This window comes from Scyliorhinus torazame, chromosome 7 (assembly GCF_047496885.1).
Source record: "Scyliorhinus torazame isolate Kashiwa2021f chromosome 7, sScyTor2.1, whole genome shotgun sequence".
NCBI lineage: Eukaryota > Metazoa > Chordata > Chondrichthyes > Carcharhiniformes > Scyliorhinidae > Scyliorhinus > Scyliorhinus torazame.
In genome coordinates this window covers 219,447,761-219,591,939 of record NC_092713.1, presented here as the reverse complement: position 1 = coordinate 219,591,939, position 144,179 = coordinate 219,447,761, and the positions used below count along the sequence as shown (strand labels likewise).

General features: G+C 50.1%; 2 protein-coding genes across 2 annotated transcripts; both read left to right on the top strand.

The window, feature by feature from the left end:
* The first annotated feature begins 60,838 nt into the window (after positions 1 to 60,838).
* c1qtnf2 (C1q and TNF related 2) lies at positions 60,839 to 95,502 on the top strand. The gene is made up of 3 exons (XM_072512075.1): positions 60,839 to 61,162; positions 84,770 to 85,018; positions 92,649 to 95,502. The coding sequence occupies exons 2-3, from the start codon at positions 84,778 to 84,780 to the stop codon at positions 93,278 to 93,280; spliced, it is 873 nt and encodes a 290-aa protein (XP_072368176.1). The 5' UTR covers positions 60,839 to 61,162; positions 84,770 to 84,777; the 3' UTR covers positions 93,281 to 95,502.
* On the top strand, positions 94,316 to 143,443 carry LOC140426845 (zinc finger MYM-type protein 1-like). The gene is made up of 2 exons (XM_072512074.1): positions 94,316 to 94,395; positions 140,790 to 143,443. The coding sequence occupies exon 2, from the start codon at positions 142,119 to 142,121 to the stop codon at positions 143,379 to 143,381; it is 1,263 nt and encodes a 420-aa protein (XP_072368175.1). The 5' UTR covers positions 94,316 to 94,395; positions 140,790 to 142,118; the 3' UTR covers positions 143,382 to 143,443.
* Positions 143,444 to 144,179: the final 736 nt, after the last annotated feature.

Sequence of the window (144,179 nt, the reverse complement as noted above, 5' to 3'; positions counted from 1 at the left end):
TGCTCTTTCCAAGAGCCGGTGCAGACTCAAAGGGCCAGATGGCCTCCTTCTGCACTGTAAATTCAATGATAATCTATGATTAATCTAGGACAAAGGTTCGGCACAACATCGTGGGCCGAAGGGCCTGTTCTGTGCTGTATTTTCTATGTATGTTCTATGACTTATTACACCATTCCGGAGGACCAACAACAAAGCACAGGAACGATATAACTGTGCACATGGAGCAAAACATCAGGTGGTGGAGTGGACAATTGGTGTTTTGAAATCACATTTTCAATGTCTGGACAGGTCAAGGGGCACATTATAGTATGCACCGGAGATAGTCTCAAAGACTGTTGTAGTGTGTTGCGCATAGCACAACTTTGCCCTTCAGCATGGACTGAGCATTCACCCGGAAGAAGACTTGCCACCAGAAATGGCGGAGCTGGAGGAAAGCAATATCGAGCCTGGTGCGGGCATACTTCCTGCTGCGAGTATGCAAGCCCAGGTTCCAGGAGTCGCAAGGGCAGTTTGAGATTGCGTGGCTGCCTCTGCTTTGGGACACTGAGCTTGTAAAATTAACAATTGGTATGTCCAAACCCTTCCTCCCTCCTCATCCTCCCCTCCCTCCCTCCCCTCTGCTTTACAAAAAATCAGAACCATTGTGTTTAAGTAGAAATATAGAATTAATTGATTACTGTGTTTCATGAGAAAATATATTCTATTGCAAGATGTTTGGAAAAGTTGGGGTAGTTATTAAACAAAATATCATCCTGCAACTGCTAAAGTTAAATGTTAAATTAAATGTTAACATGGTTTCAAAGTTTGGTATTTATAAAATTATTTTTGTTAACAAATGTTTTCCATTAAACTTTACAAACTTCTACAAATGTTTTAGTCAAACATCAAAATACAATTCTCAGATAATTTGAACTTAGTAACATAATTGAGGGAAACGAGGCAGAAAAATAATAATGATAAACACAAATCAAAAAAAATCAGATGGTACAAAACACACACGTCAAGACCGTGGCCAACTGCACAGAACAATTAAAAAAGGAGCATGCATAAGTGGAGGGGTGGATGAGATAGAGTTAGCAGTGTTGGAGGGAGAGGGACCCTAATTCCTCACGCATCACCCTAGGGCGCTTCCCTGTCCACGTGACACCGCCTCCTGCCTCCCTGGCCCTGATGACACTGCATCTTGCCCAGCAGCAAATGATTCTATGTATGGAACCAGTAGAATAGACTCCCTACAGTGCAGTAGGAGGCCCTTGTACTTGACCCAGGCCCATTCCCCCATCCTATCCCTGTAACCCAACCTAACCTGCACATCTGAACAGACTCTGAATGGGTTGGCAACAGACCAGAGGGTGCAGCATCTGGTGTCACCTTTTTTGTTAATAATCTGTTGAAGATGCTCATTTTGCAGTCTCAGCAGCTCATTTTTCTGTCATGAAACATCCATTCGCTGTAACGAAATGTCATTTTGCTGTCTAAACAGTTCATTTTGCTGTGTCACCAGCTCACGCACTTGCTGAGAAGTCCGCATGTGCTCAGCATTGACTTCAGCTACTCTTTGGAGCTGCTGGGCGACTTTAGTTATGGATTAATCTTGGGTCCTTGCACTGGTCTCAAAACGTCCAGCCACTGCCGTTACTTTTTTAAAAATAAATTTAGAGTACCCAATAATGGCCAATCCACCTAACCTGCACATCTTTGGGTTGTAGGGGTGAGACCCACGCAAACATGGGGAGAATGTGCAAACTCCACGCAGACAATGACATAGGGCCGGGATTCGAACCCGGGTCCTCAGCGCCGAAGTCCCAGTGCTAACCACTGCGCCACATGCCGCCATAGCCATCGCCGTTACAATGTCACACATTTGCTGAATGAGCAAACCACCAGTGAAGTCTGTACGATTTGCAAATTGACATTCAAAAGTGCGTGGTCTTCCACTGACAATGTCGACGGCTCCTCACCTCCTGAATGCTCTGAGCACTCTTGCTCCAATACAGCAGTCAAGTCATTGGCGGCCTCCCCTCAACCACCACTCTATCTCCTTGAACATCACTGTCAAAGTCCGAAATATCAGCCTGCTGCAAGGTCTCGCCCTCCTCTGCTGGAGCTTCAGCACTGCGCTGCTGCGATTTCCTCACTTCCATCAAATCTCTTGCAGGTACCTCTGCTGCTGTGTGAGGGTCAGCTACATTCTGCTCTGCTGTCACCATGCCATCTGTGAAATTTAAAAGAAACATAATTATTTTTACATTAAATTAACTGTCACCCTTATGATATGAACAATTAACTTTTCTTCTTAACTTGACTCATCCCAAAATCTCCATCACCCCGTACTACGGGCTGTGGAGTGAGATCCTTCAGGTACGGTAACCCACCTCCTGGTTAGTGAATGCTCCCGGATGTTATGTGCCTGTTTTGCCTGCAGAAAGGAATGGAAATTTATTTTAAAGAAGCTACCATGTCCTGAAGCACAGTGACAGCTGAAAACTTAACACTTGTGACCAGGTTAGAACCACTTCCAAGGTAACAACATTTTGTGGCACTTGATAAGATTGTGAGGGATTCAGTCTTATTTACATTGCATGTCATGCAGAGTCATAGAGTTTGTGCAGCATAGAAAGAGGCCCTTTGGCCCATCGTGTCCATGCTGACCATCAATCACCTGCCTACTCTAATTGCAATTTCCAGAACTTGGCCCGCATCCTTGTATGCTACAGCATTTCAAAGTGCTCATCGAAATACTTCTTAAATGTTGTGAGGGTTTTCACCTCTACCACCCTTAAAGGCAGTGAGTTTCAGATTCTCACCACCCTCTGGGTGAAAAAGTTTTTCCTCACATCTCCTATAAACCCCCTGTCCCTGAACTTAAATCTATGCACCAGGTGCTGCTCAGGGCACACATGACCGGGACAAGGATGAGCCGGTTTTTTGAGGGTGAGGACAGGTGTGTTAGGTGCTCAGGGAGCCCAGCAAACCACACCCATATGTTCTGGGCATGCCCAGCGCTGGAGGAATTTTGGGAGGGCGTAGCGAGGATGGTGTCAAGGGTGGTAGGATCCAGGGTCAAACCGGGCTGGGGGCTCGCAATATTTGGGATTGCAGTGGAGCCGGGAGTGCAGGAGGCAAAAGAGGCCGGTATTCTGGCATTTGCGTCCCTGGTAGCCCGGCGAAGGATTCTTCTTCAGTGGAAGGATGCGAGGCCCCCAAGCGTGCAATCCTGGATCAACGATATGGCGGGGTTTATTAAATTGGAGAGGGTGAAATTTGCCTTAAGGAGATCGGTGCAAGGGTTTTCAGGCGATGGCAACCGTTCTTGGACTTCCTGGCAGACAATGGTCAGCAGCAGCAGCAACCCGGGGGTGGGGGGGGGGTTCTATTTTATTTTTGTTTGTCTATACTGGGGGATCTGAGGGGGTGTATATATTTGCTATGTTTGCTGTGTGTTAATTATGGGTGTTAATTTATTATTTATGTATGGGGGGAGGGGGGCACGGGGTTGTTTTGTTTTGTATTTAATTCTATTAGTTTCCTTTTACGTTTTGTTGTTGATATTTTGTGAAACTTTAATTAATTTTTTTTAAAAAAAACTTAAATCTATGTACCCTGGCTATTGACCCCGCCCGGCTAAGGGTAAAAGTTCCTTCCTATCCACCCTATCTATGCCCCTCAGAATTGTATACACCTCAATCAGGTCCTAATTAGTTTAAGCATTGGTGATACATTTTATGGCCTGTAACTTAACCCCTCTACAGGTACTGAAGGAGATATCTTCTCATTTTTATTTACATCATAGCCACCTTGTTACTGCTTTACTGACGTTTTGCATGCAGATTGATGTTTTAACAATAAACCTTTTATCATGATAGATACATGCTCCGGGCGGCACGGTGAATTCAGGTTCGATCCCGGCCCCGGTCACTGTCCGCGTGGAGTTTGCACATTCTCCCCGTGTTTGCATGGGTCTCACCCCCACAACCCAAAGATGTGCAAGGTAGGTGGATTGGGAATGATAAATTGCCCCTTAATTGGAAAAAAAATAATTGGATACTCTAAATTTATAAAAATAGATACATGCTCTGGCTGAACGCATTTAATCGTTAAGTTTCTTTTGCCACTGATCTGCTGTCCTGGGCACGTCACTGCTTGCTGACAGAATCTCTGCTACTTCCTTCCAAACCAATGATTGAACTTTCCTTGGTAGCTTAGATTTTCCATTGCCTAGAATTTGAGCTTTCTTCGGTTCCACCTCATGCAATAAGGTATCCAGGTCATCATCTGTGAAGTTCTGAGTCCTCTTCTTCACAACTAAATTTTCAGTTTCCATATTCTAACTTAAAACATATGGGGCGGGATTCTCCGTACAGTCACACCCGTTTTCTGGTGTGGCACGCCCCCGCCAGCAGCAGGATTCTCTGTCTCACCACCCGGCCAATGGGGCTTCCCATTGTGGGCAATCTCCGGGGGTGGGTGCGCTGCCAGCGCAACGGAGAATCCTGACAGCAGAGAATCCAGCCCATGAACACTTTTAAGCATGCCACATGTAAGGTTGTAGTGCAAAATGATGTACTAGTTTCACAAATTTAAAACAAATAACATAATGTGCACTTGTAAATATTATATAATAATCATCAAAAATCAGGCGAAGTAAAATTAAGAATAACACTTTAAAATAACCAGTAACAATAGGATTAGCTATCTCAAAGAAATAACAATAAAGCAATTTAAAAACTTCCATATACCTTTAATACAGCTGGAAGAACTGTTGCCTGCTCTGTGTTCAAGACAAGGCTGCAGTTAAAATCTCTGCCCTCAATGGGCAGTTCCCCTGCCATAAGGGGGCATGGCTGGACTGGAACTGCGTTGCGTTGAGGCCTGAACAGAGTGTCGTGACCCAGGCCTAAAGCTGCTGCTGGGGTCTGTGTATTTATACACTGTATCTCTACATTTTTTTCTTAAAGGTGTTTTTATTGGGACTTTTAATGTTTAATAATAAGAATTATACATAACTTTGAAATGAAAATCGCTTATTGTCACAAGTAGGCTTCAAATGAAGTTACTGTGAAAAGCCCCTAGTCGCCACATTCCGGCACCTGTTCGGGGAGGCTGGTACGGGAATTGAACCCGCGCTGCTGGTCTGCTTTAAAGCCAGCTATTTAGCCCGGTGCTAAACCAGCCCAACTTTACATACATATTTACAGTTACTGCCAGGATGCTTTTCGTTGTTTACAATTACTTTCGTTGTGGGTGGGGTGTTCGTAGTGAAGTTCTGTTGCCCCCTTGAGTTCTCGTTAGGATGGTCCACCTCCCCAGTTTGACAGGTGTTCCCTCCAGCGAGTGGCCTTCCTCCCCATTTCCTCTCTGCTTTACGCAAGCCACCTGTCATGATATGCAGACATGCAGATAATGATATACAGACAGGCACAGACAGGCAGCTGGTGAACACAGAGAACAGGACATGACCGAGGAGCAGAAAGGATACTCAGGGGCGGTGTCTCACTATAAAAGGCACGAGGCACTCACACTCCGCCTCTTTCCACTGATGACCATCAGGGAAGGTGGTAAAAAAGGGGGAGGGGTGGCATTATTAGTCAAGGACAGTATTACGGTGGCAGAAAGGACGATTGATGAGAACTCGTCTACTGAGGTAGTATGGGCTGAGGTTAGAAACAGGAAAGGAGAGGTCACCTTGTTAGGGATTTTCTATAGGCCTCCGAAAAGTTCCAGAGATGTAAAGGAAAGGATTGCAAAGATGCTTCTGGATAGGAGCGAAAGCAACAGGGTAGTTATTATGGGGGACTTTAACTTTCCAAATATTGACTGGAAACGCTATAGTTCGAGTACTTTAGATGGGTCCATTTTTGTCCAATATGTGCAGGAGGGTTTCCTAACACAGTATGTAGATAGGCCAACAAGAGGCGAGGCCATTTTGGATTTGGTACTGGGTAATGAACCAGGTCAGGTGTTAGATTTGGAGGTAGGTGAGCACTTTGGTGATAGTGACCACAATTCGATTACGTTTACTTTAGTGATGGGAAGGGATAGGTATATACCGCAGGGCAAGAGTTATATCTGGGGGAAAGGCAATTATGATGCGATGAGGCAAGACTTAGGATGCATCCGATGGAGAGAAAAACTGCAGGGGATGGACACAATGGAAATGTGGAGCTTGTTCAAGGAACAGCTACTGCGTGTCCTTGATAAGTATGTACCTGTCAGGCAGGGAGGAAGTGGTCGAGCAAGGGAACCGTGGTTTACTAAAGCAGTCGAAACACTTGTCAAGAGGAAGAAGGAGGCTTATGTAAAGATGAGACATGAAGGTTCAGTTAGGGCGCTCGAGAATTACAAGTTAGCTAGGAAGGACCTAAAGAGACAGCTAAGAAGAGCCAGGAGGGGACATGAGAAGTCTTTGGCAGGTAGGATCAAGGATAACCCAAAAGCTTTCTATAGATATGTCAGGAATAAAAGAATGACTAGGGTAAGAGTAGGGCCAGTCAAGGACAGTAGCGGGAAGTTGTGCGTGGAGTCCAAGGAGATAAGAGAGGTGCTAAATTAATATTTTTCGTCAGTATTCACACAGGAAAAAGATAATGTTGTCGAGGAGAATACTGAGATTCAGGCTACTATACTAGAACGGCTTGAGGTTCATAAGGAGGAGGTGTTAGCAATTCTGGAAAGTGTGAAAATAGATAAGTCCCCTGTGCCGGATAGGATTTATCCTAGGATTCTCTGGGAAGCGAGGGAGGAGATTGCTGAGCCTTTGGCTTTGATCTTTAAGTCATCTTTGTCTACAGGAATAGTGCTAGAAGACTGGAGGATAGCAAATGTTGTCCCCTTGTTCAAGAAGGGGAGTAGAGACAACTCCGGTAACTATAGACCAGTGAGCCTTACTTCTGTTGTGGGCAAAATCTTGGAAAGGTTTATAAGAGATAGGATGTATAATCATCTGGAAAGGAATAATTTGATTAGAGATAGTCAACACGGTTTTGTGAAGGGTAGGTCGTGCCTCACAAACCTTCTTGAGTTATTTGAGAAGGTGACCAAACAGGTGGATGAGGGTAAAGCAGTTGATGTGGTGTATATGGATTTCAGTAAAGCGTTTGATAAGGTTCCCCACGGTAGGCTACTGCAGAAAATACAGAGGCATGGGATTCAGGGTGATTTAGCAGTCGGGATCAAAATTGGCTAGCTGGAAGAAGACAAAGGATGGTGGTTGATGGGAAATGTTCAGACTGGAGTCCAGTTACTAGTGGCGTACCACAAGGATCTGTTTTGGGGCCACTGCTGTTTGTCATTTTTATAAATGACCAGGAGGACGGCGTAGAAGGATGGGTGATTAAATTTGCAGATGACACTAAAGTCGGTGGCATTGTGTACAGTGCGGAAGGATGTTACAAGTTACAGAGGGACATAGATAAGCTGCAGAGCTGGGCTGAGAGGTGGCAAATGGAGTTTAATGCAGAAAAGTGTGAGGTGATTCATTTTGGAAGGAATAACAGGAAATCAGAGTACTGGGCTAATGGTAAGATTCTTGGCAGTGTGGATGAGAAGAGAGATCTCGGTGTCCATGTACATAGATCCCTGAAAGTTGCCACCCAGGTTGAGAGGGTTGTTAAGAAGGCGTATAGTGTGTTAGCTTTTATTGGTAGAGGGATTGAGTTTCGGAGCCATGAGGCCATGTTGCAGCTATACAAAACTCTGGTGCGGCCGCATTTGGAGTATTGCGTGCAATTCTGGTCGCCGCATTATAGGAAGGATGTGGAAGCATTGGAAAGGGTGCAGAGGAGATTTACCAGAATGTTGCCTGGTATGGAGGGTAGATCTTATGAGGAAAGGCTGAGGGACTTGAGGCTGTTTTCGTTACAGAGAAGAAGGTTAAGAGGTGACTTAATAGAAGCATACAAGATGATCAGAGGATTAGATAGGGTGGACAGTGAGAGCCTTTTTCCTCAGATGGTGATGGCTAGCACGAGGGGACATAGCTTTAAATTGAGGGGAGATAGATAAAGTACTGATGTCAGAGGTAGGTTCTTTACTCAAAAGAGTAGTAAGAGCGTGGCGTGCCCTGCCTGCAACAGTAGTGGACTCGGCAACACTAAGGGCATTCAAATGGTCATTGGGTAGACATATAGATGATAAGGGAATAGTGTAGATGGGCTTTAGAGTGGTTTCACACGTCGGCGCAACATCGAGGGCCGAAGGGCCTGTACTGCGCTGTAATGTTCTATGTTCTATGTTCTATCTACAGAGTGAGTCAGGGTGTATGTACAGAATCACACCTCCAGCATGTGGCTAAGAGCTAGACTGGTTTAGTTGGATTGAGTTACTATAGTTAGATTAGCAGGAGAGTCGAACTAATTTAAGAACTGTGTTAATAGTTCAATAAACATATTGAACTCATTACAAAGTCTGGTCCTTCCTTTGTCAAAGCATACATCAAGGAAGCAGCTTATGCTACACGAAGAAGCATAACACAACATGGTACCAGTAGTGCCTGTTCAATCTATGTAGTTCAACTCAGCAAGATCTGTGACAACCAGCAACAGCACCCAGGCAAGATGATCAAGATTCCGGCTCCTCACCAGCTCAGGACCTCTGGCAATCTCAGTGCCAACTGGTGGACAGTCAAGCAAAAGTTTCTGCTGTACATCGAAGCCTCAGACCTCATGGGTGCGACTGATGCAAGGAAGGTCGCACTTCTTCTCTCAACAGCGGGTGATCAAGCCATCGAACTCTTCAACTCTTTTCACTTCACCGAAGGCCAGGACAAGCCAAAGTTTCAGACCATCCTGGACAAGTTTGACAGTCACTGTGAAGTGGACACCCATGAAATCTTCGAGCGCTACATATTCAAACAGCGTCTACAAGGTAAAGATGAATCTTTCAACTCCTTCTTAACTAACCTCCACCTGCTAGCGCTATCCTGCAACTTTGGTGATATTGCTGACACCATGATCAGAGACCAAATCGTTTTTGGAGTTCACTCTGATCCTCTGAGAGAGCAGCTACTGAAAATCAAGCATATGACTCTGCCAGTCGCGATTGAAACAGTGCACAAGCACGCAAAAAATCGCTATGCCCAGTACAAATCGGCTGAAAATGAGAAACTTGCCTCCCACGAGGCAGAGAGTGTTCAGGCCATCTCCCGGATGCAGCACCTCAGCATTGATGAAAGCGGCCATTTTGCGTGCTATTCCCAGGGCCCCACTCATGCGCGATGCGAACGGGATAACGAAGCGGCCGACACCCGCACTGCGCATGTGCAACAACGCGCGGAGCGTCAGGATGCCAACGTCATGACATGCTCGAACTGTGGCAACGCCCACTTAAAGAAACACTGCCTGCAAAAGGCAGGCGACGCTTAAACTGTGGGAAGCCTGGACACTATGCAGCCTTGTGCAGGTCTGCACCACCAGTCAGGGGCCAGCGCCCCCAATTCCGATGACGGCACGTTCAGAGTGTGCAACAACGATTACAGGGTTCTGATCCTGGCAGTACAACGGATCCAGAGGACGAGTGCCTGGAGTCCGCCTACAGAGTGGGAATCATTACCAAATGTGAATATGCCACATCCAACTCATCGCTGTGGATTTTGTAGACGAATGGCGTGCAGTGATGCAGGTCAACCACTGCTCCATCCAGTTTAATCTGGACACAGGTACTTCTGCCAACCTCCTCTCACAGGCAGATTTCAAATGCATCAAGAAGCCCCCCAAGGTCCTTCCAGCAGCCGGCAGGCTCCTGGACTACAACGGAAAGGCCATCACGGCACTGGGATCCTGCCACCTACTCGTCTCCAACCGGAGCACCCATGCACGGTTACATTTTGAAATTGTCAAGCCAGACAGGGCATCCCTACCTGGCACACACGCCTGCAAGCAGCTGAACCTCGTGCAGCGGGTTTACACAACAACATCCTCCAATGTGGATCTTCAGGCCGGCATTGACGACATCCTCGCTCAGTATCCGGATGTGATCGACGGGATGGGCACGCTGCCATATTGATACAAGATTCTGCTACGACCAGATGCCAAGCCAGTGGTCCACGCACCACGCCGGGTCCCGGCTCCGCTGAGGGAGCGCCTGAAGGCACAGCTCAAGGATCTTCAGCAACAGGGCATCATTTCCAAGGTAACCGAACCGACTGACTGGGTCAGCTCGATGGTATGTGTTAGAAAGCCTTCGGGAGACCTGCGCATCTGCATTGATTCCAAGGATCTCAATAAGAATATAATGCGTGAACACTAACCCATCCTGATGCGGGAGGAACTCACCAGTGAGATGGCACATGCGTGTTTTTTCACCAAGTTAGATGCGTCACATGGATTTTGGCAAATCCAGCTGGATGAGTCCAGCAGAAGGCTCCGCACCTTCAACACGCCGTTTGGCAGATACTGCTATAATCGCATGCCGTTTGGCATTGTCTCGGCATCGGAGATCTTCCATCACATCATGGAGCAGACGATGGAAGGCATTGAAGGGGTTCGTGTGGACGTGGACGACATCACATATAGTCCACGACCCCTGAAGAGCATGTTTCCCGTCTCCAGCACGTATTCCGACGTGTCCATGCCAATGGCCTGAAGCTGAACAGGTCCAAATGTTGCTTTGGCATGTCGACACTCAAGTTCCTAGGTGACCAGATCTCTCAGCAGGGCGTGCGCCCTGACACAGACAAGGTCAAGGCCATCAAAGCCATGAAGGTCCCTGAAGACAAGGAGGCGATGTTGCGCTTCCTGGGCTTGGTCAATTTTCTGGGCAAGTTCGTCCCAAACCTGGCCTCACACACCACGGCCCTACGAAACCTGGTGAAAAAGTCCACTGCCTTTGAGTGGAAGGCGGCCCATCAGGCAGAGTGGTTGGTGCTGAAAGCCTAGCTCACCACTGCACCCGTCTTGGCATTTTTCGACCCAGACAGGGAGACGAAGATCTCGACAGATGCGAGCCAGGGTGGCATCAGTGTGGTGCTGCTTCAACAGGTTAAGTTTGTAAGGTGCTGAACCCGCTAAGGAATCCTGTTATCTTTCCCATGCTGGCTGGAGGGTTCAACACGTAGAGGAACAGGTCATCCGCATAGAACGAGACTCTGTGCTCTCTGTCGCCTCTCCGAATGCCTATCCACCACTCTGCCCATCGAAGGACAATGGCCAGTGATTCGATTGCCAGTGCGAACAGGAGCGGGGAACTGGGCACATCTGCCTCATTCCCCTGTGCAGCCAGACGTATTCAGAGCTGGTGCTGTTTGTCCATACGCTCATCGTAGGAGCGCTGTACAGGAACTTCACCCACGCGGTGAACCCTGCTTCAAACCCAAACCGTTAACGTACGTCCGTGAGGTACCTCCATTTTACTCAATCAAAGGCTTTCTCAGCATCCAGGAAAACGATCACCTCTGATGTCCTCTCCCCAGATGGTGTCATTATTACATTCAGCAGGCGTCTGAAGTTTGCTATTAGTTGTCTGCCCTTGACAAATACGGTCTGATCTTCCACGATCACTTCTGGCAGGCAGTTCTCCAGGCGCCTCACCAGCGCTTTCGCTGGGAAATTTGCATCACAATTTAAGAGAGAGATGGGTCGGTATACTTCACACTCTGCTAGGTCATGTCCTTTTCGAGGATCAATGACATTGAGACCTGGGCCAGCGTGGGCAGCAGGTCTTTCTTTGACAGTGAATTGTTGAACATCTCCCGCAAGTGCAGGGCCAGCGCTGCAGCAAATTCTTTGTAAAAGTCTACCGGGAACCCATCCGGTCCTGGCACTTTCTCTGACTGCGTGAAATTAATGCATTCCACAATTTTGCCCATCTCTAGCCATGCTTCTAGTCCTTTTGTCCTGTCCTCCGCCACCACTGGTATGTCCAGTCTGTCGAGGAACTGTTTCATCACTGAGTCCCCCTCTGGGGGATCGGAGGTGTATAGCCCTTGGTAAAAGTTTGCAAAGGCCTCGCTAACCTCATTTGGACCTGCTACCATCCACCATTTCTGTCCCTAACCTGTGCCACCTCTTTTGCGGCTGCTTGCTTTCTTAGCTGGTGTGCCAGCATGCGGCTGGCCTTGTCTCCATGTGAGTAGAGGTCGCCCCATGCCTGGGGCTGCTTCTACTAATCCTTGTGGAGAGTAGATCAAATTCCAGCTGCAGCTTTTTCCTCTCTGCCAGCAGTTCCACGATTGGGGCCGTGCTTACCGCCGATCCACCTCCAGTATGGAGTTTATCAGCCGCTGCTTGGCTATCCTTTCTTTCCTGTCTCTAAGGGCCCTGTAAGCTATGATTTTTCCCCAATCACTGCCTTCAGTGTATCGCAGAACGTGGAGCGTGAGACCTCCCTGTTCTGGTCGCAGGTTACATAACCGTCGATGGCTTGGGACATCTTCATACAGAATTCCTTATCGGCGAGGAGAGCTGGATCCAGCCTTCATGGGGGCCGTTGGGCCCAGCCCTTCCCCAACCTCATGTCCATATAATGTGACGCGTGGTCGGACATTACAATTGCAGAGTAATCTGCTTTTGTTACCCCTGGAAGCAATCTTTTCCCTATGACAAAGAAATCCATAAGCGAACAGGCCTTGTGCACGTGGAAGAAGGAGAATTATTTTCCTCTCGGTTGATTGATCCTCCGTGGATCTAGCCACCCCCCTGAATCCCTGCTCCATAAAAGCGTTCAATTCTCATGCCATACCTGACACAGTCCCTGTTCGGGGTTCAATTTGTCCTGTATGCAGCTAAAGTCCCCAATGATAAGTCGATGGGTGTCTAGGTCCAGTATATCGGCCACCGGTAATTCAGCATCGTCCCGGTTCAGGGCGTATATATTTACCAAGACTTGCGAGGCCCCTTCCAGGGTCTTGTTGATCATAACCGTGGGCAGCAGCGTGGGCAGCAAGGTAGCACAGTGGTTAGCACAATTGCTTCACAGTCCAGGGTCCCAGGTTCGATTCCCGGCTTGGGTCACTGTCTGTGTGTAGTCTGCACGTTCTCCCTGTGCCTGCGTGTATTTCCTCCGGGTGCTCCAGTTTCCTCCCACAGTCCAAAGATGTGCAGGTTAGGTGGATTGGCCATGCTAAATTGCCCTTAGTGTCCAAAAAGGTTGGGTGGGGTTACTGGGTTACGGGGTAGAGTACAGGTGTGGGCATAGGTAGGGTGCTCTTTCCAAGGGTCAATGCAGGCTCGATGGGCCGAATGGCCTCCTTCTGCACTGTAACATTTATGATAACGCACCCCTCTCCCCGGTCCATCACTGTGCTCATCACCGTGAATGAAACTGTCCTGTCGAATAGTATGGCCACCCCCTTGTCTTGGTGTCAAAACATGTCCAACCCAGCCCTTCCTTACCCACAGTCGGTCCCTTTCTCTTAGGTGTCTCTCCTGTAGGAAGGCTCCGTCCCCCCTCGGACTCTTGAGATGGGCGAGGACTTTGGATCTCTTCGCAGGCCCATTCACGTTCCATGTTGCTATCCAGATAGGGGAGGGGGGCTGCCACCCCTCCCCGCCCCACTCCCTGTGGAGTCAACCATACTCACCTTGTCGGCCTGGCCCTGTTTTCCCATGCTTGCCCTTGCTCACGGGCCATTCAAGATGACCACCGACTACTTCTGCATTTTCGCCATGTCGACATGTCTGTTACAACCAGCGTTCTGCCCTCCCCTCTAAGCCCTCCCCCTATACCCCCCTCTGTTTCTCCCTCTGAGTTCACCTACCATTGTGCACCCTCCTAGTCCTCCCCACTTGGCTTCGTCCCCTTCTCTACCTCCCCCGACCCCCCCCCACACCTTTTTGCCCTGTTTCATTTCCCCTGAAGTTCTGTATTTCCCTTCCCCTCTGCCAGGCGCTCCTTCCCTCCCCGGGAGTTGCGCTGGGGCCTCTCCTTTCGCTGCATTCCCGTACACCAGCCTGCTTGCTAGTGTGGTGGCCCCCCTAACAGTCAGATTCTCCTACTGAACCCCCATCTACCTCTCTCCCCTCTTCCCCCCCCCCCTCTCCGCGCCTCTGCCTGTGATCGCCCTGCCCCTCTCGAATTCTTACAGCCCAGCTTCTGGCCATTTCCCTCTATCGGGAAATAGAGGGCATTTTTCTGGACAAATGTGTTGGCCTTTTCCGGGGTGTCAAAGTAATGTTCCTTGCCCTGGTACGTGACCCATAGCATGGCAAGGTAGAGCATGTCAAACCCCACCCCACTTTTGTACAGCGTGGATTTGGCACCGTTGAATTCTGCCCGACGCTTGGCCAGGTCAGCGCTAATGTCCTGGTACAGGCGGTGGAACATTCTTTCCACTTACACCCTCTTGCATTCTTCACCCACCTCAGGATCTGTCCTTTGTCCTGGTACCTCTGGAGATCCACAATAATTGCCCGCGGTGGTTCCCTAGCCATGGGCTGCTGCCGAAGTGACCTGCGGGGTTTCTCCCCTCCAGCGGCTCCACATTCTCAGTTTTCTGCCATTGCGATCGATTCTCCTGGTCGTCGATTTTATCCTTCAACCCCTTCTGGGTCTCAATCGAGTGCCGTGATTTGTTTCCCTTGTTCTGGTGGCATTTTCGAAGTCCCACGTCGTATTTTCCTGGGCCTCTCGCCTCCGCTCCATATAATAATGATCACTTATTGTCATAAGTAGGCTTCAATGACGTTACTGTGAAAGCCCTGAGTCGCCACATTCCGGCGCCTGTTCGGGGAGGCCGGTGCGGGAATTGAACCTGCGCTGCTGGCATTGTTCTGCATTACAAGACAGCTGTTTAGCCCACTGTGCTAAACCATCCCCTGGTTTATTGTCCATTGTCTCCCTCATGGGGGCCATCGCTGCCTCCACTGCCACTTTGACAGCTGCCAAGAGGTCTGTTCTGATCTCCTCCCTATGTCTCTGGAGCTCGGAGGTGATGAAGCAAGTCAATTTGTCCATCAGTACCTGGGTCTGTGCTGGGGGCTCCCCAGAGGAACCAGTTTCACCATTATTCAGAACTGAATACCAGTTGAAGAGCAAGAGGCCCTCAGAGGCCGTCTGTACTTCTTGCATGGTCTTCCTTGACTGCCTGATAGTCACCCATTCCCTATCGGCCTGCGTATCCGCTAGCGGTGGGGCAACCACATCTCGGAATGTGCTATTCACAAAATCATCAACAGTGCAGATGCACCGTAGTGATGCCAACTGCTACTCAAGCTCTGACACCAAAAGCTCAAACTGCTCTGACTGATAACACTTTCTGCACATGTGGTTGCCATGTCCTAGAGTTCCCACATGGATCAGGATGTGCACTGCACGGGACTGAGATGCCCCGTCATGCCTCTATTTATTCGACTATTAACTGACTTAACTGATAAAAACTTAAGACTTAGGCCTTAATAAAGACTCATCAGCTACTCACCAATCAACTGCTTCTCTGTTGCTGGGATCAGTAAATTCTATAGAGAGTTAACGGCAATGTTTCACTTAACTTTGAATATTTATATACCTCAGAAGTTAATTTAGTGAAATTCAAAACCCTTTTGTGGTACTATCTCTTGTCCTCCAATTTTAAATATGTCGCCAAGATTTGATTAATTAATTTTTTAAAAATAAATTTAGAGTACCCAATTTCTTTTTCCAATTAAGGGTCAATTTAGCGTGGCCAATTCACTTACCCTGCACATCTTTGGGTTGTGGCGGTGAGACCCACGCAGACATGGGGAGAATGTGCAAACACCACATGGACAGTGACTGGGGGCCGGGATCGAACCCGGATCCTCAGCGTCGTGAGATTTGATTAACGAATTGAACACTAATTTATGGTATACTTGTGTTTTAAAAAGAAATACAAGTAAAAGCTGACCAAAAGATGGCCGATAATGTAAAGTGATGGCTTTCTAGAAAATTCCGATGCAAATTATACCTGAGAAGGCATAGAATGTTGCACATGAAGAGGTGTCAAGGGCTAGTTCAAATACTTCAAACTTGAAAGGTTGCAAAGATTCCTGCGGTTGCAGAGATTAAAGATTGATTTCCATATTTTAGCAGTCATCCAAAAATCTTTCTACTGTTGATTTATTGCTCAGAATGTGCAAAATGGTCTGAGATTAAAGGAAAATGGACTCTGGGTGCAAGACATGCCTTTTTTTCCCTCCAAGAATACACAGGGAAAAATTAGCTAAAAAGCTAGTTGCAGACCAGTGCTGGGGGTGCTGTGTGTGTGACAAGAAGAAGAAACAGTCACCCCTGCAGAAGCAGGTGTATTTTCTCCCCATCTCTTGCTGAAGGCAAAGTTTAAGCAGGAACTGTAAGCAAAAGGAAATAGAACAACCTCTTCAGCCAACCTGAAGAACCAGAATCTCTCCTTCCAGGATAAACCAACATATGTCTCCAACAGATTGTGAACCTGTCAAAGTCAGTTCTACCAAAATCACCCAGTTGGTGGCTGCAACGTACCACCAGCTACACCTCATGGAGAAGCCGAGGATTGATTTGTATATATTCTTTTAATTTTTTTTAACTTCTCATTTCTGATCTGTGTGTGTATGTGTGTGTTCCGTTTTTATTATTTTTCCTTGGGTTTTAGTAACTAATAAATTTATGCTTTCTTTGGCTCAAGAAAGTCTGGTTAAGTTGGCTCTTTCTAAAAAGTGAATGCATTAGGACTGGGAAAAGGTATCCTTGGGGAAAGGAATTTATAACCCAATCTTGTTGCGGCCAACCAATGGGGGTTGAATAAAGAGGGGCACAAGTCATTTCTCCTCATCTGGGAATCATAACAAAATTGGGGTCACATCCTGGTCATAGCAAATTTGTCCAAGAATTTAACAAATTGGGGATCTCTTCTGGGAATTTAACAAATTGGGAATCTTATCCAGGACCGGTTGTTACAAACTGGGGGCTTGTCTGGGATCATTCTCATAGACGCAACAAAGGAATTAGAGTGGGAAAAGTAAAGTGTTCCTTTGAAACCAATTTTTAAAACAGCAAAAAAACGTTTTTCTTGAATCTGTACTCCTGTTGTTAGAAGAAGGGAAGTTAATTTTGAGGATTTGTAAACTCTGTCCCATGAACAGTTGAAAGAACAAACGAGGCACTTAGAAGTAGAGCTGCCATCACAAGCTATATCAGGTATGATAGTACAGGTCCTGTCCAGAGAATTACATCACAGTGTTAGACAAGACTGCAAAAAATTGTAGAATTGCTGAGAATACAGCTAGTGCAGCTACAAAAATAAGTAGACAATGTAAGAAGGGGGAAAAGAGAAAGAGAGGAAAGGACAAGAAAGGAAGATTTCCAAACAGAACAGGAGAGACAGGAAAGGAGAGGCTTTCCAACGAAGATGATGTGAACTGGAAAGGAAGATAGAGTAATCCTGTAAAATACTACTCTCAAGCAGTCAGGCAAAATCATTTGAGTCAAAAGAAGCTGAAAGGGCGTGAGGAAGCCAACCAGGATCTGTAGGAATACACCGATCCCAGAATGGTTCAGGGCCCGTAAAGGTGGCACTAGAGCTGGTTGCAGTGGCTACTTGTAATCAAAGAGGCTGGGAATATGCAGCCAAAGTTTGCAGAGATGCAGAGGGCTGCAGGGTGTTCAAGAAGAGGTGACAGAACTAGTAACGGTGGAGATAGTTAAGAAACAGTTCATTAATTTATAAAGATTAAGTCTGTAAAGTTAACAAGGGCCCAGAAAGGGCGGCACAGTAGCACAGTGGTTGGCACTGCTGCCTCACAACGCTGAGGACCCGATACGATCCCAGCCCCGGGTCACTGTCCACGTGGAGTTTGCACATTCTCCCCGTGTCTGCGTGGGGCTCACCCCCACAACCCAAAGATGTGCCTGGTAGGTGGATTGGCCATGCTAAATTGCCCCTCAATTGGCAAAAATTTACTTTTTTTAAAAAACAAGGGTCTAGGAAAGAAACGCGGAATTTTAAATGAGCAAAGCGGATGACCTGGAAATTTAGCTGCTAGATGTATCTTTTACAGAATTGGATAGGGATGAGGGGAGTGTGATGTTGGATGTTTTTTTTAAATATATTTGTCAATATGGTGGTATTTTGTAAAGAAGGCTGTCTGTCTGTGTATGCACCCATGATTAATTAAACTGATGTAAGGTTAATAGAGACAGTTTATCTGTGAGAGCTGAGCGATACAAGGGTATGGTGTTCGATCCATGCATTTGTAACGAGAAGTTATGGTGAGGTTGAATTTTAAGCAGGGGAACATTATTAAATTCTTATTGACCCAAACATGGAGGAAAATAGGAAAGATTTTTAAATTTCAAAAAAAGTTGAGTTCAAATAAGTGCTTGTGGACAATCAAATCGGAGATGAAATAGGGAAAGGATACTTAAGGAAAGGCATTGAGTTGATGTGACTGTGTGGGGGAGATGTCCGGCGATCATCTCTGTGCTTGCAGAAGGTTTAAAAGTTGTAATAGCCATCTAGTTATGCCAGAAATATCTTTGTTTTCAGAAAGCGGTTTGTTTCTGAGCGTCCTTGAATTTTCCCAGCAAAGTGGACATATTCGAGGCATCATGGGGTATATCATTATTAAGTAGTAGCAGTTTTTGCCTTGGGTAATATTACTGGATATTTATAGTTGAAAATCTATAAGATAGTTGTTGCGAAGAAGGTAGTTTACTTGTGAGTTTTGACCAAGTGGGTTGTTTGGGGAATGTTTTATAAGACTATTTTAACTGGGGGCGGCACATGGCACAGTGGTTAGCACTGCTGCCTACGCCGCTGAGGACCCGGGTTCAAATCCCGGCCCTGGGTCACTGTCCGTGTGGAGTTTGCACATTCTCCCCATGTCTGTGTGGGTTTCAGGTTAGCTGGATTGGCCATGCTAAATTGCCCCTTAATTGGAAAAAAAATAATCGGGTACTCTAAATTTAAAAAAATACTATTTTAACTGTGTAACTTTAATCTTATATGCTTACGTTTTTTCATCTTGTTCATAAATCTTTTCATTTTTTAAATCCTAAAGGTGTTACTGAAGTTCTATGTTTCTGGGATCAGTAGCTTTTCCTCCTCATTTTCAAAATACAAAAAAGGTTTATGATCAGTAAGACAGGTTTCCCTTTGGGATCTGATATGCTCAGCAAATAACTTCAGCTGTAGTCATAACAAGTGTTCCAAGACAAGCAAGGAGACAATGAGAGAGATGCCATGCCCAGTTGCAGAGCCACAGGCAGTTAAAATGGCCAATAACAGGCCAACAGAAGTAGAGACAAGGTAGAAACTGAGGAAGTTCAGAGGATCAAAGCTAGATCAGCAGAAATAAAAGAGGTCCAAGAGGGGCCTGTAAAGGTTAAAAGGGACGATAGGAATAGACTAATGATGTATTTGGCAAACAGCTTCATGGCAGATTTAATTGGGGACAAGAAAAGCAGATAGTGAGTGAAGTACCTCACACGGTTGAACAGCAACAAGGGAGTGCAGCAGAAGGCAAATGTCCACTTGGAGGCAGTAATGTTTCAGGAGACATGGAACAGTTTAGGGGAACGCAGATTCCCAAGACAATAGAGGGTGCTAACCAACAAATGTTCTGCTTGTTCCGTGGCAAATTTAAATGAGGAGCAGGGAAATTCCCAACAGGCCATGGAAGAGCGAGAGAGTGAGGGTGTTGCCCCACTTAGCTGAAGAGCAGCAGGGGAGTACAGCAGGAGCTGAACATCCACCTGAGGGCCGTAGTATTGCAGAGTGCATGGGACAGGGTAGATCAAGGCCCCCTCCTAAAACAAAAGAGGAAGAGTAGAGAGTCTACCTAAAGTAGACAAAACCTGTGGAAACCACAAGGAGTACATCAGGGAAATCAATGTGGAGTTACCCCCTGGTGAATCAATCGAGAATGTTTCATGGCAGCATGGTAGCACAGTGGTTAGCACTGTTGCTTCACAGCGCCAGGGTCCCAGGTCCGATTCCCGGCTTGGATCACTGTCTGTGCGGAATCTGCATGTTGTCCCCGTGTCTGCATGGGTTCCCTCCAGGTGCTCCGGTTTCCTCCCACAAGTCACAAAAGACATGCTGTTAGGTGAACTGGACATTCTGAATTCTCTCTTTGTGTACCCGAACAGGGTCCGGAATGTGGCGACTAGGGGCTTTTCACAGGAACTTTATTGCAGTGTCAATGTAAGCCTACTTGTGATAATAAATATTATTATTATCATCTCTAAACTGCAACAAATTCTGCTGAGTCAAGGCAGAGTCCACTAAAGGGGAGGTACCAGACCTGAGTTCAGATGCTGTATCAGAGATTAAACTTGAGTTACCACCCATTCCTACCACAAACATCAGGTTTTCACAGGAGAAAGGGAAGGTAACCTATACCAAAGCAGGTAATACTTGTGGCGATTACAAGGAGAAATATCCCTGATAAAACCAGATGAAACAACACAACATTTTAGACCTCAACCAGAATTGTATTGATGAAAAACACACTAAAAGTGAAGTACCTGGACCAGAATCCCTACAGGAGGTGGAATTCAGAGCACTAACTAACTAACCTCCTGGCAATTTCATTTGTACCATTGCCTAGATTTGAGCCAGTAGACTCATGAGTTACACCATTACAGAGATATCATGGGTTACACCATTACAGAGATAGACAAAGAGTTAAACCTGACAAGACCAGCACAGCAAAGCAGCCAAATTTTGCATGGTAAGAAATCAGTGTGAGCAGTTTGGCCATTATCAGCAATTTGAAAGATAACTTGTAGCGCACAAAGACTCCATGAGACGAAAAGAGTGAAGTCGATGAGGCTTTATTAAGCGTGTCTGTTCCCCAGCAGCCCGATAGTAAACTGGCCTGCGGGGGAAGGCACCGGCTTCTTATACTTCGCCTTCAGGGCGGAGTATGAGGTCAACGGCCAACCAGGACCCGGGATCTGTCAGCCAATGACATTAGGGCTTCCAGTCCCACATGACCCCCAATACATACTACCACATTCACCCCTTGTCAAAAATGAACCCGGCGGGGTGATGCTTCGTATGGTGGTAAGAGTTTACAGGGCTGGTCCTGGGAGGATAGAACAGTTACATGGTAGTACAGTATTGGACAGTATCGTCCTCTTACAACTATTTACAGAGGGTATAGGAAAAACAAAATGTTCATTGAACAGTCCATCTTTGTTTTACATCGACGCCACGAGTCGGTCGGGCGGTCTGGTCGTCCGTGTCAATCGCCTCGGCCCGGCGGTGGTGGTGGTGCTTGTACCAGCGTTGTCGCCTCCGGGAGCCGCACGGTTTCAGCTGTCGGTGCAAAGGGGAGGGGGACTGATCCTCCTGGGAAGGGGGCGGTCGCGGGGTGCGGCGGCGGCAGGAAGGGGGGCGGTTGGGTTGATGGTGTCGGGGGGGTGTGCGTGGTGCCGGCGGGCGCCAGATCCCGCAGGGAGACCGTGTCCTGTCGGCCGTCGGGGTACTCCACGTAGGCGTACTGGGGGTTTGCGTGGAGGAGGTGAACCCTTTCGACCAACGGGTCCGCCTTATGTGCCCGCACATGCTTTCGGAGCAGGATGGGTCCTGGGGCCGCCAGCCAGGTTGGCAGCGACGTTCGAGAGGAGGACCTCCTAGGGAAGACAAGGAGACGCTCGTGCGGCGTTTGATTAGTGCTTGTACATAATAACGACCGGATGGAATGGAGAGCGTCCGGGAGGACCTCCTGCCACCATGAAACTGGGAGATCCCTGGACCGTAGGGCCAGTAGGACGGCCTTCCAGACCGTGCCATTCTCCCTTTCTACTTGCCCGTTCCCCCGGGGGTTGTAGCTGGTCGTCCTGCTTGAGGCTATGCCCTTGCTGAGCAGGAACTGGCGCAGCTCGTCACTCATGAAAGAGGACCCCCTGTCGCTGCGGACGTATGCGGGGTAACCGAACAGCGTGAAGATGCTGTTCAGGGCTTTAATGACTGTGGCCGCGGTCATGTCGGAGCAGGGAATGGCAAAAGGGAAGCGGGAGTATTCGTCCACTACATTAAGGAAATATGCGTTGCGGTCGGTGGAGGGGAGGGGCCCTTTGAAATCGAGACTGAGGCGTTCAAAGGGGCGGGAAGCCTTAATCAGGTGCGCTCCATCTGGCCTGAAAAAATGCGGCTTGCATTCTGCGCAGATGTGGCAGTCCCTTGTGACTGTACGGACCTCTTCTAAAGAGTATGGGAGATTGCGGGACTTGATGAAGTGGTAAAACCGAGTGACCCCCGGGTGGCAGAGGTCCTCCTGGAGGGTTTGGAGGCGGTTAATTTGTGCGTTGGCACATGTGCCACGGGATAGGGCATCGGACGGCTCGTTCAGCTTTCCGGGCCGGTACAAGATCTCATAGTTAAAGGTGGAGAGCTCGATCCTCCACCTTAAGATCTTGTCATTTTTAATCTTGCCCCGCTGTGCATTATCGAACATGAAGGCTACCGACCGTTGGTCAGTGAGGAGAGTGAATCTCCTGCCGGCCAGGTAATGCCTCCAATGTCGCACAGCTTCCACTATGGCTTGGGCTTCCTTTTCCACTGAGGAGTGGCGGATTTCTGAGGCGTGGAGGGTTCGGGAGAAAAAGGCCACGGGTCTGCCCGCTTGGTTAAGGGTAGCCGCTAGAGCTGCGTCGGAGGCGTCGCTCTCGACCTGGAAGGGGAGGGACTCGTCGATGGCGCGCATCGTGGCCTTTGCGATGTCCGCTTTGATGCGGCTGAAGGCCTGGCAAGCCTCTGTCGACAGAGGGAAGGTCGTGGTCTGTATTAGGGGGCGGGCCTTGTCTGCGTACTGGGGGACCCACTGGGCGTAGTACGAAAAGAACCCCAGGCAGCGTTTCAGGGCTTTTGGGCAGTGCGGGAGGGGAAATTCCATGAGTGCGCGCATACGTTCGGGGTCGGGGCCTATTATCCCATTGCGCACTATGTAGCCCAGAATGGCTAGCCGATTGGTGCTAAAAACGCACTTGTCCTCGTTGTACGTGAGGTTCAAGGCTTTGGCGGTCTGGAGGAATTTTTGGAGGTTGGCGTCGTGGTCCTGCTGATCGTGGCCGCAGATGGTTACATTGTCGAGGTACGGGAACGTGGCCCGTAACCCATGTTGATCAACCATTCGGTCCATCTCCCGTTGGAAGACCGAGACCCCGTTTGTGACGCCAAAAGGGACCCGTAGGAAATGGTATAATCGCCCGTCTGCCTCGAAGGCTGTGTACTTGCGGTCACTTGGGCGGATGGGGAGCTGATGGTAGGCGGACTTGAGGTCCACGGTGGAGAAGACTTTATACTGGGCAATCCGATTGACCATGTCGGATATGCGGGGGAGAGGGTACGCGTCTAGTTGTGTGTACCTGTTGATGGTCTGGCTATAGTCAATGACCATCCTTTGTTTCTCCCCTGTCTTCACTACTACCACCTGCGCTCTCCAGGGACTATTGCTGGCCTGGATTATGCCCTCCTTTAGTAGCCGCTGGACTTCGGACCGAATGAAGGTCCGGTCCTGGACGCTGTACCGTCTGCTCCTAGTGGCGACGGGTTTGCAATCCGGGGTGAGGTTCGCAAACAAGGACGGGGGTTGCACCTTGAGGGTAGCGAGGCCGCAGATAGTGAGTGGGGGTATGGGGCCGCCGAATTTAAACGTAAGGCTCTGTAGGTTACATTGGAAGTCTAAGCCCAGCAAGGTGGGGGCACAGAGTTGGGGAAGGACGTTAAGTTTGTAGTTTTTGAATTCCCTCCCCTGTACCGTTAGGGTGACTATGCAGAATCCCTGGATCTGTACGGAGTGGGATCCTGCAGCTAGGCAAATCTTTTGTGCGCTGGGGTAGGTAGTTAAGGAACAGCGTCTTACCGTGTCGGGGTGTATAAAACTTTCCGTGCTCCCGGAGTCGACTAGGCATGGCGTCTCGTGGCCGTTAATTAGGACCGTTGTCGTCGTCGTCTGGAGAGTCCGGGGCCGAGCCTGATCGAGCGTAACCGAAGCGAGCCGTGGTTGTAGTAGTGGGGTGTGGTCCGTTGTTGCCGTCCAAGATGGCGTCGGGGATGGACAAAATGGCTGCCCCATACATCGTACGTGGCTGAGGGGTCACAAGATGGCGTCGGGGGTGGACAAAATGGCCGCCCCCATGCGTCGTACAGGTCGGGGGCGGTCCAAGATGGCGGCGCCCCTCCTCCCCTCGTGGTGGTCGGGACCCAAAATGGTGGCGTCTGCGGGTGGCACATGGTGTGCTGGGGGGTCTGGGGAGCGCTAGGACCGCGCGGAGTTCCTTCACTGCGAGCGCCAGGGCCGTGGGCGCTAGGACCGCGCGGAGCTCCCTCTCTGCGAGCATCAGAGCCGCGGGCGCTAGGACCGCGCGGAGCTCCCTCTCTGCGAGCGCCAGGGCCGCGGGCGCTAGGACCGCGCGGAGCTCCCTCGCCGGGGACAGCGGTGGTCAGGGCCCAGGTAAGTTGCGCCGGCGGGTCAGTCGTGGGGCCGCGAGCGCAAGGAGCGCAAGGAGCGCGAGGAGCTCCCTCACCGGGGACAGCGGCGGTCGGGGCCCAGGTAAGTTGCGCCAGCGGGTCAGGCGTGGGGCGCGGGACGGGGGTGAGGGCCCAGGTCGGCGGTGCCGGCGGGACAGGCGTGGGGCGCGGGGTGAGGGCCCAGGTCGGCGGCGCCGGCGGGACAGGCGTGGGGCGCGGGACGGGGGTGAGGGCCCAGGTCGGCGGGTCAGGCGTGGGGCGCGGGACGGGGGTGAGGGCCCAGGTCGGCGGCGCCGGCAGGACAGGCGTGGGGCGGCGAGCGCTAGGACCGCGTGGAGCTCCCTCACCGGAGACAGCGGTGGTCGGGGCCCAAGTCGGCGGAGCCGGCGGGTCAGGCGTGGGGCGCGGGACGGGGGTGAGGGTGGCGTTCGGGACGCGAAAGACCCATTCCTCTCCGTGGAGAGTGTTGGCCGGCACCCAAATCGGGAGCGCCGGCGGCGGGTCGTACATGGACTGTGGGGAGGGGGGTTGGGGAGCGTAGGCGGCGTGCAGGGCTCCCAGTTCTCCCGGGACCGCGGTGGTCGGGACCCAAAATGCCGGCATCTGCGGGTCGCACGTGGCGTGCTGGGGGGGTTGGGAGGCATAGACTGCCTGTAGGGCTCCCTGTGGTCCCGGGACGGTGGCGACCTCGCGGGATCGGCACACCACCGCATAGTGGCCCTTTTTCCCGCAGCTTTTGCAGATGGCTGCGCGGGCCGGACAGCGTTGTCGGGGGTGGTTCGCCTGGCCGCAGAAATAACAGCGGGCGCCCCTGGTGCGACTCGGCGTTTGGGCCGCGCAAGCCTGTGGGGTGTCCGGGGGGGGGGGGTTTGCCGCAACGGGTACGTACGGGGCCCAATGGCCTGCCGCGCGGTCGGGGCCGTAGGCGCGGGTAGCGCGGCGTAGAACTCGTCCATCGATTCTTCGGGAGCTTGCCGTCTCGTCGCGAGCTGGTAGCGAGCGTAGATTTGGTTAACTGGGCGGACATAGAGACTTTTCAGTGCTGCGAACGCCGTCTGGAAATCGTCAGTGTCTTCAATGAGGGTGAAAATCTCCGTGCTCACCCTCGAGAGCAGGACCTGCAGTTTTTGTTCGTCTGAGACCCGGCCAGTGGTCGGTCTGAGGTAGGCCTCGAAGCAAGTCTGCCAGTGTTTGAAGGCTGCTGCCGCATTCACTGCGTGGGGGCTGATCCTCAGGCATTCTGGAATGATCCTGAGCTCCATAGTCCTTTTTAGGCACGCTTAATAAATTGTAGCGCACAAAGACTCCATGAGACGAAAAGAGTGAAGTCGATGAGGCTTTATTAAGCGTGTCTGTTCCCCAGCAGCCCGATAGTAAACTGGCCTGCGGGGGAAGGCACCGGCTTCTTATACTTCGCCTTCAGGGCGGAGTATGAGGTCAACGGCCAACCAGGACCCGGGATCTGTCAGCCAATGACATTAGGGCTTCCAGTCCCACATGACCCCCAATACATACTACCACAAACAGTCAGGTAAAACAATCAAACCCCATTGACAATACTTCATCCAAGGTGACAACAAGGAACTGACAGAGGGTTATTGGCCAGAGATGATTGTTGTTGTGTTATGTAATTTGGAATAACACAAGCTGCCACTTGATGCAGTTTTGAGTAAAAGATGCTCCAGACTTTGAAGTGAGTTCAATGTGTTTTATTCAACTATTAGCACAGTTCTCAATGAGTTCGACTCTCTGCTAATCCAAATGTAGTAACTCAGTCTAACTGAACCAGCCTTGCTCTAAGCTATGTGCTGGGTTGTGATGCTGAGGATACACCCTGTCTCACTCTGTAGATGTTGGTCTGTGGAAAGAGGCGGGGTGTGAGAGCCTCATCCCTTTTATAGTGAGATACCACCCCTGAGTGTCCTGACTGCTCATTGGTCGTGTCCTATTCTCTGTGTTCATTAGCTGCATGTTTGCATATCATGACAATTGCAACATAAAGCAACTTTGAAACCCTGATGCCAGACTAATTTGTAAATGAATGTAGCCAACTACCTGAAAGAAGGGGAAATGAATCTTTGTGAGTTGGTTGTCCAAAGCCTAAAACAGCTTCGTGTAATTTGGGTATTTACCAATACTCTGAGAATTAATTATTTTCTATTTTTACCCCTGTAATGTGTACAGTTCTAGTCACCACACTATAGAAAGGAATGTGGAGGCTTTAGAGAGGGTGCAGAAGAGATTTACCAGAATGTTGCCTGGTATGGAGGGCATAAGCTATGAGGAGCGATTGAATAAACTCGGTTTGTTCTCACTGGAACGAAGGAGGTTGAGGGGCGACCTGATAGAGGTATACAAAATTATGAGGGGCATAGACAGAGTGGATAGTCAGAGGCTTTTCCCCAGGGTAGAGGGGTCAATTACTAGGGGGCATAGGTTTAAGGTGAGAGGGGCAAAGTTTAGAGTAGATGTACGAGGCAAGTTTTTTACGCAGAGGGTAGTGGGTGCCTGGAACTCTCTACCGGAGGAGGTAGTGGAGGCAGGGACGATAGGGACATTTAAGGGGCATCTTGACAAATATATGAATAGGATGGGAATAGAAGGATACGGACCCAGGAAGTGTAGAAGATTGTAGTTTAGTCGGGCAGTATGGTCGGCACGGGCTTGGAGGGCCGAAGGGCCTGTTCCTGTGCTGTACATTTCTTTGTTCTTTGTTCTTTGAAGTGACTGCACTGTGACTGTAGAGGAGATTTACCAAGATGTTGCCTGGGTTGGGTCATTTTAGCCATCATGAGAGGCTGGATAGGCTGGGGTTGTTTTCCCTGGAGCAGAGAAGGCTCAGTGGGGACCTGACTGAGGTGTATAAAATTATGTGGGACAGGGATAGGGTGGATCAGAAGGTACTTTTCCCTTATTGGGGGGGTCAATAACTGGGGGTGGGGGGGCAAAGATTAAGGCAATGGGCAGGAGGTTGAGAGGCAATGTAAGGAAAAACCTTGTCACCCAGAGGGTGGTTGGAATCTGGAACTCACTGCCTGAAAGGGTGGTAGAGGTGGGAACCCTCACAACTTTTAAGAAGTGTTTGGATCAGCAGTTGAAATGCCAGAATATACTTCCGGTTTCGGCGGCTCCAGCTCAAACGGACCTTCGGGCTCTTTTAAGAGCCCCAACGGGGAATTTTTTCATGACAAAACCCGGTGTGGGGTGAGTTAATAGGGAGTCCCCCCCCAACGAAAGAGAAAAATATCGGCGGCGGCGGCTACATCGCGAAGAATCCTCGACGATAGGGACAGGAGGGAAAAAGAAGCAAGATGGCGGCGGAGAAAGCCCAGGCGACATGGGGGCCCAATCAAGACGAATTCTTAAGACGGTGTGTGGAGCTACTTGAGAAGGAGGTGCTGACCCCGATGCTACAGGCAATTGAGGGGCTTAAGGAGGCACAAAGGACCCAGGAGACAGAGCTCCGCGTGGTGGAGCAGAAGGTGACGGATAATGAGGACAAGATCCTGGGCCTGGCGGTCAAAACACAGATGCACGAGGCGCTCCACAAAAAGTGCATTGAAAGGATTGAGGCCCTAGAAAACAGAGCACGAAGGAAGAACCTTCGGATCCTGGGTCTCCCCGAGGGAGTGGAAGGAGCGGACTGCGGGGCTTACGTGAGCACGATGCTAAGCTCGCTGATGGGAGCTGAGGCCCCTTCGGGCCCCTTAGAAGTGGAGGGGGCTCATCGGGTCCCTGCGAGGAGACCAAAGGCGGGAGAACCACCTAGGGCGACAATCGTGCGATTTCACCGCTTTAATGATAGAGAAGTGGTTCTGAGATGGGCCAAAAAGGTACGGAGTAGTAGATGGGAGAATGCGGTGGTACGGGTGTACCAGGATTGGAGTGCGGAGGTGGCGAGAAGGAGGGCGAGTTTTAATCGAGCCAAGGAGGTGTTACACAAGAAGAAGGTGAAGTTCGGGATGCTGCAGCCGGCGCGACTATGGGTCACGTACCAGGAGAGACATCACTACTTCGAAACGGCGGAAGAAGCATGGACCTTTATTAAAGACGAGAAATTGGATCGGAACTGAGGGACTGATATTAGAGGGAAATGTCACTGTCGATGTATATAGAGATGTAAATTGGGAAGGGGGGGGCACTAAGAAATGTGGGCGGTGGGGGGGGAAAGAAGAGACATAGGCGGAGGATGAGGAATGGGAGTGGGGCGGGAGAGGGAGCTGCGCCACAAGGGGCGGGACAGCTACAGAGAATATGGAGCCTACTGTCCTTGTTCCCGCGCCAGAAAGATGATGGCGGGAAGATAGGCGCAAGGTAGATGGGAGTTCCCCACACGGGGGGGTCAAGGAGTGAGCAGGAGAAGCCGGGGTCAGTTGAAGTCAAATGACTTGCGGAAGTAATAGGGGGGGAGCAATCACGCTAGATGGGGATCTAGTGGGGGGTGGGGGGTGGGGGGGGGGAGGATAACTGGGTTGCTGCTGCAGAAATCAAAGAGGAACTGGCTAAAGAAAGGGTGGTCGGGGCTGGAATGCACCACCTGGGGAACGAGTGGGAGCGCGGAATTGGGACGTGGGACTGGCCTAGAGAGGGTGATGGCTAGTCGACACGGGAAGGGGGCAGGTAGCCCCCTAGTGCAGCTGATCACGTGGAACGTGAGAGGCCTAAATGGACCGATTAAAAGGGCCCGAGTGTTCGCGCACTTGAAAGGACTGGGGGCAGACGTGGCTATGCTCCAGGAGACGCACCTGAAGGTGGCGGACCAAGTTAGGTTAAGGAAAGGATGGGTGGGACAGGTGTTCCATTCAGGGCTGGATGCAAAGAATAGAGGGGTGGCCATACTGGTGGGGAAACGGGTATCATTCGAAGCAAGGAGCATTGTAGCAGATAGTGGAGGCAGATATGTGATGGTGAGTGGCAGACTGCAGGGAATGGAGGTCGTGTTGGTTAACGTATATGCCCCGAATTGGGATGATGCGGGATTCATGAAGCGGATGCTGGGACGTATACCGGACCTGGAGGTAGGAAACTTGATAATGGGGGGAGACTTCAACACCGTGCTGGACCCAGGGTTAGATAGATCCAGATCTAAGACCGGAAGAAGGCCGGCAGCGGCCAAGGTGCTTAAGGGGTTTATGGACCAAATGGGGGGAGTGGATCCATGGCGATTTCTTAGACCGAAGGCCAGGGAGTTCTCCTTCTTCTCCCATGTTCATAAGGTGTACTCCCGGATAGATTTTTTTGTTTTGGGAAGGTCGTTGATCTCGAGGGTGGAAGAAACTGAGTATTCAGCCATAGCTATCTCGGATCATGCCCCACACTGGGTGGACCTGGAACTAGGAGAGGAGAGGGAGCAGCGTGCACTCTGGCGATTAGATGTGGGATTGTTGGCGGATGAGGGAGTCTGTGGAAGAGTGCGGGGATGTAACGAGAGATACCTGGAGGCCAATGACAACGGGGAGGTCCGAGTGGGAGTGGTATGGGAAGCACTAAAGGCGGTGGTCAGAGGAGAGCTAATCTCAATCAGGGCCCACAAAGGGAAAACAGAGGAAAAGGAAAGGGAAAGATTACTGGGGGAGATCTTAAGGGTGGAAAAAGATTTTGCGGAGACCCCGGAGGAGGAACTGTACAGGGAGAGACGACGACTCCAGACGGAGTTCGACCTTCTGACCACCAGGAGGGCGGAGGTGCTGTGGAGGAAGGCACAGGGGATGAGGTATGAATATGGGGAAAAGGCTAGTCGCCTGTTGGCCCATCAGCTGCGAAAGAGGACAGCGGCGAGGGAGATAGGGGGAATTAGAGACGAAAAGGGAGCTACGGTGCTGAGAGCAGGGAAGATAAACGGGGTGTTTAAGACCTTTTACAAAAGACTTTATAGGTCCCAACCCCCGGAGGGAAAAGAGGAGATGCGGCAGTTTCTGGACCAATTAAGGTTCCCGAGGGTGGAGGAGCAGGAGGTGGAAGGCCTGGGGGCACCAATTGGGGTGGACGAGGTTACCAAGGGGCTGGGGAACATGCAGGCAGGGAAGGCCCCGGGACCAGATGGGTTCCCGGTGGAATTTTATAGAAAATATGTGGACCTGCTGGCCCCGCTGTTGGTGAGGACTTTTAACGATGCCAGAGAAGGGGGGTCTCTACCCCCGACAATGTCGGAGGCGACGATATCGCTAATTTTGAAGCGGGATAAAGATCCGCTGCAGTGCGGGTCCTATAGGCCTATCTCACTACTAAATGTGGACGCCAAATTGCTAGCAAAGGTGCTGGCATCGAGGATAGAGGACTGTGTCCCAGGGGTGGTGCACGAAGACCAGACAGGATTCGTAAAGGGGAGACAACTAAATGTCAACGTGCGACGGCTATTAGGGGTGATAATGATGCCCCCAGTAGAGGGGGAGGCAGAGATAGTGGCGGCAATGGATGCAGAGAAGGCATTTGACAGGGTGGAGTGGGACTATCTATGGGAGGTGCTGAGGAGGTTCGGGTTCGGGGACGGGTTTGTTAGCTGGGTCAAACTCCTCTATGGAGCCCCAACGGCAAGTGTGGTCATGGGTCGGCAAAGATCGGAGTATTTCCGACTATACAGGGGAACAAGACAGGGATGCCCGCTATCTCCATTACTGTTCGCGTTGGCAATTGAACCACTGGCCATGGCGCTGAGAGACTCCAGAAAATGGAGAGGGGTGATTAGAGGGGGAGAAGAACACCAAGTGTCACTCTACGCGGATGACCTACTGTTGTATGTGACGGACCCAGTGGGGGGGATGACAGAGGTCATGCAGATATCGAGGGAGTTCGGAGATTTCTCGGGATATAGGCTTAACATGGGGAAGAGTGAACTTTTCGTGATACACCCTGGGGACCAGAGTAGAGGGATAGATGGCCTGCCTTTAAGGAAAGTGGAAAGAAACTTTCGATACCTGGGGATTCAGATAGCCAGGAGCTGGGGAACCTTGCACAGACTTAATCTGACACGACTGGTGGAACAAATGGAAGAGGACTTCAAGAGGTGGGACATGCAGCCACTGTCACTGGCGGGCAGAGTGCAGGCAATTAAGATGATGGTCCTCCCGAGGTTCCTATTTGTATTCCAATGTCTCCCTATACTGATCACTAAGTCCTTCTTTAAAAAAATAGACAGGAGCATCACGAGCTTCGTGTGGGCAGGGAAAGTTCCGAGGGTAAGGAGGGGGTCCTTACAATGTAGCAGAGACAGAGGGGGACTGGCGCTGCCGAATTTGGGCGACTACTATTGGGCCGCCAATGTGGCGATGATCCGTAAATGGATGATAGAGGGAGAGGGAGCGGCGTGGAAAAGACTAGAGAGAAAGTCTTGTAAAGGGACGAGTCTAGAGGCGCTGGTGATGGCGCCACTACCGTTCTCACCAAAAAGGTTTACCACAAACCCAGTGGTGGCGGCAACATTAAATATCTGGGGGCAATGGAGGCGACAGAGAGGTGTGCTGGGAGCCCTGGTGGGGTCCCCAATTAGGAACAACCATAGGTTTGCTCCAGGGAGGATGGATGGAGGATTCCAGAGCTGGCACCAGTTGGGAATTAGGAGGGTGGGAGATTTATTTATAGACGGGATGTTTGCGAGCTTGGGAGCGTTGGAGGAAAAGTATAAGCTGCCCCGGGGAAATTTCTTTAGGTATATGCAGGTGAGGGCGTTCACAAGACAACAGGTGAGGGAATTTCCATTGCTCCCGACACAGGGGATCCAGGATAGAATGCTCTCAGGGGTGTGGGTCGGGGAGGGCAAGGTGTCAGAGATATACCGAGAGATGAGAGAAGAGGGGGAGGAGCTGGTGGGCGAACTGAAAGGAAAGTGGGAAGAAGAGCTCGGGGAGGAGATAGAGGAGGGTCATAGAATCATAGAAGTTTACAGCATGGAAACAGGCCCTTCGGCCCAACCAGTCCATGCCGCCCAGTTTTTACCATTAAGCTAGTCCCAGTTGCCCGCACTTGGCCCATAACCCTCTATACCCATCTTACCCATGTAACTATCTAAATGCTTTTTAAAAGACACAATTGTACCCGCCTCTACTACTACCTCTGGCAGCCCATTCCAGACACTCACTACCCTCTGAGTGAAGAAATTGCCCCTCTGGGCCCTTCTGAATCTCTCCCCTCTCACCTTAAACCTATGCCCTCTAGTTTTAGACTCCCCTACCTTTGGGAAAAGATGTTGACTATCTACCTTATCTATGCCCCTCATTATTTTATAGACCTCTATAAGATCACCCCTAAGCCTCCTACGCTCCAGGGAAAAAAGTCCCAGTCTATCCAGCCTCTCCTTATAACTCAAACCATCAAGTCCCGGCAACATCCTAGTAAATCTTTTCTGCACTCTTTCCAGTTTAATAATATCCTTTCTATAATAGGGTGACCAGAACTGCACACAGTATTCCAAGTGTGGCCGTACCAATGTCTTGTACAACTTCAACAAGACGTCCCAACTCCTGTATTCAATGTTCTGCCCAATGAAACCAAGCATGCCGAATGCCTTCTTCACCACCCTGTCCACCTGCGACTCCACCTTCAAGGAGCTATGAACCTGTACTCCTAGATCTCTTTGTTCTATAACTCTCTCCAACGCCATACCATTAACTGAGTAGGTCCTGGCCTGATTCGATCTGCCAAAATGCATCACCTCACATTTATCTAAATTAAACTCCATCTGCCATTCGTCGGTCTGTGGGCTGATGCCCTGAGCAGGGTAAATTCCTCTTCCTCGTGTGCCAGGCTTAGCCTGATTCAATTTAAGGTGCTACATAGAGCACATATAACGGGAGCAGGTTCTTCGGAGTGGAGGACAAGTGTAGGAGGTGCGGCGGAAGCCCGGCAAACCACACACATATGTTTTGGTTGTGCCCGGCACTGGAGGGGTATTGGAGGGGAGAGACGGGAGTGATCTCGAAGGTGGTGAAGGTCCGGGTCAAACCAGGCTGGGGGGGTAGCTTTATTTGGAGTTGCGGGTGAGCCAGGAGTGCAGGAGGCGAAAGAGGCCGATGTCGTGGCCTTTGCGTCCCTAGTAGCCCGGCGTAGGATTTTACTCATGTGGAAGGAAGCGAAAAACCCCCGGACTGGAGGCCTGGATAAACGATATGGCGGGGTTCATAAATCTGGAGCAGATTAAGTTTGCACTGAGAGGATCGGCTCAAGGGTTCACCAGAAGGTGGCAACCATTCCTCGACTACCTAGCGGAACGTTAGAGGGAAGATAGATGACCAGCAGCAGCAACCCAGGGGGGAGGGGGGGGAAGGGGGGGGGAGTTTTATTTTATGTTAAATGGTTAGTTTACCATGTTAGTTAGTTACTCTTTATTCGATTGTAGTTATCATGTTACATGTACTGTTAAATTTTCTTTATGTTTGATGTGTAAGGGGAAAAAATTGTGAACGAAAAATTTCAATAAAATATATTTTTAAAAAAAGAAATGCCAGAATATACAAGGCTACGGACCAAGTGCTGGGAAATGGGAATAGAATAGTTAGGTGCTTGATGGTCGCCTTGGATGCGATGGGCCAAAGGCCCTCTTTCCGTGCTGTAAAGCTCTATGACTTTAATGAAATGAGAATAAATCTAATTTCTTTCCTGGTCTGCAGATACGAAAAATGCAAAAGATTGAACTTTATTATCCTGTGGTTGAGGAGACAAAAGACTGATTTCCACACCTCAGCAGTCATCCAGACGTTCATCTCCTAATGATTTGTATGTCAGGATATGTAAAATGGTCTGAGATGAAAGAAAAACTCCCGGGAATATACAGGGGAAAATGGGTGAAAAAAGTCAGTTGCAGACCAGTGCTGTGGGTGCTTCTCTGTCTGTCTCTCTCTCTCTCTCTCTCTCCCTCTGCCACCCTCCTTTGCTGGAGGTAAAGTTTTAGCAGAAACCACAAGCAAAAAGGAAATAGGGCAACCTCTACAGTTACTGTGGAGAATCAGGATCTCTCCTTCTGGGACAAGCCAACCAGTGTCTCCAACAGATTGTGAATGTCAAAGTCAGCTCTACCAGAATCACCCTACTTCATTTGCCCCGTAACACATCTACGCCTTAAGGACAAGCCAAGGACTGATTTAAATGTTTTTTAAACTTTTATTTGGTTTCCCAGCTTCTCATTTCTGATCTGTGTATGTCACGATTTTATTATTTTTCCTCCGGTTTTAGTAACTAATAAACTGTTTAAATTTACTGTTTCTAAAAAGTAAATACATCAGGACTGGGATCCATGGGGAAAGGATTTTTAAACTAACCTTTTTGTGACTAACCGATCAGGATTGAATAAAGAGCAGGATTGAACTCATTGCTCCTCACCCAGAATCATAACAAAATTGGGACCCTGTTGCAATCATCACAAATTGGGGGTTTCATCCGGCACCAGTCGTAATACTGTGTAGTTCTCTTTACTTTTAGTACTCAGGAACATTGAACGTGTCATGCTGTATTTTATAAGTGTAGCATGCTACCTCAAATTTAAACACCTGTCATCTTTATGCACAGATTTTATATGTCCTTTGTTTAGATCTTATGTATGTTGTTAATTTGTCATTTCTGTATTAGTTGAGGCTGTGTGCCATTCGTACTTTTAAAATATTTTTAATTAACTTGTCCTAAGCACTGGCAGATACTACAAAAACATATAATAGCAAAGTAGTTCCCACAACAAAAAAACAAGGATAGACAAGAATTCTACAGGCTATCAACTAGATATTTGGAACGATGCGTCTAAATGTTAAATTAGCAGACTTGACATCACACATTCTATTGTCTCAAATAAACGGACAATGTAAATTTCTTAAGGCATCCCACTATCTCAGTAGACAGCCATAAATGTTATGGAAACAACAAGAAAGCGATAATGAGGGGGTAGTCCCACATCAAACTGGCACATTAGAAGGCCAATCAAGAAGCAATAGGAAATTACATCAGTAGATGATCATCACCCTCAAGAAACCAATCAGAAACTGATTGTACACCACCTAAACCAATCATTTAAAAAAAATGTTTAGAGTATCCAATTCATTTTTTCCAATTAAGGGGCAATTTAGCATGGGCAATCCACCTACCCTGCACATCTTTTGGGTTGTGGGGGTGAAACCCACGCACAAACGGGGAGAATGTGCAAACTCCACACGGACAGTGACCCAGAGCCGGGATCGAACCTGGGACCTCGGCGCCATGAGGCAACCGTGCTAATCACTTGCGCCACCGTGCTGCCCCACCTAAACCATTCATACTGATCACTGATCATGCGCTGCCGAAGCCAATTGGTGGCACAATGGTTAGCACTGCTGCCTCACAGCTCCAGGGACCCGAGTTCAATTCCGGCCTCAGGTGACTGTCTATGTGGCTTTTGCACTTCCTCCCTGTATCTGCTTGTGTTTCCTCCTGGTGCTCCTGTTTCCTTTCACAGTCCAAAGATTTGCAGGTTAGATGGACTGACCATGCTAAATTGTCCCTTCGTGTCCAAAAGGTTCGGTGGGGTTACTGGGTTACGGGGATAGGGTGGAGGCATGGGTTTAAGTTGGGTGCTCTTTCTAAGGGTCGGTGCAGACTCGATGGGCCGAATGGTCTCCTTCTACACTATAAATTCTATGATTCTAAGGAGTTCTAGGACACCTCTGATCTTGCCCATGGGTTCTGGCTTGGAAAGGGTCGAAAAACACCAACTTTAAGCTGCGGGTTTCCAATGGGTGCGTTCAACAGGATACCCCGTTGACAATTGCGGGACCAGAAGATCCTGCCGCTGGCGAGCTGCACTTAAGCGCTGCAGAACACACCATGAAGTGGGAGGAAAATACCGCCATATGTGGCCTCAAGCCCTAGGCTGTATTGGGAAGCAAGAACCATGTGGAGCCATATTGTTGCTGTCTAGCTTTGTTAACTACCACCTTTGTTGCTTAACAAACATTTCGAGAGTTACAGCACTAGATTGACTCCTATGCCTGAATGGCTAAAGACTCTAAAGAACAAATTGGATTTTGAGGTTAAGTACACTCAAAAAACTAACAGTGATCGCTCCAGTTCCAGCATCACCTTCTCTTACACACAATTCTTAATACCCAAATTTGCTTTCTATTCACTAAGCATTTTCAAAGTGTAAATGGCATTCACAAATTTAATCTTTATAAAATAACAATTATAATAATTGTAGATTTTACGATGATTTCAGACAATCCCTCTCCCACGTGCAATCATACAGCTACACATTATGAAGACATGCACATAGGAATATATAAAAAAGTCACAAGCTTGCTGAATATAACAAGCCAATATTGTTTTCATTCTTTGAATCTAAGGAAGATGAATCAAAAACTGAAGAGCTCGAGGCTGTTGCCCCAGTCGATTGATAGACACAATTTTAAATTTGAATCAATCACTTCTTTATTGAACACAATATAAAATCCCAATGTTTATTCCTATTATTATAGAGGGTTGTGTGGGCGAAACCCACAATGTGCAAACTCCACACAAACAGTGACCCCGAACCGGGATCGAACCTAGGACCTCGGAACCGTGAGGCAGCAGTACTAACCACTACACCACCGTGCTGCCCCGATAAGAGGGGTTCTATCAGACACTGGGCGCGATTCTCCCCAAAAATTTCTAAGTTAATTTGTGGTGGGTTTTTCAGGGAGTTTGGCGCCGGCCCAGGCGGCTAGTTCCCCACTGGTATTCAGTGACACTTAGGGCGGGATTCCCCAGCCACGTTCGCTCGGTGACCAGAGAATCCCGCCGGACGTCAATGGATTTTTCCATTCTACACAGCTTGCCTGTGGCATTCTTTTCTTCTTTTTTCAAAATTTAGAGTGCCCAATTCATTTTTTTTCCAATTAAGGGGCAATTTAGCATGGCCAATCCACCTACCCTGCACATCTTTGGGTTGTCGGGGCGAAACCCACGCAGGCACAGGGAGAATGTGCAAACTCCACACGGACAGTGACCCAGAGCCGGGATCGAACCCGGGATCGAACCGTGGGCAGCACGGTAGCATGGTGGTTAGCACAATTGCTTCACAGCTCCAGGGTCCCAGGTTCGATTCCCCACTGGGTCACTGTCTGTGCGGAGTCTGCACGTTCTCCCCGTGTTTGCGTGGGTTTCCTCCAGGTGCTCCGGTTTCCTCCCACAGTCCAAAGATGTGCAGGTTAGGTGGATTGGCCAAGCTAAATTGCCCTTAGTGTCCAAAATTGCCCTTAGTTCTGGGTGGGGTTACTGGGTTATGGGGATAGGGTGGAGGTGTGGACTTGGGTAGGGTGCTCTTTCCAAGAGCCAGTGCAGACTCGATGGGCCGAATGGCCTCCTTCTGCACTGTTAATTCTATGTTATGGGTCAGGGTTTAGAGAATCCCAAAGTGTATCATGGAGTTCACCTGATCCCCAACTTTTAATAGATTGTGGTATGGGGATCACATGGCTCACTCTACAGGTATGGTACAGCAGAAATGGACCAGTATTTTTTAAAACAAAACAATGTTTATTCTAAGAACTCAAGTTAACCTTTTTAAAACAAACAGTGAATATCTTAGAAACCAGTAAATCAAATACACCCCCCAAAGAATATAACACTAAGTAACCTGTATGCTGTCCTTTTACACCCAAAAGACTTAACAAACCTTTAAACAGAAGCACATCAGGGTTTACATTCAATACTGAAAACATTTACAATTCTGAATTCACCAAATGATTAAGAGATAGTCCTTCATGGCAGAGAGCTCAACAATACAGCTGCTTTGGCTGACTTCAGCTGCAACACACTGAAAAGCGAAACCAAAAAGACAGAGACACACCCAAGCTTTTCTCAAAGGGAAACTAAAAAGTAGAACCAGAGCTCAGCTCCACCCACACTCTGACCTCACTGCAGTAACATGAGCAGCCAAACATTTCTTAAAGCGACATTCTCATGACACCTCCCCCCAAGAAAAAAGAATAAACCATCAACTTCAAGATGGTTTCATTTTTCACCTTTTCACCATTCCTTTAAGAAATGCACACAGTAAATATACTTTACCGTTGCAAAAAAAAAACACATGCAAACAGGTATAATAATATAGTCCATTTTTTTTTCGTTCTTCTTCCTCCAACTGAAATCCTTCATGATTGACAGTCTCTTTGAACAAGAAGGTCTCTGCACGATCCGTCCATTGCTCTACGCCTCGGCATTTCTCTTTAAAGTCAGATACTTTAGTTCAATCTGATCACAGAGTCCCTTGCAATTCCCCAACACATGCGCATTGGTATCACAGATTTCAGGCTGTCAAATGCCTGTTGAAAGTCCGCTGGCCACTGGAATTAGTTATGCTTCTTGAGCAGGTCCGTCAGTGGAGCAATCACGTTCCAAAGCTTTTGCACAAATGTTCGATCAAATCCACCCATGCCAAGAAATCGCATTATTTCCCTTTGTCTTGAGGGTATCGGAAATTCCTTAATAACTGTTGGTTTCACATCCTGAGTGACCATTCGACCCTGTCCAATTGTATGGCCAAGGAAAGTGACTTGGGCCTTTCCAAATTTACTTTTGGCTAGGTTTATCACCATACCCGCCTCCTGAAGTCGATCGAATAACTCCATCAGATGTTTTAAATGGTCTTTCCAAGTCTGGCTGAAAATTACCAGATCGTCGATGTATACCGCACAATTGGGTAATCCTGAAACAACTTTGTTAGTTAACTGTTGAAATGTGGCTGGGGCGTTTTGCATGCCAAATGGCATAACTTTGAATTGGTATGTACCATCTGGAGTCACAAAAGCTGAAATCTCCTTCGCCTTTTTGGATAAAGGTACCTGCCAGTAACATTTAAGTAAATCCAATTTGTAAATAAAAGCGGACTGTCCCACTTTCTCAATGCAATCCTCCAAACGTGGGATAGGTTAATAGTCCGTTCTTGTAACTGCATTAACCTTTCTATAGTCCACACACAACCATTGGGTAACGTCTGGTTTAGGTACCATCACTGTGGGTGAGCTCCATTGGCTGCAACCCACTTCAATTATGCCATTTTTAAGCATACTCTCAATCTCTTTGTTAACCTGTGCCAATTTTAAAGGATTAAGTCTATATGGATGTTTTTTGATTCAGGTCAGTTCATTTTTCCTCTGGAAGATAACTCAACAATTTATCCCAATTTTTAAGAACATCCTCATTTTCCAATTTAATTTGAGGTATGTCAAATTCAAATTCCCACTTTTTGTTTTAGGAAGCGGTCCTACGCAATCATTTAGGACCCTTGTAAAAGGTTCCTCAAATGCTGGAATGGGTATTAAGGGCGCTGGTTTTATCACTGCTTGAGGTTTCCCTATCACTTGACATGTGTGACATGATTGACAAAATTTAACTACATCTTTATGTTTCTGGATTTTAGCTTGAGTTTTCCTTATCCTCAAATGACCTCCCACTGGTACCTCATGTGCAACTCGCAATACCTCCTTTCTATACCCTACCGTCAATACTACTTGATGAACTTCTGCCCACTTTTCATCCGCCTGCATATGTAAAGGTCTCCATTTTCTCATCAAGACATCACTTTTACGGTAATAACACTCTGGTATACACTCAGATTCCTCTTCCGTATATGCTTTCTGATACATCCGTTTTATTTCTACATCTTTCTGTTGTAACTCCGCCAATTTTCCTGAACTAAAAATATCCGCCTCATCCTCCACCTGATCTTGTTCTTTTTCAACCACCTGATCAAAAATCGTTCCTGATAATTGCACTTCAACTTCATCTTCACTCTTTGATTTCTCCTCTTGTCTTAACCTGTGACTTTATGACCTTGTTACTACACAATCCGGAAAAATTCCAGGATATTCGTCCTTCAACATTTCAGTTGTCTGATTTTCCACTGGCTTATCAACCACAATAGGCATCACTCCCACTTGCGATCCAGCTATATCATTACCCAAGATAAACTGTATTCCTGGACAAGATAGTTTCTGTATTAATCCTACTACCACTTCACAACTCTTCACTGGACTTTCCAACCTTACCTTATATAGTGGAACGCAACTCCTCTCACCCTGAATTCCACATATTACCACCTTTTCTGGCAACATTCTTCCCAACTTACATAACTCCTTATCTCTTACCATTAAAGATTGACTAGCTCTTAAAATTGTGACTTCTTTACCTGCTCCTCCTGATACACATGAGAAAATGTTACCCACACAAGTAAATTCTTTAAAGAGATCTGGCACCTTCTTATCAATCACCCTTGAACAGTCTGTACAATCTTTTGCACCTCTTTCGCTTCCCTTGGGCTTTCCTTTACCACTCTAATAAACCCCACTGTCTTATCCTGTTTTACCACATCAGCTTTTCCAGTGCTTTTCTTCAACCACCAACACTGTGACTTTACATGGCCTAGTTTATTACAGTGAAAACATTTGAAACTTTTCATTTCTTTTCCACCCTCATGGATTTCTTTTTTAATCTGAGGTACACTCTCCTTATTATCTCCCATCAGATCACCTTTACTTTTACCACTTGAGTATTTCTCATGTCCCCAGTTTCTAGCCCTCACAGGCTGAAACTGATGTTGGAAACCAAGCTTTGATTTATGAACTAATCCGTAATCATCTGCCATTTCTGCTGCTCATCTCGCAGTTTTAACCCTCTGCTCTTCCACATGAGTTCTCACCACATCAGGAATGGAATTTTTAAACTCCTCCAAAAGTATAATTTCTCTGAGAGCTTCATACATTTGGTCTATTTTCAAAGCCCTTATTCACCTATCAAAATTACTCTGTTTGAGCCTTTCAAACTCCATGTATGTTTGACCAAATTCTTTCCTTAAATTTCTAAACCCTTGTCTGTAAGCTTCAGGCACTAGTTCATATTCACCTAAGATGGATTTTTTCACCTCCTCATACGCCCCAGATACCTCCTCTGGTAGTGGTGCAAACACTTCACTCGCTCTACCTACCAGCTTTGTTTGAATCAGTAATACCCACATGTGCTGTGGCCATTTCATTTGTTTAGCTACCGTCTCAAATGAAATGAAAAAAGGCTTCTACCTCCTTCTCGTCAAACCTTGGTAATGCTTGGACATATTTAAATAGATCCCCACCACGCCTTCGACTATGACGCTCTTTCTCACTATCCTCATCACTATCATCCAACTGTACGTTTCCCTTTATGTCTGCCAATTTTAACTGACTGTCATGTTTCAGGGCCATTTTCTGAAGTTCAAACTCTCTCTCTTTATCTTTTTCCCTGATCTGTATCTCCCTTTTTTTTTCTTTTTGTTCTGCTAGGGCTATTCTTTCTTTCCTCCTTTCTTCTCTCCTTTCCTTTCTCCTCTCTATCTCCCCCTCTTTCTTTTTCTTTTTCCTCTCTTTCGTATTCAAGCTGCATTAATTCTTTCTCATGTTCCATTTGTTTAATTTGTAACTGAATTTTTGCCATTTCCAATGAGTCAAACTGTATCTCAGGCAACTTTAAATGCTTAACCACCACCATAATTACCTCATCTTTTCGCATTTTGTCAGGTAATGTTAACTGCAATGTTTTTGCCTAATCTAACAGTCTGCTTTTAGTCTCTGTCCGTAAGGTACTGCGCGTGACCATCCCCACCCCAAAAACGTCTGAGCCTCTGAAAGAGCCGTTGTCCACAACACACTCCCAACTTAAACTGAAATACCACACCTGAAAAGCAACCACAATATGCTCACCCCTCACTGTCTTTAAGTTCACTAAGCCAATCCAATAGATAGAATTTTATCCCGGACGAGTCCCCAATTGTTATGGGTCAGGGTTTAGAGAATCCCAAAGTGTATCATGGAGTTCACCTGACCCACAACTTTTAATAGATTGTGGTATGGGGAGCACACGGCTCACTCTCCAAGTATGATACAGCGGAAATGGACCAGTATTTTTAAAAACAAAACAATTTTATTCTATGAACTCAAGTTAACCTTTTAAAAACAAACAGTGAATATCTTAGCAACCAGTAAATCAAATACACCCCCCAAAGAATACAACACTAAGTAACCTGTATGCTGTCCTTTTACACCCAAAAGACTTAACAAACCTTTAAACAGAAGCACACCAGGGTTTACATTCAATACTGAAAACATTCATAATTCTGAATTCACCATATGATTAAGAGATAGTCCTTCATGGCAGAGAGAGGTCAACAATACAGCTGCTTTGGCTGACTTCAGCTGCAACACACTGAAAAGCGAAACCAAAAAGACAGAGACACACCCAAGCTTTTCTCAAAGGGAAACTAAAATGTAGAACCAGAGCTCAGCTCCACCCACACTCTGACCTCACTGCAGTAACATGAGCAGCCAAACATTTCTTAAAGCGACATTCTCATGACACTGGGACCTCGGCGCTGTGAGGCAGCAGTGCTACCCACTGCGCCACCGTGCTGCCTTGCCTGTGGCATTCTTGCGGCAGGCGGGGTGGGAGAAATCAGCCCATCGTCACTTTTTTGGGCCCTTGGAGAGTTTCTCACTGGTTTAGCCCACACATAGGGCATGATTTCCCAAAAGGGAACAAAGTCCCCTAGTGAGCGCGTTTAGTTGAGTGTTTCCCGGCACACGCAGAGCCGAGAAACATATGGCTAGTCAATGCTACTCATGTTGAATAAGGGGCTTGAATGGGAAATGCACGGTCGAGGCCGCACACAGCCCTGCTTTTAACAACGGGGAGCTCTGCTCGCCCGAACTGCCCGTTGTAGCGAGAGATCAAGTGCCATTTTTAAATGGCGTCCCAATCTCCGAGGCCCACAAATAAAATCCCCTACCTCTGCAGGCCCTACGCAACATGGGAGCCCGCCCCACCCCCACAACACCCAGGATGAGCAACATCAGCCCAATCGTGTGTGCATAAAATGCCAACTTGGCAGCTTGGCAGTGCCAACCTGGGAACCTGGGAAGTGGCAGGATGGCACCTAGGCTGGCACTACCAGAGTACCCAGGTGGAACCAGCAATGCCAGGCCACCATCCTGCCCAAAAAGCATGAGGCTGTGGGCCTGCGATCCCCTTGGAGACCCCCACGAGTGCTGTTCTGTCTGTTCCCCCACACCCCCCACTCATGGGCAGTGTCACCCCCCACACACATGGACAGTATCCCACACCCCCCAAGTGAGGAACCCTGCTATGGGTTCCCTTGGGGTCCCCCCTCTTCAGCCTCCCCAAACTCCCTTACAGCACCTCTTCCCTTCTAGGACCCTCACCCATTAGCCCCAACCGCCCAGAGCCCCCTACTTACCTGGCTTGCACTTCAAATGCCCCCTCGACCCTCATTTCATGGGCACGGCCTCCCCTGCCTCCTGACCCTTGGCACTGCACCCCTGGCATTTGGGCACCCTTGCACTGTCATCCTTGCACCCAGGCAATACTCCTACTGGCTTGGCATAACCAAGCCACCTGGGCATCTTGGCAGTGCCAGGCGGGCCTAGCAGCAGGGAGCCCGCCCCCCACAGGGCTGGGGTGGTGCCCAGGCACCCACTGCCATTACCGAGGCAATCTTGCTGACCACCCACCCCGGTCACTGGTTCTACACAGTGTCACTGGCCATATGGGTGCACCCCCACGAAGCCACCGAACACCCCACCCAACCGGCAGCCACCCACCGGGGGACCACCCAAGGCCCCACTGACGGCAGCCCCCAGTGATGGCAGTGCCAGCCAACAGTGCCCCTGGCAGCAGGGACGGGCGCCAGGAGCGGGGGCACCGACGGGGCCTGAGTTGAGGGGGGGGGAAACGATGACATGCAAGGGTGGGGCACAGGAGTATGTGCCATGCTAACATGTTGGCCTTTCACCCCTGCAGAGAATGGCATTTGGACATCAACCCGCGATGCTGCCTACCGTGGCGATGACTGCAGCTCTGCATGATGCCCTGTGGCGGGGTTCGCTGCCATCGCCGGAGCCCTGGGTCCAAGGGGTGACCGATGGGTTGCATGTCACCCTACGGCCACCGGCGGATAACAGGCCACTGTACACGAACAGGAAGGGCTACCTTCAGCTGGTGTGTGACCACCAAATGCACATCTGCACCCGATACCCGGGCAGTGTGCACGACGCATTCATACTGGCACACTCGGTGATCCCTGACATGTTTGAGGCCCCCCACCCCTCCCCACTGGCTGGGGGGCTGGCTGCTGGGCGACAGGGGTTATCCACTGTGGTCGTGGCTGATGACACCTATCCGGAGGCCACAGACCAACGCGGGGACCCATACAATGATGCCCTTACAGCAACCAGGGGTGTGGTTGATAGGCGATTTGGGGTCATGAAGATGCGCTTCAGGTGCCTGGACCGCACTGAAGGGGCCCTCCAGTACGAGGCTAGGAAAGTCACCCGCATCGTGGTGGTCTGCTGCATCCTCCACAATATAGCCCAGCAGAGGGGCCATGTGCTCGAGGAGGATGAGGAAGAAAGTCAGGCCTCGTCAGTTGAGGAGAATGAGTGGGACTTGGGCCTGGTCAGGCACGGGAGGCTGCACAATGCCACTGCCAGGGCCAGCGCACACCACATCGCGCCAGTCCTTGTCGCCTCACGTTTCACCAATTTGCGGGGGGGGGGGGGGGGGGGTGAGAGGGGTTGCTGGTAAGGGGCATGGGAACCACCATACCAGACCCACACCCCCTCACCTCCCACACCACCAACCCCATCACCTCCCACACCACCAAATACCCTCACCTCCCACACCACCGACCCCCTCACCTCCCACACCACCAACCCCCTCACCTCCCACACCACCAAATACCCTCACCTCTCACACCACCAACCCCCTCACCTCCCAAACCACCAAACCCCCTCACCTCCCACACCACCGACCCCCTCACCTCCCACACCACCAAACCCCCTCACCTCCCACACCACTAAATACCCTCACCTCCCACACCACCGACCCCCTCACCTCCCACACCACCAAATACCCTCACCTCCAACACCACCAAACCGCTCACCTCCCAAACCACCAAACCCCTTCACATCCCACACCACCGACCCCCTCACCTCCCACACCACCAACCCCCGTCACCTCCCACACCACCGACCCCCTCACCTCCCACACCACCGACCCCCTTCACCTCCCACACCACCGACCCCCTCACCTCCCACACCACCGACCACCCTCACCTCCCACACCACCAAACCCCCTCACCTCCCACACCACCGACCCCCTCACCTCCCACACCACCGACCCCCTCACCTCCCACACCACCAACCCCCTTCACCTCCCACACCACCGACCCCCTCACCTCCCACACCACCGACTACCCTCACCTCCCACACCACCGACCACCCTCACCTCCCACACCACCGACCCCCTCACCTCCCACACCACCAACCCCCTTCACCTCCCACACCACCGACCACCCTCACCTCCCACACCACCAACCCCCTCACCTCCCACACCACCGACCACCCTCACCTCCCACACCACCAACCCCCTCACCTCCCACACCACCGACACCCTCACCTCCCACACCACCAAATACCCTCACCTCCCACACCACCAAACCGCTCACCTCCCAAACCACCAAACCCCTTCACATCCCACACCACCGACCCCCTCACCTCCCACACCACCAACCCCCTTCACCTCCCACACCACCGAACACCCTCACCTCCCACACCACCAACCCCCTCACCTCCCACACCACCGACCACCCTCACCTCCCACACCACCAACCTCCTCACCTCCCACACCACCGACTACCCTCACCTCCCACACCACCGACCACCCTCACCTCCCACACCACCGACCCCCTCACCTCCCACACCACCAACCCCCTTCACCTCCCACACCAACGACCACCCTCACCTCCCACACCAACAACCCCCTCACCTCCCACACCACCGACCACCCTCACCTCCCACACCACCAACCCCCTCACCTCCCACACCACCAACCCCCTCACCTACCACACCACCAAACCCCCTCACCTCCCACACCACCAACCCCCTCACCTCCCACACCACCGACCCCCTCACCTCCCACACCACCAAACGCCCTCACCTCCCACACCACCGACCACTCTCACCTCCCACACCACCAACCCCCTCACCTCCCACACCACCGACCACTCTCACCTCCCACACCACCGACCACCCTCACCTCCCACACCACCAACCCCCTCACCTCCCAAACCACCAAATACCCTCACCTCCCACACCACCAACCCCCTCACCTCCCACACCACCGACCACTCTCACCTCCCACACCACCGACCACCCTCACCTCCCACACCACCAACCCCCTCACCTCCCAAACCACCAAATACCCTCACCTCCCAAAACACAACCCCCTCACCTCCAACACCACCAACCCCCTCACCTCCCACACCACCAAATACCCTCACCTCCCTCACCACCGACCCCCTGCACCTCCCACACCACCAACCCCCTCACCTCCCAAACCACCAACCACACTCACCTCCCTCACCACCGACCCCCTCGCCTCCCACACCACCGACCCCCTTCACCTCCCACACCATCGACCCCCTTCACCTCCCACACCACCAACCTCCATCACCTCCCAAACCACCAAACCCCCTCACCTCCCAAACCACCAAACATCCTCGCCTCCCACACCACCGACCCCCTTCACCTCCCACACCATCGACCCCCTTCACCTCTCACACCACCGACCCCCTCACCTCCCACACCACCGACCACCCTCACCTCCCACACCACCAAACCCCCTTCACCTCCCACACCACCAACCCCCTCACCTCCCACACCACCAACCCCCTTCACCTCCCACACCACCAACCCCCTCACCTCCCACACCACCAACCCCCTTCACCTCCCACACCACCAACCCCCCTCACCTCCCACACCACCGACCACCCTCACCTCCCACACCACCAAACCCCCTTCACCTCCCACACCACCAACCCCCTTCACCTCCCACCCCACCAACCCCCTTCACCTCCCACACCACCGACCCCCTCACCTCCCACACCACCAAACCCCCTTCACCTCCCACTCCACCAAATCCCCTTCACCTCCCACCGCACCAACCCCCTCACCTCCCACACCACCAAACCCCCTTCACCTCCCACTCCACCAAATCCCCTTCACCTCCCACCGCACCAACCCCCTCACCTCCCACACCACCAACCCCTTCACCTCCCACACCACCAAACCCCCTTCACCTCCCACACCACCAAATCCCCTTCACCTCCCACACCACCAACCCCCTCACCTCCCACACCACCAACCCCCTCACCTCCCACACCACCGACCACCCTCACCTCCCACACCACCGACCACCCTCACCTCCCACACCACCGACCACCCTCACCTCCCACACCACCAACCCCCTTCACCTCCCACCGCACCAAACCACTCACCTCCCACACCACCGACCCCCCTCACCTCCCACACCACCGACCACTCTCACCTCCCACACCACCAACCCCCTCACCTCCCACACCACCGACCACCCTCACCTCCCACACCACCGACCATCCTCACCTTCCACACCACCGACCACCCTCATCTCCCACACCACCGACCACCCTCACCTCCCAAACCACCGACCACCCTCACCTCCCACACCACCAACCCCCTCACCTCCCACACCACCAAGCCCCTTCACCTCCCACACCACCAACCCCCTCACCTCCCACACCACCGACCCCCTCACCTCCTACACCACCAAACCCCCTCACCTCCCACACCACCGACCCCCTCACCTCCCACACCACCGACCACCTCACCTCCCACACCACCAACCCCCTCACCCACACCATCGACCCCCTCACCTCCCACACCACCAACCCCCTCACCTCCCACACCACCAACCCCCTTCACCTCCCACACCACCGACCACCCTCGCCTCCCACACCACCAACACCCTCACCTCTCACACCACCGACCACCCTCGCCTCCCACACCACCAACCCCCTCACCTCCCACACCACCAACCCCCTTCACCTCCCACACCACCGACCCCCTCAACTCTCACACCACCAAACCCCCTCACCTCACACACCACCAAACCCCCTCACCTCACACACCACCAAACCCCCTCACCTCACACACCACCAAACCCCCTGACCTCCCACACCACCGACCCCCTCACCTCCCACACCACCAACCCCTTCACCCACACCATCGACCCCCTCACCTCCCACACCACCGACCACCCTCACCTCCCACACCACCAACACCCTCACCTCCCACACCACCAAACCCCCTCACCTTACACACCACCAAACCCCCTCACCTCACACACCACCAAACCCCCTCACCTCACACACCACTAACCCCCTCACCTCCCACACCACCAACCCCCTTCACCTCCCACACCACCGACCCCCTCACCTCCCACACCACCGACCAACCTCACCTCCCACATCACTGACCACCCTCACCTCCCACATCACTGACCACCCTCACCTCCCACATCACCGACCCCCTCACCTCCCACACCACCAACCCCCTCACCTCTCACACCACCGACCCCCTCACCTCCCACACCACCAACCCCCTCACCACCCACACCACCAAACCCCCTCACCTCACACACCACCAAACCCCCTCACCTCCCACACGACCGACCCCCTCACCTCCCACACCACCGTCCCCCTAATCTCCCACACCACCGACCCCCTCACCTCCCACACCACCAAACCCCCTCATCTCACACACCACCAAACCCCCTCACCTCCCACACGACCGACCCCCTCACCTCCCACACCACCGTCCCCCTAATCTCCCACACCACCAAATCCCCTTCACCTCCCACACCACCGACCACCCTCACCTCCCACACCACCGACCACCTTCACCTCCCACACCACCGACCCCCTCACCTCCCACACCACCAACCCCCTCACCTCCCACACCACCAACCCCCTCACCTCCCACACCACCACCCCCTCACCTCCCACACCACCAAACCCCCTCACCTCACACACCACTAACCCCCTCACCTCCCACACCACCAACCCCCTTCACCTCCCACACCACCGACCCCCTCACCTCCCACACCACCGACCAACCTCACCTCCCACATCACTGACCACCCTCACCTCCCACATCACTGACCACCCTCACCTCCCACATCACCGACCCCCTCACCTCCCACACCACCAACCCCCTCACCTCTCACACCACCGACCCCCTCACCTCCCACACCACCAACCCCCTCACCACCCACACCACCAAACCCCCTCACCTCACACACCACCAAACCCCCTCACCTCCCACACGACCGACCCCCTCACCTCCCACACCACCGTCCCCCTAATCTCCCACACCACCGACCCCCTCACCTCCCACACCACCAAACCCCCTCACCTCACACACCACCAAACCCCCTCACCTCCCACACGACCGACCCCCTCACCTCCCACATCACCGTCCCCCTAATCTCCCACACCACCAAATCCCCTTCACCTCCCACACCACCGACCACCCTCACCTCCCACACCACCGACCACCCTTACCTCCCACACCACCGACCACCCTCACCTCCCACACCACCAGCCCCCTTCACCTCCCACCGCACCAAACCACTCACCTCCCACACCACCGACCCCCCTCACCTCCCACACCACCGACCACTCTCACCTCCCACACCACCAACCCCCTCACCTCCCACACCACCGACCACCCTCACCTCCCACACCACCGACCATCCTCACCTTCCACACCACCGACCACCCTCATCTCCCACACCACCGACCACCCTCACCTCCCAAACCACCGACCACCCTCACCTCCCACACCACCAACCCCCTCACCTCCCACACCACCAAGCCCCCTCACCTCCCACACCACCAACCCCCTCACCACCCACACCACCGACCCCCTCACCTCCTACACCACCAAACCCCCTCACCTCCCACACCACCGACCCCCTCACCTCCCACACCACCGACCACCCCACCTCCGACACCACCAACCCCCTTCACCTCCCACACCACCGACCACCCTCGCCTCCCACACCACCAACACCCTCACCTCTCACACCACCGACCACCCTCGCCTCCCACACCACCAACCCCCTCACCTCCCACACCACCAACCCCCTTCACCTCCCACACCACCGACCCCCTCACCTCTCACACCACCAAACCCCCTCACCTCACACACCACCAAACCCCCTCACCTCACACACCACCAAACCCCCTCACCTCACACACCACCAAACCCCCTGACCTCCCACACCACCGACCCCCTCACCTCCCACACCACCAACCCCCTCACCCACACCATCGACCCCCTCACCTCCCACACCACCGACCACCCTCACCTCCCACACCACCAACACCCTCACCTCCCACACCACCAAACCCCCTCACCTTACACACCACCAAACCCCCTCACCTCACACACCACCAAACCCCCTCACCTCACACACCACTAACCCCCTCACCTCCCACACCACCAACCCCCTTCACCTCCCACACCACCGACCCCCTCACCTCCCACACCACCGACCAACCTCACCTCCCACATCACTGACCACCCTCACCTCCCACATCACTGACCACCCTCACCTCCCACATCACCGACCCCCTCACCTCCCACACCACCAACCCCCTCACCTCTCACACCACCGACCCCCTCACCTCCCACACCACCAACCCCCTCACCACCCACACCACCAAACCCCCTCACCTCACACACCACCAAACCCCCTCACCTCCCACACGACCGACCCCTTCACCTCCCACACCACCGTCCCCCTAATCTCCCACACCACCGACCCCCTCACCTCCCACACCACCAAACCCCCTCACCTCACACACCACCAAACCCCCTCACCTCCCACATGACCGACCCCCTCACCTCCCACACCACCGTCCCCCTAATCTCCCACACCACCAAATCCCCTTCACCTCCCACACCACCGACCACCCTCACCTCCCACACCACCGACCACCTACACCTCCCACACCACCGACCCCCTCACCTCCCACACCACCAACCCCCTCACCTCCCACACCACCAACCCCCTCACCTCCCACACCACCACCCCCTCACCTCCCACACCACCAACCCCCTCACCTCCCACACCACCGACCCACTCACCTCCCACACCACCGACCACCCTCAACTCCCACACCACCGACCCCCTCACCTCCCACACCACCGACCCCCTCACCTCCCACACCACCAACCCCCTCACCTCCCACACCACCAAAACCCCCTCACCTCCCACACCACCGACCCCCTCACCTCCCACACCACCGACCACCTTCACCTCCCACACCACCGACCACCCTCACCTCCCACACCACCAAACCCCCTCACCTCCCACACCACCGACCCCCTCACCTCCCACACCACCGACCACCCTCACCTCCCACATCACTGACGACCCTCACCTCCCACACCACCGACCACCCTCACCTCTCACACCACCGACCCCCCTCACCTCTCACACCACCGACCACCCTCACCTCCCACACCACCAAACCCCCTCACCTCCCACACCACCGACCCCCTCACCTCCCACACCACCGACCACCCTCACCTCCCACATCACTGACGACCCTCACCTCCCACACCACTGACCCCTTCACCTCCCACACCACTGACCCCCTCACCTCCCACACCACCAACCCCCTCACCTCCCACACCACCAAACCCCCTCACCTCCCACACCACCACCCCCTCACCTCCCACACCACCACCCCCTCACCTCCCACACCACCAACCCCCTCACCTCCCACACCACCGACCCCCTCACTTCCCACACCACCGACCCCCTCACCTCCCACACCACCGGCCCCCTCACCTCCCACACCACCAAACCCCCTCACCACCCACACCACCACCCCCTCACCTCCCACACCACCAAAGCCCCTCACCTCCCACACCACCAACCCCCTCACCTCCCACACCACCGACCCCTTCACCTCCCACACCACCGACCCCCTCACCTCCCACACCACCAACCCCCACACCTCCCACACCACCGACCCCCTCACCTCCCACACCACCGACCACCCTCACCTCCCACACCACCGACCACCCTCACCTCCCACACCACCAACCCCCTCACCTCCCACACCACCGACCACCCTCACCTCCCCCACCACCAACCCCCTCACCTCCCACACCACCGACCCCCTCACCTCTCACACCACCGACCCCCCTCACCTCCCACACCACCAACCCCCTTCACCTGCACACCACTAACCCCCTCAGCTCCCACACCACCAACCCACACCTCCCACACCACCGACCCCCCTCACCTCCCACACCACCAACCCCCTCACCTCCCACACCACCAACCCCCTTCACCTCCCACACCACCGACCACCCTCGCCTCCCACACCACCGACCACCGTCACCTCCCACACCACCGACCACCCTCACCTCCCACACCACCAACACCCTCACCTCCCACACCACCAAACCCCCTCACCTCACGCACCACCGACCACCCTCACCTCCGACACCACCGACTACCCTCACCTCCCACACCACCGACCACCCTCACCTCCCACACCACCAAACCCCCTCACCTCACACACCACCGACCACCCTCACCTCCCACACCACCAAACCCCCTCACCTCACACACCACTAACCCCCTCACCTCCCACACCACCAACCCCCTCACCTCCCACACCACCAAACCCCCTCACCTCACACACCACCAAACCCCCTCACCTCACACACCACTAACCCCCTCACCTCCCACACCACCAACCCCCTTCACCTCCCACACCACCGACCCCCTCACCTCCCACACCACCGACCAACCTCACCTCCCACATCACCGACCCCCTCACCTCCCACACCACCAACCCCCTCACCTCTCACACCACCGACCCCCTCACCTCCCACACCACCAACCCCCTCACCACCCACACCACCAAACCCCCTCACCTCACACACCACCAAACCCCCTCACCTCCCACACGACCGACCCCCTCACCTCCCACACCACCGTCCCCCTAATCTCCCACACCACCAAATCCCCTTCACCTCCCACACCACCGACCACCCTCACCTCCCACACCACCGACCACCTTCACCTCCCACACCACCAACCCCCTCACCTCCCACACCACCAACCCCCTCACCTCCCACACCACCACCCCCTCACCTCCCACACCACCAACCCCCTCACCTCCCACACCACCGACCCCCTCACCTCCCACACCACCGACCACCCTCAACTCCCACACCACCGACCCCCTCACCTCCCACACCACCAACCACCCTCACCTCCCACACCACCGACCCCCTCACCTCCCACACCACCAACCCCCTCACCTCCCACACCACCGACCCCCTCACCTCCCACACCACCGACCACCCTCAACTCCCACACCACCGACCCCCTCACCTCCCACACCACCGACCACCCTCACCTCCCACACCACCACCCCCTCACCTCCCACACCACCAACCCCCTCACCTCCCACACCACCGACCCCCTCACCTCCCACACCACCGACCACCCTCACCTCTCACACCACCGACCCCCCTCACCTCCCACACCACCGACCACCCTCACCTCCCACACCACCGACCCCCTCACCTCCCACACCACCGACCCCCTCACCTCCTACACCACCGACCACCCTCACCTCCCACATCACTGACCACCCTCACCTCCCACACCACCGACCCCCTCACCTCCCACACCACTGACCCCCTCACCTCCCACACCACCAACCCCCTCACCTCCCACACCACCAACCCCCTCACCTCCCACACCACCAAACCCCCTCACCTCCCACACCACCACCCCCTCACCTCCCACACCACCACCCCCTCACCTCCCACACCACCAACCCCCTCACCTCCCACACCACCGACCCCCTCACTTCCCACACCACCGACCCCCTCACCTCCCACACCACCGGCCCCCTCACCTCCCACACCACCAAACCCCCTCACCACCCACACCACCACCCCCTCACCTCCCACACCACCAAAGCCCCTCACCTCCCACACCACCAACCCCCTCACCTCCCACACCACCGACTCCTTCACCTCCCACACCACCGACCCCCTCACCTCCCACACCACCAACCCCCACACCTCCCACACCACCGACCCCCTCACCTCCCACACCACCGACCACCCTCACCTCCCACACCACCGACCACCCTCACCTCCCACACCACCAGCCCCCTCACCTCCCACACCACCGACCACCCTCACCTCCCCCACCACCAACCCCCTCACCTCCCACACCACCGACCCCCTCACCTCTCACACCACCGACCCCCCTCACCTCCCACACCACCAACCCCCTTCACCTGCACACCACTAACCCCCTCAGCTCCCACACCACCAACCCACACCTCCCACACCACCGACCCCCCTCACCTCCCACACCACCAACCCCCTCACCTCCCACACCACCAACCCCCTTCACCTCCCACACCACCGACCACCCTCGCCTCCCACACCACCGACCACCGTCACCTCCCACACCACCGACCACCCTCACCTCCCACACCACCAACACCCTCACCTCCCACACCACCAAACCCCCTCACCTCACGCACCACCGACCACCCTCACCTCCGACACCACCGACTACCCTCACCTCCCACACCACCGACCACCCTCACCTCCCACACCACCAAACCCCCTCACCTCACACACCACCGACCACCCTCACCTCCCACACCACCAAACCCCCTCACCTCACACACCACTAACCCCCTCACCTCCCACACCACCAACCCCCTCACCTCCCACACCACCGACCACCCTCACCTCCCACACCACCGACCCCCCTCACCTCCTACACTACCGACCACCCTCACCTCCCCCACCACCGACCCCCTCACCTCCCACACCAGCAACGTCCTCACCCACACCATCGACCCCCTCACCTCCCACACCACCGACCACCCTCACCTCCCACACCACCAACACCCTCACCTCCCACACCACCAAACACCCTCACCTTACACACCACCAAACCCCCTCACCTCACACACCACCAAACCCCCTCACCTCACACACCACTAACCCCCTCACCTCCCACACCACCAACCCCCTTCACCTCCCACACCACCGACCCCCTCACCTCCCACACCACCGACCAACCTCACCTCCCACATCACCGACCCCCTCACCTCCCACACCACCAACCCCCTCACCTCTCACACCACCGACCCCCTCCCCTCCCACACCACCAACCCCCTCACCACCCACACCACCAAACCCCCTCACCTCACACACCACCAAACCCCCTCACCTCCCACACGACCGACCCCCTCACCTCCCACACCACCGTCCCCCTAATCTCCCACACCACCAAATCCCCTTCACCTCCCACACCACCGACCACCCTCACCTCCCACACCACCGACCACCTTCACCTCCCACACCACCAACCCCCTCACCTCCCACACCACCAACCCCCTCACCTCCCACACCACCACCCCCTCACCTCCCACACCACCAACCCCCTCACCTCCCACACCACCGACCCCCTCACCTCCCACACCACCGACCACCCTCAACTCCCACACCACCGACCCCCTCACCTCCCACACCACCAACCACCCTCACCTCCCACACCACCGACCCCCTCACCTCCCACACCACCAACCCCCTCACCTCCCACACCACCGACCCCCTCACCTCCCACACCACCGACCACCCTCAACTCCCACACCACCGACCCCCTCACCTCCCACACCACCGACCACCCTCACCTCCCACACCACCACCCCCTCACCTCCCACACCACCAACCCCCTCACCTCCCACACCACCGACCCCCTCACCTCCCACACCACCGACCACCCTCACCTCTCACACCACCGACCCCCCTCACCTCCCACACCACCGACCACCCTCACCTCCCACACCACCGACCCCCTCACCTCCCACACCACCGACCCCCTCACCTCCCCCACCACCGACCACCCTCACCTCCCACATCACTGACCACCCTCACCTCCCACACCACCGACCCCCTCACCTCCCACACCACTGACCCCCTCACCTCCCACACCACCAACCCCCTCACCTCCCACACCACCAAACCCCCTCACCTCCCACACCACCACCCCCTCACCTCCCACACCACCACCCCCTCACCTCCCACACCACCGACCCCCTCACTTCCCACACCACCGACCCCCTCACCTCCCACACCACCGGCCCCCTCACCTCCCACACCACCAAACTCCCTCACCTCCCACACCACCAACCCCCTTCACCTCCACACCACTAACCCCCTCAGCTCCCACACCACCAACCCTCACCTCCCACATCACCAACCCCCTCACCTCCCACACCACCGACCCCCTCACCTCCCACACTACCAACCCCCCTCACCTCCCACACCACCAACCCCCTCACCTCCCACACCACCGACCACCCTCACCTCCCACACCACCGACCCCCTCACCTCCCACACCACCGACCCCCTCACCTCCCACACCACCAACCCCCTCACCTCCCACACCACCGACCACCCTCACCTCCCACACCACCGACCCCCTCACCTCCCACACCACCAAACCCCCTCACCTCCCACACCACCAAAACGCCCCCTCCGTTGTACATACAAGCTGGTTTAGCTCAGTGGGCTAGACAGTTGGTGTCTAATGTAGAACAAGGCCAACAGTTCAGGTTCAATTTATGTACAGGCTGAGAATTCTGAATTCTCCTTCTGTGTACCCGAACAGGTGCTGGAATGTAGCGACTAGGGGCTTTTCACAGTCACTTTATTGCAGTGTTAATGTAAGCCTACTTGTGACACTAATTAAGATTATTATTATTATTATTACCTGCGGCGCTACGAGCTGGGGGCACTGGGTTGGCAGTGACAGCAGGTCTGGTCCATGGGATGGAGGATGATGACAACCCGCTTTGCGATGAGTTCCGTGCTCCACATCGTTTGGCAATGAGTGACTCATGCGCACAGTAGCACCTTCCACCTGGGTGATCCCTTTATGCGAGCTGACCAGTCCATCACACGGCCCCGTCGAATCCCTGGGGTGAGGGTGCTGGGGACAGTCGGGGCCGATGGGGGGGAGGGAGCACGGTCCACCCAAGGAGCCTTCACTCGTCCCCACCCCTCCTCACTCCCACTAGCCAGCACTGACCACCCCACCCCCACACCCAACGGACAGAGCACCAAGGCAGGTTTTAACGGTCTGTACATGCGTTTATTCTGAACAATCATATACTGTCTGTGCCCTTGCCCCAATAACTAGACTGTGCCCTGCAACCGTGCCAACTTAACTGGTGTCTAACCTTCTGGCTTTACGGGCCCTAACACTACGCCAAGATGGTTCCCCAGACAGTACAGCAGGAGTGGAGGCAGCCTGCTGTGACTCCCGCCCTGTGACAAGGGTAGTTGTTGGCGCACGTCTCCTGGGGCGACCTGGCCTGGATGGGCCCGGCTGCTGCTTGGACGTCCCGGGTGGCATGGTGCCGCCCTGTTCTGCCCGCTGCCCACCAGGTGCACCAAGGACAGGAGGGGGTGGGGGAGTCCGACGGTGCTCCTGCACCTCCCCTGCGGGGTTCACCGGCACAGGCTCCAGCTCCTCCTCCCTCGGGGTGCCCGATGGCCCCCGGGCTACTCCATGGGATAGGTGTGCGAGCGGAACCATCCCCTGAGGCCCCCCCGCAACCTGCCGCTACCAGTCCTGGAGGCCCGCTCTGGTCTCGACAAGGGTCTGCACATTCGCGGCCATGGAGCACAGGGAGTGGCCCATCTCCATCTGTGCCACATCAGCCAGTGACTGGGCACCCTCTGGGTGTAGGCTGCGTCGGCCAGTGTCCGGGCCACGTCCCGCTGTGTGTGGGCGACTTCCATCTCGGTGTGGGCCACCTCCTTCTGCCAGCCAGCACCTGGGTAATGCCGCTGACGCTCTCAGCCATGGCCTACTGTGACTGGGCCACGCTGAGGAGCGCCGCTGCGATCTCCAGTTGGCTCTGGCACATGGCTGCCTTTGAGAGGGCAGCCCTGATCTGGGCCTTGGCTCCCACCTGCACAGAATGCCCTAGGCCTTGCACACCCTGACCCATAATCCAACATCGTCGCCCCCATTGCCTCCACTGCGAACGCCACCCATGCGGTGTCGGCCTGGGTGGCACGCATGACCGGCACCATCCCCTGCTCCTGCATGCGGATGGACTCCTCCACCTGCGCCTTCAGGTGCTGGAAGCCGGCTGTCATCCCCTCATGTAGTCCCTGGGTCTCTGCCTGTATCTCCATGGTGGTTGGGACTGGATGTTCCAGGAGCCTGGGACCCGTCTGGATGGCAGCTGGTTCCTGGGGCCAGGCTGCACTCCTACCTCCACCTGCTGTACCGGACTGACTGTGTGGTGCGCACCAGATAGTGTCCCAGGAGCCTCCTCACTGATGTGCCCAACCGAGGTGATATTTCTGAGATGGTGACGGGTGTAGGAGGCAGCTGTGATGGAAAATCTGTGTCCTCCTCCGACCCGAACCCGGGGGTCTCCTGAGTCTCGGGCAGAGGGCTGGTGTTTGGGCTGCTCTCCCTGTCAGTGCTCGGCCGTCTGGAGGGGCAACGGCTCTGGCACTGGCTGGGGGAGTCTGCGAATAGAGGGGCCCATCTCCGGCAGGTCCTGTAAGGTACAAGTCGACATGTATGGCTAGACAGCCGGACGGAGGGGGGGGGGGGGTGGGGGTTGGGGGGGGGGGTGAGGGAGAATGAGGGGGGGTGGGGTATGGGGGGAGGTGAGGGTGAGTGGGGGGGGGGGGGGGGGGTCCAGACATGTGTCATGAGGATCTGCAACTAAGCAGTGGGCCTCAGTTGCTCGCCCACCACCAACCTCCGCGTCGACGACCTCCCTTTCCTCAGGGCTGCCGACCACGTCCAGTGCCCTCTGCTCGGGCATCGTGAGGGGCCGTAGGTTTGGTGGTCCCCCTCCGGTCTTCTCCCGGTCCCGGACGTTGTGCGCGACCTTCTCCTGGGGCGGCGGGGGGCAAACGCACACAACACTGTTAGACAGTCCGGCGCATGCAGCCCAGGGATTGGGTAGATGATGGCATCAGTGGCCAGAGCACTTGGCCATTGCGGCTGGCATGTATGCAGGCATGTGGGGCAAGGTGGGGGTTCCGCCGTCCCCCTGGGGGAGGGTTCCGGGTTACATGTGTGTGGGGGGTAGGGGATTGGTGCCAGGGGCACAGCGCTGCTTACTCACCCTGGCCACCCTGAGGAGGTTGTGCAGTTTCTTCCTGCAGTGGATGCCAGTCCGGACAACGTTGTCCAGGGCGCTGACTGCGTCTGCCACCTGCTCCCAGGCACAGCGAACGGCAGCGTCTGGTGGCCTTCCTCCTGGGCTGGGGTATAGGGTCATCCATCTCTCCAGGAGGGTCTCCAGCTCAGCTGAACCATGGCGCTGCTCTCCTTCCAGCCATCTTGTTGACTGGGACGGTGTGTGTGGGGGAAGGACCGTTTAAGTGTGGCTGCAGCGTATGAGTCTCATGTGCGGCAATCACGGATCCGACGAATCTGGCGCTGTTTTGCTTGGAACCGGTTGCGTTCCACGTGGCAATGGTGCTAACCCATTTAGAGTTGCTGAATCGGCGCACCTGTTACGCCGTTTTTGCTGTTGTAAAACACCACTTTCCACACCGGCGTCAGCACTTAGTCTCAAAATCAAAGAATCCAGCCCAATACCTTTTCTGGTTCAGAGTCATGACACACTCAGACGTCGTATTCTTCTCAGGAGCATGACACACAGGGAACTGCGCTTAATCATTGTCTGTCCAAGGCATAGCAACAGGCATTGTCCAATCAGCTCCTGTGCTCACTCTCTGACCCCACTGTTTGTGACACCATCAGGCTTTGTTGGTGTCTTCGCTTTGCTGGTGCCTTTACAAATGCCCATCAGGCTCTAGTGCCGTTTTAACTTGGCCATGTTCCCCAGTAGGCTTAGGGTCGGAGTTACAAGGCCCAGTCAAAGCTACAATAAACTTTATACAGAACACAATGATCATCTGTTGCAAATAAAAATGGTTCACAAAGTTGACAGAATACCTAGTTTAAACGATTGATGCATAGAGATTAGCTTCCCAGAGGAGGCTGTGTTTCTTGGCAATGGAATAGTGTTTTAGTGAACCAAACTCCATCTGGAAGGTCAATGCTGCCAATTTAATTTTCCACTGATCTCAATTGGTTTCAGTTCACATTCTACTTTTTTTTACCGTTAGTAAAGATGAACGCTGTTGCATATCCATGCTTATTTCAAAATATTTGTATCCCAACATAAACATTACTATGCTGATTATTTTCGAAAAGAGTGCCAAAAGAGCTTGGATTATTATTGGCTAAAAAAAATGTTGGCTTTCTTGTTTTTAAAGAATTGCATGAGAGACAAGTACAGCCATTAATGGAGGGGGGATTGCCTTCATCTCGTTTTTGCTTTTGCGCCCTTGATCAAAGACACACAAATAAAACTAAAGCAAATCCAGAAAATAAATGTTTACACGTTGGTGCCGGAGACAGCTGTCAAAGCAACTTCACACACAAAACGAGCAGTTTCCGACCGCTGTCAGCATGTGCAGTCCTGTGCTTAATGCAGTCAAAATTTCCAACTACATGAGACATTGGCGGGAGGTTTTCCAGCTGGTTACGTTATGGGAAAAGAATGTAGGAGAAAGAGGAAGAGAGCAAGCCGGGGGAACCAAAAGGCTGCTTTGAGTTGGAGAGGGGTCCAGGAAGAAGAAACATGGAAATGTCTCCGAACTTGCTGTGTCGGTGAGCTGTTTTCGAAGCACTAAAACTCCAGAGGGAAACATTGACACCATGGAAAGGAACAGCTTACTTTCCCCACGAATTGTTTTAAACAGTCTGCGCTGCATGCAAACGGAGAGTTGCTCGGTTTAAACATCACTGCAGCTGGACTGGCCGCGCAGCTACTTTCTGGTAAGCTATGTTTATCTGCTTTAAAAAAAAATTAACACTTCGCATGCGGCCAACTATCGTACCGAACGATTTGTGGCCAGTGCCTGGGAAAATGAAGGTACGATCACCAATTTCCAACAAATCATGAGAGAGAAAATGTCATAGACAGACCTGGCATTTCAGGTAACCCCTCTCCATGGACAGGCCTGGCATTTCTGTTGACCCCTCTATAAGATCGTAAGACATAGGAGCCATTCAGCCCATCGAATCAGCTCCGCCATTCAATCATGGCTGATATTTTCTCATCCCCATTCTCCTGCCTTCTCCCCATAACCCCTGATCCCCTTATTAATTAAGAACCTATCTATAATCTGTCTTAAAGACACTCAGGGATTTGGCCTCCACAGCCTTCGGCAGCAAAGAGTTCCACAGATTCGACACACTCTGACTGAAGAAATTCCTCCTCACCTCAGCCTTAAAGGATCGTCCTTACTTGGAGAAGCTGGAATACAAAAAGCGAACTAAGCTGCTTTGTGTGAGCTTGTGTCCTACTAAACGTCCTTTGAGTAATAGGGAGTGCGGATAATGGAGTTCCCATTGTGTGGAAAATATTCCTCACCAAGCCTAGTTTAGAGTTAACCGTACAATACCTGCCGCACTCTTGTTGCCATGTGGCATGGATTCTGGATAGACCAGAGATCGGGGTGGGGGGAATGCTGAGGAAGCAGAGCATTTCATGTATTTTCAAAGGATTAATTTTCCCCCACCCCAACTGTGCAGATGCCACCTTGGAGAAAACTTAGCAAATTCATTTTTAAAAAATGTTTCCAATTCAGGGGCAATTTAGCGCAGCCAATCCACCTACCCTGCATATTTTTGGGTTGTGAGGGTGAGACCCATGCAGACACGGCGAGAATGTGCAAACCCCACTCGGCCAGTGACCCGGAGCCAGGATCAAACCCAGGTCGTTGGCGCCATGAGGCAACAGTGCTAACCACTGTGCTACCCTGCCGCCTGTAACTTAGCGAATTCATGATACAAATGTTGCTCCTGCTTTGGAATGTCACCTGGCTACGAATGTGTTTCCAAAGGTGTAGCTGGGTCCTCAGTCACTCCCTGCTCTGTTGTATTTGATTAATGCCATTCATTCTAGGTTGTGGGAACACCATCCAAGAAGAATTGGATAGATAGCACAAAAGCATATCCAAATATGTTGGAGAGAAAACCTTTGTTTTACATGCTAATGACAGTGTTAAATCAGCCAGTGTTTATTTTGAACCACAGACGCCACACATTCATGGTTCTTACATTCTCACTGGTAATGTTAGCCTCCGATTAAATCCTGCAGGAACTGTGAATTGTGTCAGAGGTGCTGCAGTTTATTCGGGGCTCCAGATGCTGCAGCAGTATCGAGACAAAACTCAAGTCAATTTTGAAAAGTAAACACCAAGATATGGCTCAGAGTCGAAACCCACAGCTGAAACTCTTTTATTCATTGTAAGACATATGAATATAATTACTGGGCTTTAATATTTGACTCGGCCATATGGCAGTTTGCAGGAGTCGCTCAGCATAGAGCAATGTGGGTCCAGCAGGAGGAACTGTTTGTGTGACAGCTGGGAGCAGATTGCCGGTTACCACTCCACTGTACCTGAGGTGAAAGTGCATCAGGTCCAAGGGCAAATATTTTTGCAGTTGGCTGATGTCCTAATGGTGGTTGGTCTCTGAGATTGGTTATCATTGTGCTACAGCAAGCATTGTGGAGCCCAGCTTTGGTTGTTGTCCTACCTTGTGTTCAAGCCAGAATGTATGCTACATATTGGTTAGCCATTCATTGTCCTTTATTCTTTCATGGGATGTGGATGTCACTTGCTGGGACAGCCTTTGCTGCTCATTCCTAACTGCCTTTGAACTGGGTGGCTTGCTCTGCCATTTCAGAGGGCAGTTATGTAGAGATGCTCAGAATTCCACTTCCTATTATACAACACCAACCTGGCTGTGTCATTATTGCCACCCAGGTGATTAGAATGCTCTTGACCTTATAAAACAGAGTATTAGTTCACTTACTGTGAACAATGCCCCAAAAGGTCAAACATTCTAAACAGTACATTTCCAAAAGAAAATCAGGAGAGCAATGCAGCTCAGGGCTCCCTATCTGTGTCTGAAAAGCACGTGGCCAACAGTTGAAAACCATTGTGGGAGAGAGCAGAACCTCACCCATCCCATCGATATCCAAGAAAACTCTGATCATTGCCATATAGACAGATTTCTAAATGGACGAGCAGCTTCGAAACAAGGGCACACTGCTATATTATACAAATTAGGGCTCTATGCCAGTCCTGAGATCCTTGATACATTTAAGCATAGCTGGGTGGTGTTAGTGCCTTACAATCACCACCTAGCTGTACCAGATCTTTAGTGTCTTGAACAGTGGCTCTTAAATGAGTCACTGGAGTCGACACAATTAACAGCCACAGAACTCTTAAATTGCTAATCCAGGAAGCATCTACCTCCACCCAGGACCTACAAGAGAGCTGGCTTGGAGTAGAGCCAGATGGAAATCATGCCTAGCCTGACAGGTGAGCGGGAACAGGATGACCATTTGACACCTGCAGATCTTGGTATCCTTTTGAATAAAAAACAAGACTAGATTGGTCTCAGGCCTCAGGCTGGCATGGAATAGTGAGCAATGCAATGGCTTTATCAATTTGCTGCATGTAAATTTTTCCTCTTCAAATCTGTAATCCATCTTGGAACTTGGGTAGCGTTCAGGCTTTCCTTTTGAAGATTCTCCAAGATATCCACTTCACCCTGATTCACTTCATAAGCCATGTCCCAATTACTTACATGTTTTGCATGTGAATATTTGACATCTGTTGTTTAATGTTAGAACCACAGATAATTAAAAATGATTTTCCCCAGATGAGCGTGTTCACAAGTTAATAAGGAATTTCCTTAAAAGTTGTTGCCACTGCCAGATTTCCTGTGGGTTGTATCAGTAGCATTTTGAATTATTGCAATCCAGTGTACTGTAAATCATTATTATCCACGTACACTGTTACAACAGTCCTGTTATTTTATTTCATTTCCACCCCTTCCTTCCTTCCCTGCTTTCTTGAAGATGAATGGCTCACGTTGTAGGTTAGTTGTATGGATGCTGAGAACCCAGTAGCAATTAACCAATGCTATCATACTTTATGTGAGTCTAGACAGGAAATATTATCAGATTGTTGGATCATATGCAAAGATCACAGCCAGAACCAACTCTCCCTGTACCTGGTGTGTGTCTACACATACACACTTTACAGAAGGCAAGTGATCAGTTGAGGGATCCCTAGTTCCTTGTTATCCCTGGAGGTACTGAGCCTAATAGTAGCACATCAAATAACCGTGGCTGTGATCAACCAATTCAGTACATTCTGTGATGGAGTCTGTGACCTTCTTGATCTCTCTGGCTAGATGCTATTATGGAGAGGGCTAATCATTTAAATAGTGCTGATCAGACAGTACACAGTTGGTTTAAGTTTGACATTTGATGTGTTATATCAGGGAACACCTCTGAACCGCTGGTTGTTTGAAGTGGTGATGATGCTAAGTACTGTGCTGGGGGCTGTTACTCTGAGGGTAGTGACATATTGTAACAAGAGAAAAACACACACCATATTATTTGCACAGTTAAACATTTTGATGCTGCACAGAGAGTATGTCATAGAATTCAAACAATGCTTAATACTTGCTGAAACACATTTTCACAAAGAATTAATGAGAACTATTCCCCTCTTATTTGTGTGACACCAGCACCATGTGCAGCTTCCCAGGCAATGGCCGCCATGATAGTGTCTTTAAAAGGAAATGTCCTATGTCTTACGAAAGATAGATTTGACCTGCTGTATCTTCTCAACAGTCTGTGCTTTATGTTTCTTCCATAGATTTTTCTTATGCAGAAATGCTAAATAGTGGATTTATTGAACAAATATATATGCAAATGATCTTAGTCAGTCTTTCTAATCGAATTCATTCTAGGTCTCCTTTATTGATTCTAATGTGCTAGTTCTCAACTATGTTCATTTCCATTGGATCAATTGAGATTAAATACTCAGGCAAACTCATCTGCTGCCTGCATTTCAATTGAAATTATTGGCCAATGACATATTTGTCAACATTCTAGCTCGGTTGACTCAGCGCTGTCACCTCTGAGTCACAGGATTGTGGCTTTACTTTGAACTTGAACACATTCGAGCACTGGAATTGGTGGAAAGAGGTTGGTCTCAAGTATCAGGATCTCAATTAAAAGGAAAGACTACTGGTGTGACTTGGGTTTTCCTTCTAGAAAGGTATATGTGAGGGTGATAATATAGAGATAGGTGGCGATTTTTAATGCTTTAAGAATAGGACAATTCTCCCAATGTCCTGGGCAATATTTATTCCTCACCCCACATCAATAAAGCAGATTTATCTGGCCTCTTATCTCACAGCTCTTTGTAGGTACATGCAGTTTTCAAATTGGCTGTGGTGTTCTACATTATACCAGTCACTACATTTCAAAAATACTTTATTGATAATAAAGGGCGTTTGGGCATTCTGAGGAATTGAAAGTTGCTGTATAAATGCTGATGTTAGTCAGGACATCAAGGAAACATCATTCAGGTATCTGTAAAATCTCCCTTCATTCTTTCACCAAACTGGACTTTTGGCAAAAATACAGAAATTTTGAACAGCTTTCAATTTTCTTTGTATTTCTCTGATGGGGAGCAGTGTAAAAGGAGTCTCAAACTGAAAAGCAAGATAATCACTCAGATAGCCAAAAGTGTGATTGCAGTTCCATGTTGTTGAAATTCACTATTCTTTGGCAAATATTTAGGGACAAATTTAATCAAAAACCAAAGTGACTTTGTACTACATGGAAATTTTTTGCTGATTTAAAACTGCATACCATTTCTTCCTGTAGTCTTATTATTTTGCAACATATCTCCATCAATTACGTTTCTGGCATTCAAGAAATTCCACAGTGGAACATGAACCGATTTAGATGAAAGGGTTTACAGCCCTAGGAAGAATGGCCATGCTTTCTCCAACAAGAATATGTATGTGAGATGACTCAACTTGAGTAAGAAAAACACCAGAGAGATCTCCACATCTCTGTGGCTGGTCTAGAACTAAACACACTTTCAGGGACTCTGATTATTCACCTCCTAGCGGTGGAAGTTAAACAGACTTGATTTTTTTCACCACAAGTTGCTCCAAGTGCCTACTGATTTTATTCACATTGCTCTAAGCATTGTCACAATGTAGCAAGGAAGTGTTTGAAGCCTTCATATCCCATTCTTTATGTTTCATCCACTTCTGTGAAAAGAGCAGCAAACGTTCCAAGTGAAATAACTTTAATTCTGGTGCTTGATTTCTAAAAGTAAGCAGTGAACTTAACGGAAAACAGACTAACAATAACTTCCTCTCAAAATGCATCATAAGAAGAGTTCATCTATGATTTGCTGGAGATTGCAGTGCTTATGAGTACATGAGAATATTTCTGAATGTAAACAAAATGTACTAATTCTTCATGTTTATTCATTTGAACAAGACGGTTGATCAAAGGAGGCAGTTGTGTGATCAAAGATATAATTTGTAGCCCTGGTTTAAGGATCCTGCTGAAAGAGTTACAGAATCAAGCTGAATGAAACGACTGTCATGTACATAGAATGCCAGTTTAGTAGGCAGCAAGGTGGCGCAGTGGTTAGCACTCACGGCACCCAGGACCCTAGTTTGATCCTGGCCCTGGGTCACTGTCTTGTGTGCAATTTGCACATTCTCCCCGTGTGCATGGGACCCACCCCCACAACCCAAAGATGTGCAGGGTAGATAGATTGGCTACACTAAATTGCCCCATAATTGGAAAAAACAATTGGGTATTCTAAATTAAAAAAATAGAATGCCAGTTTAGTGGAATTTAACATTGTCACATGGCTGATGAGGTTGCTGAACAAATTTATTTTCACCTTAAAAAAATATTTAAAATGAGTTTCTTTGTTGTCCGCCACTTGCCCGATTCAACCCGTCCAAGCCACAATACTTAGAATTTTCAAATAAAAGCAAAATACTGTGGATGCTGGAAATCTGAAATAGAAACAGGAAATGTGAGATAAACTCAGCATGCCTGACAGCATCTGTTAAGAGGGAAACACAGTTAACATTTTGAGTCCATGTGACGCTTATGGACTGTAGAAGGGTCATATGGACTCGAAACGTTAGCTCTGTCTCTTTCTCTCTCTCTCTCCACAGCTGCTGCCAGACCTGCTGAGTTTATCCAGCATCCTGCGTTTTTACTCTGAATTCTCATTGGTTTCCAGAAACACATGTAGCTTTTCCTTTATCCTTTATCTTTATTTCGATTATCCCCCTTCTCCCTTCTCTCCTGTAAGTATTGATTTCTTTACTGTGCTCCAGTTCAACAGACGGCATTCACTGTCCGTACCCCGTCCTTGCCCAAGCGACCATTAACCATGAGTGAGCCTTGAGTTTACAATCACAGAAGCAGGAGTCCTGGCCAATTTTTCTCAATAACCGAGGAACGTGCAACTAATTATGTTGCCCTTATGTCCGTTCCAGCTGAGATCAGAACAACTGGAATTTAACTCTGCCTGGTCACTGGTTCAGAAACAGTCTCTTGAGCTACTCAGCAAACAGCAACAATTTTTCTAAGTTGTATTCTGGCTTTACTTCTTTTATTCCAATTTTTTGTCGCAATCTGCCTTTTTGCAGTTCAATTAGCATAAACCTATCAGAGAGGAGGTTTAGCAAGGCTCAAAGTAGAAATTCAACTGGGATGCCATTGCAAAAGGAAGTTAGGCTGGAAATAGTGGAGGATCTGACCATAATTTTCCAATCCGCTTAGATATGGGAGTTGTGCCAGAGGACTAGAAGGTTGCAAATGTTACTCCCCTGTTCAAAAAAGGGAAGAGGGATAAACCAGGTAAGAAACAGAAGGCAGAGAGCAGTGATGAGTGCTTATTTTGTTCAAACTGGAGTGAAGTACAGAATGGTGGCCCCAGTGTCAGTATTAGAATCAATAGCCTTCACTGGATATTCAGGGCATAACTTCCGAGTTCAGAATGTAACAGACAGTGAAGGGGGTAGTAACAGACTTCAGGAGCACCAATGAAATGGGCAGACATGAAATGGATGAAATTTATTGCAAAGAAGTGTGAAATGATTCATTTTGGAAGGAAGAATGAGGTGGGGCTACGTAAACTAAATGGTACAATTTTAACAGTGGTATAGGAAGAAAAGGACCTGGGGCTGTGCGTCTTTGAAGGTGGCAGGGTAAGGTGAGAAGACAGTTAAAGGAGGTATACAAGTTCCTTGATTTTCTAAATAGGGGCATTTTGAATAACCGAAAAGAAGCTGTATTAAACTTTTCCAAACCACTGGCCTGGGGCCTAGTCGGAGTATTGTGCTTAGATCTGGGCATTGATTTTGATTTATCGTCACATGTACCGAAGTATAGTGAAAAGTATTTTTCTGCGGCTGAGGGAACGGACACAGTACGTACATAGTAGACAAAGAGATTAATCAACAGAGAACATTGACAAATGGTACATCGATAAACAGTGATTGGTTACAGGGGCCAAACAAAGCAAATACATGAATGAGCAAGAGCAGCATAGGGCGTCGTGAATAGTGTTCTTACAGGGAACAGATCAGTCTGAGGGGAAGTTGTTGAGGAGTCTTATAGCTATGGGGAAGACGCTGTTCCTATGTCTGGATGTGCGGGTCTTCAGACTTCTGTAACTTCTGCCTGATGGAAGGGTCTGGAAGAAGGCAATGCCTGGGTGGGAGGGGTCTCTGATAATGCTGTCTGCCTTCCTAAGGCAGCGGGAGGTGTATACAGAATCAATGTGGAGGTGGCAAGTTTGTGTGATGCGCTGGGCTGAGTTCACCACACTCTGCAGTTTCTTGCGATTTTGGACTGAGCAGTTGCCATACCAGGCTGTGATGCAGCCGAATAGGATGCTCTCTATCGCACATCTGTAGATGTTTGTGAGAGTCGATGCAGACATGCCAAATGTCTTTAGCTTCCATAGGCAGTAGAGACGTTGGGCTTTCTTGACTGTTGCATCAACGTGAGTGGACCAGGACAGACTATTGGTGATGGTGACCCCCAGGAACTTAAAGCTATCGACCATCTCCACTTCAGAGCCATTGATGCAGATGGGAGTGTGTGTTGTGCTATGCTTCCGGAAGTCGATGATCAGTTCCTTGGTCTTTCCGACATTTAGAGAGAGGTTGTTTTCGGTACACCATGCAACCAAGTGATTTATCTCCCTCCTGTAGTCTGATTTGTCCTTGTTTGAGATATGGCCCACCACAGTCGTATCATCCGCAAATTTATAGATTGAGTTGGAGTTAAATCTTGCCTCACATTAATGTGTGTATAGGGAGTACAGTAGAGGACTGAGCACACATCCCTGCGGGGCCCCGGTGTTGAAGACTAATGTGGAGGAGGTGCTGTTGCCTATCCTGACAGATTGTGGTCTGTTGGTGAGGAAGTCAAGGGAGGGGTTGTGGTATTATAGGTATTACGGTACCTGATAGGCTGGAGCACCATTGGTGGAAACTGTATGCTTTCTATTGGTTATGATGTATGGTAGCTCCGCACTGCTAGGCGGGGTATAAGAGCCCATGCCTCCCCAGCAGCCTTCATTCTGTACGTGAGCTGCTGGGGGAAACATCTAGCTTATTAAAGCCTTCAGTTGGACTACAACCTCGCTTTAGTGGTCATTGATTGTGTATCAATTTAATAAGCGGGCAGACCGGTGGCCTTTTTCTCACGTACCCACCATGCTTCTAAAATCCACCACTCCTCAGTCGAAAAGGAGGCCCAGGCCATAGTAGAAGCTGTGCGACATTGGAGGCATTACCTGGCCGGCAGGAGATTCACTCTCCTCAGTGACCAACGGTCGGTTGCTTTCATGTTTGATAATGCACAGCGGGGCAAGATAAAAACGACAAGATCTTGCGGTGGAGGATCGAACTCTCCACCTACAACAACGAGATCTTGTATCGTCCCGGGAAGCTAAATGAGCCACCTGACGCCCTGTCCCGCGGCACATGTGCCACCGCACAAGTGGACCGCCTGCGAGCCCTCCACGAGGACCTCTGCCACCCGGGGGTCACTCGCTTTTTCCATTTTTTCAAGACCCGCAACCTGCCCTACTCCATCGAGGAGGTCAGGACAGTCACCAGGGACTGCCAAATCTGCGCGGAGTGCAAACCGCACTTCTATCGGCCAGAGAAAGCGCACCTGATAAAGGCTTCCCATCCCTTTGAACGCCTCAGCATGGACTTCAAAGGCCCCCTCCCCTCCATCGACCACAACACGTATTTCCTGAACGTGATTGATGAGTACTCCCAGTTCCCACTCGCCATCCCTTGCCCCATCATGACCGCAACCACCATCATCAAGACCCTCCATAGCATCTTTACATTGTTCGGGTTCCCCGCTTACATACATAGTGATAGGGGGTCCTCTTTTATGAGCAACGAACTGCGTCAATTCCTGCTCAGCAAGGGCATTGCCTCGAGCAGGACGACCAGTTACAACCCCCGGGGTAGAGAGGGAGAACGAAACGATCTGGAAGACCGTCCTACTAGCCCTACGGTCCAGGAACCTCCCAGTCTCCCGCTGGCAGGAAGTCCTCCCGGATGCCCTCCAGTCCATCCGGTCACTGCTTTGTACCACGGCCAACTAAACACCTCACGAACATCTCCTTGTCTTCCCCAGGAAGTCCTTCTCTGGGACCTCGCTCCCGACCTGGCTGGCAGCACCCTGACCCATCCTGCTCCGAAAACACGTGCGGGCGCACAAGTTGGACCCGTTGGTCAAGAGGGTCCATCTGCTCCATGCTAACCCCAGTACGCCTACGTGGCGTAACCCGACGGCCGACAAGATACGGTCTCCCTACGAGACCTGGCGCCCGCAGGAGCCACACTTACACCCCAGCCACCAGTCCCACCCTCCCCTCCACCGGGACACTTTACAGGAGGATCGGTCCTTCCGCCGGCCCCGTCTAGGCCCCCCCACCCACCGACGCTCCCCGCAGGCACTCCCTTCCCAGGTCAACCGTTTTCCCCACCAGCGCCGTCTATGGGTGATGAAGCTGCCACAGAGATCGAAGCCACGCTCCCGGAGTCACAGACGCCCGAGCCTCCACCGGAGTCACCACCGAAGCTCCGACGATCACAGAGGACGACCAGGGCCCCCGATCGACTGATTGTTTCATTTTAAATTGTAAACTGTAAACTGATTGCTCCATTTTAAATTGTAAACTGTAAACTGTAAATGTAAATCATCAAATGTACATAGCTATCAGAATTGTAAATAGTTACAAAACACTGTACGGAGGTATTACGGCACCTCCATAACTAATTCTACCACGTTGCCATGTTTGTATTATCAGGCCACCACCCCCGCCGGACTCCTTTTTAACAGGGGGTGAATGTGGTATTATAGGTATTACGGTACCTGATAGGCTGGAGCCCCATTGGTGGAAACTGTATGCTTTCTATTGGTTAGGATGTATGGTAGCTCCGCCCTGCTAGGCGGGATATAAGAACCCGTGCCGCCCCAGCAGCCTTCATTCTGTACCTGAACTGCTGGGGGAAACATCTAGCTTATTAAAGCCTTCAGTTGGACTACAACCTCGCTTTAGTGGTCATTGATCGTGCATCAGGGGTCAAGTCCAAGATTGCAGAGTTTGGTTATTAGTCTTGTCGGGATAATGGTGTTGAAGGCAGAGCTGTAGTCGATGAACAGCAGTCTTACATCGGTGACCTTGTTGTCGAGGTGTTCAAGTGTTGATTGTAGAGCCAGGGTGATAGCATCTGCTGTGGACCGGTTGCGGTGATAGGCAAACTGCAGTGGATAGAGACCATCTGGGAGGCTGGCAGTGATCCGTCTCATGACTAGCCACTCAAAGCATTTCATGATAACAGACGTCAGGGCCACCCATCGGTAGTCGTTGAGGCAGGCTACCTTGTTCTTCTTTGGGACTGGTATTATGGTGGTCTTCTTGAAGGAGGTGGGGACCTCAGAATGGAGGAGTGAGTTGTTGAAGATATCCGCGAATAGGGCAGCACGGTGGCGCAGTGGGTTAGCCCTGCTGGGTCTCATGACGCCGAGGTCCCAGGTTCGATCCTGGCTCTGGGTCACTGTCCATGTGGAGTTTGCACATTCTCCCTGTCTGCGTGGGTTTCGCCCCCACAACCCAAAGATGTGCAGAGTAGGTGGATTAGCCAAGCTAAATTGCCCCTTAATTGGAAAAAATTTATTGGGTTCTCTAAATTTAAAAAAAAGATATCCGCGAATGGTCTGCGTGCTCACCCAGGGACTCCGTCGGGGCCGGTCGCTTTCCACGGATTCACTTTCAAGAAGGCAGCCCTTATCTCTGAGGCTGTAATAGTGGGTATGGGTGTGTCCAGGGCTGTTGGGGCGGGTGGCACTGATGCAGTGGCTGACTGTTCAAAGCGGGCATAGAACGTGTTCAGATCATCAGGTAGGGATGCTCCAGCCCCAGATACTTCACCTGGCCTTGCTTTAGGAAAGAAGTCAAGACATTGGAGAGGGTGCAGAGAAGATCTACTAGAACAGTACCAGGAATTAGGGAGTTAAGTAGCGTGACAAGACCAAAGGAATTGGGGCTGCTCTCCTTAGAACGGATATTGTACGGAGATTTAATAGAGGAGATAAAAACCATGAAGGATTTTGAGATGCGAAATAAGGAGAAACTGATTCCACTAGCAGAAGGGTTGGTGACCAAATGATAGAGGTTTTAGGGGATTGGCAGAGCAAGAGGGGAGATGAAGGATATTTTTTTCATGCAGCATATCATTATGATCTGGAAAGGACAGTGCAAGCAGATTCAAAGATATTTTTTAAAATTGGATTTGTTTTGAGCCTTTCATCACCGCAGGGTGTCCCAAATCACTTTTCAGCCAATGAAGTACTTTTGAAGTTTGGTCACTGTTGTAATTTAGGAAAAGCTGCAGTCAATTTGCGCACAGCAAGCTTCCACAGCCAACAACATGATAACGACTGGATAATCTATCTGATGTGATGTTGATTGATTGAGAGGTAAATTTTGGCCAGGGTACCAGGGATAACTTCCGTGTTCTTCATAACAGTGCGATCTTTCACATATGCATATGGCTCAAGTGGGCAGACGGGCCCTGGGTTTCATGTCTCATTTGAAAAAAAGTGACATCCTTCAATACTGCACTGGAGTGTCAGCCTAGATTCTCATGCTGAAGTTTCTGGAGTGGGACCTGAATCCACCCACTCAGCTACAGCAAACACTGAGGCCAGGATTTTGCTGTCACGAGGTAAGTTCTGAAGTCAGGACCCAATGCAGGTCTCAGGCCTGGGTGGATAGCCTCTGGGTCCTGGCGACATTCTTCCCGTGGCAGCCAAATAAGAGGTTGCCGTTGAGACCTCTGTCCAATTAAAGGCAGCAGGCTACCTCTCTGAGCTGCTGGCCCAATCGACTGTACTACTGAAATTGAGGTGCCCTTGCAGATAAGTTGAATAATTTATTTCTATATCGGGGTCCGACAGACAGACAACAGAGATTGGAGGGGTTTTGTGAGGACCATGAAGAATCCAGCACAAATTTGTGGAGTCAAGCAAGAAGTAACTTTATTTACAACAATATGTACACAGGAGCCAGTCGTTCACTACTGGTTCCCTCTCTAGCCGGTACACACTGGCCAGCTCTATTTATACAGCTCTCCTGCTAATGATTGCTTCACCCCCTGTCATTGGGGGAACTTACATTCTGCAAGTAACATGGGGTAACCAATTGTCCCCAGCCAATAGGATCCAGGCAGGTTTAACAAGGGGTAACCCCTCTCACGGGGGAGGATGCAGGAGCGACCATTGCCACTGGGGGTTCTCTCTTTGGGACATGGAGTCTCCTGAGAATATCGCCCCCAGGAAGCCATTGAGAGGCTGGCAATAAGCGGCCTCCCACCCAATGGCACGGAAAATGCTGTCAATCGGCCTTGAAATTATATAAGTGGTCTGCCTACCTCCGCTTGGTCAAGTTGCTGCTATTACCACCTGTGGAAACATCTCATGGCAGTGTCAGGCTTCTCTCCCAATGCCTTTTGCTCCCAGTTTTCCATCCCTTCCGTCACCTTGCCAATCTCCATTAGACTGGCAAAATCCTGGCGTGTAGTTGCAATAGTAACTTTCGAATGGGAATTGGAAAAATACTTGAAGAGAGAACATTGTCTGACTATGGGAAAAGATCAGGGGAGTGAGACTAATTGGATACCTCTTTCAAGAAGCTGACACAGGCCGGATGGGCTGAATGTCCTCCGCCTTTGCTGCAAGATTCAATAATTCAGTGAATAGGTTTGAGACATTGACAGAAATTTCGGATCACAATTTGCCTGCTGCCTTTCTCTACAACTTCAAAAGGACTTAATGAGGTGTAAAACACTTTGCAGTATCTTGTACAATATAAATATGAGTGTTTTTTTTTCTTACTTGTCCATAATTCAATCTGAACTTCCTCCCAATTTGTTATCCAATTTCCAGTTAAAATAATACACTGTACCCAGCATATATGTTAACACTGATTCTTTACATGGAGTAGATAGATGTAAGGTATACATTATGGAGCCTGCTACAATAAAGAATAAGTACTTGCTACATCATGAGCAAAGATCTACTTAAAAGAATCGGAGTGAAAGAAGGCTTGCTGTTTTAGATGTCTTTGGGCACAATATTGATCCCAAGAGACTTGAAGATAAAAAATGTGATTCTAATCTCTGATGTATCTGTCCTTCATAGGAATGATGGTGGAGGATTGATTCTATGACATTGGTTGTAAAGTCTGTGGGAAAGCTCTTTTGACACAGGCCCCAGATGTTGCTGAGGAGCACTTTTCAGGCCAACTGGGTGTTTGTGTGCCTCTGACACTTGTGGTGCCTAGGTCAATGCACCATTCCATTTTATTCTTATCTGATACAAATGAGTGGCTTGCTCGGCCATTTTGTGCAGTTAAGGGACAACCACATGGTGGATCTGGAGTCTTCTGTAGGCCAAACTGGGTAAGGACTGAAGATTTCCACATTTAAAGGGTAGCTTCTTGATCATCATTATTGAGACTAGCATTGTATTCCAGATGTATTAATTAATTGAATTTAAATTCCCCAAGATGCTAGGTGGGATTTGAACTCACGTCTCAAATCTCTAGCCTTGGGATTACTAGTCTCGTAACATTACCACTTAATTTTCAGAGACTGTGGCCGAGCTGTATTGCAATTTGAAGCAGTATGCCTCCTAAATAATGCTATAGTGTAAGTGGCGATGTCTTGCAGAGTGCTCTATCTTACATTCAAAATATGAGAAATGAGGAAATCAAAAAATCTAAAATCTAAAAAGATGGCGTAGAATAGATCGAAAATCAGGCCCTGTGATCCTACAATTTCTTGACTACTGATCACCGAGTACTGGTTCTTTGAATTCCCTTCACCCTCTTTTATCTTGCCTGGTGTACCCATTCTTTACATGTACCTCTGAACAGTGAATGGCAATGGGCTATTCCACTGAAGGCAGCTTTGGTCAAGCTCGCACCTGCCCTCATTCACTATCCTCACAGGTGCATTTTCAAACCAAAGCCACTGACTGGCCCCAACTCAGTAGTGGGAGTGCGTTATGACTGCCCATAATGCCAGCGTGGCTGAGACCAGCTACCTTAGCAAAGACCAGGATTTAACCTCGGATTTTCCTCGTCTATTACTCAGTGCTTACTACAAGCAACATCCACTTTCATTGACAATTTGGAATGTACAGCGCAGTGTAATTTAAAGACCATGTGCAACCCGACCATCAATTCACACGGGACGGGGACTTAAAGTGAACAGTGGTTTTAATCAGCTAGAACTGTGCCTGCCTGCGACTGTTCTGCACTGAGAGCCGCCTGCAGGGCAGCAGATCTATATACCTCCCCCAAGGGGGCGGAGCCAGGGGCGGAGCCCACAAGGGCACCAACATGATACAATGCGATGATACTGTAATGTGATACAATGGTCCGTAGGTGGAGCCCACAAGGGCAACAATATAGTACAATGCAATACAGTGGTGAATAGTTGCCATGATACATTCGCCACATTCACCCCCTGTTAAAAAATTGAAGTCCAGAAGGGGTGAAGTGGCTCACAGGTTGAGTCTATCCAGCACCTTGATCATGCGCTGTGGTCGCCTGAGCTGTGGTCTCGCTGCAGGCACGGGTGTTGAACTCGTTGCTGCAGGCACAGGTGTTGAACTCGTCGATGCGGGCATGGGTGTTGACTCCGGGAGCGTGTCTTCTGGAGCTTCATCCCTGTAGGTTGACGATGGGGGAAGGGGGTGTAGGAGGGGGGTATAGGCCATGCGGGGGCACTGTTCGGTGGAGGTTGGGGGGGTAGGGGATGGTTGTAGGAGATCCTGTGGGTGCCAGGTCCCGGATGAAGGCCGTATCTTGTTGGCTGTCGGGGTAGGCATACTGGAGGTTGGCGTGAAGGAGCTAGACCCTCTCGACCAGGGGGTCAGACTTATGGCTCCTCACATGTGTTCTGAGGAGTACGGGCCCCTGTGTCATCAACCAGGCCGGAAGCGAGACCCCAGAGGTGGATTTCCTAGGGAAAACAAATAGGCGGTCATGAGGGGTCTCGTTCGTGGCTGAGCAAAGGAGTGACCTAATGGAATGGAGCGCATCGGGGAGGACCTCCTACCAGTGGGAAACTGGGAGATTCCTAGACCGTAGGGCCAGGAGGACGGCCTTCCATACCGTTGTGTTCTCCCTCTCCACCTGCCCGTTTCCCCGGGGGTTGTAGCTGGTAGTCCTGCTTGAGGCGATGCCCTTACCGAGCAGGTACTGACGCAGTTCGCCGCTCATAAACGAGGAGCCCCAGTCACTGTAGACGTAAGTGGGGAAATCGAACAAGGTGAAGATGTTATGCAGGGCCTTAATGACAGTGGCCGCGGTCATGTCAGGGCAAGGGATTGCAAAGGGGAAGCAGGAGTACTCGTCAACGACGTTGAGAAAATACACGTTGCGGATGGTAGAGGGGAGGGGCCCTTTGAAGTCGATGCTGAGGCGCTCGAAGGGTCGGGATGCCTTCACCAGGTGGGCCTTATCTGGTCGATAGAAGTGCGGCTTGCTCTCCGCGCAGATTTGGCAGTCCCTGGTCATGGCCCTGACCTCCTCGGTGGAGTAGGGCAGATTGCGGGCCTTGATGTAGTGGAGAAGCGGGTGACCCCCGAGGTGGCAGAGGTCGTTGTGGATGGCCCGGAGTCGGTCATCTTGCGCGCTGGAGCATGTGCCGCGGGACAGGGCATCTGGAGGCTCATTGAGCTTCCCAGGACGATACACGATATCGTAATTATAGGTGGAGAGTTCGATCCTCCACCTCACGATTTTATCGTGCTTGATCTTGCCCCGCTGTGTATTGTCGAACATGAAGGCTACCGATTGTTGTCGGTAACGAGGGTAAACCTCCTACCAGAGAGGTAGTGCCTCCAGTGCCGTACAGCTTCCACGATGGCTTGAGCCTCTTTTTCGACTAAGGAGTGGTGAACCTCAGAGGCGTTGAGGGTACGGGAGAAAAAGGCTACGGGCCTGCCCGCCTGGTTAAGGGTAGCGGCGAGGGTGACCTCTGACGCGTCGCTCTCCACCTGGAAGGGGATGGACTCGTCCACCGTGTGCATCGCGGCTTTGGCAATATCTGCCTTGATGCAGCTGAAGGCCTGGCGAGCCTCAGCCGACAGGGGAAGAAAGTGGCTTTGATCAGTGGGCGGGCTTAGTCCGCATAGTTGGTGACCCACTGGGCATAATAGGAAAAGAACCCGAGGCATCTTTTCAGGGCCTTGGGGCAGTGGGGGAGGGGGAGTTGCAGAAGGGGGCGCATGCGGTCAGGGCCGTGCCCTAGGACTCTGTTTTCCACGACATAGCCGAGGGTGGCTAGCCTGGTGGTACGGAAAACGCATTTCTCCTTGTTATAAGTGAGATTGAGAATTGGGCGGTTTGGAGAAACTTCTGACGGTTGGCGTCGTGGTCCTGCTGGATGTGGCCGCAGATGGTGACGTTGTCCAAGTACAGAAATGTGGACTGCAGCCCGTACTGGTCCACCATTTGGTCCATCGTTCTTTGGAAGACCGAGACTCCGTTGGTGACGCCGAAGGGGACCCGGAGGAAGTGGAAGAGGCGGCCATCTGCCTCAAAGGGCGGATTGGGAGCTGATGGTATGCGGACTTTAGATCTACCGTGGAGAACACCCGGCAGTGTGCAATCTGATTCACCATGTCCGCTATCCAGGGAAGGGGGTATGCATCGAGGTGCGTGTACCGGTTTATGGTTTGGCTGTAGTCTACAACCATCTGGTTCTTCTCCCCAGTCCGGACGACCACCACCTGGGCTCTCCAGAGGCTATTACTGGCATCGACGATCCCTTCCCTCAAAGCCGCTGGACCTCGGACTTGATAAAAGTCCTGTTCTAGATACTGTACCGCCTGCTCCTGGTGGCAACGGGTCTACAGTCTGCAGTGAGGTTCGCGAAGAGCAGGGGAGGGTCGACCTTTAGGGTCGTGAGGCTACATACGGTGAGAGGGGGCAGGGGCCCTCTGAACTTCAGGGTCAGGCTCCTGAGGTTGCACTGGAAGTCCAGTCCCAACAGGAGAGGAGCGCAGAGATCGGGGAGTACATATAGTTTAAAATTTGTGTACTCGGCGCCCTGTATCTCGAGGTTCACAACACAGTACCCCTGGATCTGCACTGAATGCGATCCGGAAGCGAGGGAGATTCTTTGAGATGCGGGGGAAATTGGGAGAGAACAGCGCCTTACCGTGTACGAAGCTCTCTGTGCTCCCGGAGTCAAACAAGCAGGGCGCTTCGTGCCCATTGACCCGGACGGTCATCATCGAGTTCCTGAGGTGCTTCGGGTGTGACTGGCCGAGGGTGACCGCGCCGAGTTGCGGGTGGCCGGCGTGGTCGGAGGTGATGGGGTGGTCCCAAGATGGCTGCCCCCGTCGGTCGCACATGTCGGGCGGCAATGAAGATAGGGCCAAGATGGCTGCCCCCATGAGCCACACATGGCAGGCCATGTGGGAGACAGCGACCAAGATGGCGGCCCCCGTGAGTCGCACGTGTTGAGTAGAGTCGGAGATGGCTGCCCCCACGGACAACACGAGGCAGATGACGCGTCTGGAGGGGGCGGAGCCAGCAGGCACGCAGCCACGCTGCGGGGTCTGCGGGCCTGTGAGTCCGAAAGTCGGGCCTGCGATTTGGAGGTTTTGGGCCTGGCCAGGCAGACGTTGGCAACATGTCCTTTCTTGCCGCAGTCACTACAGGTCGCGTTCCGAGCCGGGCAACGCTGGCTGGGGTGTTGGTGCTGGCCGCAGAAATAGCAGGGCAGCCCCCCGGGTTGGGAAGGCAGCCGCGCGGCACAGTTCTGGGGCACCCTCTGGTCGGGTGTCCACGAGAGGGTTGCCTGGTCGGAGGGGAAAGCATTGAGGCTCTGAAACGCTACTTCTGGGAAGGTGGCTAGTTTTACCGTCTCTTCTAGGTCGAGGGTCCCTTCTCAAGCAGGCGCTGTTTGACGTAGTTGGACCGGACTCCAGCCACATAGGCATCCCGGATGGCGAGTTCCATGTATTATGAGGCCGTAACGGCCTTGTAGTAGCAGCTTCGCGCGAGTACTTTCAGGTCGCGTAGGTACTCCTCCAGCGATTCCCCGGGGCGTTGGCAGCGAGTGGTGAGGAGATGCCGCGCGAACACTTCATTCACCGGCCTCACGTATTGCCTTTTTAGGATCACGATCGCGTCTGCGAACGTGGTCGCTTCCTCGATTTGCACGGAGATTCTGTGGCTCACCCGGGCGTGGAGGAGGTTCAGTTTCTGTTCGTCGGTGACGGAGGGCGAGGAGGAGGCGGCGAGGTAGACCTCAAAACAGTGGAGCCAGTGCGAAAAAATCCCTTTGGCTTCAGCGGCCTGTGGGTCGAGTTCCAGTGGAGGCCCGATCAGGCCGACTTCAAGACCCGACCCCAGGAGCGCCCAGGGAGAGAACAGACCATGGGACTTAGCCCAACCTGCCTCAGGAAGTCCCTGCCCCCGACCCAGGACCCCCGAAATGGCGGAGATCCCGCGCGAGAACCCGAACGTGCTGCAAGGTATTCCTGTGCCCGCACAACGCCGGGACCCATCCAGATCGCAAACAAGCCCCCCTAGCAACGCATCTACCTCAACCAGTGCCCGGGACCCTGCCAGATGCAAACCCCGAAACGTAATCAGTGCCCTGGTCCCCGCCAGCGCCCTGGACCCTGCCAGATGCAACCACCTACCTTCCACAAGGTCAGACTTCTCCCATCGAATCCCGGGATCATCCAGCCGCAGCTGCCGACCGAGGAAGCGAGGAAAACGTGGTGGTCTGCAGGATAGACTGAAACAACACGGTTTCAAGACCCCTCTCCCCAGCATACTCCTGGCAAATGTCCAAGCGATCGAAAACAAGCTGGATGAACTTAACGCCAGACCTATCTCTTAGAGGGAAGTAAGAGACTGCTGTGTGCTCTGTTTCACAGAGACATGGCTCACCCCCGCCTCACCGGACTGTGCCATACAACCTGAAGACTTCTCAATTCACCGGGTGGACCGCACGGCGTCATCAGGCAAAGCAAAGGGTGGAGGGGTTTGCCTCCTCATCAACTCCTCCTGGTGCTTGCATGTGGCGACCCTGGCGACCTACTGCTCCCCAGACCTGGAATACTTGACCGTGAAGTGCTGCCCATATTATCTTCCACGTGAGTTCACTTCAGCCATTATCACAGCAGTCTACATCCCACCCCAGGCAGAAGTGAGGAAGGCGCAGGACGAACCGTACACAGTTATAAACAACTACGAAACAGAACACCTGGAGGCCTTGTTCATCGTGGCCGGAGACTTCAAAAAGGCTAACCTCAAGAGTGTACTGCCAAAATTCCACCAGCACATCTCCTGTCCCACCAGGGGCGACAACACTCTTGACCACTGCTACTCAAAAATCAAGGGCGCCTACCGTTCCATCCCCCAACCGCACTTTGGGAAATCAGACCATAAGACGGTGCTCCTTCTCCCGGCATACAAGCAGAAACTCAAGCGGGAGAATCCAGCAAAGAACGTCGTGCAGTGCTGGTCCGAGGAAACAGAAGAGCTCTTACGTGACTGCTTCGAGACAGTGGACTGGTCCATATTTAAGAACTCAGCGACCAACTTAAATGAGTATGCCACCACCGTCTCAGACTTCATCAGCAAATGTGTGCACGACTGCGTGCCTGTTATGGGCCAGGGTTTAGAGAACCCCAAAGTGTATCATGGAGTTCACCTGACCCACAACGTTTAATAGATTGTGGTATGGGGAGCACACGGCCCACTCTACAGGTGTTGTACAGCAGAAATGGAAAAGTATTTTTCAAAGCAAAACAATGTTTATTCTATGAACTCAAGTTAACCTTTTTAAAACATACAGTGAACATCTTAGCGACCATTAATTCAAATACAACTCCCAAAGACTACAACTCTAAGTAAACCTTTAAACTTTCCTTTTTAACATCCATACGACTTAAAAACAAAACCTTTATCAGAAGCACATCAGGTTAAAGTCACTACTGAAAACATTTATAATTCTGAATTCACCAAATGATCAAGAGATAGTCTTTTGATGGCAGAGAGAACAGCAGTCCACCTGCTTGATCTGGCTTCAGCTCCAACACTGAAAACAAAACTAAAACACACCCTGCAGCAAACAGCCTAAAACGAAAGTAAAAAGCTGACATACAGCCCAGCTCCACCCACTCTCTGACATCACTGCAGCAATAAACACCCATTTCTCTCACTACAGATATTTATATACACACCCATTTATAAACACCCATTTCTTAAAGGTACTCTCACATGACAGTGCCAAAGAAAGCAGTACGTACGTTCCCCAACTGGAAACCATGGCTCAATCGCGAGATTGACTCCCTACTGAAGGACAGATCTGAGGCGTTTAAGTCAGACGACACTTACCTCTACAGGAAATCCAGGTACGATCTCCGCAAAGCAATCCAAGATGCCAAGAGAGAATATCAAACCAAGCTAGAATCACAGACGGACTCTCGGCGGTTGTGGCAAGGACTAAACGACATAACGGGCTACAAAGCGAAGCCGAGCAGTATCTCCGGCAGCAGCGCTCCCTCCCCAATGAACTCAATGCATTCTATGTTCGGTTTGAGCAGGTAACCAACAATCCGCTGTTGAGTGCCCCAGCAGCCATAACTCACCCATTCCCACCATCGCAGCTTCCAAAGTCAGATCGGCCTTCCTGAAAGTGAACCCTCGGAAGGCGATGGGCCCGGACGGGATCCCTGGTCGTGCACTCAAAGCCTGCGCTGACCAGCTGGCAGAGGTGTTCGCGGACATCTTTAACCTGTACCTACTCCACTCCGGGGTCCCCACCTGCTTCAAGAAGACCACCATCATACTGGTGCCAAAGAAGAACCAGACACTGTGCCTCAATGACTGCCGTCTGGTGGCCCTGACTTGAGTCGTAATGAAGTGCTTCGAGAGGTTGATCATGAAGCGCATTACCTCCATACTCCCAGAACGCCTTGATCCACTGCAATTCGCAAACCGTCGCAACCGGTCCACAGCAGACGCCATTTCCCTGTCCCTACACTCATCCCTAGAGCATCTCAACAACAAGGAATCCTACATCAGACTCCTATTTATTGACTACAGCTCCACCTAAAACACCATAATCCCAGCCAAGCTCATATCAAAGCTCCAAAACCTAGGACTTGGCTCCTTACTCTGCAACTGGATCCTCGATTTTCTGACCAACAGACCACAATCAGTAAGAATGAACAACAACACGTCCTCCACAATAGTCCTCAACACCGGGGCCCCGCAAGGCTGCGTACCTAGCCCCCTACTCTACTCCCTGTACACACACGACTGCGTGGCAAAACTTGGTTCCAATTCCATCTACAAGTTTGCTGACGATACAACCATAGTGGGCCGGATATCGAATAATGACAAGTCAGAATACAGGAGGGAGATAGAGAACCTAGTGGAGTGGTGTAGCGACAACAATCTCTCCCTCAATGCCAGCAAAACTAAAGAGCTGGTCATTGACTTCAGGAAGCAAAGTACTGTACACACCCCTGTCAGCATCAACGGGGCTGAGGTGGAGATGGTTAGCAGTTTCAAATTCCTAGGGGTGCACATCTCCAAAAATCTGTCCTGGTCCACCCACGTCGACGCTACCACCAAGAAAGCACAACAGTGCCTATACTTCCTCAGGAAACTAAGGAAATTCGGCATGTCCACATTAACCCTTACCAACTTTTACAGATGCACCATAAAAAGCATCCTATCTGGCTGATTTACAGCCTGGTCCTGCTCGGCCCAGGACCGCAAGAAACTTCAGAAAGTTGTGAACACAGCCCAGTCTATCACACGAACCTGCCTCCCATCCATTGACTCCATCTACACCTCCCACTGCCTGGGGAAAGCGGGCAGCATAATCAAAGACCCCTCCCACCCAGCTTACTCACTCTTCCAACTTCTTCCATCGGGCAGGAGATACAGATGTCTGAAAACATGCAAGAACAGACTCAAAAACAGCTTCTTCCCAAGCTATTACCAGACTCCTAAATGACCCTCTTATGGACTGACCTCATTAACACTACACCCTGTATGCTTCATCCGATGCCGGTGCTTATGTAGTTACATTGTACACCTTGTGTTGTCCTATTATGTATTTTCTTTTCTTCCCTTTTCTTCCCATGTACTTAATGATCTGTTGAGCTGCTCGCAGAAAAATACTTTTCACTGTACCTCGGTACACGTGCCAATAAACAAATCCAATCCAATCCAATCCAATGCAGTGCAATAAAAAACTGTGCGTAACAAAGAGGAATTGAAGGGAAAATTGTTGTGGAGGAAAGGATGCAAAAATTGTTATTAATATTCCTGATATACAGATGGAAATTTGCCCAAGTTTCCCACTCCGGATGATTGTCATGAGTCCTACTGAAAGCAGATTGATGTAAATGACCAGCGAGGGGAAGGTTGGGATCAGCTGGGTGGTCATGTGATCACATGACCATTCAACATTCATTCCTAACCCATGTTGAATGGTCAACCATTTAAAAAAAATTTAGAGTATCCAATTATTTTTTTCCAATTAAGGGGCAATTTAGCGTGGCCTGCACATCTTTGGGTTGTGGGGGTGAGACCCACGCAGACACGGGGAGAATGTGCAAACTCCACACGGACAGCGACCCGGGTCCTCGGCACTATGAGGCAGCAGTGCTAACCACTAGGCCACCATGCCACCAGAATAGTCAATCATATAAGGTATTGCATGACTATGGGTGCAAATGGAACTGTTGCCTATGGAACATGAGTTGCAAGCTTAAGAATGGACAAACAAAAGGAGATATTTATAGGTTTCACAAACTACCCGTCTGCTGCATAGTTTTGAACTAAGGGATTGTATCAGGCATTTGGATACACAGTCCAATGAATAGCTGTCTGAATGATAACCTCTGTTAACTTTCCTTCCTAGATTTGAAGATGATCTGGCTTGTTCTCCTTTTCTGCTTTACGTCCCATGCTGCCAATCAACCTCTGAAAAGCAAAAAGTTGCCCATTACGATTGATCCTTCCCAGCTTATCTGCAGTGCCCCTGGCCCTCCAGGGGCTCCAGGGCCTCCAGGTTACCCTGGCCAAGCAGGAACAATGGGAAGAATGGGGTTTCCTGGAAAAGACGGGGCAGATGGCAAAGATGGCCCCAAAGGACAAAAAGGGGTGGAAGGTAAAATAATTGCATTGCTCTTTCTAGCAGCTGCTGACAGGATGTCTTGAATTTACAGTCATGATTGTCAAGAGCAGTGTGGCCCTGTGAGCACTTCCACATTAAACACAAAGATGTAGGTGCTGACTTTATTCAACAGTGTAATACGGATGACAGAGAGTCAGAAGTGCATTTTATATTTCTCTTCACTGGTTGCTGACTCCCTATCATCTTTTGTTAGTCACACTGATACAAGATTTACACCAGAGGAACAGAGCATTATTAAAAAAGCATTGCAAATGATATTTACAGTGAATTTGGTTTTTATTTCTGCACAATGGGATGCTATACGTGATGTCCCTCCTTATCTGTTAAATTAATACTTGGATGGGTGCATGGATTGGTTAAGAAATCCAGAACACAATCAGACTGTAAGAAAAATGTAAATGGCTAACGGCTTTTAATCTGTGTTTATCCATGGAATGTTGAGGAGGGAAGAATTTAAATAACCTAGAACCTGTCCAAGTATGCATGACCTTTGCTATATTTACTTACAAACTTTGTGATTTATGTACACTGTGTGAATTCAGGGTTAATCCATATTAGGATTCCCGCTCCCACTTATGAAAAAATGTTTTTTTTTATTCTTAACCTTGAAGTTAAAATTTTAGAAGCATTAAAGTTTTTTAAAAAAAATTTAAGTGCCCATTTCTTTTGGTTCCAATTAAAGGGTAATTTAGCGTGGCCAATCCACCTACCCTGCACATCTTTTGGGTTGTGGAGGTGAGACGCACACAGACACGGGAGAATCTGCAAACTGCACATGGCCAGTGACCCAAGGCTGGGATCGAACCCGTGTCCTCGGTGCTGTGAGGCAGCAGTGCTAACCACCCAAAGCAATAAGCTAAATAGAGTTCAGCTTCATGTTTAGTGCATTACAAACATTATTATTTATTTTCTAAAATGGCTTCATTTACATTATTTCAATGGTTGATTTCACAAGGCCATATATTCAACACTGTTTTGAAAAACCATTCCTCGACTTAAACCAAGACAAGAAGATGTTTTGATTTGGCAAAATGTTGGAATGCTCAAATTACCCTAATAAAGATCCATCACATCCTTAAACTTGCTCTTAAATTTTCTTGTCTCATTCTCGTCTGGGATACAGTTACTCGATTTTGAACTTTGATTTATGTACTTTTGTTCCATGGGCAAGATTTTTTTTAAACTGAGCAACTATAGAAATTTGATATGAGGTTACTTCATCCTTATGTAACAATTGACATCTTTCTGCACTGTAGTTGGGAAGTTGAAAATTACAAAATAAAAATGTAATTAAAAAATCCTTGAAATTTTGAATTCTGAAACATGAAACTATTTCACAATGAATATTCCTTTGAAATAACAGCAGATAATGATTTCCTTTCATGGAATATGTTATTATTTTCATTCCAAGACAGTAAATCAAAAATCAAGGAAATTAAACCTGAACTTAACATCACAGATCTCCTTTCTTAATGGCTTTAACTTATTCTCAGCATTCCACCTCAGCTTTAACTTATCCCACCTTTCTCTATGAAATGTGTGTGATATATTTTATAGAAATTGACCTGCCATATTAATAACCAATTAAAGATCAATTAGTCTTATTATCAAGCATATTGATTAAGCCTAATACGCTACCCACGCCATAACACATTTGACATGGGCAGTATGGCCGGAGCGGGAAAACCAATTTTTAACATGAAATGGTGAAAGGCTGGGATGGAAGGGGGTGTTACTCTTTGGGGGGCTGCCCTTTGCCAATCATGGGGTGGTCCCACTTAAAGTGAATACCCCCTCCCTCCTGCTTTCTTCCTTCCTTAAGCCCAGCTCATTTTTCCCCACTTCTCTCCCTAACCTCCCCTATCCTTCCTAGCCCAGAACACCAGAATCATCTGCTCCGGGGATCTTGGGCCTTGGGTTCCACAACTCACCTGTTGTCCAAGCAGCTGCCACTGATGCCTCCCTGGTATTGCCAGAAGGGATGGAGTTGCCAGTCAATCAAATTGGCCGGGAACTCCAGAGGGTGGGACCTCTGCCCCAAAGAGGGGACAGAAGTCCCACTCAGCCATGATTCATGAGCCTCTCTTTGTGGCTGTGGGGCTACTTGATCTGTTGTCGGTCGGCATCATGCTGACGTTGAATTCCGGGTGGGCATGTGGTTCCAACCCGCCCTCCACCTTATTATTCAGCCCATGGGAACATCACCCCCAGGACATTCCCCTCCAAACCATTTGCCATCCTGACTTGGAACTATATCACCATTCCTTCGCTGTCACTGGATCATAATCTCGGGACCCCCCCCAAAACAGGACAGCAGCAGTTCAAAAGAAGGCAACTCACCACCACCTTCTCATAGGCAATTGGTGGTGGCCAATAAATGCTGGCCTAGCCAATTTTACTCATCCCATGAATGAGTAAAAGAAAAATGTTCAGCTTAACTGCCCTCTACAGCATGCTAACATTCTCTGTTGATGAGAAATGGTCATTCGTGCCAGCTAACCTATTCAGACACCATGGCACTGTAAGTCAGCAAGAGCCAAGAACCTTTAGGATACGAAGGGAGGGGAGCAATGAACATAGAAATTGATAATCAGTTCTGGTGAAAGGTCATCGACCTGAAACATTGGGTTAGCTTTCAATGCAGGATCAGAGCCCGATACCTGGATGAACCCTGGGTCCTGACACCATGCGCAAACTGCACCACTCTCACAGCACTATTTTTAAATTCAAGTTGCCCAATTGGCCAGGAAGCAAGCTCTAATTCCATGTTGGGGCCTGCTGCTGCCTTGCTAAAGAGAGCAGTTAATTCCATAACAGGTCCAGGAGCTAACACGGCAAATAAAGTGGTCACGCCGGCCAGATTACGTTATAGCGCTGGAACCGGCATGAGGAGGTCCAGGAAAGGTCAGCCTCAAATAAAAAGAGCGAAAGTTGCTAATGACCCCGCAGCGAACCGGAAGCTGTGCACGACTGTGCGCCAAACCATTTGGGTTCTCCGCATTAAAGATTCAATACAAAGTTAGATCGGAAACCAAGTTGTGAGAAGGATACAAAGAGTCTGCAAAAGAATACAGATAGATTCAGTGAATGGGCAAACGTTTGGCAAATCATGTAAAATGTGGGAAAATGTGAGGTTGTCCACTCTGGCAGAAAGAACAGAAATCAGAATATTCTTTAAATGGGGAGAGACTACAGAATGCTGCAGGTCAGAGCACACTGGGCTAAATCGCTGGCTTTTAAAGCAGACCAAGGCAGGCCAGCAGCACGGTTCAATTCCCGTACCAGCCTCCCCGAACAGGCGCCGGAATGTGGCGACTAGGGGCTTTTCACAGTAACTTCATTGAAGCCTACTTGTGATAATAAGCGATTTTCATTTTATTTCATTTCATTTCATCTGTGCATAAACCACAGAAAATCAGCACGGAGGTACAGGCAGTAATTAGAAAGGCAAATACAATGTTAGCTTTATTGCAAGGCGGTAGAGTATAAAAATAGGGAAGTCTTGCTACAACAGGGCATTGGTGAGACTCCACCTCAGGTATTGTGTGCATTTAAGGTCACCTTTCTTAAGGAAGGACATACTTGCACTGCAGGCAGGACAGAGAAGCTTCACTAAACTGACTCCTGCAATGAAGGGGCTGTCTTATGAAGAAGGTTTGAGCAGATTGGACCTAATCTCATTGGAGTTCAGAAGAATGACAGATGATCTTATTAAAACACGTAGGATTCTGAGGGGTCTTGAGAGAGTAAATTCAGAGAGCATGTTCCCCTCATGGGGGAATCTAGGGTTAGGGAGTGCAGTTTAAAAATAAGGGGTCACCCATTTAAGATGGCGATGAGGAAGAATTTCCTCTCTCAGAGGGTCGTCAGTATTTGGCATTCCCTTCTCCAGCGAACAGTGGGGGCTGGGCCATTGAATATATCTAAAGCTGAGTTAGACACATATTTGATCCACGAGGGAGTCCAGGTTGGTGGGGGGAAGGCAACAAAGTGGAGTTAAGGCCACAATCAGATCAACTATGATCTTACTGACTAGCAGCTGCAAGCTCATTGAGCAGAATAAAGTGCTGTCACTTGGTGCCGAATGGTTCCCTATTCCTTCCCCCCCAACCCTCGCCCCTCCCACCAGTCCTTTTGAAAATTCAAATCTGTCCCTGAGATATGAGGATCTAGGAATGGTGGCTTTTAAATCCCGCCCGTGCCGGGTCCCGATCCCATGGCTATTTGACAATCTGGCTGTGTACTCTGTTTTGTCTCTCCACAGATGCTTCCTTAATATTTCCAGTATTTTCTGTCACTTGATTGTGCCCTTTTGCCTGTTGCTACCTCCTGCTAATCTCAGCATCCACAAGAGCATATCACAGTCTCTGCACTTCAGAATTTCATAATTTGATTGCAGTGACTTGGAAGCCAGATCCAGAGAAAAGAAGCCACCACATAACTCCAATGTTTGTACCATTCAAGCACATGGCGAGGTGCAGCACTGTGGCACAGTGGTTGAGGAGCCTTGAGGAGGAGTTTATAGAATGTATCCGCGATAGTTTCCTGGAACAGTATGTAATGGAACCTACGAGGGAACAAGCTGTCCTAGATCTGGTCCTGTGTAATGAGACAGGATTGATTCAGGATCTCATAGTTAGGGATCCTCTCGGAAGGAGTGATCACAATATGGTGGAATTTAAAATACAGATGGAGGGTGAGAAGGTAAAATCAAACACTAGTGTTTTGTGCTTAAACAAAGGAGATTACAATGGGATGAGAGAAGAACTAGCTAAGGTAGACTGGGAGCAAAGACTTTATGGTGAAACAGTTGAGGAACAGTGGAGAACCTTCCAAGTGATTTTTCACAGTGCTCAGCAAAGGTTTATACCAACAAAAAGGAAGGACGGTAGAAAGAGGGGAAATCGACCGTGGATACCTAAGGAAATAAGGGAGAGTATCAAATTGAAGGAAAAAGCATACAAAGTAGCAAAAGATTAGTGGGAGACTAGAGGACTGGGAAATCTTTAGGGGGCAACAGAAAACTACTAAAAAAGCTATAAAGAAGAGTAAGATAGATTATGAGAGTAAACTTGCCCAGAATATAAAAACAGATAGTAAACGTTTCTACAAATATATAAAACAAAAAAGAGTGGCTAAGGTAAATATTGGTCCTTTAGAGGATGAGAAGGGAGATTTAATAATGGGGGATAAGGAAATGGCTGAGGAACTGAACAGATTTTTTGGGTCGGTCTTCACAGTGGAAGACACAAATAACATGCCAGTGACTGATGGAAATGAGGCTATGACAGGTGAGGACCTTGAGAGGATTGTTATCACTAAGGAGGTAGCGATGGGCAAGCTAATGGGGCTAAAGGTAGACAAGTCTCCTGGCCCTGATGGAATGTATCCCAGAGTGCTAAAAGAGATGGCTAGGGAAATTGCAAATGCACTAGTGATAATCTACCAAAATTCACTAGACTCTGGGGTGGTCCCGGCGGATTGGAAATGAGCAAACGTGACACCACTGTTTAAAAAAGGAGATAGGCAAAAAGCGGGTAATTATAGGCCAGTGAGCTTAACTTCGGTAGTAGGGAAGATGCTGGAATCTATCATCAAGGAAGAAATAGCGAGGCATCTGGATGGAAATTGTCCCATTGGGCAGACGCAGCATGGGTTCATAAAGAGCAGGTCGTGTCTAACTAATTTAGTGGAATTTTTTGAGGACATTACCAGTGTGGTAGATAACGGGGAGCCAATGGATGTGGTATATCTGGATTTCCAGAAAGCCTTTGACAAAGTGCCACACAAAAGGTTGCTGCATAAGATAAAAATGCATGGTATGAAGGGGAAAGTAGTAGCATGGATAGAGGATTGGTTAATTAATAGAAAGCAAAGAGCGGGGATTAATGGGTGTTTCTCTGGTTGGCAATCAGTAGCTAGTGGTGTCCCTCAGGGATCAGTGTTGGGCCCACAATTGTTCACAATTTACATAGATGATTTGGAGTTGGGGACCAAGGGCAATGTGTCCAAGTTTGCAGATGACACTAAGATGAGTGGTAAAGCAAAAAGTGCAGAGGATACTGGAAGTCTGCAGAGGGATTTGGATAGGCTAAGTGAATGGGCTAGGGTCTGGCAGATGGAATACAATGTTGACAAATGTGAGGTTATCCATTTTGGAAGGAATAACAGCAAAAGGGATTATTATTTAAATGATAAAATATTAAAACATGCTGCTGTGCAGAGAGACCTGGGAGTGCTAGTGCATGAGTCGCAAAAAGTTGGTTTACAGGTGCAACAGGTGATTAAGAAGGCAAATGGAATTTTGTCCTTCATTGCTAGAGGGATGGAGTTTAAGACTAGGGAGGTTATGCTGCAATTGTATAAGGTGTTAGTGAGGCCACACCTGGGGTATTGTGTACAGTTTTGGTCTCCTTACTTGAGAAAGGACGTACTGGCACTGGAGGGTGTGCAGAGGAGATTCACTAGGTTAATCCCAGAGCTGAAGGGGTTGGATTACGAGGAGAGGTTGAGTAGACTGGGACTGTACTCATTGGAATTTAGAAGGATGAGGGGGGATCTTATAGAAACATATAAAATTATGAAGGGAATAGATAGGATAGATGCGGGCAGGTTGTTTCCACTGGCGGGTGAAAGCAGAATTAGGGGGCATAGCCTCAAAATAAGGGGAAGAAGATTTAGGACTGAGTTTAGGAGGAACTTCTTCACCCAAAGGGTTGTGAATCTATGGAATTCCTTGCCCAGTGAAGCAGTTGAGGCTCCTTCATTAAATGTTTTTAAGATAAAGATAGATAGTTTTTTGAAGAATAAAGGTATTAAGGGTTATGGTGTTCGGGCCGGAAAGTGGAGCTGAGTCCACAAAAGATCAGCCATGATCTCATTGAATGGTGGAGCAGGCTCGAGGGGCCAGATGGCCTACTCCTGCTCCTAGTTCTTATGTTCTTAACACTGCTGCCTCACCACACCGAGGACCCGGGTTCAATGATGCCGAGGACCTGGGTCACTGTCCGTGTGCAGTTTGCGCATTCTCCCCGTGTGTGTTGGTCTCACCCCCGCAACCCAAAAAGATATGCGGTATAGGTGGATTGGCCACGTTATGTTATCCCTTAACTGGAAAAAAATAATCGGGTACTCTCAATTTTATTTTTTTAAAGCACCAGGCAGGGATTCTACCCATCGTGGTTTTAGGTTAATGGACAAATTCTAAATTCTGAAACAATCATTGTAAAGGGGCAAAAAAATAAACTGACAGCCTAACAATAAACTCTAGACTTCTTCCTGTCAGCATTAGATAGTGACGCAGAACAAGGGCATTCAAAAAACTGGTCCGAACTGCTGAGGGAGAAAAGGAAAGGGAACTGAACAGGTTATTTAATCTTTGTACTAACCAAGTGTTCCAGCTGATCCTGTGACAAAAACAAAAGTTCACAAACCACTTTTCATACCTCGGGGTATCCCCCGACCACTTCACAGCCAGTCTTTTGATAGTCCTTTTGCAAAGTAATCACTATTGTACAGGGCCTTCACAATCTTGTGATCCTGAATGATATCAAATATGGGATTCTAAATTTTACCGAGAAATAAAGCAAAGTTTTCTTTTCAGGTGACAGAGGAAAACCAGGAATAACCGGAAAACCTGGTGTTAAGGGAATACGAGGAGCTATTGGCAAAGCCGGTCCCCGAGGACCAAGGGGTATTCGAGGGGATCGAGGTAATTCAGGAACTAATGGAACTAAAGGCACCGATGGAATCAATGGTGAGCCTGGTTTGCCTGGAATCTGCAAATGTGGCACAAACACAGCCAGGTCTGCCTTCTCTGTGGCCATCACCTACAGCTACCCAAAGGAACGTATGCCCATCAAATTTGACAAAATCCTCTTAAATGAAGGAGGACAGTATAATGTTTCCAGTGGCAAATTTGTATGTGAGATACCTGGTATTTACTACTTCTCTTATGATATTAGCTTGGCAAATAAGCACCTTGCCATTGGATTAGTACACAATGGGCAATATCGTGTTAAGACCTTTGACGCTAATACTGGGAACTATGATGTAGCCTCTGGCTCAACGATTATGTACCTGAAACGCGAAGATGAAGTTTGGCTGCAGATATTCTATTCTGAACAGAATGGTCTGTTTTATGATCCACACAGGGCAGACAGTTTATTCACTGGCTTCATGATTTACGTTGATCAGGACTATATGAATGAACTCGAAGAAGAGCAAATTCTCTAGGAAACAAACGTCTTGTACCGTGTGATTCTAAGGCTTACATTTCCAAAGATGCTACAGCATAAGCTATTCAACCACTTTATAAAATCCAGACTGGACTGTAAAAGCCAGACTGGGCTATTTAAAGTCAGTGATATTAGTGCATAACCTAACAAAATAATACCTCCATTAAAATAGCAAAGAGAAGAATGTCACAGGGAACCAGTAAGTTTCATTTTAATTTTTTTTCTCCATATGTGAGTGACATCAGCACAGCTATATTTATTGCCCACTCTAGTTGTCCTGAGGTGGTGATGGTGGGCCTTAATCTTTGTGTTTGTCTTCAAAGCTTACTGGTTTGTTAACGCACTTTGGGGGCGGGCGGGGGGATGAGCGAGCCACATAATGCGGACTAGAGGCAAATTGTAAGCACATCAGGTAAGGGTAAAAAATCTCTTTCACCTGAACGGCAGGAGTGAACCAGTTAGGACTTTACAATAGTCATGCAGTTTTTATTGTAATTATTTCTGCTGTGAACATCTCGATTAATTACTATCCTGAATTAATCTGATTCTAACACTAAAGTCTTTTGTGAATGCCTTTGACCGATTTCATACTGTTGATTTGGCTACCATGTGCCTTGATTACATAATTATGTTTCCATAATAAGATGAATAAATTCCCATGACATAATCCCCGATTTTAATAATTACGAAGCAAAATTGAAGCCATGGCGAATCGACCCAATAGTCAGATACCTGACACAACCACATACCTGAAAAGATTGTGGCAAATTGGAGGTGGCGTGGTGGATATTAAAGTGTCCTCGCATTCCTGCTCACACCTGCACATTCCCAGCCAACACCATTTTAATTCCTAAGATTTGGGAGGCCCGGGGGTGGGGCACACAGGCAGTGAGGGCCTCATAAATATGCAAAAGTGGAGATCCTATGATGCAACTAGGACCCTGAAGTGATTTTTACCCCTTGTTGCATGTGTGACCTGGGCTGAACGCAGGAGCTGCCATGGAAACCATGTCAACAAGCAGAAGCAGGATCAGAAGCAATCAAGGAAGATGTTTTTTTTCAATGTTTTTATTTTGTGAGCAAGGAAAAGGAAGATCTGCTCCTCCAGGCCCCGTGAGTAAAGCATAGACATCCCTGGGGCTTCTCCCCCATCCTCCTTCATCTGCGATCATGTCCTGATTATCCATTAACCACTGACCCAAATGGCAAGGAGCACTCCCTTAAATTTTTGATTTTGGTTTCCTCTCACCCGAAATCCTGCTCCCTCCCACTGACCAGCTTGTGATTCCCACCGTGTTTGTCCAGCCTCAAGCACAGAAGCAGAGTTAAAGTCTCTCTGGGCCTCATGTAACCAAAGCCTGGACCGCACATACTATACTCACCCCTGTAGTTAACATTGCGACCATAGATTCAGTCCATTGTGTCATCCTTGAATTGTTGAGTTCAAGGTTTGAAGTTCCTATTTGCACAAACACATGCAAAATATGTTGTTATGCCATCTGCTCAGTATAGTACAGTTGGATATAGAACACAAAATTACAATCTTTAAAACATTTTTTTAGAGTACCCAGTTATATATATTTTCCAATTAAGGGGCAATTTAGCGTGGCCAATCCTCCTACCTTGCACATTTTTGGGTTGTGGCGGTGAGATCCATGCAGGCACGGGGAGAGTGTGCAAATTCCACACGGACAGTGACTCGGAGCCGGGATCGAACCCGGTTCCTCAGTGCCGTGAGGCAGCAGTGCTAACCATTACATCACCGTGCCACACCTAACACAAAATTACAAGTCCCAGGCAGACATGGGGAGATGCACTTACTTTTCTTAAGTCCTTTTAACATCCAAAAATCCCAAAGTTGACCTCTTTGTACCACTCACAAAGACATTTTGTTCTGAATTTCTAACTGCTTTCTACTTATGCAACAATCTTAACTTTGTGTTCTCATAAAATATATTATGACTTTGTTACAGTTTTTAAAAATGAAATAGGATGTGAGGTAGGAAGTTATTTGCTTGTTGCGGTGCTATATTCATTTGTGAGCATTCTGGAAGCAGGAAATTGTTACATGAAACAAGGTCATTTTGTAATTCTTATTTCTATAATTGGACATCTTTATACTGCAGAAGGTTTCTGTGTAGATAATAATATTCCATATTGTTGTCTGAGAACCGAATATACAAAAACTTGAAATAAAGAGCATTTATTTGGGGAACAATACATGGAGTTTTCAATATGGTTTTCTTTTGAATTAAATCATCTGAGCAAAATTTTAAGGCGTTAAATAATGCTGAACGTAGTAGCTCATTGCTTATAATTTGTGAAAGTAGAAAACAGTTGAGGGGAAAGGGTGTTGGCACTGATTCCAAAAAGGTCATCATTGCGCAGGTGACGCCAGTTATGCGGCGCCGGCCACGTCATGTATGCGGCACCGCCTTTACGTGGCGAAAAGGCCTGGCGCGTGTAAATTACGCGGCCCCGCTCCTAGCCCATTATCGGGCCCTGAGTCGGTCGGGATAGGGGCCGTTTCGCGCCGTCGTGAACCTCGACGGCGTTCACAACGGCGTGGGCACTTCGGCGCGGGAGCGGAGAATTGCGCCCTGTGTATTGTCTTGCACTGTTCCTGCATTAGATGCATCTGTCTGGGAATTTCTACTCTCTGGCACTAATGAAGGATAAGTTTTTCACTGTAGTACAAACTGGAACTGGGATGAAATGACATAAACAAATTCATGATGAGCTGCAAACTGTAGGGTTCTCTAACCAATACGAAGTGAAGCATGGAATGAACACAGACCTGCAATATTGAACCTTTCAGCTCCTTATTCGTGCCAATTGAATTTCTGAGCCATGTCATGTGTGAACAACAGATCATGATCATAACTTGGCTTTGATATCTTCCATGATCAAATATTCTGGCAAGATTTATCAGCCAGTCTCTACATAAAGAAAACAACACATGTAGACTTTGGAAATCTGAAATAAAAACAAAAAGACTGCATTAAATACTCAGCAGGTCAGGCAGCATCTGTGGAGAGAAATAGAATTAACTGGCAAACTCTTCAATGCCCCCACTGGCAGGATAAATGGGAGATGGTGTGGAGGGGGGAGGAATTCAGCTGGAGGCTCAAACATCAGCTTCACACTGGTGTGAATATGCTGTGGGATCTTCTGGTGTTTCCCGCCATGGCGGATTGGGAATTCTGCTGGAGGCCGGCATGAAACTGATTTGCATACCGCTAATGGGATCCAATGAAAGCTTGACTTGAATCATCCCCCGGCCCCCATGCCTGATTCTCAGTTATGCCAGTGGGAAAACACATTGGTCCAGGATACGTCTGGATCAACATGGCGCGCAAATGGTAGATGGAATGGTGACTGTGCGAGGGGGCAGAGGGAGCCCTTAGGGTGAGAGGGTGAAGTTGCATTGGTAGCAGTAGAACGGGAGGTGAGAGTGGTTGGTGGAGACATCGAGGCAGACATGGACCTGGGAGTGGGAAGGAGGAGGTTGGGTAGGTCAATGTGGATGGGGTGGGATATTCTGGAAAGTAACGAACATACGTATTCACCTATACATTGTTGAAGGAGAAGGGTTCGGGTTGAAGGGTAACATGTGGTGAGATCGAAGGTTATGCCAGGATGGGGTGTTAATAGTGATGGGGGAAAGGACATGGGTGACGGGGGGAGGGGAAAGGAACGGGAAGCTAATGAAAAATGTAACTGCCATCATTCTTCAAAATTGAAAGTGAGCAGAGCTTTGTGTTAGACGGTCACAGGTGCTACACGGGAGTTCATTTAGAGGGTAGGTGGAGATGCTGGTCAGCTGGACAACTGAAAGAGAACCTCAGCAGGCAGCATTGGAAAAGCACGGGACAGTCAGATGTGTGATGGATGAATAATGCATGTATGTGGGGGAGAGTGCGTGCACAAGGCTCTAAAAGGCCCTGCCACAGGCACTCCTCCCTCCAGAATCAATCATGGTGCAGCCGTGGCAGCTGAACTGTGAGTGTTGGGGGAGATGGGGGTGATGAGGCCTCGCAAAGCTGATATATAATGATGCTGAAAAACAACACTCGACATTATTTAGTGACAGTGAAGACATTTGCAGATAATACAGTGACAGTGTTCAACTGTGCAACCACTTGAGATTCAAGTTTCTTGATTTTACATGGCCTACTACTTCTCGGCGCTGCCCTGACACCTGGGCAGGGTTCATAGATTTCATAGAATTTACAGTGCAGAAGGAGGCCATTCGGCCCATCGAGTCTGCACCAGCACTTGGAAAGAGCACCCTACTCAAGCCCACACCTCCACCCTATCCCCGTAACCCCACCTAACCTTTTTTGGACACTAAGGACAATTTAGCATGGCCAATCCACCTAACCCGCACATCTTTGGAGGGTTGGAGACAGCCTGCGGAATTGTCAGCCCTGTTGCCTTTGTTGACTTCAACGTCCGTCCTCTGGAACGCCAAGGCCTGGAAGGCTCCGGCTTACTTTGGTTTTCCGCCAATGGACCAGCTGCTCCATCTGTGGTGAGGACAAAGTTGAAGAGGTCACAGGCCGAGGGGATTTGGATGGAGTGGACAACCACTGAGTGGAAGACTGGGTGTCCAGCTGATTTTCTTCTCCCCAAGGGCCCAGCCTGATTCCTGGAGGGGAAGAGGCTCCTGGAGAAGCATTGAGGTGCACCCTTCCCCTCTTGCATTGCCACTGCATGAACTCATCTATGGCAACGGGGATGGAGTGCAGGTCTGTGCCCACCTCCGGCAGAAACTGGCATTTTGCTGAACCATGGTGCCCAGGGCATCTGCCTCCCTCCACATGGAGACCACAGGATACGTACCATTTCATCAAAGGGCAGGAGGACGGACCCCTCCGACAGACTCTCCACTCTGTTGTGGGCTTCCAAAGCCTCTGTCTGATGTTGCCCTGTCTCTTGCTGACTCTCCACCTTGAGTGGAAGGGCGATTCCAGAGACTTGTCATTAGACTTGACCTCACTGATGCCGCTTCCCCAGATATCCTTTGGCAGGTGGGGACCTCAGCTGCATTTCCCACCTTCTGTTGCGACACATGTCCATGCAGTGACTACCAGATTGTGAGTCCTTCCTGAACTAGCACAAATACCCACCAAGGTGTGTGTATTGAACTGGTGGAGATTACAAATGAGCTCCGTGAGGATGTAGAGTTTGCCTCTTCTGCCCTCTCCTGGCTCATCTCTAGGTTGTAGCTAGTGCGGGAAAGGGAGTCCCCCTCCTCCCCCTCCGCTCCCTCCTCTCGCCTTAGTTTCTTCCTGAAGGCACATGTAAGTGAGAAAGGAGCGTGCAAGTGACAGCATCAGCACATTCAACTCTCAGGTTTGCATTGAATGGATAAATCCATACAAGGAGGGCTCCCAAGGCCAAGCTTCCCATCACCAATGTCTCTGATGTGCTCCACTCCCGCATGCTCAAATGCCCTCTCCTCAAATGTGATCAGAGCCCTTAGGAATGGTTGCCGCCATTTCACTTTCTCTTATTCACAGCAGAAAGCACTTAGCTCCTTTTGACTGGTGAGGAGCTGCCAATCATAGCAAGAATGTTTGTAAACATTGTGGTTAGCATCAAAGCAGGGTACTTGAGATGTGTTGAAGCATGAAGGGAAAGATAGATAAACAAATCAGTAAGCACCTGTCTCGAGATTAATACAACTGTCAATCACTAACAAGTGAAATGCATTACTGTGTGAAATTGAATGGAAGATTTGCATTCCAGAGGCTGTCAAGTGTACTTAACTTTCGAGGAAGCCTCTGACATGTGGAACACCTGCTGCTTTAAACACATTTGTCTGAGGCAGCAGATGGTAGGGAAGGGTAAGTGAAAATGCAGTAATCTTTCACTTTACTGCTTAGACTGCTCTTCAGCTTTCAGACAAGGGTAACTGATGTGGGTCTCTGATGGGGGTCTCAGATGGGGGCCTCTGATGGGGGTATCTGATGGGGGTATTTGTTGGGGGTGACTGATTGGGAGTCTGATGGGCTGCTGGGGTATCAGTGGGGGAGGGGAGGGTCATCTCATGCGAGCATGCTGTGGGGGGGGGGGACCTATTATTCTCGTGGAGGTAGGGAGGATGCCCCTATGTGTCAGCTGTGGAGGGAGGGGGACAGGATATATGTTGTGGAAGGGAAGAAGACCTTCTAATGGCCTTTTGGGGCACCTCAGTTATGCACTGACCCCCTTGACCCACCTCGGGGTCTACTGCGTCAGGGCCACACTTGGGAAAACTTGCACCAAAGCCTGCCCAGTGGATTTCCCGCTGTGGGGGTCAGTGCATAATGGGGGGGAAGGGTGATGGTGAAACAGACTTCCTCCCATTAATTATCTTGAAATGGATGCAATTCATTTATTCACATCCTCGCACCAGCGTGGGGAGCGTGCTGAGGCCGCCAGCAGTGGATCAGAGCATCGCAACAGCGCCAAACACATTCTCCGCCTGATTGGAAATGTCGACCACAGTGTCGGGCAATGGAGAATCCAGGCTTCTGAGTTGAAACTTTGTATACCTCACGTGGGACTTCAAACTTTTCACTTTTAAAGATCACCTCTCTGAACTCTCTCTAAGCCACTCTAACTTGGATTATCTCAATTACTTCACATCTCCCAAATGTTGTCTCCAAAGACTCGGTCCCCTGAATTTAAGAGTCTGCAACCCAGCCTCTACTGACTGATCTAATTTCAACCCTTTAATGGCACAATGATGGATTTCACCAAGCCCCAACTTCCCAGCTACACCAAGGTATAAATAACTCCCAGGGCTTCTTCTGAGCCCTAACTGCACAGAGCTATCTAACGGTTTCTAAAACCTCTCCTGAACCCCAACTTCTCCAAACCAGCTAACAGCAATACTTTTGCTGCCTAGTACCTGCTAACAGCAGCAGTTTTCCCCCTGCGCAGAAAATTAACTCTTCCAGCAAACACACAGGTAAATTGAAACCCTTGCGGTAGAATTCTCCATTCCTGAGAATAAGGGTGGGATTCTCCGAATGCCTACCCCAAAATCACATTCGGCGATTGGGCGGAGAATCCCTTTAACAGTGAAATCGGGTGCGGCGCCTGTTTTCAGATGCTCCGCCCCCTCTATAACGGCGGCGTCAGTGAGTACGCCACAGGCCGCGCAGGACGTCACCTGAAGGCCCTCCCCCGATGCTCCGCCCCCAATGGGCCTACTTCCCGATGGCATGGATCACATGAGGTTTCGAAAACCTCGCTTGGCGGCTGTGGACTGTGTCCATTGCCGCCACAGTTGGGGGGGGGGGGGAGCCGTTCCGTTGGCCGGGGGGGGACTTTGGCGGGGACTGGTGGGGGGTGGTGCGGGTGTGGTGATGGGGGTACCAGGATGCCATTATCCAGCAGGCCGGGTTCGCGCACGACCGACATGTTGTATGGCGTGACCGCTGCAGATTGCCCCCGTGCGGTCAAGAACTGGGCAATTCTCCAGCCGTATCTGCAGGTAAAGCCGCAAGCTAGCTGCCACTGGGCGGAGAATCAGTGCGGGGATGGCGCCGACTTTTCCTTCATAAGACTAGACACATGCTCCGGACATAGCCTCAGATTCGGAGAATCCAGCCCTAAGTCACCCTATGACAGTAAAATTGGCATCGCACCTGGACCAATTCAACGACTGTAAAGAGGCTAGCTCCGGTGCCACCTGGAACACGATCGATTTCAATGAGAAACGGCGGCGGATTCACCTGATTTGCGATTGACACTCAGGAGGCCGACAAGCTGCAGCAGCATATACACACTTCCCTCCCCAAACACACTCATCCCAGCCAACAGGATGGCAGCGAGGAGAGCGCTCCGAGATTCACAGTCGCCAAGCTTGAGTCCCTGCTGGACACCATTGAGGAGAGGCAAGCGACCCTGTACCCGGCCTGGGAAGGAGGATGCCAGCCACGGTCGTTTGCCGTGCCTGGGCACAGGTGGCAGAGGCTGTAAGCGCCATGAGCAACACCATCTGGTGCCAGCAGTGCTGTGGGGAACTGCATGACCTCCTCAAGGTGGCCAGGGTGAGTGGGCAGTACTGTGCCCCTGGCACCAACCCCCATTCCACTTACCTCTTATCCTCTCCCAACCCACCCGGAGGGTGCCCGAACCCCCACCCTGCACCACATGCCGACATCCATTCCAGCCGCCATGGCCGGGTGCCCTGGCCATTGAAGCCACCAGCTACCCAATCTCTGGGCAGCATGTGCCAGACTGTCTAACGCTGTGTGGTTTCTGTTTCTCCGTCCTCCCCGGAGAAGTCTGCCCATAACTGCAAGGAGCGGGAGAAGACTGGAGTGGGACCGCCAGACCTGCGGCCCCTCACCGCGGCAGAGCAGTGGGCCTTGGACGTGGTCGGCGGGCCCGGGAAAGGGCAATCGCCGGGGTAGAGGTCAGCGTCGGGCGAGGATGTGAGACCCCACTGAGTTGCAGTTCCCTGTGACCCGTCTATCAATCACCATCCCCGCCACCACCCTCACCCTCACACCACCCACACCCTCACACCACCCTCACCCTCACACCACCCTCACACCACCCTCACCCTCACACCACCCTCACCCTCACACCACCCTCACCCTCACACCACCCTCACACCACCCTCACACCATCCTCACCCTCGCACCACCCTCACCCTGAAACCATCCTCACCCTCACACCATCCTCACCCTCGCACCACCCTCACCCTGAAACCATCCTCACCCTCGCACCACCCTCACCCTCAAACCATCCTCACCCTCACACCATCCTCACCCTCGCACCACCCTCACCCTGAAACCATCCTCACCCTCACACCACCCTCACCCTCACACCACCCTCACCCTCACACCACCCTCACACCATCCTCACCCTCACACCACCCTCACCCTCAAACCATCCTCACCCTCACACCATCCTCACCCTCGCACCACCCTCACCCTCAAACCATCCTCACCCTCACACCATCCTCACCTTCACACCACACCCACACCTCCACTCCACCACCACCCCTATTCCCCCCTCTTCAACACACCTCCCCCACCAGGCCCAAAGTCTAAACATGTGTCTTGTGTTGTGTCTTGCAGGACCTGCTGGCGATGGAGCAGGCTGTCTGGTGTCCCATTCCCCCAGCCACAGCCACAACCCCAGGTGCCGACTGGCTATGAGGGCACTGACACAGACGCAAGCCCTAGACCCTAGACCCAGGACACCCCGCAGCTTGAGTTCGATGATGACCCTGATTTCCTGACACAGCTGCCTCCACACCCTCCACCATCCCAGAGGCACTCACATCGGTTGGATACTTTAGTGAAGAGGCTCCTGGAACACTATCTGGTGCACACCACACACATGCTCCAGTACAGCAGGTGGAGGTAGGAACCCCCGAGGGGGCGAACAGTCAGAGGGCAGGCCAACTCCAGGGACTAGCTGTTGTCCAGACCGGTTTCGGCCTTCTGGAATGGACACTTCCATCGATCGTGGGGGTGCAATTGCGGAGTCAGGGACTACATGAGGGGTTGTCGGCGAGCGTCCAGCACCTGCAGGCGCAGCTGGAGGAGTCCAACCCCATGCAGGAGGTGGTGCCGGCCATGCGTGCCAACCTGGCCAACACCACACAGGTAGCGTCCACGGTGGAAGCCTTGGGGGTGAGGATTTTGGTTATGGAACAACATGTCCAAGACCTGGGGCAATCTGTGCAGGCGATAGCCGTGGCCCAGGACAGGGCTGCCCCTTCACGGGCAGCCATGTGCCAGAGCCACCTGGCCTTACAGTGGCACTCCTGAGCATGGCCCAGTCACAGCGGTCACGGCTAAGAGCCTCAGTAGCATTGCCAAGGTGCTGGCTGACATGGTGTAGACACAATGGGAGGTAGCCCAGTCCCAGAGGGAGAGAGCCAAGTCACTGGCTAGTGGCACAGATCCAGAAAGTGGTGGCACAGTCGCAGCGTGATGTTGCGCAGTCCCAGACGGAGGTGGTCCACCCCCTGTTCCCCATAGCCGCGAACGTGCAGACCCTGACTGAGCAAGCAGCAGGTCTCCAGGACTGGCAGCTACAGGTGACAATGGAACCTCAGTGGTTTGCTTCGCTTACACCCCTGTCCCATGGAGTAGCCCAGGGTCCACCGGGTACCCTGACGAAGAGGAGGTGATGGAGCTTGTGCCGGTGACTCCACAGCACCTCAGAGTCCCCCCTCCTACAGGGGCTGGTTTAGCACAGGGCTAAATCGCTGGCTTTGAAAGCTGACCAAGGCAGGCCAGCAGCACGGTTCAATTCCCGTACCAGCCTCCCCGAACAGGAGCCGGAATGTGGCGACTAGGTGCTTTCCACAGTAACTTCATTTGATGCCGACTTGTGGCAATAAGAGATTTTCATTTCAATTCATTTTCCTGTCCCTGCTGCACCCGGTGGGCAGCGGGAAGAATAGGGTGGCACCACGCCACCTGGGATACCCGAGCAGCAGCCAGGCCCATCCTGGTCCGGTCACCCCAGAAGGCACCCGCCAAAGAGACCCAGGTCGCAGGATGGGAATCACAGCAGGACACCTCCACTCCTTTTTTAAAAATAAATTTAGAGTACCCAATTCATTTTTTCCAATTAAGGGGCAATTTAGCGTGGTCAATCGACCTAGCCTGCACATCTTTAGGTTGTGGGGGTGAAACCCACGAAGACACAGGGAGAAGGTGCAAACTCCACACGGACAGTAACCCAGAGTCGGAATCAAACCTGGGACCTCGGTGCCGTAAGACAGCAGTGCTAACCATTGCGCCACCGTGCTGCCCCTCCACCTCCACTCCTGTCTGGGGATCCACCTAGACATAGCGATAGTGCCCGTAAGGCCAGAAACGTATATTCCAGTTAAGTTGGCACAGGTGCAGGGCACAGTCGCAGCGTGATGTGGCGCAGTCCCAGACGGAGGTGGTCCACTCCCTATGTTCCATAGGCGCGAGCGTGCAGACTCTGGCGAGCCAGCAGCGGGCCTCCAGTACTGAGGGATAGGGGCCAGGGCATGAATCTGCATATATGTTTTCACTTAAACACCTGTCACAATATTGCAGTCTGCCTCGGTGCTCAGATGGGTGTGAGGGGTGGGCTGGTCTGGGCTGGTGGTGGTGAGGAATGGGCAGACACTGGGGGTGGGCTTGGCCCGGGAAACGCAGTTCAGCCAGCACTCACCGCTCCGGTAGCCCACCCACGTCCCGCTGTCCCCCTGCTCAGCCGGAGTCTTCGTTGGCAGGTCCGGTCCGACACGTCCTCAAATGACAGACGCTGCCGGTACACGCGAGGCCTCAGGTGGCGCCTCCTTTACACCCCCCTCCTCCTCCTCCTCGGCCTGTTGGATGGCTGGCTCTCCATCCTCAGCAGTTGCCACCTGTTCCTCTGGGGCAGGCTCCGCGGCTGCAGCTTCCTCCTCCTCGAGCAGCTACAGCTTGTACAGCTGCAGTGCATCACCGAGGGCTGCGGCGACTAGGAAGAAGGCTACCATTGCTGGTTGTATTCCAATATGCATTGTCTGCAGGGGAGGGAAGGCCGATATGTTAGCATGGTGTGTACCCCTGTGCCCAACACAGTCCACCAGGTACACAGAGGCCCCGGTTGGCACTGTGGACTCAACCCCTGCACCCCCACATGTTCCCCCCACCCCATCCCCGCACTCCTGGCCCTGTCGGAGCCTGCCACCATGGGTATCTGTAGCTCTGGCATCTATCCTGCTGTCAGGGGTACTGTCGGCTGCCACTGCCCTTTCCAATTATACACTCCGCAGCCCCCGATCAACGCACTCCTTTCAACACTGTGGCTGTTGTCTTTGGGTCGGCCCGTGATGGCCTGCTGCGGGTGGTGGCCAGTTGGGGAGGGCAGCGGTATGACGGAAGGTGGAGTGCAGGGGTGGAGTGGTGGGGGCACCCATACGGCTGGTGTCACTCTGCAGAACCAAGACCAAGGTGGGTGGTCTGTGGGGTGCGCAGCAAGTTGGCTGCCTTGGAGGCCGCGACAATGGCGATCTGTGCCTGAACACCGCCCCAGTCCTGTGGGGGGGGGGGGGGGGTCAACCCGATCCCACGCCAGTCCGCCGCTGGCCTGGCCAGTGTCCAGCCCTGCAGCCCACGGCCGCGCTTCTCCATGTCCTACCTCCTCTCTTTCCCTCATCAGCCACAGCGACTGGCAGAGGAGGAGAAACGCGGAGGCCCTGGAGAAACCGGGTCAGGCCCTCTAATGATATGCCATCGGCGTTTTCTGTACCTGCGGAGTGGAATGCATTGACGCTGCTGTCATGGCATTGGAAAATTGCGATTTGGTGTAAAACTGGCGCCCACCATGATTTTGCCGTCGGAACCAATTCTCCGCCCAATCGCGTTTCCCAATTCTCCGCCCAATCGCGTTTCCCAATTCTCCGCCCAATCGCGTTTCCCAATTCTCCGCCCAATCGCGTTTCCCAATTCTCCGCCCAATCGCGTTTCCCAATTCCCTGCCCAATCGCGTTTTCCAATTCCTGCATCAGCCGATGGAGAATCCCGCTCTGGAATATTAAGCCCCCCCCCCCATCTCCTTGACGACTTAGCCTTCCAGAACTGATTGAATGCTTTAAAATTAATTGCAGCTTTAACCCCCAAAGCAACACTGTGGGATTCCTTTATTTCCAAGCAGTGTAGGCACTTCTGCTGGAATTTTCCAGCCCCTCATCCAGGCAGGATTGTTCTGTCTCGCTGAAGTGAACAGAAATGTCAATGGCCCACCGGCACCACTAAGGAGGAACCTGCTACGGGGGAAAGGTTGTAAAATTCCAGCCCTCATCTCCTTAGTAAGCCCACCTGCTGTTTTATAACAAAACCAAAAATGCTGGACAATCTCAGCAGGTCTGACAGCATCTGTGGGGAGAGAACGGAGCTAACGTTTCGAGTCTGGATGACTCTTTGTCAAATCTTTGTTGTTTTATAATCTTACCTTACCAGCTGATAACCCTTTAATTCAATATGGCCCCAACTGTTTAAGCGTAATAATCTTCAATCTGTTTTAGTTTTATCCATCCCATTTTCCGCAGTTAACTTTAATCTTCCCACAACTAAAGTTTACCTCCAAAATATTGCTATGAACCATAAACTAGGTACTTATAACACATGAATGGCTAAATGGCAGCTGGGTGATGCAACAGAAAGAGGTAAACGTTAGCCAAAAAACACACATTGTACAAGATGGAGGTTGAGATTATAATTTAAAGTTGTTGAACTCAGTATTAAGTCTAGAAGGCTGCAGAGTGCTGAGATAAAAGATGAGGTACCATGCTTTGAGCGTTTGTTGAGATTCATTGGCACACTGCAGCAGGCCAAGGACAGAAAGGTCAGACAAAGATGGAGAAATAAAATGACAAAAGCGACAGGAAGATCTCCACGAAGGATTATTCGACAGAAAGAATAGCCACATTGACAAAATACAGAGGAGTGCTGATTACTGTGGAGTTGCACCGCAGAGAGGTGAAATGGGGAAAAATTAGAGAGACAAATAAAGCTAAAATGAAAATAATCACTGAAACTGATGATTAAATTATCATATTACAATTTGTGGGACCTTGACATACATAATATTTAGTGCCATGTTTCCTACATGGTCGCTGTATGGGCGTCTTTGTCGCGAGTCTCTGTTATGGGGATAGCTTGGCTTAAGTAGGCTGTTCTTTCCAAAGGCCAGTGCAGACTCAATGGGCTGAATGGTCTCCTTTTGCACCGTAAATTCTATGATTCTATGAAGGAGAGACAGGAGGTCGGATACAGAGAGGAGCGACTGTAGGCTGCCGTGCCGGGCATTGGCCAGGTTGGCTGGGGTAAGGGGTCCCTGCCAGGGCCGGGGATGGAGGGGATGATGGGGGAACTTGCCGAGCGGCCGGGATGACCCCAAACGGGACTGGGGCGGTGTCCAGGCACGGACCGCCATTACCGCGGCTCGCAAGGCAGCCATCTTGCTGCGCGCCCTACTAACCACCCACCCTGGATCTGCAGAGTGATACCACCCGTATGGGCGCCCCAATCCCCACAGTCCCGCACCCCATCTCTGACACCCCCACCACCACACCCACCACCACCCCCGGTGGCCAACCATGGCAACGCCCACAGTAGCCCCTACGGAGGCCGCAGAGCTCACCGCTGGTGAGGGCAGTGCCAGCCAACAGTACCCCTTGCATCAGGGGCGGGTGCCAGGGTCGGAGGCTCTGGAGGTGCAGGGGTGCGGGGTTGGGGGGGACGGACACACACACGGTGTCAGAGGCTGTGTTGCCAACTGGGGCCACCATGTAGCCAGTTGGACTTTGTTGGACACGGTGGTACGCACCATGCTAACATGTTGGACTTTCACCCCCTGAGGCAAGGGATATTGGAATTCAACCAGCAACGGTGGCCTTCCTGCTAGTCGCCTCAGCCCTGCGGGATGCCCTGCAGCTACGCGAGCTGGAGTTTCTCGAAGAGAAGGAAGCTGCAGCAGCAGAGTGTGCAGCAGCGCAGCGTGCCGCAGAGGGATAGATGGCAGCCGCCCAAGATGGAGAGCGAGCCGCCCAACAGGCTGAGGAGGAGGTGGTGCAAAGGTGAGGCCTCAGGTGTACCAGCACCGCCTGTCATTTGAGGACACCCCTTACATCCATTAGACAGAGCACCGAGGCAGATTATAACAGTGTTAACTGGTGTTTAATGTGAACAAATATTTACAGGTTTGCGCCCTAGCCCCTATAGCCAAACTGTGCCCTGCACCCTTGCCAACGTAACTTTCTGGCCTTACGGGCCCTAACGCTACATCTAGATGGTTCCCAGACGGTACAGCAGGAGTGGAGGCGGCCTGATGTGATTCCTGCCTGTGAAGGGTCCCCTTTGGCGTGTGGCTTCTGGGGCGACCGGACCTAAATGGGCCTGGCTGCAGCTCGGATTTCCCTGGTGGTGTGGTGCCGCCCCATTCTGCCCGCTGTCCACCAGATGCACCAGGGACGGGGGTGTTGGGGGGGGGGGGAAGAGTCCGAGGTGCTGCGGGGTTCCGGCACCTCCCCTTTCGGGAGTCACCAGTATGGACCCCATCATCTCCTCCTCCCTTGAGGTTCCTGATGGCCCCCGGGCTACTGCATGGGACATGGGTGAGAGCGGAGCCATACCGTGAGGCTCCCCTACCACCTGCCAGTCCTGGAGGCCTGTGTGGTGAACGTATTATAGTAACCATTCACCACTGTACTACATTGTACCACGCTGTTGCCCATGTGGGCTCCATCTATGGACCATTGTACTGTACTACACTGATTGTATTATGTTGGTGCCCTTGTGGGCTCCGCCCCCCTTGAGGGGAGGTATAAAAAGCAGCTGCCCTGTAGGCGGCTCTCATTGCAGAGCAGTCGCAGGCAGGCACTGGTCCAGTTGATTGAAGCCATTGTTCACTTCAATTCGCTGTCTCGTGTGAATTGATGGTCGCATCAGTCTGCTCTCTCTCGACCAGGGTCTGCATGCTCGAGGCCATGGAGCACAGGGAGTGGACCACCCTTGTCTGTGACTGCACTACATCACGTTGCGAGTGCCACCACCTTCTGGGTTTGTGTCACATCAGCCAGTGACTGCGCAATCTCCCTCTGGGACTGGGCCACCTCCCTCTGTATCTGCGCCACATCAGCCAGCACCTGGGCAATGCTGCCAATGTTCCCTGCTGTGACTGGGCCATGTTCAGGAGCAATGCTGCGATTTCCAGGTCGCCTGTGCGACGGCAACCCTGTCCTGGGCCTCGGCCAGCGACTGCACAGAACGCCTCAGGCCTTGGATATGTTGATCTATAGCCACAACCGTCGGCCCTAATGCCTCCACTGCAGACGCCACCCGTGCGGTGTTGGCCTGGGTGGAACGCATTGTTGGCACCTCCTGCTCCTGCACGCGGTTGGACTCCTCCAACTGCGTCTGCAGGTGCTGGATGCTGGCCGACAACCCCTCATGTAGTCCCTGGCTCTGCGACTGCATCTCCACTATGGATGTGACTGCCTGTTCCAGAAGCCCGAGACGCGTCTGGACGGTAGCTAGTCCTTGCGATTGGCCTGTCTTCCGATCTCCGCCCCCTCAGGAGTTCCTACCTCGACCTACTGTGCCGGATCAGCTGTGTGGTGAGCACCAGATAGTGTCCCAGGAGCCTATTCAAGAAAGTGCCCAACCGAGATGAGTGTATCTGGGATGGTGGAGGGCGTTGGAGACAGCTCTGATGGGAAGTGTGTACATGCGGCTACAGCTTATCAGCCTCCAAAGTGTCATTCGTGGAACCAGCGAATCTGGCACCATTTCTCATTGGAATCGTGTGCCAGCCACTCAACGGTAGCGGAATCCGTCCAGGTGCGGCACCAGTTTTGCTGTTGTGAAAGTCCATGAATTCTGCATCGGCGTCAACACTTCAAAATTTATTTCAGAGAATTGCACCCTAAGTGTGGTAGTGAGTGGGAATTGCCGTGAGCGTCCCAGCACTCGGCCCAGCGAGGCCGGCAACGCAATTCAATGTAAATTGGCCTACTTAACAAGCCCACATAGGCTTCCCGTCGCAATAAAGGCTTGCCAGCTGCTTCGCCAGCTCCCTGCTAATGAGGTCGAGCAGCACATCAGCTACACTTGGTCAGCCAACCGTAGCTAGCTCACAATAATCGCACCCAGGAGGCCGCCCCAAGATTTGGAGATGCTGACCTGGGAAGGCTGTTAGACGGTGTAAAGGCCAGGAGTAATGTCCTGTTCCCCTAGGGTCCTGGAGCGTGTGCCACAAGGCAGCCACTGCTGCCTGGGATGAGGTGGCGGCAACTATAAGCTTGGGAAGTGTGACCAGGAGGACGGCTTTCAGTGCAGGATGAAGGTCAACGACCTACACCAGGCATCACGAGTGAGTAGACACCAACCGCACCCCCCCCCCCCCCCTCCCCGCAGGGAGCATCCAACCCCCAACTCCCCATGCGACCCCCAGCCCTTCCTCCACCCCCCACTCCCCAGCCCTTCTTGCAACTGCTCCTTCGCATCCCCTCTCCCACCACTGTGAACCACGCCTGTGGCTAACGATGCCCTCTCTGTGTCTCTTCAGGAAAGGCTCTCCCATAATCATCAGGAGAGGTCGCAGACTGGCAGTGGGGTGCCAGATATAAGAATCCCCGCCTCCTTTGAGGAACATGCCCTGGAGGTGGCGGGGGTGGCCAAGGACAGATTGGTCAGCCACACGCTGGCGGACGCCGCAGAGGTGAGGAAGCCTGGGCTCCACCCGGGAGACTGTCAGACGTGAGTACTGATTGCCTTACTGACTGACCTATCCCTCCCACTGACCACATGCCCATTCTCCCCCAGGATCTCCAGATGGCGGCGCCGGCCCATCCCAGGCAGCCCCCTTTCCTGACGCCGGTAATGAGTGGCACCGAGGCCAACACTGCAAGTGTGGTGACCGCAGTGAAAAGCCTGGTGCATGATGCCGGTACCATGAGTGAAGATGCCCAAGGTGTCGCGCAGTCAGTGACGGCCATGATCTCGGGCCTCGGCAGAATGTCCGACTTGCTGGGGGATGTCACCCAGTACCTGGCTAACCTTGATGAGGTCGGCACCACCAGGACTGGGGTTTGTACAACACATTAAACACCTTTTCGCACAACCATTATGATGCCTCTGTCACTTCCTTCCACAATGCGGGCAGACCCCCGGACCCTTTGCCCATCTCTCCAGGCATTCCTCCCCCCCCCCGACGGCGTTGCACTCACCCACCCTCTGGCCGTGGGCATGTTCCCAGTGCTGTGTACCAACTCCTGGGTGTTTGGATATTGCGTGTGTGGTGTTGGCTCCTGCAGTGGACGCCACCCGTGCGGTGTTGGCCTGGGTGGAACGCATTGTTGGCACCTCCTGCTCCTGCACGCGGTTGGACTCCTCCAACTGCGTCTGCAGGTGCTGGATGCTGGCCGACAACCCCTCATGTAGTCCCTGGCTCGGCGACTGCATCTCCACTATGGATGTGACTGCCTGTTCCAGAAGCCCGAGACGCGTCTGGACGGTAGCTAGTCCTTGCGATTGGCCTGTCTTCCGATCTCCGCCCCCTCAGGAGTTCCTACCTCGACCTACTGTGCCGGATCAGCTGTGTGGTGAGCACCAGATAGTGTCCCAGGAGCCTATTCAAGAAGGTGCCCAACCGAGATAAATGTATCTGGGATGGTGGAGGGTTTGGAGACAGCTCTGATGGGAAGTGTGTACATGCGGCTACAGCTTGTCAGCCTCCTAAGTGTCATTTGTGGAACCAACGAATCTGGCACCATTTCTCATTTGAATCGATTGTGTTCCACATGGCGCTGGTGCCAGCCCCTCAACGGTAGCGGAATCGGTCCAGGTGCGGCACCAGTTTTGCTGTTGTGAAAGTCCATTAATTCTGCATCGGTGTCAACACTTCAAAATTTATTCCAGAGAATTGCACCCTAAGTGTGGTAGTGAGTGGGAATTGCCGTGAACGTCCCGGCACTCGACCCAGCGAGGCCGGCAACGCAATTCATTGTAAATTGGCCTACTTAACAAGCCCACATAGGCTTCCCGTCGCAATAAAGGCTTGCCAGCTGCTTCGCCAGCTCCCTGCTAATGAGGTCGAGCAGCACATCAGCTACACTTGCTCAGCCAACCGCAGCTAGCTAACAATAATGGCACCCAGGAGACCGGCCCCAACATTCGGAGATGCTGACCTTTGAAGGCTGTTAGACGGTGTAAAGGCCAGGTGTAATGTCCTGTTCCCCCAGGGTCCTGGAGCGTGTGCCACAAGGCAGCCACTGCTGCCTGGGATGAGGTGGCGGCAACTATAAGCTTGGGAAATGTGACCAGGAGGACGGCTTTCAGTGCAGGATGAAGGTCAACGACCTACACCAGGCATCACGAGTGAGTAGACACCAACCCCCCGCCCCGCAGGGAGCATCCAACCCCCAACTCCCCATGCAACCCCCAGCCCTTCCTCCACCCCCCACTCCTCAGCCCTTCTTGCAACCGCTCCTTCACACCCCCTCTCCCACCACTGTGAACCACGCCTGTGGCTAACGATGCCCTCTCTGTGTCTCTTCAGGAAAGGCTCTCCCATAATCATCAGGAAAGGTCCCAGACTGGTGGAGGGGTGCCAGATATAAGAATCCTCGCCTCCTTTGAGGAGCGTGCCCTGGAGGTGGCGGGGGTGGCCGAGGACAGATTGGTCAGCCACACGCTGGCGGACGCCGCAGAGGTGAGGAAGCCTGGGCTCCACCCTGGAGACTGTCAGACATGAGTACTGATTGCCTTACTGACTGACCCATCCCTCCCACTGACCACATGCCCATTCTCCCCCAGGATCTCCAGATGGCGGCGCCGGCCCATCCCAGGCAGCCCCCTTTCCTGACGCCGGTAATAAGTGGCACCGAGGCCAACACTGCAAGTGTGGTGACCGCAGTGAAAAGGCTGGTGCATGATGCCGGTACCATGAGTGAAGATGCCCAAGGTGTCGCGCAGTCAGTGACGGCCATGATCTCGGGCCTCGGCAGAATGTCCGACTTGCTGGGGGATGTCACCCAGTACCTGGCTAACCTTGATGAGGTCGGCACCACCATGGGGTTTGTACAACACATTAAACACCTTTTCGCACAACCATTATGATGCCTCTGTCACTTCCTTACACAATGCGGGCAGACCCCCGGACCCTTTGCCAATTTCTCCAGGCATTCCTCCCCATTGCGCTCACCCACCCTCTGGCCGTGGGCATGTCCCCAGTGCTGTGTACCAACTCCTGGGTGTTTGGATGTTGCGTGTGTGGTGTTGCCTCCTGCAGTGTTCAAGCACAGTGTCCAGGCATCAGGGTGTGATTGGGATGCAAGGCAATGACTCCTGCATGCTTCATGGCCCGCCCACCCACAGGAATCCACTTGGCATGTGCGAAGTTCTCACTTAACCACGATTGCCAATTCTTCATTAGCAGTAGCCTTCAGCCACGTAACCAGAGGCCTCAGCAGTCAGTGGGGGTTATGTGTGGTCATTGGGGAAGATGGGCAAGAACAAGAGTTGCCCCCGGAATGCGTACACACGATCCAAAGGTTGGCATTGTGGTGCCGCGAGCAGTTGCTCCCCCGGTTTCCCCCCCAGTGCACCCCACATCCACCCCTATGGTGGCCCACCCCTGTGGAGGGTCCCCACTCCCAGCCGAGAGTCCCCCACCCCCACTGAGCACTGGGATGGCAATACCAGCACCCCCGGGCTCTTTGCCTGTGAACAAAGGTGGCCATTCACTTCCTCGACTCCCCACAGAAGCCCTAGCGTCACTTTCACATTTTTAAAAAGGAGCACTAATCGGCGCCAGTGTGACCACATGCTGGAGAGACCGCTGAATGACAAGAGGCCGTTAAATATGGGGTGGCTACCGTTAATTGTATGGATTGGATTGGATTGGATTTGTTTATTATCACATGTACCGAGGTACAGTGAAAACTATTGTTCGGTGTACAGCTCAGACAGATCATTCCGTACATTGAGATTGGTAAAGAAAGAGATTGGTAAAGAGAAATGTAGACCCACTACAGACAGAAACAGGGGAATGCATAATACGGGACAAAGAAATGGCTGAGCAATTGAATACATACTTTGGTTCTGTCTTCACAAATGAGGACACAACTCAGGTCCCAGAAATGTTGGAGAATGAAAGGTTTAGTGAGAGGGAAGAACTGAGGGAGATCAACATTAATAGAAAAATGGTGCTGGGAAAACTGATGGGTTTGAAGGCAGATAAATCCCCAGGGCCTGAGAATCTGCATCCCAGAGTGCTTAAGGAGGTGGCTCTGGAAATAGTGGATGCATTGGTGGTCATCTTCCAGGATTCTATAGACTCTGGAACTGTCCCTGCAGATTGGAGGAAAGCTCACGTCACTCCGATATTCAAAAAGGAAGGTAGGGAGAAAGCAGGGAATTATAGACCAGTAAGCCTAATATCGGTAGTGGGGAAAATGCTTGAATCCATCATCAAGGATTTTATAGCAGAACATTTAGAAAGCAGTGGCAGGATCAGTAAGAGTCAGCATGGATTTATGAAGAGAAAATCATGCTTGACAAATCTGTTGGAATTCTTTGAACAGGTAACCAGTACAGTCGACAAGGGGGAGCCAGTCGATGTGATATATTTGGACTTTTAGAAGGCGTTTGACAAAGTCCCGCATAAGAGATTATTGTGCAAAATTAAAGCGCATGGGATTGGGGGAAATGTATTGAGGTGGATAGAAAACTGGTTGGCAGAGAGGAAACAAAGAGTAGGGATTAATGGGTCCTTTTTAAATTGGCAGTCAGTAACCAGTGGGGTACCACAGGGATCGGAACTGGGACCCCAGCTATTCACACTATATATATATGATTTGGATGAGGAACAAAATGTAACATCTCAAAGTTTGCAGATGATACCAAATTAGGTGGGAGGGTGAATTGTGACGAGGATGCAGGGATCCTACAGCAAGATCTGGACAGGTTGGGCGAGTGGGCAAACCAATGGCAGATGCAGTATAATTTGGATAAGTGTGAGGTTATTCATTTTGGAAGCAAAAACAGAAAGGTAGATTACTACCTGAATGGTTGTAAATTGGGAGAGGGGAGTGTGCAGCGGGACATGGGTGTTCTTGTGCACCATTCGCTGAAGGTAAGCATGCAGGTGCAGCAGGCGGTAAAGAAGGCTAATGGTATGTTGGCCTTCATTGCAAGAGGTTTCGAGTATAGAAGCAGGGATGTGTTGCTGCAATTGTACAGGGCCTTGGTGAGGCCACACTTGGAGTATTGTGTGCAGTTTTGGTCTCCTTCTCTGAGGAAGGACGTTCTTGCTCTCGAGGGAGTGCAGCGAAGGTTTACCAGATTGATTCCGGGGATGGCGGGACTGTCATATGAGGAGAGAATGACTAGGTTGGGATTGTTCTCGCTGGAGTTCAGAAGAATGAGGGGGGATCTCATAGAGACGTATAAAATTCTAACAGGACTAGACAGGGTAGATGCAGGGAAGATGTTACCAATGATGGGTGTGTCCAGAACCAGGGGTCACAGCCTGAGGTTTCAGAGTAAACCATTTCGGACAGAGATAAGGAGACATTTCTTCACACAAAGAGTGGTGAGCCTGTGGAATTCATTACTACAGGAAGTAGTTGATGCTAAAACTTTGAATATATTCAAGAGGCGGCTGGATATAGCACTTGGGGAGAATGGGATCAAAGGCTATGGGGAGAAAGCAGGATTAGGCTATTGAGTTGGATGATCAGCCATGATCGTGATGAATGGCGGAACAGGCTCGAAGGGCCAAATGCCTCCTCCTGCTCCTATCTTCTATGTATATATCTATGTACATGAAAAGAAAATACATAGGGAAAATATAAAATACACAATGTAAAAACATAGACACAGGCACTGGGTGAAGCATACAGGAGTGTAGTACTACTCAGTAGAGAAGATGTGTGAAGAGATCAGATCAGTCCATAAGAGGGTCGCTTAGGAGTCTGGTAACGGCGGGGAAGAAGCTGTTTTTGAATCTGTTAGTGCGTGTTCTCAGACTTTTATATCTCCTGCCCAATGGAAGAAGTTTGAATAGTGAATAAGCCGGGTGGGAGGGGTCTTTGGTTATACTGCCCGCTTTCCCAAAGCAGAGGGATGTGTAGACAGAGTTAATAGATGGGAGGTGGGTTCATGTGATGGACTGGGCTGTGTTCACGACTCTCTGTAGTTAGTAAGAGTCAATGTGGACATGCTGTATATCCTTAGTTTCCTGAGGAAGTATAGGCGCTGTTGTGCATTCTTGGTGGTAGTGTCGATGTGGGTGGACCAGGACAGACTTTTGGTGATGTGCACACCTAGGAATTTGAACCTGTCAAACATCTCCACCTCAGCCCCTTTGATGCAGATAGGGGTGTGTACGATACTTTGCTTCCTGAAGTCAATGACCAGCTCTTTAGTTTTACTGACAGAGAGATTGTTTGAGGGAAACTTTGTTGTCATTACACCTCTCCATTAGGTTCTCTATCTCCCTCCTGCATTCTGACTCATCATTGTTCGAGACCTGACCCACTGTGGTTGTGTCGTCGGCAAACTTGTAGATGGAGTTGGAGCCAAATTTTACCACGCACTCATGTGCGTATAGGGAGTATAATGAGGACTATCATGGAGGAGGTGTTTGTTTATCCTTACTGATTGTGGTCTCTGGGTCAGAAAGTCGAGGATCCAGTTGCAGAGTGAGGAGCTGAGTCCTTGGCTTTGGAACTTTGATATGAGCTTGGCTGGGATTATGGTGTTGTAGGCGGAGCTGTAGTCAATAAATTGGAGTCTGGTGTAGGAGTCCTTGGTGTCGAGATGCTCTAGGGATGAGCGTAGGGCCAGGGAGATGGCGTCTGCTGTGGACCGGTTGTGGTGGTTTGCGAATTGCAGTGGATCTAGGCATTCTGGGAGTATGGATTTGATGTGCCGCATGACCAACCTCTCGAAGCACTTCGTTACGATCGATGCCAAGGCCAGCGAACAATAGTCGTTGAGTCACGTTGCCTGGTTCTTCTTTGTCACCGGTATGATGATGGTCTTCTTGAAGCAAGTGTGGACCTTGGAATGGAGTAGGGAGAGATTGAAGATGTCTACAAACACATCTGCCAGCTGATCCGTGCAATATCTGAGTGCATGGCCAGTGACCCCGTCAGAACCCGTTGCCTTCCAAGCTTCACTTTCAAGAAGGCTGATCTGACTTCGGAAGCTATGATGTTGGGTATGGGTGTGTCCGGGGCGGTTTGATGGTTTTGTGGTAGTACCAGGTATTGTGGCACCCAAGAGGCTGATGACCATTGGTCAGACCCAGGAGTCTACCGCCCTGACAGGCGGGGTATAAGAAACGGTGCCGTCCCAGCAGCCTTCACTTTCTGTACCGAAGCTGCTGGGGAAGAGTTCTAGCAGATTAAAGCTTTCAGTTATGAATCACTTCGTCTTGAGTGTAATTGATTGCGCATCAATTTAATCTGCTAGTCTTAAGCTGGAAGGATGGATCTCCGAATCAAACAGGAGTGCCTTCAACTCAGCCCCCACGCGGAGAACTCAGCTGCAATTTTTAAACACTGGCTGGCATGCTTTAAAGGCGACCTCGAGACGGGCGGAGGCACCCCCACAGAAGGACAGAAAATGCATCTCCTGCGCTTAAGGGTCAGCCCTGGGATCTACCCACTTATCGAGGAGGCGGAGAATTATGATGCCGTGGTCGAACTGCTAGAAGGACATTATATCTGCCCTGTAAATCAGGTCTACGCTCGTCACCTGCTTGCGACTAGACAGCAAAGCTCCACGGAATCGTTGGAAGATTTCTACCGGGCGCTACTGGTGCTGGGCCGAAACTGTGGCTGCCCGCAAGTTTCGGGGAACGAGTACACGGAACTTTTAATCAGGGATGCTTTTGTAGCAGGTATGACCTCCTCAGATATCCGCCGAAGACTCCTAGAAAGGGACACTCTCGGACTTAGAGAGGCACGGGCCCTGGCAGGGTCCATGGACGTTGCCTACAAAAACGCGCAGTCCTATGCGCCCGACCGCGCGGCGGCCCCCTGAGCTGCGTGGCACCCCGCAGCGGCAGCCCCACAGACCACCCCCCTGACCCCGCAGGCCTGCGCTGCGAAACGGCCCGCTAATGCGCCGGGCCCCGCTGTTTCTTCTGCGGGCTGGCGAATCATCCCTGCCCGCGCTGTCCGGCCCGCACCGCCACCTGCAAAGGGTGCGGCAAGAAGGGCCACTTTGTGGGGGTCTGCCTGGCCCGTGCCGTGGCCACGGTCTCCAGCGACTCCGGACCGCCGCAGCAATCCCCCTTCAGGCCCCGACCGGCCAGCGCTCACCGCCACTCCGTCCTCAGGCCCCGACCGGCCAGCGCTCACCGCCACCCCGCGGTCTCCAGCGACTCTGAACCGCCGCGGCACCCCCCCCTTCAGGCCCCAACCGGCCAACGCTCACTGCCACCCCCCTATCCCGTGCGGTGGCCGCGTCTCCAGCGACTGTGGACCGCTGCGGCAACGCCCCGACCGACCAGCGCTCACCGCCAACCCCCTATCCTAGGGCCACGTGCGACCCATGGGCGCGACCATTTTGCCTCCCGGACACCATGCTGGACGGGTGGGTGCTGCCATTTTGTCCATCGCCGCCGCCATCTTGTTCATCCCCGGACACCATGTGCGACCCATGGGTGACGCCATCTTGGATGGGGCCCCAGGCCCCCAGCATGGCCGACTACACGCTGCCCGATCAGAACTCGCAACTGCTTCATCTGGCCTCGGTGAGACTGGACCAAAGTCGACCACGGACACTCGCAACGGCTACAACAACGGTCTTTATCAACGGCCACGAGACGTCTTGCCTCATTGACTCTGGGAGCACGGAAAGTTTTGTTCACCCCGACACGGTGTTCACTTGTAACCCACCCTGTAAACCAAAGGATCTCCCTAGCCTCCGAGTGACACTCGGTGGAGATAAAGGGGTTCTGCCTAGCGAACCTCACTGTCCAAGGCAGGAAATTCGACAATTTCCGCCTGTATGTCCTGCCGCAACTACCCTCCTGGGGCTGGACTTCCAATGCCATTTGCAAAGCCTGACTTTTAAATTTAGCGGCCCTATACCTCCCCTTACTGTCTGCGGCCTCGCGAACCCTGAGGTCGACCCGCCTTCCCTGTTTGTGAACCTCACCCCGGATTGCAAACCCGTCGCCACCAGGAGCAGACGGTACAGTGCCCAGGACCGGACCTTCATCAGGTCAGAGGTCCAAAGGCTGCTGGGGGAAGGGGTCATCGAAGCGAGCAACAGTCCCTGGAGAGCTCAAGTAGTGGTGGTAAAAACCAGGGAGAAGCATAGCATGGTCATTGACTACAGCCAGACCATCAACAGGTTTACGCAGCTGGACGCGTACACTCGCCCCCGTATAGCCGACCTGGTAAACAGGATCGCACAATACAAGGTTTTCTCTACGGTGGATCTCAAGTCCGCCTACCACCAGCTACACCTCCGTAATAGTGACTGCAAATACACTGCCTTCGAAGCAGATGGGCGGCTCTATCAATTTTTAAGAGTTCCCTTTGGTGTCACTAATGGGGTCTCGGTCTTCCAGCGAGAGATGGACTGAATGGTTGACCGGTACGGCTTACGCGCAACGTTCCCGTATCTGGATAACGTCACCATCTGCGGCCATGACCAACAGGACCACGACACCAACCTCCACAAATTTCTCCAGACCGCGATAATCCTTAACTTGACATACAATAAGGATAAATGTGTGTTTAGCACCGACCGTCGATCCATTCTAGGCTACGTAGTGCGTAATGGAGTTATAGGCCCCGACCCTGAACGCATGCGCCCCCTTATGGAGTCCCCCTCCCTCACTGCCCCAAGGCCCTGAAGCGCTGCCTCGGGTTTTTCAGCTATTACACACAGTGGGTCCCCAACTACGCAGACAAAGCCCAGCCCCTAATCCAGTCCACAACCTTCCCCCTGTCGACGGAGGCCCGCCAGGCCTTCAGCCACATCAAAGCAGACATTGCAAAGGCCACGATGCGCGCCATCGACGAGTCCCTCCCCTTCCAGGTCGAGCCCGATGCGTCCGACGTAGCTCTGGCGGCCACCCTCAACCAGGCGGGCAGACCCGTGGCTTTTTTCTCCCGTACCCTCCACGCTTCCGAAATTCGCCATTCCTCGGTCGAAAAAGAGGCACAAGCCATAGTAGAAGCTGTGAGACATTGGAGGCATTACCTGGCCGGAAGGAGATTCACTCTCCTCACGGACCAATGGTCGGTTGCCTTCATGTTCGATAATGCACAGCGGGGCAAGATTAAAAACGACAAGATCTTGCGGTGGAGGATAGAACTCTCCACCTTCAACTATGAGACCTTGTACCGTCTGGGGAAGCTAAATGAGCCTCCTGATGCCCTGTCCCGCGGCACTTGTGCCACTGCACAAGTGGACCACCTCCGATCCCTCCACGAGGATCTCTGCCACCCGGGGGTCACTCACTTTTTCCATTTTGTCAAGACCCGCAACCTGCCCTACTCCATCGAGGAGGTCAGGTCAGTCACCAGGGACTGCCAAATATGTGCGGAGTGCAAACCACACTTCTACAGGCCAGAGAGGGCGCACCGGATAAAGGCTTCCTGTCCCTTTGAACACCTCAGCATTGATTCCAAAGGCCCCCTCCCCTCCACCGACCGCAACACGTATTTCCTGAACGTGATTGACGAACACTCCCGGTTCCCCTTCGCCATCCCCTGCCCAGACATGACCACAACCACCGTCATCAAGGCCCTCCAGGGTATCTTTACTCTGTTCGGTTTCCCCGCGTACATACACAGTGATAGAGGGTCCTCCTTTATGAGCTACGAACTGCGTCAATTCCTGCTCAGCAGGGGCATCGCCTCAAGCAGGACGATCAGTTACAACCCCCGGGGAAACGGGCAGGTAGAGAGGGAGAACGGAACGGTATGGAAGACCGTTCTACCGGCCCTACGGTCCAGGAACCTCCCAGTCTCCCACTGGAAAGAAGTCCTCCCGGTGGCCCTCCACGCCATCAGGTCGCTGCTCTGTACTACCACAAATCAGACACCTCATGAACGTCTCCTTGTTTTCCCCGGGAAGTCCTCCTCCGGGACCTCGCTCCCAACCTGGCTAGCGACTCCTGGACCCATCCTGCTTCGGAAGCACGTGCGGGCGCACAAGGCAGACCCGTTGGTCGAGAGGGTCCACCTGCTGCACGCTAACCCCCAGTACGCCTATGTGGCGTTCCCTGACGGCCGGCAAGATACAATCTCCCTTCGGGACCTGCCGCCCGCCGGAACCCCACGCGCACCCGAACCATTGCCCCCCACAGCACCTCACTGGAGGGTCAGTACTCCCGCCGCTCCTGCCTAGGCCCGACCACCCACCGACGCCCCCTACAGGCGCCCCCCGCCCTGTCAACCTTTTGCCCCAACAGCGCCGCCTAGAGGTGACAAAGCTGCCAGGGAGGACGAAACCACGCTCCCGGAGTCGCAACCACCGGGACCCACACCAGCATCACCACCGAGGCCCAGACGCTCCAGAAGGATGACCAGGCCACCCGATCGACTGATTGCTTCACTGTGAAATTTCCTCGACATCACGGTGCCTCCATACCTGGTCATACCATAATAAAGGCGACTGTTACCACTGGCCACCACCCCCGCCGGACTCTTTTTTAACAGGGAGTGAATGTGGTAGTACAAGGTATTGCGGCACCCAAGAGGCTGACGACCATTGGTCAGACCCAGGAGTCTACCATTGGCTGTTGTACGTAGCTCCGCCCTGACAGGCGGGGTATAAGAAACGGTGCCATCCCAGCAGCCTTCACTTTCTGTATCGAAGCTGCTGGGGAAAGAGTTTTGGCAGATTAAAGCCTTCAGTTATGAATCACTTCGTCTTGAGTGTAATTGATTGCGCATCAGGTTTCCTGCTCGAACCGAGCATAAAATGCATTGAGTTCATCGGGGAGGGGTGTGCTGCTGCCAGAGATTCTGCTCAGCTTTGCTTTGTAGCCCATTATGTTGTTTAAGCCTTGCCACAACCGACGAGAGTCCGTGACGCTAGAGCTTGAGCGAGAGCGTAATGAGGCCGGAGAATCATTCCCTCAGTATCAGAAATGGAGAATCCCGCTGGATAGCTTTCAAATGCTGTGTATAACTGAGCTTGCTATTTGCCTTACTCTCCCTGGAGCTAATGTTTCAGGATCATGATTAGTCTGACTAGGTAGCCCCAATATTAGCTCGGAGGCAGGGAGATAACTTGGGAGGGCAGGAGGGTAAGGCCTGTTTTGCCTTCAGTAAATCAGGTACGTATGTGGAAGGATGGAAGAGGGTAAGCTGGAATCAGCAGGCAAATGGAACGCCCAGTGAATCCAGCAGTCCCTTGCCTCCCTTTAGCTATTGGATTTTCAGAGGTCTGGCAAACCCTACTGAGAAAGATTAAATTTAAAATGGCGGTCAAATTGGAGGCACACGGCCCAATTATAACATTTAACTGCCCAACCCACATCCCGCCGCTCCCCCGTCCGTTAGAAGCTAAAATGGGCTTTTTAAAGCTGGTTTGAGATTTTTTACATTTTAAGCAGCCCATCGACACAAACCCACCTGTTTCTGGGGATTAAAACTCTTCTCCCTGATGATTATTTCTGTCCTTTTATCATTGATTTCAAAGTTAATTTTCCAGTATATTTACAGAAATAAGAACATACCAGGACAGATGTGAAGACAGTTAAATGAAAATACTCACCCCATGTGTTGTGCAAACAGGAAAACCAGGACAGAAATAAATGTGGAAGGAAAGCATAATATTATTCAAGAAATACGTTTTTAATATGAAAGGATTTTGAACATATGTTGCTTTTTGCTCATTTTATTTATCTCTTTCTTTTTTGCCTTTGCTGGAATGCCTTTTATCTTTTACTTTAAAAATTCCTGTTTAATTTGTAGCCTCCAGGTAGGCTGGGAGCACTAAAGAAATAAGAGTGAAAGCATTTCACTTCCTCAAATGACTTATTAGTTGTGATACCAACAGAGCCTGTGACCAGGCCGTGATATAATTGTCATGATATTCAGGTGAACATCACAGCACATACATACACACATAATGATCGACAGATCAACGGACCAATCAACACACAAAACACGACAGCCAATCACGGACAAGAGCATACACAGTACAAAGCAGGGAACACGACACTTCCTGGGCACTCGAGCAGGAGAGGGCTCAAGGCACAGAACTCATTGCCAGCCACTCAGAGGTTCACCATGTGCTGAATACCAGAGTTTAATATGTTAATAGTTCATTGAAATAAAACTGCGTTGTACCTTTCGCAACCGTGTTGGTTTGGCTGTGTATCAGAGTACCCAACACTTCAACAATAACTATTGAATCTCTTTCTCATCTATGGCCTATTTGTTTCAGCAGTGGTGGGCAACCTGCGGACCGGGGGCCACATGAGGCCCATCTGGGTTCTGAGTGCGGCCACAAGACATTTTGTTGCGCATTGCCCATGCGCAGGGTTGCCACATTCCGCTGATTTCCCTCCGCCTATTTTCTTTTTACTGGTATGACTGAAGTGATGTGCACATAAAGACGGCAACTCCCTCTAGGTCCAAAGAATAAATATTTCTTTTGTTTTTATCCTTTGAAGTTGATGATAACTCCATTAATGTAGAAATGATGAAGCATTTTTCTATAACTCGTTATGGAGCATTTGGCGTGAATTAAATGTATTTAATCGTATTGATGGCATCCTGGCTAGTGAAAAACCCGGGGCGGGATTCTCCGCAATCGGCGCGATGTCCGCCAACCGGCGCCAAAAACGCCGCGAATCAGTCCGGCATCGCGCCGCCCCAAAGATGCGGAATCCTCCGCATCTTGAGGGGCCGAGCCCTAACCTTGAGGGGCTAGGCCCACGCCAGACTGATTTATGCCCTGCCAGCTGGCGGGAAAGGCCTTTGGTGCCCCGCCAGCTGGCACGAAACTGACTTTGCCATGCGGCGCATGCGCGGGAGCGTCAGCGGCCGCTCACGGCATCCCCGCGCATGCGCAGTGGAGGGGGTCTCTTCCACCTCCGCCATGGTGAAGGCGGAAGGAAAAGAGTGCCCCCCACGGCACAGGCCCGTCCGCGGATCGGTGGACCCCGATCGCGGGCCAGGCCACCATGGGGGCACCCCCCGGGGCCAAATCGCCCCACGCCCCCCCCCAGGACCTCGGAACCCGCTCGCGCCGCCTTGTCCTGCCAGTAAGAGAGGTGGTTTGATTCTCGCCGGCGAGACAGGCATTCCAGCAGCGGGACTTCGGCCCATCGCGGCCGGAGAATCGCCGGGGGGGGGGGGCCGTCAACTGGCACGGCGCGATTCCCACCCCCGCCGAATATCCGGTGCTGGAGAATTCGGCAACCGGCGGGGCGGGATTACGCCAGCCCCCAGCGATTCTCCGACCCGGCGAGGGGCCGGAGAATCCCACCCCCGATTTCAATCTTGCGACCCACCGAAGTGAAGGTTGACTACACATTTTTTTTAATTTAGTGTACCCAATACTTTTTTTCCCAATTAAGGGGCAATTTAGCATGGCCAATCCACCTACCTGCACATCTTTGGGTTGTGGGGATGAGACCCATGCAGATACGGGGAGAATGTGCAAATTCCACACAGACAGCAACCCAAAGCTGGGATCGAACCCGGGTCCTTGAGGCGGCTGTGCGAGGACGACCATTCATGCAGCCCACTCACTCGCTTAGGTTGCCCATCACTGGTCTAAAGCCACCGATAGGACCAATACTGGTCAAAGCAGTACCAGAATGTCTCTCCAGGGGGCACCAATCCCAGTAAAATAAAATTTAGCTTCATGCCGAACTCTCAGTCAGCATCGTACATGTTGTAGAATGGACCGTCTCTCAGAAAATGTTGTTAATCTTATCGGGATATCGATATTTTAGACGAGGCAGAGGGATTAGCAGAAAGGGTGGGGGAGTTGCATTACTGGTTAGGGAACATATCACAGCTGTGATGTTGGAGGATATCTTGGAGGGATCCTACAGTGGCGCATTATGGGCCGAGCTCACGAATAGGAAGGGTGCAATCACAATGTTGGGGTTGTACTACAGGCCTCCCAACAGCCAGCAGGATTCAGAGGAACAGATATATAGTTAGATTCTGGAAAGATATGAAAATAGCAGGGTTATAGAACATAGAACATAGAACGATACAGCGCAGTACAGGCCCATCGGCCCACGATGTTGCACCGAAACAAAAGCCATCTAACCTACACTATGCCATTATCATCCATATGCTTATCCAATAAACTTTTAAATGCCCTCAATGTTGGCGAGTTCACTACTGTTGCAGGTAGGGCATTCCACGGCCTCACCACTCTTTGCGTAAAAAACCTACCTCTGACCTCTGTCCTATATCTATTACCCCTCAGTTTAAAGCTATGTCCCCTCGTGCCAGCCATTTCCATCCCTCTCACTGTCCACCCTATCTAACCCCCTGATCATTTTGTATGCCTCTATTAAGTCTCCTCTTAACCTTCTTCTCTCCAATGAAAACAACCTCAAGTCCATCAGCCTTTCCTCATAAGATTTTCCCTCCATACCAGGCAACATCCTGGTAAATCTCCTCTGCACCCGCTCCAAAGCCTCCACGTCCTTCCTATAATGCGGTGACCAGAACTGTACGCAATACTCCAAATGCGGCCGTACCAGAGTTTTGTACAGCTGCAACATGACCTCCTGACTCCGGAACTCAATCCCTCTACCAATAAAGGCCAACACGCCATAGGCCTTCTTCACAACCCTATCAACCTGGGTGGCAACTTTCAGGGATCTATGTACATGGACACCTAGATCCCTCTGCTCATCCACACTTCCAAGAACTTTACCATTAGCCAAATATTCCGCATTCCTGTTATTCCTTCCAAAGTGAATCACCTCACACTTCTCTACATTAAACTCCATTTGCCACCTCTCAGCCCAGCTCTGCAGCTTATCTATGTCCCTCTGTAACCTGTTACATCCTTCCACACTGTCGACAACACCACCGACTTTAGTGTCGTCTGCAAATTTACTCACCCACCCTTCTGCGCCTTCCTCTAGGTCATTGATAAAAATGACAAACAGCAACGGCCCCAGAACAGATCCTTGTGGTACGCCACTTGTAACTGAACTCCATTCTGAACATTTCCCATCAACCACCACCCTCTGTCTTCTTTCAACTAGCCAATTTCTGATCCACATCTCTAAATCACCCTCAATCCCCAGCCTCTGTATTTTCTGCAATAGCCTACCGTGGGGAACCTTATCAAACGCTTTACTGAAATCCATATACACCACATCAACTGCTCTACCCTCGTCTACCTGTTCAGTCACCTTCTCAAAGAACTCGATAAGGTTTGTGAGGCATGACCTACCCTTCACAAAGCCATGCTGACTATCCCTGATCATATTATTCCTATCTAGATGATTATAAATCTTGTCTCTTACAATCCCCTCCAAGACTTTACCCACTACAGACGTGAGGCTCACCGGTCTATAGTTGCCGGGGTTGTCTCTGCTCCCCTTTTTGAACAAAGGGACCACATTTGCTATCCTCCAGTCCTCTGGCACTATTCCTGTAGCCAATGATGACATAAAAATCAAAGCCAAAGGTCCAGCAATCTCTTCCTTGGCCTCCCAGAGAATCCTAGGATAAATCCCATCAGGCCCCGGGGACTTATCTATTTTCAGCCTGTCCAGAATTGCCAACACCTCTTCCCTACGTACCTCAATGCCATCTATTCTAATAGCCTGGGTCTCAGCATTCTCCTCCACAACATTATCTTTTTCCTGAGTGAATACTGACGAAAAATATTCATTTAGTATCTCGCCTATCTCTTCAGACTCCACACGCAACTTCCCATCCCTGTCCTTGACTGGTCCTACTCTTACCCTAGTCATTCGCTTATTCCTGACATACCTATAGAAAGCTTTTGGGTTTTCCTTGATCCTACCTGCCAAATACTTCTCATGTCCCCTCCTTGCTCGTCTTAGCTCTCTCTTTCGATCCTTCCTCGCTACCTTGTAACTATCCATCGCCCCAACTGAAACATCTCACCTCATCTTCACATAGGCCTCCTTCTTCCTCTTAACAAGAGATTCCACTTCTTTGGTAAACCACGGTTCCCTCGCTCTACGCCTTCCTCCCTGCCTGACCGGTACGTACTTATCAAGAACACGCAGTAGCTGATCCTTGAACAAGCTCCACTTATCCAGTGTGCCCAACACTTGCAGCCTACTTCTCCAACCTATCCCCCCCCAAGTCACGTCTAATGGCATCATAATTGCCCTTCCCCCAGCTATAACTTTTGCCCTGCGGTGTATACTTATCCCTTTCCATCACTAACGTAAACGTCACCGAATTGTGGTCACTGTCCCCAAAGTGCTCTCCTACCTCCAAATCCAACACCTGGCCTGGTTCATTACCCAAAACCAAATCCAACGTGGCCTCGCCTCTTGATGGCCTGTCAACATATTGTGTCAGGAAACCCTCCTGCACACACTGTACAAAAAACGACCCATCTAATGTACTCGAACTATACCTTTTCCAGTCAATATTTCGAAAGTTAAAGTCTCCCATAATAACTACCCTGTTACTTTCGCTCTTATCCAGGATCATCCTCGCCATCCTTTCCTCTACATCCCTCGAACTATTTGGAGGCCTATAGAAAACTCCCAACAGGGTGACCTCTCCTTTCCTGTTTCTAACCTCAGCCCATACTACCTCGGAAGATGAGTCCCCATCTAGCATCCTCTCCGCCACCGTAATACTGCTCTTGACTAGCAGCGCCACACCTCCCCCTCTTTTGCCTCCTTCTCTGAGCTTACTAAAACACCTAAACCCCGGAACCTGCAACATCCATTCCTGTCCCTGCTCTATCCATGTCTCCGAAATGGCCACAACATCGAAGTCCCAGGTACCAACCCATGCTGCCAGTTCCCCTACCTTATTTCGTATACTCCTGGCATTGAAGTAGACACACTTCAAACCACCTACCTGAACACTAGCCCCCTCCTGCGAAGTCAAATCTGTGCTCCTGACCTCTATACTCTCACTCTCCCGTACCCTAAAACTACAATCCAGGTTCCCATGCCCCTGCTGCATTAGTTTAAACCCCTCCCAAAGAGCACTAACAAATCTCCCCCCCAGGATATTTGTGCCCCTCAGGTTCAGATGTAGACCATCCTGTCTGTAGAGGTCTCACCTTCCCCAGAAAGAGCCCCAGTTATCCAGAAATCTGAATCCCTCCCGCCCGCACCATCCCTGTAGCCACGTGTTTAATTGCTCTCTCTCCCTATTCCTCATCTCATTATCACGTGGCACGGGCAACAACCCAGAGATAACAACTCTGTTTGTTCTAGTTCTGAGCTTCCATCCTAGCTCCCTGAAAGCCTGCCTGACATCCTTGTCCCCTTTCCTACCTATGTCGTTAGTGCCAATGTGGACCACGTCTTGGGGCTGCTCCCCCTCCCCCTTAAGGACCCGGAAAACACGATCCGAGACATCACGTACCCTTGCACCTGGGAGGCAACATACCAAACGTGAGTCTCTCACGCTCCCACAAAATCTCCTATCTGTGCCCCTGACTATCGAGTCCCCAATTACTAATGCTCTGCTCCTCTCCCCCCTTCCCTTCTGAGCAACAGGGACAGACTCCATGCCAGAGGCCCGTACCCCATGGCTTACCGCTGGTAAGTCTCCCCCCCCCCCACAAGTATCCAAAGTGGTATACTTGTTTCTCAGGGGAACGACCGCAGGGGATCCCTGCACTGACTGCTTCTTCCCAGTCCCTCTTACAGTTACCCATCTATCTCCAATCTTTGGTGTAACTAATTCCCTGAAGCTGCTATCTATGACCCCCTCTGCCTCCCGAATGATCCGAAGTTCTTCCAACTCCAGCTCCAGTTCCCTAACTCGGTCTTGGAGGAGCTGGAGATGGCAGCACTTCCTGCAGGCAAAATCAGCAGGGACACTAACGGCATCCCTCACCTCAAACATCCTGCAGGAATGGGACTCCCTTAATGCCAGAGGTACAGATGGAGAGCAATTTTTTAGGTGTGTCCAAGAGGATTTTTTGAAACAGTACGTTGATAGTCCAACCAGCAAGGGGGCCTTACTGGCCCAAGTATTGGGGAATAAGTCCGGCCAGGTGACCAAAGTTTCAGTCGGGGAATATTTTGGGAATAGTGATCATAATTCTGTAAGTTTTCGAATACCCACGGATTTATTTAAAAAAAAAAAAAGAATTTAGTGTACCCCATTCATTTTTTCCAATTAAGGGGCAATTTAGCGTGGCCAATCCACCTAGCCTGCACATTTTTGGGTTGTGGGGCCAAACCCACGCAAACGCGGGGAGAATGTGCAAACTCCACACGGACAGTGACCCAAAGCCGGGATCGAACCTGGGACCTCGGCACCGTGAGGCAGCAGAGGTAACCCACTGTGCCACCGTGCTGCCCTCGAATACTCATGGATAAGGACAAGAGTGGTCTCGGGTGCTAAATTGGGGGAAAGGTAACTACAGCAGAATTCAGCAAGAGCTGGCGAATGTGGATTGGGAGCGCATGTTTAAGTGTAAATCCACGTTTGATAAGTGGGAGTCTTTTAAAGACCAGTTGATTAGGGAACAGGACAGGCATGTCCTTGCGAAAATGAAGGACATAAATGTCAGGAGAAATTGTGAGACTAGTCAAGAAGAAAAATGAAGCATACATAAGGTCTAGGCAACTAAAAACAGACAAAGCTTTTGAAAAATATAGGGAAAGTAGGAACAAACTCAAAAGGGGAGTGAGAAAGGCTAAAAGAGGCCATGAAATGTCATTGTCAAGTAGGGTCAAGGAAAACCCCAAGGCCTTTTATATATTTATATGGAGCAAGATGGTAGCAAGAATAGGCCCATTCAAGGACAAAGGAGGGAAGTTATGAATGGGGTAAGAGGAAGGGGACGAGATCCTTAATGAGTACTATGCATCGATATTCACCAAGAAGAGGGACTTGCCGAATGTTGAGGTTAGGGATGGGTGTATGAATACTCTAGGACATGCCAGCATAATGAAGGAGGAAGTGTTGGATATCTTAAAATAAATCTAGGTCGACAAGTCCCCTGGGCCGAATGGGATATATCCCAGGTTATTGTGGGAGGCAAGCGAGGAAATAACTGGGCCCTTAACAGATATCTGCATCATCTTTGACCCCTGGTGAAGTTCTAGAGGACTGGAGAATAGCCAATGTTGTTCATTTGTTTAAGAAGGGAAGCAGGAACAATCCAGATAATTATAGACCAATGAGCTTGATGTCAGTGGTGGGGAAGCTGTTGGCGAAGATACTGAGGGTAGGAGTTATTCACATTTGGAAGTGAATGCAACTGTTAGTGATATGGTTTTGTGCAGGGAAGGTCATGTCTTACCAACTTGATAGAGTTTTTTGAGGAGGTGACAAAATTAATTGATGAGGGAAAGGCTGTGGATGTAATCTACTGTGGATTTTAGTAAGGCGTTTGATCAGGTCCTCATGACAGACTAGTACCAAAGGTAAAGTCGCATGAGATTCGGGATGTGCTAGCTAGATCGATAAAGAACTGGCTTGGCAACAGGAGACAGAGAGTAACAGTGGAAGGGAATTTTTCAGAATGGAGATCTGTAACTAGTGGTGTTCCACCGGGATCAGTGCTGGGTCCACTGTTGGCTGTAATATACATAAATGATCTGTAGAAAAATGTAGATGGTCTGATCAGCAAGTTTGCAGATGACACTAGGATAGGTGGAGTTGCAGATAGTTAAGGGGATTGTCAGAGCATACAGCAAAATATAGATAGATTGGAGAGCTGGGCAGAGAAATGGCAGATGGAGTTCAATCCAGACAAATGCGAGATGGTGCATTTTGGAAGATCAAATTCAAGTGTGAATTATACAGTAAATTGCAGAACCCTTGGGAGCAGTGACATACAGAGGGATCTGGGTGTTCAGGTCCATGGTTCCATGAAAGTGGCAATACAGGTGGATAAGGTGGTCAAGAAGGCATGCTTGTCTTCATCGGCCGGAGCATTGAGGACAAGAGTTGACAGGTCATGCTACAGTTGTATAAAAGTTTAGTTCGGCCACATTTGGAATATTGCATGCAGTTCCCATCGCCACACCACCAGAAGGACATTGATGCTTTGGAGAGAGTGCAAAGAAGGTTTACTTGGACGTTTCCTTGCCTGGAGGGTGTAGGCTATGAGGAGAGGTTGAATAAACTCAGTTTGCTTTTATGGTAAGACGGAGGCTATGGGGAGACCTGATCGAGGTCTACAAAATTACAAGAGGTATAGACAGGGTGAATAGTCAGAAGTTTTTTCCTAGGGTGGAAGATTCAATTACAAGTGGGCACAGGTTCAAGGTGAGACGGGGAAAGTTTAGGGGAGATGTGCGGGGAAAGGTTTTCACGTGGAGGGTGGTGGGTACCTGGAACGCGTTGCCAGTGAAGGTGCTGGAGGTAGCCATGATAGCATCTTTTAAGATGCATCTTGATAGACACATGAAAGGGCGGGGAATGGAAGGATACAGATCATTTGGGGAATATGTAGTAGGTCTAAATAAGGAATCTGGATCGGTGCAGGCTTGGTGGGCCGAAGGGCCTGTTCCTGTGTTGTAATGTTCTTTGTTATTTCTTCTTCGTTAATACATCCCTTTCCACCTACTTCCTGTTGAATATTCTGTAGCATGCACCAGTTCCTAGCAAACACACTTTTGGATCTTTTCCTATGCTGCTGTTCTTTTGGACTTGTTCAGTGAGTTACTCCAAATCACATACTCCAATATTCAGAACAAGTGCCTGTGAAGATATTTGACTTAGTTTCAACTTCCTACTGTGTGTTGACAGGAGTCGCCTTGATCGAGCAAACAAAATGGATGGAATGTTTTATCATCTGTCATTAAGTTTTACAATCCTGTAAGGGTGTATTTTGTGTTTTCCAGCCATGGCATCAGAGTATCACTACGAATATATTCAGATCTTACATCTCATCAACTTTTCCGATTATGAATTCCTAGTTCCATGTTGATACAGTTAACTGTGTGTAGGATAATTAGCAGACAAATTATACCCTCTCCTCCAGTGGAGGTACCATATCATGCAGCACATTTAGATAGTAAGATATTAAGAGATGTGTTGATAAAAATTATATATCACTGGAGATGAGGAGCTGCAATACTACCCATCTCACTGCCATTGTATACAAATCAAAGGTGAGTCTGAAACTGCCCCAGCGCCATTTACATGGTGACCCTTCCTAAATCCCCAGTTTCAATCCCAGATCCTTGTTGTTAACTGCACTCAGTACAAAAATAGTCAAGGTGACTGAAAAATGTCCCGTTTCCATTCCATCATCTTGTGGCTCACTTTTGTAAAATGTGTACATGCAGTGAGGAGAGGATCAGTGCAGTATCCACCCAGTAACCCATCAATGCTCAGTGCTTGGATGCACATATGAAGAATGGCCACTTAAAATATAGGAACAGGAGGAGGCCATTCTGTCCCTCGAGCCCATTCTGCCTTTCAATTAAATCATGGCAGATGCCACTGAAAAAATGATCAGTACAATGGGCTATTGGAGGATAACTGTTATTTGAGGAACTGCACAATAACACAAATCAAATAAATTTAGATGCAAACTGTAGCAACTATACCATCAAACTCCCCAACATCAACAGCAAAGCGAGTCCCCTCCCCCCCCCCCCCCCCCCCCCACTCCTCCACCTCTCCAGTTAGCTCCATAGATGTTCTAGCCACTAATCGAGAGCCTATTTAAAATACAGTATGTAACTGTACATTAGAAAACAAGAGCAGGAAGCTGTTGCAGTTTCTATCATTTCTTACAATCTCTTCCCAGAAAACAGAGATTTCCCCCTTATGTTGCTGGACAAAAGCTCAGACTGAGAGACAGTTACTGATCCAGGCTGAGTGAGCTTTTATCCAGTTTGCAACTAACCATGTAACTGTTAATCGTTGCCCTGTGGGTATGGCCATGAGTCTCAGACAGATGGTTTCCTGCTTATGGCTTGGCGTTTCAGATTGCCTGGTTGTGTTCTTCACTGTCATTATGGCTTCTATAAACTCTTTTATAGCACACAGTCTACAATGTGCACAATGGAAGGGAGGAACCGTGAAGTACTATTGGTTTTATTTTGCCTAATTCTGTTATCATCACTCTGAACTTTTCGCTGTTGTGGAACAAACTACAGATCGCACTTTACATCAGTCAGTCAGAGCAAAAACAAACAAACGCAGAGCTTCCTCACTGAAAATATTACCTCAGGCTGTGACACACCCGCTTGCCCATCAGCGTATGAGCACTAGTGGCATTCTAAGTTCTCCAGGCAGACAACGCCTTATCCCCTATGTTACAAGTTTTCAACTTCTTACAGTCTGCTAGTTTGAGGTATTTGTAATATTTACAGATGTTAGTCACATCTAGCATCCTGTCCTACAGCCTAGCTTCATTTATTTCCACCCTTAGTGGCCACTGAAGAATATAAATTCATAACTGACATCGGCAATTAGATCCTCATTTAGTGTTGTGCTACATTTGTCTGGTGATAAATTATTTTATTCATGGCACCCTCCTCAGATTGAGAGGGCTATTATGGTGCCAATTTCTGCCCCAGTGACACTGGGACACACCTAGTGTGTTACATCTATTGGTCTTAATTACTATTGGCTGATAGTCTCATTCATACAGCACTCCTTCACATACCCTGTAAGCTCAGCCTACAGTCCAGCTCCCAGCCTTCTGCAGATGGAAAACCACAACATTCCCCTATTTCAAGAACTAATTGCAATTATAGCCCCTTTATCAAATAGTCCTGCACCTGGCCAAAGCTTCAATCTGGCCACTCTGACGTTTCACTCAGTAGCCACAACCTTGTCCTTGTGGTTCCCCCATTTATCCTATAGCTCCATCCTCTCTCCTCTATGACACTGCCAATCCAATTTAATATATCTCCTCCACCACTGCCCCTCCTTTTCCCTTTTAGTCCAGCTCATGTTCCCCCGTAGCCAAATACGGATTTACAGTTCTTGGAGCCCCACGTTCACCTTCATTTCTGGGCACCAATGTGACCACTCCCAGCCAACCTCAAACCACTCCTAACCCCATTCACCCTCGCCCCACTGAACACAAAGGCAGAAGCCACAAAAATACACAAATTGATCACTGTTCTAGAACTGTATGAATAATTGCTGAGTTGAAATCCAAACTTTCTTCTTGTTAGAATGAGGGTAAAGATGGCTAATATTGCGATGTGTGAGTTTTGAGGCAAGCAAACATGGAACTTGCTTTTGAGCAATAAGTTGAAAAATCAGCCGATGATACCACTGCCGCAAAGACCAGTTCAAGACAGAATGAGCCAGTGCAGTGAAGGAGCAAATACTCCAATCAACAAGATGCATAAGATGCCATTCAGTATATTTCACAGAGTCTCATTCAGTTTCAAAAATAACATTTAACTTCCTTACTTCCTCTCACAAAACCAAAGAAGTTATTGCCATAAATTCAGCTGAGTGGAGTATCCAGTGAGGCCAAGTCCAACATCAGTGGCTCTGTCTGCAGGGTTCCATTCTTTCTCCGAGAGACTTTCTGAAGGCCAGTCTTGAGAATGATGGTGGTTAGAACTACCAGCATGTGACCAGCTGCAGCCATTATATCAGACCAGCAATGGTCCATTTTGAAAAACAGAATTTAACAAGGATATAGAAAGGGACAGATTTTTAAGATTTTCTAGCTTCATCCATTGTTGACATGGCAATTTAGATAGCTTTTTTTCTACTCTTTTTCTTGCCAAAATCATCAATTACATCATTCTCAGTAAAACCTAGTGAAGACGGACTTTCAATTATCAATATTGCTGAACTTGTCAAATGTTTCTGACTCATCGAACTTCGCAAATAATTTTTATCTCTTTTCAATACAAAGAAAGAAAGTTCACCAGAAGCATTTGTGACCGGTATTGTTACAATATTTTCAGAATGGTTTCCACAATCGAAAAGGTTGCCTGCAAACCACCACGCATATGTTTATACAAATCAGTTGGCAAACTACAGAGCTCATCATTATTGATGAAATGAATGAATTGTTTCACTTCTTCTTCAAAACGATTTATGTGTAGGTCCTTGAGTAGAATTCACATAATTTTCTACTGCAGCGGATTTTAGCATTTTCACCCAAACTTCTGTGAAAAAGCACACAAAATAAATCAACAGTTTTCTTCAGATTCACTTTTACTCTGCAATTGCACCATTTTGGTGTCACAAATAGCATTGGCAGTCTCAAATATGATCTTCTCTTTCCCTTTTAAAGTGATTTGATTGTCTCTAGTTTCATCGAAAAATAATATCCTGTGTCTTGTAGGCTTCTCCTCAACAGAGGGCCCTTTTTTTTTGTTAAGGTTAGTGCCTCTGCTTCCACTGAGTAATAATCATTTTGACATGAATTCTTTGAAGTAAACTATTTCACAAAAGCGTAAAAACAGCAATATTATACTTTTCAAAATTCTCTGCTAAGGATTTTGCTTCAGCTTTCACACATGTTTTTTCTGAATTTGATGCAACTGTGTCGGATAACATTTCCTTTACATCGTATATTTTCAAAGCCATAACAGCATCTGCCTGAGAGATCCACCTGGTGTCATGAATTCCTTTGACTGTCAAGTGTTTTCTATTTGCCTGCTCCAAGCGTGATTCCAACATATTCCACTGATATGTGGGGGAAAAAAGACACGTTTTGAGCAAAGTCGAAATATGTACAGCTCCCTCGTAGGATTCAGCTGCAGCATTGCAGATTAAATTCAAGGAGTGACTGGAATATGGGATGAATAATACACAGGGGCTTACATTGTTCAGTCTTGCTTGTAGACCTGAGTATTTTCCTGCCATATTTGTGGCATTGTTGAAGCTCTGCCCATGACAATTTTTGATGTCCATAACTAAATTTGCAATGATTTCCAAAATAGTTGTCTCTAGACATTCAGTAGTGTGAAATTGCAGCTGGACAAAACAAAGGAATCACTCTACAACTTCTCCATCGCTGGCCACATATCTTAAAATTAATGTTAATTGATCCACATGATTCACTTCTCATGTTGAATTAACTATTATGGAATCGTATTTTACAGTTTTTACTTCATTAGTGAATTGGTTTCTGTTTTGCTCTGCCATTAACTTAAAAAGTTGGTCTTCCCTGAACCACAATATTGAAAACTTTTCAAATGCCATTTGTAAACCTCATCAAGGCAGTACGGTGATGCAGTGGTTAGCACTGCTGCCTCACGGCACCAAGGTCCCAGGTTCGATCCCGGCTCTGGGTCACTGTCCATGTGGAGTTTGCACATTCTCCCCATGTTTGCGTGAGTTTCGTCCCCACAACCTAAAGATGTGATTTTTAAAAAAGAAAAGCACTCTAAATTTATTTTAAAAAAGGAAAAGCTCATTAAATTCATTGAAATATTCATGGCAGGGTAAAAAAAAATTACCTCTTCGATTTGACAAAGATGACTCATCATGTCCTCTTAGAGGTGGTCCCAAAGACAGCAGTTTGACTGTGACAACAACATGTCTCAGCACTTTCCTCCAGTAAGAGCACTCCTTTTCAAACTGAGCCGATAACGCAGAATCAATTCTTCCAGGTAATTTACATCTTTGAACAAACGCACACATATGCTTTGGAAGTTTCATTCTCAGCAATATCTCTTTCAACATTTCTCCAGTTAGAGGACCCCTCGATGAATGTTTGTTTCCCTTTACTAGGGTCAGTGAATCATTTGCAAACATAACAGTAGACTGCTTTGGAGGTTTCTGAGAAAAAAAAAAACAATTTCTAAGTTTCCTCATCCCATCTCTCTTTATCCTTAGAAAAGGGGGATTATGAAAACTTCTCACCAGCTTTCAGCCTCCAACCTTGAACTCTTTTCTCAAATTTTCCATATTACCTATGTTTTCTACCTTTATTTACTGCAATATATTCTACCATACCCAGTGGAACAGATTTTGGCCAAAGGGCAATGTCTTCAAGGTAGACTTCTTCCCTCACTTCAACAAAAGAATCAGCAATATCTTGTAGTTCCGTTGTCATTTCATAGTCCACTTCTTCTTCAACTTTTTCAGGCTATGTGGTATTTTCGGAAATTGGTAAGTCTAAGTCATTAGATAATTCGTCCATACTTTTGGATGATAATAAATGTGCAGAATTTAAAAAAAGAAAATGACAAACTGTCTTTCTGCCGAGATTTGTCTTCTTGCCTCGTCTTTGATTTTCTGCGTTTGTGACAGCCAGATTGATAGTGTCACTTCATATTGCTAAAAAAACTGATCTTGACTTTAATGGTGTTTGAAAAAGGAGGCTTTTGCACAGTGAATCCAATGTTTTTATCAGTTTCAATTCAAGCTCTATAAAAATTGGATTCATCTCTTAACTAAGAAGCTGTGATTCTGGATTTCAAACAACGCTCACTCTTATTCTTCTGCCCATTCCCCCCTCTCCTTCACCATGCACCCACAACCCCATAAAAAACTCTCCCTCCCTCCAAAGTGCAACCCGGCCCTCACACACTCTCCATCTCTGCAAGTTTGCAACCCTGGCTAACCCCCTCACACACTCTCCTCACCCCCACACCCATCCCTTCACAGTCTTCCCCACCTCAAACACTCTTCTATTCTCACAATCTCACTCACCTCACTCACCTGGAGTCTTCAAGGCAGCCTCCAGCCTTACTCGTCATCTCGTCGTTAAGGTTTGATTTGTGGCGTTGCGCTTTGTCATTGCTGGCCTTCCCTGGGTCGAGTCGCAAACCTGCTCACCCTGCCTGCTCCCTTTGGCAGCTGACCTCACCTTCTGGTGGCTTTTTGTGCCTCGTGCCTCACTGTTGCTGACCTGCCCTCAGCCCTGGGTTGAGGCGCCTGCTTGCCTCACCTGCTGCATCTCATGGGGGCTAATATCCCCTCATGGTGGCTCTTGGTCCTTCACTTTATTTAAATAAATTTAAACTGCCCAATACGATTTTTTTCCAGTTAAGGGGCAATTTAGCGTGGCCAATCCACCTACCCTGCACATATTTGGGTTGTGGGGATGAGGCCCACGCAGACACGGGGAGAATGTGCAAACTCCACACGGACCGTGAGGATCAAACCCAGGTCTTCAGTGCCGTGAGGCAGCAGTGATAACCACTGTGCTTTCCTTGGTGTCTCACTGTTGCTGGCCAGCCCTGGGTCGAGTCACAAACTTACTTGCCTTTCGCAAAAACAGTAAAACCTCAGTAGTGCCTGCTTCTCATTCCTTGCCTAGTCACCTCTCTTCGTTCCTTGCATGCGCCTCAAGTTAACCGTTCGTGCCAGTATTCCCTTGTTCGTTCAGACTCACCAATCAGAGTCTGGTTTTGCTCTGCATTGCCTGAGGATAGGCTCAACAAATACAAATGCACTCCCGATGGCGGCTATGAAGGAGTAAGTCGCACATTTGGTGGCTCCCGCTCTGGTTGGACTTTTGGACCTTTTCCTCCGATCTTTTAATGGACTTGAATTGCAGAATGGATATCAGTTGCAATTCTCTACTGAATTCCCACTTCGGTACATGGAGAAAAGGATTAGAAGTGTTCGTAAAGGCAGAAATAAGAAGACAGAGAAGACTTGGGCTGTAGTTGCAGTAGGGGACAGCATGGCGGAGCGGTGGACCTCTGGCTTGTTGACCCAGCGGTCTATGGAGCAGCTGATGTAAGTCATCCAGGAGGGCTTTGCTATGCAGAAACGGGACAGCTTGGACCCGATAAAAGCGTCGATTGAGCGGCTGGAGCTTAGGTTGGACGCCCAGGATCGGGCGATCCAGAAGGTGGAGGAGGTGCTGGCTGAGCAGTGGGAGCATCAGACCTTGGTGGAGCTGGAGGTGGGGATGCTGAGCGATCAGCAAAGGAAGCTTCTACAGAAGGTGGAGAATAGGTCCCGCCGGCAGAACCTAAGAATTGTTGGGCTCCCGGAGGGGTCCGAAGGAACGGACGCTGGGGTATACGTCACAGGCATGTTTGAGAAGCTGCTGGGGGACGGGGCATTCTCTCGGCCCTTGGAGGTGGATAGGGTTCACGGAGCACCTGCGAAGAAGCCGCGAATGGGAGATCCCCCGAGTGCTATGGTAGTGAGATTCCACAGGTTCTCGGATAAGGAGCGTATTCTGCAGTGGGCCAAGCAGACATGGAGCTGTAAATGGGACAATAGCATCCTGTAGATTTACCAAGACCTGAGCGTGGAGGTGACCAGGAGGAGAGCAGGCTTTAATCAGATCAGGGCAATCTTTTTGAAGAAAAGGGTGAAGTTTGGACTGTTATACCCAGCCCGTCTCTGGGTCACGCACAAAGATCTTTGATTCACCTGAGGACGCGGTGGACTTTGCACAAAAGACTGAGAACTTTTTGAACTTGGCTGCAACGTTCGTGTTTCTGTTTTCTCTGTTTTGTTTGTCTGTTTTTGTAAAACGTTTTCTGTTTTGCTTGGAACCAGCAGTAAGGCTGGGTGAGTTTAGGTTTTCATGTGCACTGTTGGGGGATGGAGGTGTACTAGTTTTGATCTTGGTGTTTTTCTGTTGGGCAATTGTGTGGGGATTGTTTGATGTTGGAGTTTGTTTGCATGAGTGGGGAGGGGGGGGGGAACAATAGGTGGGAGACGATCTGGCACCGGGGATGGGGGCCACCAAGCTGGCTGGGTGAGCTAGCTCTCAGAAGCACAGTGGGGGGTGTGCATATGTTTGGTTTAGGAAAAGGATTGGGTTACAGGGGGTTGTTGTGAGGGGGGGGGGGAGGGGGGATAAATGTTCTGCTGGCAAGGGAGGGACTTGGCCTGAGGGACAGAGAGGAGGTTGGGGGCGGGGGCTGCCTGGGAATGGACAAGTGGAGGCAGGGGCGGATCTACTATGAAACTAATGAAGCTTAAGCTTCAGGGCCCCTAATCCTGGAGGGGCCCAGAAGCAACTTTAGTCCACATTGCTTAAAAATTTGGGGTCAACTGTATGAGAAGGGGTTTAAAAAAAATAATAATATTAATAATATAATGTAATTCAATACAAAATAATAGTTAAAATAAAAATTAAAAGGTTATTGAAGTATCATGTAGGCTAGCCGTAAATGAAAAAAGTTCAAATTAAGGATGTTTCATTCTAAATATAAAACACTATTAACATTTATGACAGAAATACAAACAGTAGATGACGTGTCATAACAAAAAAGGGGAGCCGTTGAAAAGGCAATCACAATGCTAACTTGAATTTTCAACGTGATAGCACTCGTGATAGCGATCTAGACAAGAATTTTTTTCAATAAAGTGTTCATAAGGATACAATATTTTAATTACCCCTACTCAAAAATAAATGTTATATTTAGAAAGTAAGGTAAGTAATAAAGGTGAAATAGTGTTAGATTAGCCTAAGCCTATTGTTTTTATGAAAAGGTGAACGGAAGGTAGGCTATGACCGCATAGCCTAGGCTAATACTATATTACAAGTATTTATGAAAAAGTAATAAAAGGTGAATTTGTGTTAAATTACAGATGTTTATTATGAAAAGTGTTCAAATAATGGTAAAATTGTGTTATATTACCTTAGCCTATGAGTTTTGGTGGCCTAGTCTTGCCTAACTTAGTCTAGCCTAGCGTAGGCTAGCTTGAACATAGCCTAACTTGGCCTATTTAGCTTATTTATTATAAATCTTTAAAAATGGTGCTTTACTTTCTGAGAAGGGTTTTTAAAAAAAACTCTTTCTCAGAAAGTAGACCTAAATTTTTTTCCTTTCAAAGCATGCGACAATAGTCGCACGACTCAAATTGATTAATTTTTTGTGGTATATATTTCAACAATCCCAAAGTTTGAGAGTCAGTAGCACAGATGTTGGAAAGGTGAAGTGTCGCGGTAAGTTGGCTGTTCTGCGTGGCTAATGGAATTTTTTTCCCTTTTTAACAGAGATCAAGACCCAAGGAATAACAATGAGTCCACAAAAGTACTTAAGTGGATCCCAAAAACGCAAACTCAATGAAAAGCGATCTGACGAAATTTCTAAATGTCAAAACTAATAAACTATTTTGCAATGTCAAGTTTGTCAACACCTACAGTTGAAACAAGCCAAGTAAACACCATTGAAGCCAGTGATAGTGCACAAACTGTGGGAGCTCTTTCTAGCAATATTCAACCCACTGTTGATGCTTTTGGTACAGATGATGATCACAGTGGTCAACATAAAAGTACCGCGGAACAAGCAGACACTGAGCAGAAACATGAAACAGGAAGCAAATTCAGTGATTTCATTTCATTTCATTTCAAAGAATACAGTGACCTCGAAAACTGGCCATAACAGTTGATAATGATTTCATACAGAATTGTTTAATGCAAGACATAGGTTTTTTTCAAAATAAAAAACCAGATGATGTATATACCGAATCAAGCAGGGTTTATAAGGAGCAAAACAGAAGTTTCTCAAACAAATACTTTCAAAAAAGATTGAAAAATGGCCAGACTGTGATGAGATCCTGGTTCGTTTACTCAAAGAGCAAAGGCTGTATATACTGTTTTGTTTACAAACTCTTTTCTAAATGCCAAACATCACTTACAACAGGTGGGTTTTCTGACTGGATGAATGTACTCAGAACTCTGGAGAATCATGAAGACAACATGGAATATAAGAGGGCGAAGTTGTGTTGGATAATAAGAAAGTCAAATAAAAATACTGTGGATCAGCACCTTGAAGAACAGATGAAAAAAACCATACAGTACTATTTTGAAGTACTGAAAAGAGTTGTAGCTGTTATAAAGTTTTTAAGTGAAAGAGGTTTGGCATTTAGAGGTCATGAGGAGAAGTGGGGCTCACCAAATAATGGAAACTTCATGGGAGCCATTGAACTTATTGCAGAGTTCGACCCATTTTTACATGAACATCTCGAGAAATATAAAAATGAAAAAGTAAATGCGACTTACCTATCCAAACCCGTGTATGAAGAATTGATAGAAATCATGGGAAAACATGTGCAAGATGAAATTGTGAATCAAATCAACAACCTAGACACCAAATACTTCTCTATTATTGTTGACTCTATGCTTGACCTGACACATGTTGACCAGCTGGTAATTGTGGTTCGATACTGCTTTAATGGAAAGCCCTGTGAGAGATTTTAAACATTTTTACCGATAGAAAATCATTCATCCACAACCTTGTTCAACAAAATACAATAAGCCCTGGGTGTACATAAGCTTTCACTTGAAAATATCCGTGGTCAGTCCTACGATAATGCATCTAACATGAAGGGCTCGGAGAAAGGGCTGCAAGCACTCTTTAAAAACATTAACAGGTACGCAGACTATGTACCATGTGCAGCCCATTCACTTAACCTTGTTGGAGAAAAGGCAGTGTCTACTGTACCTGAAGTTGTTGACTATTTTGGCATTTTGCAGGAGCTGTATGTTTTCTTTTCTGGATCTCCACGAAGATGGGAGATTTTAAACACACATGGCAATCTACATTTTTCTCTAAAGAGTTTAAGTGTAACTAGATGGTCTGCACACTATGAAGCAGTCTGGGCAATTAAAAATGGATATATGGGTATTTTACAAACTCTCAAACATATTTTTGAAAACTCAGAAAAGAAGCCAGAATGTAAACGAGATGCAAAGAATTTATACCACAAGTTGATAAAGCTGGAATATGCTATTTTAACAGTCGTTTGGGAAGAAGTGCTGGGGCGTTTCAACAAAACAAATAAGAAACTCCAAACCCCTGGTTTTGATGTATTTGAAAGATATCTTCTGCTTTCATCTTTATTTTTGTTTATTAAAGAACTCAGAGAAAATTCAGCCGATAGGATTGCACACTATGAATCAGAAGCAAAAGGTTTGTGTGAGGATATCACCTCAAGTTATTCTGATGCTTCCAAACGCATTGTTACAAGGAAATTTTCAGATGGAACAAGTGGTATTGCTTCTTTAAAAGGAGCTGACAAATTTAGGATAGAAGTTCTATATCAACTCTATGACTGCTTGATAATCCAGTTACGCAAGAGGATTGACCCATATGAGCAGATTGCGAAAAGGTTCAAGTTCCTCTCAGAATTGGTGAACAATTCTGAAATTGATGAGGACAGTATTAAACTTATAATATCGTATTACAAAGATGATATTGACCACAAATTAGTAAATGAGTGTTATCAGTTCAAAGATTATTTGCACCTTAGGAAATGCCAGAACACAGAAGAAAACACGTCATCTAAAATGCAACGCGCAGAAGTTCTTCAGCTTATTTGTGAGCAACACCGAATTGAGGTGTTCCCCAATATTACTACTGCGCTCAAGCTGTACTTGACAATGCCTATCATGAGCTGTGAAGCAGAAAGGAATTTTTCAAAGCTATCCTTTATAAAGAACAAATTTTGGTCTACCATGACTGAAGAACACTTAAATTCTTTATGCATATTGTCTCTAGAAAATGACATTGCAAGGAAGCTCTCATATAACAAAACTGTACATGAATATGATGCTAGAAAAAACAGAAAAAAGAGCATTTTGTAAAATGTGCTTCATGTAGTGTGTATTCTCATAGGTGTCTAAAATAAAAGATTATATTGACTGTGGTCTTTTCTATTTTTTATTTCATCATTCTATGATGTATCATGCATGTATATAACATTTGCCTAATTTTCATCCCCCCATAACTCGAAAACTATAAGGCATAGGAAATTTTTATTCACACCAGTGACTTTGACATGTGAGATAATCCAGTACAGCAATTTTAATAAAAATCTGAGATGTAGTGGTTAAATTTTTAATTTGTGGTAATCTGTTGTGGAACAACCCCGTGGAAGAAGATAACAGTGGTTACCCAGACCTCGTTGCTGGTTGCGAAGGGGCCCCCATAACAGTTCAAGCTTCAGGGCCCAAAAAATGAAGGTCCGCCACTGGATGGAGGAGTGGATCACGGGCTGGTGGCGGGCCTAAAAAAGGGGATGGCTGATCGGCGGATGGGGGGGTGGGGGGGGGGCAATGAGCCCCCCAACTAGGCTGATCACCTGGAATGTTCGAGGGTTGTAGCGCACAAAGACTCCCGAGAGACGAATAGAGGTGAAGTCGATGAGGCTTTATTAAGCGTGACTCGTTCCCCGCAGTTCAGCAACAGACTGGAGCTGCGGGGAGAATTCCTGGTTCTTATACTCCGCCTTCAGGGCGGAGCTAGAGATCAACAGCCAACCAGGACCCGGGACCTGTCAGCCAATGACATCACGGCTTCACAGTCCCACATGACCCCTAATGCATACTACCACATTCACCCCTTGTTAAAAATGAACCCGGCGGGGTGGTGCTTCGCATGGT

Excerpts from the sequence above, each read along its gene's own strand:
- c1qtnf2 (XM_072512075.1), top strand. The coding sequence starts at position 84,778 with ATGATCTGGCTTGTTCTCCTTTTCTGCTTTACGTCCCATGCTGCCAAT. Across the intron at positions 85,019-92,648 it reads AGGACAAAAAGGGGTGGAAG|GTGACAGAGGAAAACCAGGA; the intron begins GTAAAATAATTG and ends TTTTCTTTTCAG.
- LOC140426845 (XM_072512074.1), top strand. The coding sequence starts at position 142,119 with ATGAAGGGCTCGGAGAAAGGGCTGCAAGCACTCTTTAAAAACATTAAC.